Below are 143,221 nucleotides of genomic sequence, written 5' to 3'. Positions count from 1 at the left end.
GATGGCGGGGGGACTCGACGAGGGCACACCGTGGGGGGACAACGCCCGGCGGTGTGTCGCGGGGGGGGGGGAGGGGGAGATCGCGACCCCCGGCACGCCCCTCCCGCCGGGCGGGGACGGGCTGAGGGCAGCGCAGCGCCGGGGCTGGCGGGGGCTTTTCCCCCCGCGGTTCCGGGCAGGGGGAGCCGGCGCCGCCGGTGCCTCGTTCATTTCACTGGGATGCGGCCGGGAAAAGGCGGGGTCGGCGCGAGCAGCGAGTTTCCCAACATTGCATTTCTTCGACGAGTAATTGACTATTTCGATGAAAAAGAAACCGAGCGGCGTTGTTTGAAGAGCGAGCGGCGGGTGGTCGGCGCTCTCTCCGCCCTGCGGAATGCCGCCCGTGCCCTTAGGCCCGGCGGCGGCTGCGGGCGGGCAGGCCGCGCGCTCCGTGCGGGGCGGGAGCTGCCGCAGGTACCGGAGCCGCGCCGGGCGCGCCCCCGCCGCGCGGGCACCGGCGGAGCGAGGCGCGTGCAGCCCGCTGACACACCGCGTCTCTCCGTTACGGGCGTGGGCTGGCTGGTGGGGGCTAAAATGCAGAAAAGCAATGCGAGATGATGAGGCGGACGGCGCTGGGATGGGCGTTTGGGAAGGAAAAGGGAGATTGTCATCCCCGTTTGCGGTGGGAAGTTTCGGAGCTGGTTTAGACAATGATTGAACCGGTGTGGGTTTTAGGCTTTTTAGGTGAAAATAGTGCGCGGAAAATGAAGCATCTGGAGAATTTAAATAAATGATGGAGGCTAATTAGCGCTGCTGGGGAGTGCAGCATAGCTGCGATAAAGGAGAGAAGGCGAATCGATGTTAGATTGGGAGGAGAAGAAGAAGAAGAAGAAATACGGGCAGCGTGCAGTGGAGAGCAACAACATGGCGAGGAGACCCTGCTCAGGCTGGAGCGTGGAAGGATTCCTGCAGGATGCTGAAGGATGGGTGTTGTCTGTTTCCCTTATTTAATCCTCAGAACTTAATTTCCAAACCTGCACCTGGAAGCATCCGTTCCTAAGGCGTGAATTAAAAAAGGAAAAAGGAGATGGTGTCATAAGTGCCTTTTGGTGGGAGTGTTTTGAAGAGGATTTGCTGGCTTGGGGCTGTCGCATGGGATTTTTTTACTGCATGGTGAGAGACACTTTAAATGATGGGCAGTTGGTGTGGAGGAATGCTTACCTAGGAAATGCATGACAGAGCTGTGGTTGAATGAAGGAAATGCAATATATTGCCACTTGTCATAATCAAAATCTCTCTTTTCTTTTGGCCTTGCATACAAACTGTTGGTGGAAAGAGAGCAGTAATGCTTAGGCAAAGACTGTCTTAACCAGTTTGAGGTCTGTGGCTTTTATGACTCTTGGGCTTCTAAGAAAATAAACTACTTAGAGTTGTGCTTTTCCATTTTGTAGTGACTCTTCCTAAGGGCATCCTTCGTAGTGAAAGACTCTGTACTCGAAATTTGCCCCAGTTTTGTTGGGGTGGCAGGATCATATCCTGTTTGGATCTCTGCTGTGGCCTCAGAATACTGGAGAATACAGGCCTGCAAAGTAGACTTGTAATTACTCTGAATTACTGGTTATGTATTCAGGGTAGCTGGATGACTAATATAATTTCATAAAATAATCTCCTTATCTGTATTGATTGCCTTGTAGCAATTCCTCTTGTTCTTACCTTTCTGTCTTTTCCAGTGGTTTTCCCATGATCCTGTGTGAGATTCTGGGTTGTTTTAAATGAAAGGTTACATACACTAGATTTACTTTCAATTAAACCTTTAGAAATACCAGTGTTATATATGTTGATGTTGAGGATACCTGTTACATGCAGGGAATTTTTATATATGACATTTTTTTGGATAAATTGCAGACAAGCATCCCTAACTTCTTGCTTGCAAATTCTCTCTCATTAATGACCATAAATGCAAATGGTTTAAAGCCCAAGTTGGTATTATGTGCACTGTACTCTGAGTTTTGCAGGTGTGGGTTTGTCTATATTTTATAGATGTGTGTTTAAGAACACTTTGATGTCAGGCCTGCTTTTGTGACCCATTGAAGTTATTTATACTACGTGTTCATTAGTTTATAATCTTGTACTTTGTTTAATTTCAGGATGCTTGCTGAAATTCATGATAACCTACAATACTTTTCTGTTAGCTTGTGAGAGGAAACCAAGAAGGAAGCCAGAGAACTAAAACACCCCCTTGGCACATTAAACACATAAAACTGGACCTGTGACCCCCCCAGATTTCTGCATGGCTTTTCACATTAGAAAATGAGAAGGATTATGTCCTTCCTTGTGTTTCATCCAGATTTGCCTTTTCTAGAGGTGGTTAAACACGAGATCAGCTGAGAGCCTGTAATCCCACATTTTGCGCTATTCAAAAAATCTGAACGCTTTGAAATTTTTTCAAAAGCAAAATCCTTATTTCTCCTCTCTTTGATGTATGAGCGTTGATTCTTTCAACTTTGGAGGATGAATTTTCTTTAGAGTACAACAGCTCTTTCCTTTGCCAAGGTGATTTCCTTTGCCATCCAGACAAGCAGGTGGCTTTGAGGGTTTTCTTGCTGAGGTTGGGCAGATGTTGGAAGTGATAACTCTCCATAACTCTCATCCCCCTTCTCCCACCTGCAGCCTTGGGGACTCTCTGACTTTTGAGCAGCTGTTGTGTGAATGGCAACTGTTTATTTTGTGGAGTTCGTTGTTCCATCATTGGTTATCACCAGTTGGGAATTTGATTGGGAATTTCAGGTTGTTTTGTGCTTTGTTTCCAGTGTGGTGAACGTTCCCACCTCTAGGAATTCTTTCAGCATCCACAGGACATGAGAAGCTCTGTGGTGACCCAGGACATGGTGGCATTGCCACTAAGGGCTTTGGGAAGTTATCATGGTTGTCAGTGGTGACAGAACTGAGCCCACTGGTTGTTTTTGACTCTTGGGGTTCAAGTTTTCAACCAAAACTCGTCCCTGTGTGAACTACTGCAAAGAAAATCAGCTCTAGCCCAGTCCAGAGTGGCACCTTCATTTTAACTTGAAGGTGCAGAACATGCCTGTTGCCCTCACTGGAGATAAATTAGTGTTTGGAGCTCACTGCACCTGCAAATACTTGATCCAGTGAACTGAGTCTTTTGTCTCTGGTTTATTTGGCAACTGGATTTCGTGAGCTTGGAAAAACGAAATTTTAGTTATGTTACTTAGAATGGTTCCAGTCCCATTATTGTATGGGGCTAAAATACAGTTGCTCATTTTAAATTAATTTTAAAAGTGATTACTTTAAATACAAACACTTCATTACTTAGAGGAAATAGTACCTGTTTTATGGGCTTGCATTAGAATGGGAGAAACTGGGAATTTAGAGCCTGGCTTTGAAATTATCCCATGTGAAGTTGTCCCATCTCAGGGTTCCTCAGGTTTCTACTTCAGCAGCCTGTGATGAAAGGATCTAGTTTAGCAAGGATGCTGCACACATTGCAGAGGAATTTAGCTTGGAATTGCCTGTGGGATTCTGATGAGAGAGCAGAAGGCACTTTGCTAGGTTGTGCATAAAAATATTCTGTGTTCTGGGTGCTGTGGTAATGGGACTGTGGTATTTCAGCTCCTCAGGAAGAGAAATCTTTGATTAACCTGTTGAGTTCCCTGAGCAGCCTGGCTTCTTTCCCAGGTAGCATTTATTCCCTGTCTTTCCAAAATTCATCAAATAACAGAATTTATACTGTGGCATGAGAAATTCTATCTTGAAAAATACTCTGTAAGAGAACATTATTAGTAATGATAAGGCATAAAAAGTACCTTGTGCTTATTTGGCTCGACTTTGGGTTTGTGCCATGACGTGTCATTACTTGAATTGAAGGAATCATTACTCACTTATGGCTTTTATAAAATGTATGTAGTAGTTGTGTTTCTATGTATTCTGCATAAAGCAAACTTGGGTGTAAGTTTTATTCCCTCAGTAATTTTCATAAAAATTTTGGTGAAGTTTTTTCCATTTTTTACTAAAAACTATACTTCTTTTGAACTTAAAATTTGAGTAGCTGGTTCCCCCCCCTCCCCTTCCTTTGCCATCCACCCTGTTGCATTGTAAAGCTGCAGATTATTTCATTTTCTGACAAAGTAGGAACCCTCAAGAGGCAGTTTGGCACATGGAGGAGCACACAGGGTGCAGGTGAGTGATCTGGGCAGGTCTCTGCACGCTGCCCTGCTGCTGCTGAGGAGATTTTGGGTGAGCTCATGGCAGGGAAATCATCTGGGAGAGTGCTGTTGTCTCTTGGGCTGCATCACTAACGAAGAGCCTGGTGAATCATGCATGTTGACATTTCAGCTCTTAGCAGTATTTGTTATTTTTTTGTCCTTTATGAGGAGTATTTGTGACCAAGGAGCATCTTCCTGAGCAGGCTGGGAGCTCTGCAGGGTGTGGGTGGGCTTGCTGTCACTTTTGCTGTTTGGCTGCAGAGGGGTTTGCTGGAAGGGAACTTTCAGACATGGAATTTCAGAGCCTTGTTGCTCATTAGTTGTTCACTTGTAGATGAGGAAGAACCAAGTGCTGTGTCTGGAGTGGAGGTCCTGGGGTAGATGAATGATCCTTTCTTGCACCACAAGCACTTCCATTCATGGTGCCCCATGGCACAGAAGTTCCTGGAAAGTCATCTGATGAGCATTTGTGACCTTTGTGTGCTGATCAAAGTGGCACAGCTCAAAGCTGTGTTTGTTCCCTGCTGCACTGCCACTGACTCTGCCATGAACTGTTCCCAGAGCTTGGAAAAACCCTTCTTGCTGCTCTTTCCTGGAGATTTTCATCTGAAAATTTGTGATTTTTTTTTTCTTTTAGAGCAGGTTGCATTTGAGACAGCAGAGGTATGCTTGTCCTTTGAAATGACTTGTCTTTACATCCACATTTCCATGTGTTCTGCTTTTCTGCCATTGGAATTAGCTGACTTGGTTTTCAGAGATCAGATTTGCAGATTTCCCTTTGCAGCTTTCCAGAGTGTAATAGTTGAAACTCACATCACACGACTAATGAAATTCAGCTGACTACCTAAACTACATCTTTTACCCTCATCTGCAGGGAACATTTTTAATATTAAAATATAGAATAGCTTGGCAGTTGGGGAAAAATTCCCAATGAACAGTGTAAATACATTACTTTCCTCTAATTCCTCACTTTATTGGTGAATATTCAGTTGTCTTATTTTTACTTACATCAGTTGTTATTGCTAATTATGGTTGAATTGTAGTGATCTCAAATTTAAGATTTGTAATGGTTTCATAAATGAAAGAGGTGTTTTGGATAGGTGGCAGTGCAAACCACACCAACTATTTTTTCTTAATTAAGAAGTGTGAGAAAAGAGATGGTTAATTTGTATTTTATAGTGGAGAAGTTCTTGTTTACTAACTTCTTGTTTGCTTTAAATATTTTGGGTATTTATTTGATTTTCCCCTTCATGCCTGTATGATTTCCATGGCAGGTACAATAATATTTGACAGATTGTTGCTATTTTTCCATATTATTTAAGCAAAATGCTTTTATAAAATAATCAGTAGGAAACACCTCTGCTGCAATTTATATTTTTATGTGCCTTAATGAGTAAGGCTTGTATATGGGTGTGAAAGGTTTCCTATTTTTTGTGTTCTCTTCAGGTGACTTCCTTAAAAATTTCTGTTTCCTTCCTAGTTTGGATGAGAACCTTGATGAGCACATATGAAACAGAGAAGCCATGAGTGCATATGAAAAATACCAGAATTAGAGTGGAAAATATCTAATAAATAAAATATCTAATAAATAAAATAAATATCTAATAAATAAAATAAATAGGAGTTTGAATCTTTGTGCCATTGGTGGTTCAGAAAGCAGTTGTGCATTACCTCTAGTGGGCTGAAAAGCATTAATTAATATTCTTGGAAGTGTCTTGATGTCTTTAAAGTGGAAACTATTATGGGCTGTTCTGTTCCTGCCAGTCACCTTGTTGGTAATCTGAATTTCTCTGGAGGTGAATCTTCTGTCCTGGACTTGTGGAGTGTGAAGCTCAGTTGGGTTGGATCCTGTGGTCGGTGTTTTAAGTGCTGACTTAAATATTGATAATAATAAAAATCCTGTATTGATGCCATGCTCAGCATTTCCAGTGGGCTGCCTCTGGCTGAGGTTATGAAATTCTATTTCTGATAAAGTCAAGGAGAAAATACAAAGAAAACTGGGAGAAGACCCTGGAGAGACACAAATGTGAATTGATTCCTGGTCCTGTATCTGGAGCTGTAAGTGCTGGAGGATTTAGATTCTTTCTGCATTTGTTAGATGGAATATTGCTTGTTGGCTTTATTGTTTTAGAGAAGCAGCACAAAAGGAAATAGAGTTTGTCTTTTACTGCTCTTTCAGGAAGTTTTTCCTGCCCTGTCCCATCATCCACTGTGTGTAAAATGATCTGGGCTGTGACAGGTGTTCTGTGTGTGTGGCTTGTGCTGCTCGATTTGTTCTTTGTCTACAATTTGGGGTCTAATGCTCATTATCTCTCCCAGCAGCTTTTGCAGTTCTGTATAATCTCAGTTTAATAGATCATTTATATTTTATGGAGGGACAAATCCCCCATTTTCTTAGTGGGCTTTTCTCCTCTTACTCAAATGATTTTCCTATTTAATTTTCAGTGTAAAATTTGATTAGAGTGCTGCAGCTCAGTTTCCTGCTGCTTCACACAGTTGTTAGGATGAGATGCTCATCTTCACAGATAGATTTCAATCAAACACTGAAGTTCTTTCTGAGCAGCTTTTCATTGGCACCAGCCTTTGGTTAAGCCATGACATCCCTTGTTTTTTTACCTTCAGGAGTGAGGATTTAGTGCAACAAGCACCATGAAAGAAAGAACTATTATTCTTTGAAGGCTGAAACTCTAATGGAGCTACAAGTTTTCAGACTTGTCAGCCTGGTAACATCATCTGTGCCTTGGTTTAGAGCAGAGGAAGAAGTGGTGATGCTGAGAGCCTGCAGTGCTGCTCCTCCTCCTCAGCAGAGGTGGAAAGGACCATCTGGCACTACGTGGGTAGCAGTTCTCCCAAAAAGTAATAACAGTGGGAGTTCTTGCCACTTACAAGTTGTGATCACAGGCCAAATGGTGTCATTCTAAATCAGCGTACGTTTTCAAAGAGAAGGGGAGATGCAAATGTTGATTTTTGCCAACTTGAGAAGTATTTTCAGTTATGGGGGGCTCTGCTGGGGTTTTAGTTGCTGGCATTTTGAGAGGAGGTGTGAGGGGGGTAGGTCAGGAGTATGGCTGTGATGTCTGCTAGACCATCTCCTAGGCACTAAAAAAATTGGCCTTTTTTTGTATTATGTAAGCCTCAACTTGATTAATCCATGAAACTCAGGAATTTTTTTTTTTTTTTACAGTCTATGTAATGTTGATTTGATTTATCCTTTGAAGATCTCAGTCCTTATCTTTGGCACTACTAACTAATCTTGAACAAATTACTGCTCTAAAATGATAAGAAAAACTCTGTAATGAGGTGAAAAACTCTCTGTCTTGCTTTTTGAAGCTCTTCTGTATGGTGGCCTGTGGTATTTTTGTCTGAAAATTGGGATGTGGCATAATCAGAAGTGGCTGCAGAGCTGGTGAGCAGGTTGCTTAGTAACCCAGATGGAGGAATTGAGAGTGTGCTGCTAAAACCTGGGCATGGCTTTGGCTTTCAAGGTGGTGCAGGGATAAGAAGAAAGAATTGGATTCAAACAGGTCTTGAAAAATCAGAAGCTTAGAGTATGAACAGGTTAATTTCTCAGCATTTATTCTGAATGAAAACTGTCAGCACTATAAATACAGAAGAACAGGAGCAGCACAAAGTGCTGGAAAACATCTGAAATGAGAATTGAAGAGTATCATTTGCATGTGCAAATGGAAATTTAGGGGGAATAGTGAGTTTGTGCCCTTTTTCAGAGCTGGGTTCCAGCTGTGGACTAGCTCAGATTCTGTCAGTACTGTGGATCAGTTTGGATCTTTGGGAGTAGAAATCAGAGTTGAAATTGGTGGATACACGTGCAAGTTTAAGTGAGTTACAAATGTTATTTTATAAGTGCATGTATGTAGTTGTTTAATCTGTTCACCAAATTATTTCTATTAAGAAATATGGTTTTAAGTTAGATATGAAAACACCATTTTGGAACAGTCACCTCAATTACTTTATTTTTTATGACAAGTTTCAGCACTCACATAAACCAAATCCATGGTATGGCTTGTAGATACCCAATGTAACTGTATACTGTGTATTCTCTAATTTTTTTTTTTTCTCTAATTTTGCACTAAGAAAGTGCTTATGATTCACTTAAACTTTTGCATTGCTTTTGTCCTCACAGACAGGCAGAAGAGCAGATCAGCCCTAAGAGGAGCCAGCTGTCACCTTTATTGGTGATGCCTTCATGTGTTTTTGTGTAGTCAAAGGTTTTTGACTCCAGCATAGCCACTAAAAATCAGATACAAATAAACATTCCTCATAAATGGAGGCAAATGGAAAACCTTTCCAAAGGTTTAATCTTTAAAGGAAGATTAAATCATTGTTCATCATTGTCTGGAAATGGAGCAACCACACAAACCTTCAGAGGGATGAATCTGCCTTTATGTACTGGGGGCTCTGGGTTGCTTTTCCTCAGTTTAAAAGCAATGTAACAAGCAGAATAATCTTGTAATATTAAAGATTACCTGTTCAGCTGCAGAGGCAGTAGAGCTGGGGGTGGATGTGGAGATTTATTTACCCTTCTCAGATGTCCCATTCTGCCACCTGTGCTCGTGTGTCTGATGAAGGTGAGTGCAGTTCTGAAATTTGGGCAGCTCAAACCTCTCCTGTCACCATCTTTGCTGTAAATCCCCAGATTTATATCTGCTGGCACTTTGCTTTTAGTCTTGACTTCTGTGTGAAGCCAAACCTGCCTGCTTCCATTCAAGCAGTGTTTTTCTGTATTGTATTAAGAGTTTCTCCATATGTTTCATATGCTGGCAGCAGTTCCATTTGCTGAGCTCACACTCCTTGTGAATAGTCAGGACAAATGAAAAAAACAACCATAAAGCACAACCACTTGTTGTCTGACTGATTTCTAGGTCAGTTTTGCAAGAAAAATGGAATAAATATGAATATGACGTGTAAAAAATGATGCTGGTTGTGCTGTTAGTTGGAACTAAGCAGGTTTCACTGCTGTGTATTTCCTTTTGAGACTGGGTATGCTTGTCATTTATCATTAGAAAGAGCATCTGCTCTTGATTTTTACAATAAATTTGGATCAAGGATTATTTTTATATATTATTTTGGAGCTTTTTATGTACTATATTTAATGCTTTTTAACAAAGATTCAAACTTTTTTTTTTTTTACCTCCCAGACTCTCTTCCAGAGAAAACAATAATTTTGGTTCCACATAAATTGTGTGCAGTGACTTTGGAGTTCTCTGTAAGAAAACAAACCCCAAATCTCCTTGAAACAGAGGCTGACAAAGCCATGGCTGTAACAAAACACTTATTTCCTGTCAAAACTGGTTTTGTTTGTGAGACTTTCCAAAACTTTCAAGGGGTTTTGGTTCTCTGAGGATTTTCATGACCCACCAACAAATAGAATATCCAAAAGAATATCCTGAATTTAATAAACAACAACAAAAAAGGGGGTAAATTCTGGAGCCTTTTCTAACTCTTTGCAAGTCTGGCTGCATCACTTCACTGTATAATGGGTGTGACCACACCAGGCTCAGAAAACCTTAAAAAATGAGCCCATAGTAACATATTATTTTATATATGAATTAATTTTGGTGGTTTTTTGGGAGAAAAAGCTTTTTGTTTGATATGGTCCATATTTGTGTTTGTTAAGGCAAATAGCATCTCTTCAAAAATGTTCTGGAGAGTCTATTTAGGAAGGGAAGTTCAGCCTCAGCCTAGAATTATTCTGGAGAACTCAAAGGAACTACAAAATTGTTGTATTTTTAAGATGCTCTGTAACACATAATTAATACAAAAAATCACTATAGAGAGCCCAGTAAAAAACACTCTGTGTGTTCATTCTCCCTCTTAAAAAAAAAACCTTGAGTTTCTGTTCCTGATGTCAAGTTGTTGTATCTGAAGTGCTCGTGCTAGTGGGATGTAATCTGATTTTTTTCTTTTTTTCATATAAAACAGAAACAGTAAATGATTATTAAAAATATAAATACTTCATAAAATTGAGTTTTAGTATTTTCTTTCAAATAAGAAACCACTTAAAATATTAATCACTTCACTTGCATGTTTAATGTGCCTAATTTGGAAGATGGAAGGATGGAATTTTTTTAGCTGTTTGCCTTTTAGATAAAGGAAAGATGTGTCCAGATTTCCTATTGTTTTGCTTATGTACCTCTGGAACTTCCAGATTTTCCTTAAGGAGATGGATTTTATCTGTGTGCAGCTTGCTAGCAGAGTTTTACTAAATAATGTGTAGAAATACTATAGGCAAAAACGTGGAATACCCTGGAAATATTGTAAGAAAGCTCCAGAAAGAATTTGGTATTTTGTTTGTTTCCCTCCAAAAGTTGTTTTTACCCAGTAGAGATATCAGATGGTGAGTTTCTGTGTGTTCCTCATTAGAGGAACATCAGCTTCCTTTATTTGTGCTCTTCCTCTTCCTCCTCCCTCCCCTTCTCATCCTGCTGCTGTTTTATTTTTGTGGGGTTGGAGTAACAGGAATTGATCTCTGGTGCCTCAGGTGCAGAGTGAGCCTTGGGCAGGACCTGCTGCACAAAGGGTGCTCAGCTCTGAAATAAAACCATAAAATAAAACCATTTGTATCTATGTATCACCTCATGCTCAGGTGATTTTTATCATTCTGCTTGGTACTAATGGGAAGGGTTTAAATAAATAATCACACAGAGAGAAGATCCTTCCCACTTCCATCAATGGGATGGAAATCTTCTAGGATGGAAATCTTCTTCTAGGATGGAAATCTTCTAGGGTGGAAATCTTCTTCTAGGATGGAAATCTTCTAGGATGGAAATCTTCTTCTAGGGTGGAAATCTTCTTCTAGGATGGAAATCTTGTAGGGTGGAAATCTTCTTCTAGAATGGAAATCTTCTTCTAGGATGGAAATCTTCTTCTAGGATGGAAATCTTGTAGGGTGGAAATCTTCTTCTAGAATGGAAATCTTCTTCTAGGATGGAAATCTTCTAGGATGGAAATCTTCTTCTAGGGTGGAAATCTTCTAGGGTGGAAATCTTCTTCTAGAATGGAAATCTTCTTCTAGGATGGAAATCTTCTTCTGGGATGGCAATCTTGGTGTTTTTCCAGATACTTTTCCCTCCTGATTGTCCTGCCTGTGTGTGACAGTAATGTTTTTTCCTTCTCCCCTGCTGTGAGTTACTTCTGCAGGTGCAGCTCTGGCAATACCAGGGCTTATATTTCTCACTATTGTTTTGTGCATCCTGAGGGTGCAGGAAAAGGAGCAAATAAATTATTGGAGAACTGAGGTAGTGAAGATGACATTGAGGGAAAGAACAGCAACAGGATGTTTCTGAATTTGTAAATGTGTTTTTTAAATACATAATAATAAATATTAATAGATATTAAATATGTGGATAGGCTGGTGGGAAGAGGTGAACTTAGTAATAATGGAGAATTTAGGGAGGACAGAAGCTCATCAGAAGATTAAGGTTGGTTGAGGGATTTAGAAATCAAACAGAATTTTGACACATTTATACTTGTGCTACAAGTCCCATCACCATCCTTCTGAACAGGACAGATCATTGCACTTGGGCTGACTCCTTATCAGCAATGGATGAGTGTGCAGCTGCTTTTTCTCCTCCAATGCACAGATGTTGCCCTTTTATGGCAGCTTGGATCAAAGGTTTTAAAGGTTATTTTCAGATAATTTTAAGGAATTTTAAATATTACATAACACATTTTTCTGAAGAATTTAGCATTATGTATGTGGGGCAGTGGTTAAGGGGTGGGTTAAGGGGGAGCTGTAAGGAAAGTTGTTGTGTATTTGTTGGAGATGAAAAGTGCCTGGTGGTACAGATGCATTTCTCTTATCTGCAGGGCAGACAGGCTTGAGAGTGAATTGGAATGTGAATTGGCATTATTTTTCTAGACACCCTCAGAGTAAAGATTATAGGTCACCTTTTACTCTGAGCAGCATCTGTCATTTATTTGGTAGCTGGCTAATTGTTCCATGCAGGAAAACTGGGACTTGGCAGGAGTGGATATTCTTTAAGTCACTTCTTGCAGCCTTTCAACAAGGGAGCACACAGCTGAGTAAGTGCTTGAAAGACAGGGCTTATTTATACACCTTTTATCTTTCATGGTGTACATAAGTGATATTTAACATAGGCCTGACTGCTTCAGACAGTGTGTTTGAACTGTGAGTTATAAATGAAGCCATTGTATGAGTACATTAGAAATGACAGCACATAGCAGGCTTCAAAAGAATTCAGTGTTGTAAACACAAGCTCCAGTCCTCACACTGTTCTCCTCAGCTAAGACCAGTCAGGAATTTCTGGTTTCATCCCACAACCGGCAGCAAAATTGGAGATACAGAGTTACAGTTCTGGCAAAAACAACTGTATTTCCTCAGCCTGGTGCAAGTGAGAACTGAAAGCCCAGTGAGATTCTTTTCAACGTGACTCCTGAAAACTACATTACCATGGCTTAGGAAGTCAGCCTTGAATACCAAGTGCCCCCTTAACTTAGATCTAAGTTGTAAACCAAACTATTTTATTGGCCTCAGGAGCTTTGCCTTTGGCTCAGAAGTGCTTTATAGTCAGTTCATCTGGCTAGTACAGGCCCTTTGGAAAAGCCAGCCCTGCAATTTGCTGTACCATGCTCAGTGTCACACCCCCTCCTGCCTCTTTTTCTGCACCATCCTTTCCCTGTTTTCACAGAGAAGATGGGTGGTGGTGCTGCTGCAGTTCCCTTGCTGTTCTCCAGCAGCAGAATTCTTGGGGTCACTGTTCTCTGTCATTCTGGGAAAGGAAATGCTCTGTCCCTGACTCACAGATAAAGTCAAGGGGCATCAGAAAGTGTGTATCAAAGTCAGTGATTACACAGCAGGGGGTTTTAGACAAAGCCTTTACATCCTCCCCCATTTGTAGCTTCAATAAAACTTTGGCAGTGAGGGGTGAGATTTCTCCATAAAGCTGCATAACTACAAAAACAAACTGATTTTTAAAATTGTATCAATAGTTGTCCTATGGTTGAAATTGAAATGTCTCCTAGAGAGGGAAAGAGAGGGAATGTATTTTTTCCCTACCTTTGGAATGTAAATCATTGCAATGGCATGTATAATCATCAGTAACTGATGTCATCATTCACTGAGGCAAATCCCAAATCTTATCCATTTCTTGGCATTGAAGAGTGTGCACAATCAAGGAAAACAAAAAGAAACAAAAATAACTGGCTTGCTTTCCTTCTGAAGCACACAGAACTTGAATTAAAGAAATCAAGAAATCATCAACACTCACACTTGTTCTCTCTCTAAAGCCATTGAGCAGATTTGCTGGTGAGAGGAGTGAGACCCAAGCCTTACACTGACTGTTCTTTCTGCTGTGGCACCACCACCAACTCTGACATTACTCTGACATTACTCTGACATTACTCTGACATTACTCTGACATTACTCTGACATTACTCTGACAGTGTTTGGAAGGAGGAATTGGCACACAAGTCTTACAGCACTGCAGAGATTTTCTTTGTAGAGCAGAATTTCACATTCCACAGCAGTAGCTGCATCCTGTATCCAATATTTGTACATATACACACCCTGCTTCAACACAAACTCATTCCAGAGCTTGAAGAATTCAAGGCTTGAGGAACCCCTTTGGTTAAAGTCCCAATTCTTTGGTCTCAGCTTTAAACAGCTGTCCATTCTCTCCCTTGCTGTAGCCAAAATTCCTGATTCACCTTTATCATACTCTGGAACAATATCTGTTAAGAAACAATGGTCTGAAATTTCCTCAGGCAAGTTCTGCAGAAAAACATTTCTGACATCAAGTTGTATTACACCAAACACAGTAATTGCCTGCCTGTATCACCACCTCTATCAAAAAGGCTTTTTTTTTTTTTTTTAGCAAGAATGAGTTTGAAACATGAAAAATACTTAAATGTTCAGAGTCTTGTAGCTAGATTGGGTTATCTTGAATCTCAATTGAGTATGAGTAGCATATTTTCCAAAGTTTATTTCTCTTGGAGACAAACAATACTGCAGAAACCACTTCAGAACAGTCTTAACACAAATCCAAAAAATTTCTCAGCTACCAGTGAGAAGTTTTATGCTCTATAAACCCACACAAGGAAAGCTGCTCTTGGCTTTTGGGCCCTTGCTATTTAAGCAATATTCATAATCCTCACTGCCCAGCTGTGTGATACATTCTTTTAGCTTGTTAGCCTTTAGAGATCACAAGACCCAGGAACAAATCCCTCCTTAATACATGATTGAAGCAACTCTGCAGCTCAGCATCACCAAGAAGATGAATGTGGGTACCAAAGAACACAAGAGAAGTGGCATGAGCTCACTTCCAGCAAGGATTTGGAGGGCATCATGCTGAGACAGGTGTGTGGATATTGAAATCCATTCTTCATTCACTCTTTTCCAACAGCTGGTTTTAAAATGCATCTTCTTTTCCACTGCTCAGTTCCTCTGTACTCTGTCTTTCCTTTTCTACCTAAGTCATGCCCTGTTTCAAGTCTTCCCCAAGTCTTCTACAAAATGAGCTGATCAAACCTCAAGCTTCAGGATGTGGCCATTCCAGAAATCTCCACAAAAACACCATAATGCTTTCTGTTTTTGCTATTAATCCCCAGCAATTGTCACAGAGATTTTATTGCTTTGTTTACATTTGAAAGATGCCAAGATCTGAGCTGGTGTTTCCATGGCTCTGCTAGTCATAATCCTGAGATTCTCTAGGAAGCAGTAAGTCACTTAGGAATCATAATTTTCTATAACTTGGATTTGTTTTCCCATTTGTTGTATTATATTCAGATTTATTAATCAGTAATTAAAGATTAGGACCATTCTGCAACCCCTCAGCAATCCTTTGCTTGTACTATACTAGACCTGTATCATCTCAGTCATCCTCATGTCTGAGCCCATTAATTAGCATAATTCTACAGGTCACATCCCTCTGCCATGGCAGCTGAGCATTGATTTCTGTCCTTATTTCCATCTTAGCCCATTGCTGTCCATGACAAGACTCTGCCCATTGAGTTTTCTAAAATGTCTTCAGATGAAATTCTGCTGAAAAGTGAGTTGGATCAACTGGATCTTCTCCTCCATGATTTGCTGGCACCTTCACCAGAACATGGTCTGGTTCAGAAAGCAGCAATTCCTTCTACAAAACCTACAGCAGTTTTTCCTTTATTTATTTTTTTTCCTGTATTTATTCAAATGCCATCTGAGGAGCACAAAGGATGATTTCATTCAGGATACAAACATGGAGGTGTCACAAGGTGGTTTGTCTTCCTGAACTGACACACATGATAAGCAAAAAAAATCTTCATTTAAAGCATGGTCTGTTTTCTGGTTTTTTTTTCATAACTCCATTGAGGTCTGGATGCATTCCCATAATTATTTAGAGTGATGATCATGAAGAAACTCTTGCCAGCTTCAAAGATGGTAGAGTGGATGTTTAATAGTGTTGAAAACCAGCCAAGACATATCTAATTTTGGACTGGAGTGTTATGTTGTATGGTTTTATTTGTGGAATTCTTGAGTTATCAATGCTCTGCATTCCCATGTAATGAACTGTGTAAGTGCAATCATTATGTATGGTAACATATGATTCAAATATTTTAATCAGAGAATATAAGGTTAAGAAAGTGTTTGTCAAGATGGAAACACAAGATTTGTTTTCCAGATTGGTCCCCAGTAAAGTTAGGTCAGTCATAGTTGCATGACAATAATTCAGAGAATGTTGTAGTTTTCCTGATCTTTGATTTGTTATATGACAGACATCATTAAAACACATGTTGCTTGAAAATTAATTTAGGCAAGTTAGAACTGGAACTGAGATTATTTTTAGTCAGCATGTATTTTGTTTTCAACATGTATATATGTACAAAGAATTGAAGCTGTGATTTGATTTGTTTTTGGAATGCCATCCAAGCTTACTCAGTTTATCAGATGAATACCAGCTGGTGCATCTGACAGCCAAAACTGGAAAAATAACCTCATTTAAAGATGGAAGTCCCTATTCATGAACCCATTTCAGAGCCTTTGCTTGCTAGCAGGACTGGTTGAGCAGCATGTTCTGATCATTGGGGCAGTTTTGGTTTTCAAAGACAGATGGTCATTGTGTTTAATGTCTGTGTATTAATGTTCTGTTGATAAAAGTATGAGTAAGTTGCTAATTTCTCTGGGAAAATCTAATTAAACTGTTGAGATCAGGATACATGTCACCTGTGGTGTGTTTGGTCCAGAGGCTTCAGATTCAATTAGCTTTGCAAAATTGCTGTGAATTTTTACCTGCTGGCTTGGGTTGAGGTGCAAAGAGGTTCCTTTGTTCACTCTTGGATGAACAGAAAACTAATCTTACTTCAGCCTTTTATTTGGATGTTTCTCAGTATTAATGTTCAATATTTTCAGATATAGGATGGGTGGTATCAGGATATCTCAAGAGACTTGTCACACTTGATGTGCAATGGAAAATTCTGGATTTCAGATGGTGCAGTCAAGATTTTCTGGTTCTTTTCTGGTTCCTACCTCAAATCTTAAAGCTTGAAATCTTTATTTCTTCATGGATTTTAGCCTGACAGGAAAATACTGCAGCTGCAGTGAGTGTTGCTGTACCTGAAAGTTTTCATTCCTTCCATGGACAGTTTCCTGTATTAGAATGACAGGAAGGTGCTTAATTCTGAAAGAGTATTGGGATTTTTTTATTTTTCATAAACCATTCTTACCTATTTCAGTAATTCCTACATTAGGTAGGAATTCTTTTGGTCAGTCACTCAGCTGACTTTGATTTTATGCCATTTTTTGGTGTATTCAGGCACTAGGGTATTTAAAAATTGAGTCAATTTGTGTGCCATATACTTATGGGTTTAATAGAATAAAAGAAAAGCTCTTTTTAAGAAATGTTTGAATGTGGATGTGAAGGATGTTAGAAGGGCTGGTGAATGTGCAGCTTTTTGCTGTTTCATGCTTTGGTTGTTTTTAGTTGTTATTACCTACCAGAGGTACATAAGCAAGAAATTATTTGGGACTGCAGGATGATTAGTTTGTGTCTGAGTTATTTAACCACCTCCTTTCCTGAGTTTGTAGTTTTTAAGTGTTTGGTTACTTGGCTTTGTGGCATCATTACCAACTTTTACTTTTTAATAGCATTTCTTTGTTCTCTTAATGTGTGTTCATTCTCAACTGTCTGAGCAGCTCTGTCCATGATGGTTTCCTTCAGAAATTGTCTGAAGCAGTGAAAAGGTCCCAAACACAGAGAATTATTGGAAACTATTTAAATTGGATAATTCCTGTTATTAGGGATGGATGTGAATGAAGTGATGCATGCACTGGAACAGTAAATATGCTGTAAGAAATGTGTAATTGAATGGATTCTGCTCTGGGCTGGGCATTGTTCAGAAGAAAAGGAACCTAAATGTATTTATTGTGATACAACATGTCAGAATTTCTAACTCTCATACAGTTCAATAGCAGAATTTACAAATACAATTAGAGGTTAAAGGCATTTAAAGAATAAAAGCACTTTAATGACATTCAGTTTTTATTTACAACCTGCTAATATCTGCTACATTCACATAGAGATTGCTAATGTAATCCTGTGAGCAGATGAAAGCTCTGCTGTTTGCAAGCCCAGTGCAAAGCAGATTTATGGGATCCCGTGGTGGAATGCAGATGGGGAGTTCCTGAGCAGATGATGGGTTGTAAGTGCTCACACAGCACAGGCCAATTCTGCTCTTTGTTTGCCAGGCTATCACATTAAGAGCTGCATTAAGGAGATAGATGGCAGCAAACTGAAACATTTATAAGGAGTTATTTTTAGTTATTCCATGAATGTTTCCCGTTTTCCAATAATTGTAACATTGCTGCTTTTGAAAGAAGAAATTCCTCACTCATCAGAGGTGTTTGCAAGTACCCAGATTTGGACTGTTTAAAAGAATTGTGGAGAATACCCAATATTATATTTTAACATCCATTTTTTCTTTTGTCTATTTAATAGAGTTTTTTTAAAATCATAGAATCCCAGAATGTTATGGGGTGAAATGGACCTTAAAGTTCATCCAGTTCTACACCCTCCCATGGGCAGGGCACCTTCCACTGTCCCAGGCTGCTCTGTCTGCACCTCTCCAGCCTTGCCTGGGACATTTCCAGAGATCAGGGGCAGCCACAGCTGCTCTGGGCACCTGTGCCAGGGCTGCCCTCCCTGCCAGGGAACAATTCCTGCCCCATATCTGACCCAATCCTGCTCTCCCTGCCAGGGAACAATTCCTGCCCCATATCTTACCCAGGGCTGCCCACCCTGCCAGGGAACAATTCCTGCCCCATATCTGATCCAATCCTGCCCTCCCTGCCAGGGAACAATTCCTGCCCCATATCTGACCCAATCCTGCCCTCCCTGCCAGGGAACAATTCCTGCCCCATATCTGACCCCAATCCTGCCCTCCCTGCCAGGGAACAATTCCTGCCCTCCTTCATCTTAAGGCCATTCTCACCTTTTCCTGTCACTCCATGCCCTCCTGAAAACTCCTCTAGGGAGTAAAATCATGTGAAGTAATATCTAATAGAAGTCTTGCTTGATCTGAACCTATCTGAGTTTAGGTTCCATGCTGGTCTTGTGCTCTGTTTGCTGGGACACTGAGAAATGTGTAGCTGAGTTTTTCTGAGCAGGCAGTTTCTGCAGAAAGCTGAGTGCTTGGGCGTGGAGTGATTTGGGGCACAAGCCAGGAAGGGAATGTGGAGAAGGAGCATCCTCTGGCAGGGCAGGGCTCTCAGGCAGAGAGGGGATGTTGCTCCTGGCATGGGGATCCCCTGAGCCCTGCAGGATGAGCTGCCTTCCAAGGTTTCCTTTCTGGACTGAACAAAACCTCCCTGCACCCCTGGAAGGGCTCTGCTGCTCCCTGGCTCTTCAGTTGTTTTTGCAGAGAAATGAAAAATTGGAAGCAGGGAGGTAATTTGCAGCCCTGAGAAATAAAGTAGGGGTTTTGATTAATTTATGGAATGTCTTACAGTTTTACATACAATACCTTTAACCTAAGGCTGTAGAAGTCAGTGTTATGGTTCTGGGAGCACCATGAATGCCAAGTAAAGCTGCCAAATATTTCTCAGTATCCTCTTGCAGGAGAAGAAAAGACCTGACTGATGTAGTTGAACACTTATTGTACTTTGCTTTAAACTTGCAAATACAGGGTGGCCTCCATTTACTTCGATTCTTTTTGTTTGTTTGTTGGCTGACAAATGAGATGTGTCTGTTTCCTGTGACTTGCTGGTTCTCAAATGAGATTTCTGAAACAGTAGATTGGTGAAGGCTGTAATACAATATTGTCAGCACAAATAAAACACAGGCTGGGAGTAAAATAGCTGCTCTCATCTCTTTTGGTAAGTGGCAAGATAAATTTCTTTTGGCTTTTTGTTGGTGGACTTCATGTTTTAAGTCCATGATGATGGAGCAAAGGGCCAAAGCACCCTTGATTTACTGCTGGATCCCTCTTGGGAGTTACATTTATGTAAGGATTGAGTTTAAAAAAAAATGCAGTGGGCAGGTTGTAGGATTTTTAGCAGGAGAACTTGATGGGATGGAGGGAAATACACTTGTTAAATCATCTACTACATGGTGTGTGTCAAAGGGCAGCGTGGCTGCTTCTCCTCTCCTCTCGTTGGAAAAGTGCTGAGAGGAAAGAGACAAGTGGCCAAAGTTAGCATTGATTCACAGCAATTGAAAAGCAGGAGCATTCTCTTTTTAAGGGAAAGGATGAAAAGTGGGATCTGCCTGGTGCTTCCACACTAATACCATGGAAAAGTTGTGGGTTTGTTCCTGGGGTGGGATTATTGTAGCTCTGTGTGGGGACAGAGGGTGCTGAGATGCTGCTGCTAAATTCTGTTGTGTTTCTTTATGTCTTTCAGGACTTGCAGTGAATGGAGGAGGAGACTTTTTGCTAAAGATATAACTTGTCTAAAGATACCAAGGTAGGAGAACCTTTTCTTCCAACAATCCCATGTGGTCTTTGCAGGCATGATTTAATTGTTTAAATAGATTTGCAACTGTCTTCTGTTGTTTCATTGCTAATGTGTGATCACCTGGAATTGAAACAAAGGCACTTTCTGTAACAGTTTGATTGTATTAGAGAAAACATTGTAAGAGCTTTTGCATATTAGTGTTTGACCATTCTCTTTTCCTATTGGAGGTAGGAAAGGAAAGAGAATGGATGTAATAAAACAATATGTGGGCTTTCATGTCATTTATTGAGCTCATTCTAATTGCTAATTAAAGTATTGATTATTTTTTTGTAAATGCATTTGTAAATGCAATGTGTAATAGTGACACTGCATTCTGTAAAAATGTGCTTTGGTGTTTATTTTCAATATAAAACCCAAAATATTCCATGTTCTGAGAAAATCTCTAGTGCTTGCCAATGGATTGAACTCCAGTTTCATATTAAATATTATTGAGACTTATAGCAGAACAGGCTCACAGAAGCTCCTTGATTAAGTCTGTATTTTAAAATGTATTTTTGATTAGTTAAAAATGAATAAATACTTAGTTTCCTTTAATCTCTTGGCATAGATGAGTGCTATAACATTTTCTGACTTTATACATTGCCCATTTTTTGTTCTCATTCTCTGTTGTACCAATTAATCATCCAAAGTAACTTTGGATTGATGAGAGCCTTAAGCAGAATGTCCAGTATGGGACTGGTGTAGTTTTGAATGACAAGTTTTTGGATGCTCCCTGTCACAACCAGAAGCTGAAATGGAGAAACTCTCTGCATTTCAGTTTTGTGGTGGTTTGGGGCAGAAGCAGCTGTGGCTGCCCTGGATCCCTGCAGAGCCCAGGCCAGGGGGACATGGGGCTGGGGTCTGGGACAGAGGGGGGTCCCTGGGTGAACTCTGAGCTCCATTCTGTCATTGCAGCTTTGGGAAGTGCCCTGAAATTTCTTTCAAGGCACTTTAGCAAGATTCAGCTTGTGCAGACCTGTGCCACATTTGATTTCAGGCTTTAATACCAATTCACGTGGTTGTTGATGGAGGCAGCTCTTAGTAATATTTAAAACCTAAGCAATAATTTGAACTGTTATGGGCAACACAGAAGACACTAAAAGCACCATGGGTGAATTGATGGAAATGAGATGATAACATTTCTAACTTTTGTTTGGTTGTCATTTTTCTCCAAGGCTGGATAATTATGACATTGTATATGGAGAATGGAAGATACAGACTGGCAGTTAATCTAGAGTTAGAAACCAAGTTATGCAGAATGACAAAGCCTAGTTAAAAATTAAATTTCCTGAATTTCAAGGTCATCACATTTTTATGTTGAGGAGAGAAATGAGGTTTGGCCTTCTCCTAGTGAGTGTTTGCATTCTTTCTGCAGTGTTTCTGATCTCCTTTTAAATAGGTGTTAAATGTCAACACATAAATAACAAGTATTGCTGGAGAAAATCTTTTTCCCAGAAAAGTATGACTGAAAAGTTACAGTTGCAAAGTGTATTTGTTGATATTCTGATGAGGATTGCTATTGTTTGAGAGCACTGAGTTTCTCTGGGTTCTGAGTGAGTCATAAGCTGTCTGTCAGTGCAGTCTTGCTCTGAGACAAGTCGTGCTTTTATTCTCCTTTGTCCTTCCTTGAAGTATGACTGTGTTCCAGACAGAAGGAAAAACAGTCTCCTGTTAGCAGAGGAGGGGATTGAGCATTGCACCTTGGTGGTGATCCAGGTACAGCACCAAAACCAGCTGTTCCTGTGCTAAACTGTGTTGTTATTATTATTCCAGAATAATACAGTGCTTGTCTCCTCCCTCCTGTATCAAAATTACCTCTGAACATAAATGCTACACATTTCAGGTGAAAATAATCACCACAGGCTCATCAAGGAATCTGTGTGGCCACATTCACCTTGGGGCTGTTGTTGGGAACTTCACAAACCTGAGATGTTGCTTTGTTGTGCTCTCAGAATTGCTTTTTAACTGCAGCATTAGCAGCTGCTTTGGTGATAAAATAAAAGCAGGGATTAAGGCCAGTTTTTTTGTTTTTTTGAATGGTTGTGTTGGCTGCTGCACCTTTTTCTGGTGGGAATGCTGTTCCATCTTTTTGAGTGTATTTTGATGTGTTTCTGTCAAAGATAGCTGGAGAAGCAAAGACAACAGTGTCATGTCAGGAGAGAGCACAAGTGCAGGGCTCTGGGATTGTGGACTCAGGGCAGGGTCTGTAGGAAAAGCAGTGCTAAAATCTCCAGGTAATTTATTTATGGACAGGCAGATTGACCTGCACATCACACCCCCCATGGTATTTATTAGTGGTCAGACTTTTGTGAGGAAACAACATCAAACAATTAATTTGGTTGTTCTAAAGCCTATTAGAGAACTCTGTTTAATAAACTCTTAATTGCTTAAAGACCTCTAATTGGTAGAGTTTAGTGCTTTTAATACCTTTTTTGTTTTCCTGTTTCCCAATAATCCTAGAAGTTCTTGGCAAGCTTGCTGGGTCACAACAGTGCTGTTTTCATTACTAAAGTTCCTGGAAATATTTAATCTCCAAATTCTGCTCCTGTGTGTTTAAGTGTGCACGGACCAAGCTTAGAAATAAACATTTCCTTTGTCTTCAGCTTTATTGCAGTTGGTTATTCCCCTTTGGTGAGTCAGAGTTTAATGGATTTGGTCATCACAGAGTTCGTGGAGCTTCAGCCACTTCCTGACAGCTCTCAGTGATGACTGTGGCCATCCCAGACCTCCTGTGAGCATCACAGTATGGCCTAAGCCTTCCTCAGTCCATGTCATCAGGCTGTCTCTAAAAACACCCTCTGGAATTTCAGCACTATTTCAAATAAGAGTTCAGGTTAAAACTTGAGTAATTAATTTGATGAGCATGAGGAGTTTCAGTCTGGCAGCAGTTACAGGCAAATGTGTGCAATTCCCATTATATGTGGAGTAAATGCTTGGAAGTCAAGCCCTGTTGTGTGTTTTGTTTTCATTTTTCAATTTATTTCAATTTATAGTTATTTTTATAAATCGGTCACTTGTGTGAAAACAGCCCTTGTTGCCTCTTCCTTCCTGAAGCTTGAATGCTCTTTGAAAATGGTTCACTAATTTATGAAAAGTTAGGGCAGTTTTTGTTCACAAAATGTTTATTTAGGCTTTACAAGTTGTTAAATCCTTAAAACTAATATTCAGAGTCATTTTCCTGTAGTCCAGGAATTAGTGCTTGGGATGTCCCTTGGCTGGTTACCCAGAGTCTTTATGCAAGACATAATTCTCTCTCCATCCTCCAAGAGGAGCCAAATGATTGTTACAGGAAAAAAATTCATTATTTATTTTTACAAGATGAACGTGTTACCTTGTAACCATGGGGATATCATGTGTAAATTGAAAGAAAATAGTGGTTTATTGTATGTACTGATCAAAGAGTCTTTACAATTCTTTTGGTCTGTTTTGAACTGCTTTTGTTGTAGCTGTTTTGATGCTTTGCATGCTTTAACAAGTAGCTGTTCCCCAGCACAGGCTGTCAGTGTGTGCCTGGTGATCCCAGACACTCTTTCATCTCCACCAATACTTAAAACAACCTTTTTCTTTCCCCCAAGACATACACAGCAAGGAAAATATAGGGATAATGTTTCTGTTTGATTTTTTTGCATCAGTTACTGTGGGTTTGAGTGACTTGTCTCCTCATGACAATTTACTCAACTCACAGGAGAATTGAACAGTCAAGCAGCCCAGGAGCTGCAGAGCATCTGGAATTGTGGTTGGTGTCAGCAGGGTTGATTTTCTCAGCTCCTTCTGATGGGTTTGGCTTTAATGGTGATGGGAAATGGAGGCAGTTTGCTAAATGCTGTGTCTTTACTACTTCTGTGTGTGATAAATTATTTGACAGAGTAGGTTGGCTCTACCAGCAGCACTGGGATTGTGTTTTGTTTGACCCGGGATACTGAAGCAAGCAGAATGGAAGGCGTTACGTGGATTTATTGTTAGGAATTGCATTGACAAACTAGTTTTTATCAATTTGATCTTGTTTTCAGTGCTCCTTTGCCTCTCCTCCAGGATGTGCAGACATGATTTTGTGTGTGCTGTTTGCCTTGTGCAGGGTTTGCAGCCAGCCCAGCTCACCATGTTTCGGAACAGTCTCAAGATGCTCCTGACGGGAGGGAAGTCAAACCGCAAGAACAGATCCAGCGGTAAGTCACTGCTGCAAGGGCACCCTGCACCCAGTCCTGCCACTGCCCTGCTCCCAGCAGGGCTTTCCTCTTCTTAATCACCATCTTGTAGGCTCCAAACATCATCACACTTCATTTTAAGGTGCTTTCATTTTAATGTGAGACCGTGTGTATTTTAAAATGCGTGCGAACCGTCATCCGGTTTTATAAAATCAAATAAAATGCAGGGAGAACCAAATAAGAGTTGTACATAATCTTGTAGTAAACAAGCATCAAGGTTCACATTGCATCTATGGAAAGTAAGGTTTTTTTTTTTTTTCTTCTGAGGTATCTGTGATAACTTGTGGTAGTTAAACCTGCTTAATTGCAGCCCAAATTTGTGAGAGCAGCAGCAATTTCCTTCAAGTTTTTATTTATAAACAGGAGGGAGAGTGAGGAATGGGAGTAGTTGAAATTAAAGGAGAAATTGCCCAAATTTAGTCATCATTTATGTCATTTTCATATTTCCATCTTCTCAGGGAAGGAGTTTACAGTTAGCATTGGTTTGTGTTGCTTGGCCTGTTCCATCCACGGACTGGGGGAGATTGTAATTGTAAAATGAAAAATTACAAAAATATTGATAGGCTTTAAAAATATTTTTATTCAACTTTTGTATTTTTTCCCGAAAACAGAGTGTTGGCAGGATATCTTTTAATTAAATCCTTCATTTTGGATTTTAACACCATCTGGCAGTACATTTGAAATATTTTGGGATATACAGTGTCTATTAGTGCTCGTGGATCTGTGTTAATTTGGATGTTTATATTATGGATGTTCATGTGGATGTTCTTTGAGAAGCCAGGGCTGAGGATGAGGAGGCACAGGGTGATAAAGGCAGTGGGAAATTGGGCTGTTCCCTTGGTTTTATTTGCTCTGTACCTTGCTGTGTCCATGTTGCATTTGGGGAAGCAGAGCTTCTGACCTCTCTGCCAGAAGCAATATTAAGGATTTTGTATATGCCAAACTCTGCAAATGCATGTTTCTTATTTTGTGAATGAAACATGTCAGTTCTGAAGTACCAAGATTCTGCAGTCTGGTTTTGGGCAAAGCACAAGAGGGGATGGGTTTTCATATTCATATATTGAAAAATAGTGTGACAGAATTTAATTGAAGAGGTTCTCTCTAATGCTTAGTGACTGTACTGTGCATTTAATTTACTGCAATTCTGCCCTTGAAATAAGTTGCTTTATTGAGAAGCTTTAACAGAATGGGAATGGCAAAATGAGATGATCAGGTTTGTTATATTGCTTATGACTAAGTGGCAAACATCACTGCACTCCATAATAATTTTTCAGATAGTTGTTAATCTTCCAAATCCTTACATTACATTAGATGAATTCATTGCTGCCTAGATTTTTTTAAAGATAAATATATTTAAGTCTGTATTTCTTTGCAACACAGTAAGGAAAAAAAATCAGTAAACATTTCCATGGAAAAACTTGCTGTATTTATTTGCTTTGCAGTTCTGGTGAACCACAAATTTGATACTTTAAAACCAGATAAAAAAGGACAGAATTTACCAAACAGTACACAAAAGGCATTTTGTCACTCTGTGATGAATTCTCCCATGCTCTTGAATAAATCCTAGAATGGTTTGGGGTGGAACTGAAATGTCCAGTCCCATCCTCCTGCCATGGACAGGGACACCTTTCACCCCCCCAGGTTTCTCCAGCCTGGGAAAACCCAAACAAAACACCCCACACACAAAACAAGGCAAGTGCTCTAAAATCTGAGTGTCCAAGGCATGTAATCCTTAGCCCAAGGGGTCTGTTTTTCTCTTCTGAGTTAGTTGGGAATTGCATCTTGCTTGTTCTTAACTATAAAATGCAAAGTTTTTTATCTGGAGCTTACAGGCCAGGAGCCTGCCTGTCATTCAGAATATTTTTGGTGCAGGGTTTTAAAAAACTTCTTCTTTGCTGGTTCACAGAAGACCCAATTACTTCTCACTTCCAAGATATTTATAGGGCTTTTTTGGAGCCTGCCACTTTATATTTTTATTCCAGGACTGAAAGGGCCCCTGTCAAATGCTCTTCTGCCTCCATTCCTGCCTTTCAAAGATCAAAGGCATTTCTGGGAAGGTCTCATTGCTGCTTGGCCAGATCTCTCTGCACTTTCTCAGCTATCTGATCTCCTGTGGAACTCTGAGGATAACTTTTATCTCAGAAGAGTTGAAGGGTCACAATTGCATTTTTGATTTCATTTCTGAAAGAAGTTGCTGAGTGATGAGATCCAGTTGGTGGATCCTGTAGATGTCAGATAATTTAAGGAAGTGTTAGAAGTGAGGTATTAAAAGACCCATCATGTGCTGTGGTCCTGAATACTGACTGTATCCACATATTCAAGGTATTCCATCCAAATAATAATTTGGATCCAGTTCTTCCACAAAGATGGCTGGTTTTTCATAAATCCATTTTTAAACAAGGCTTGGGTATGTTGTCAAATTGTCTGAGCACAGTAATGTTTGTCCTTGAGTTGGTTTGAGCATGAACTGGCCTTTTCTGAAAGCTTGTTTTGCATTTATGCAATTCAGTGTTTTCCTTCTGAAGAAGGCAATATACCAGGAAGATTTATATGTACACAGGAGTGCTGTTTGGTTCCTGATATTCTGATTTATTTGATCAAAATGTGTCTTGTTCATGTACCAAACTCTCTTCCCAGACAAATACAAGATGTTTGGACAATGAAGCTGCTTCTCTCCTGCATTACTGTGACAGAGGGAATTTTAACAGCCTATATTAGAATAATATGTCTTTATTTCCTTCTAATTCACAAGATTTTCACATGTGGCCAGCACCAGCTCTAAGAACATGTTCCAAGCCTGGAGGGTTCCCCTGAGCCTCCTTTTCTGCAGGCTGGGCCCTTTCCCAGCTCCCCTGGCCTCTCCTGGGGCTCCTGGACCTGCTGTTTTTTGGAGTGGGGACCCCAAAACACAAAGTACAGGACTCATATTTTGAATTTCATGGTGTCACTCCCATTTTCTGGCAGATTTGTGATGAAATATTGGTGCTTTACTGGGCCAGTAGAGGGAGCAGGAGTTTTCCATCAAATCTCATCCTCATTCCTGTGCTGATGTGCAAAGGAGATGAAGCTGCATCTTCCCACATCAAATGACCTTGTCTTATTCAACATAAAAAAGGTGTTCAAGGCGAATATACACACAAGCCTCAAAAGGAAATAATAGCAATTGGATGGATTGAGGAAAGTGGAATGTCCTCTCCAGAATGCCTGAGAAGGCCTTAAAGATTTGTATATCTGTAATAGTTTAAAAATCCAGTCAAATCTTTTGACAGAATAACGTTTATTTCAGTGAATTCAACATTTTCATCTAGAAAATCAGTAACAAATCAATGAGATATCTAACTGTACTTAGTGTCTGTTACCCAGCTCCATTTTCACCACACTCCCCTTGATAAAATTAATCCCTGTTAGTCTTGATGTGCTCTGACTTAAATCTCCACCCAAGGTATGAGATGTTTCCATATCTCATTTTCCCCCAGTTCCTAAAGAGAAATATTATTTATATTCAATGTTGCTTGTCTTGGCTGCAGGAAGTGCCTGTGCCAGGTGGGATGGATAACTCTGCAATTCCATCATTAAATTCTCTTTTTGGACTTGCAGTTGCTCTTCCTTTTTCTTTTTTTTTTCCTTAAGGAAATGTCTATAACTTACTAATATTTTTAATGGAAAAATCATCTTTGCTTTGGGAGAGGGTTGACTTTGAAGCTGCACCTTTCCAGGAGTTTCACCTCCTCAGCCTCTTGTGCTGCTCACACAAACTTCACCTCTCAGCATGTCTGAGGACTGGTTTTTTTTTTAGTATCAGATATATTTTTAGATAACTCATGGATAATTTTTGCTGGAGCTTCAATCTGTAACTGACCTATTTGAAAGAATTGTGGAAATTTTTGCAGCAAGATCTTTCTGAAGTGGAAGGATTTATGTTTTCCTTTATATAATTTTCTTTTTGAGGATGAGATCAGTGTAGCAGCCGACCCATATTCTCTTAGCATCCAAAAAAACCTTTAAAAAACTGAGCAAGTTACAGACATGATTTTATTAGAAGCTTTGATAAGGTGTCCATATCTCAGCAGAACAAACTGTTTGTCATCTAAATAGGTTTGGAAAATCTTCTTCAGATGAATTCAGAATGATTATCAGCCATCACTTCTCTGAGACAAAACTAATCTGTTGAACTGGACCTTTGGACTATTCTTAGAGTAAGAAATAAAGATCATGGATTATCTCACTATTCCAACATACAGATTTAAAAAGAGGCTTTTAATTTATGTGTGTGAGGGTTTTTCTGTTACTATTTCAAATGACTCAGTTTAATTGTATACTAAATATAGTCTGCTTTCAGCTTCTGTTAAACCACTTTCTTTCCCTGATACCACAAGAGTTAATAGTGCATTTAAATGATTATTTCATCATATTGTTCTTATCTGATTTGTATGATTGAGTCATCCATTTACTCTTTTTTAAGTTATTCCTTGACATTGTTCATGATGAAATTCTCTAATCATTGAGCTGCCAACACTATTTTATTCAAAGGCATAAAAAGCAGTGGAAAGTATTCTCAGTGGTGTTTATACCTTGTTAATTTAGAAATTGGAGTTTTGAACTGCATCTGTTCTTTTAATTACTATGTTCCATGAACAAACCATGTTTCAAAGTTTCCAGCAATGCTGTGTTATTCAGTATGGACACCTAGAAAAGCTTCAGGAGATCCCAGTGCTAAAATGTAAAAAAAAAAATGGAATTCTGGGTGTCTAAATATCACAGCTGCCTTAGTCCTCTGTGGTGATAACAGACCCTGAGTTAGGAAGTGTCTGTGAAAGTTGCCCTGCAGATTACAAGCCAAATCACACCTTACAAGGGAAAATCCAGCTATTTCTTGTCTCTTTTTTCAAAAGAACTTTGTGTGTGCCCAAGACACAGCCCTGTCCTTCCTTCCATGAGCTGTTTGCACTGCTGTTGCTCTTTGTACAACCAGCACCATTTATCTCTTTTCTTGACATACTCAGAGAGCAGATCATCCCTTCAAATGGATGGGAGGTGGTGAAAACAGAACTTGTTATTCTCTGAAGGAGAATAATTCAGGGGAACTGTGCTCTGGGTGCCTGCCCTGGGAGAGCTGGGGCAGGGAAAGGGTGGGAGCTGCACCTGGAAACACTCAAGACAATTGGGCCCCAGAGAGACAAAAATCAAATGAAACAGTGGCCACTTCACAAGTACATAATGACAGTGAAACAAGCCTTTACATAATAATTTGCTCATTAATTCAAGCCAGTTTTCTGAATTTTCTTCCTAAGACAAGTGTTTCCCTTATGAAATGGCACAACACATTCATATTCAGTTGCAGAAAGGTACCAAATGTTGACTCTGAGCTTTTGCTCCTGTATTTTCTAAACCCACATTTAAACTAAACAGGAAAGGCTTGTTTGGTCACAGTGGAAGGTGCAGAGTTCACAGGGGGTTTCTGAGCAGGAGACACCTGGGGGCAATATTGGTGTCCTTGTTGGGACATCATGATGTCCTGTGGGCTCATTGATGGCATTTGTTTTTCCCTAATGTGACATGGGAAGCTCCATCCAGCTCTATCATTGTTTGTATTTTAGTGACATAGTTATGGTAGTTTTAAAATTAATGAATGAAATACACTGTATAATTTCCAAATATTATTAGCTACCCAATTTTTTACTCTTTTGTCATGAAGTCGTCTTCCCACATCAAAATAAAAAAAAAAAAAAAGGAAGGATTGTTGGGTTTGATTTACATACTCAGTATAGGTGGATAAAAGAGTCACTTGATGCTAATAGAAACAAGGATGCCACTTTTTCTGTATGAAATTACCCCAGATTAGAAGTACCTGCATTTGCCAGTGACAGGTAACAGCTTCTGAGATGATGAAGGTACAGATCTATATCACTGATATCTGAATTTATTTAGGATTCACTCTGCTCTGGAATAACTCAGATGTTGGTGTAGATGATTTCTGATTTCCTCTATGTGCCAGGGAGAAATCCCATTTGTACTTGTGTCTGAAATTCCTGGGAGGAATGCTGACAGTGTCTCTTGTAGGAATAGGACTTCAGTTAATAAATTTATTATGACAAGGGTGTTTTCTTGCTGTGTTTTTTGTACAAGCTGCCAACACTGTAGGACATCAACTTCAGATTTCCAAGTACTGATGCAATAAAAATAAACACAAATGTACTTGCAGAGGCAAAGAATTTTTTTTAATCTATAGTCCCTCTAAGAAGTCTTTTGACTTCTGACCACTGTGTTGGTTTTTTTGTTGTTTTGTTGTTTTTGGGAATTTTTTCTGTGGATTTTTGTAACTAATAAGCAATATGGGGAATTAATGTAGGATATCCCACAAGAAACCAATGGACCTTTACATTTTGAGTCCATTTATCACTGAATTGCAGAGTGGTTTGGGTTGGCAAGGGAGCTCAAAGCTCACCCAGGAGAAAAGGAGGCTCAGGGGGAATTTCTGTCTCTGCACAACTCCCTGGCAGGAGGTTCAGGGTGGACAGAGCAGGAATTTCTGCACAGAAAAGGTTCTAAAACCTTGGAAGGGGCTGGAGGCATCCAAGGAGCAACCAGCTGTGGCATTCAGTGCTCTGGTTTATTAAAAAGGTGGGGATCAATCACAGACTGGACTTGATGATCTGGAAGGTTTTTTCCAACCCTCCTGATTCTGTGCTAAAGGATTCAACATGTTGGGAAGTGATTGGGGAGCTGGAATTTAATGATAAGGTGATTAATAACTCAGGTCTGTGCTATAGTTCCTTCAGTAAAAGTATTTCACCCTCAGCCATTCCTGCATCTCTCCCCTGCACCCTGACACTCCCACCAGGGAGTCATTTTCATGGAGGTAGATGTTTTATTCTATTACTAATTTAATGCAGTTCTCTAACATTTTTTGTTATCATAATAATTCACATCATACTGATTTTAATCATAGCACTAATGCTATTTCTAACCATAACAACAATACTAATAGACATAATAATAATAATAATAATAGTTTAATAATAGAATAAATCATCTCAGCCCATCTCAGCCCGGGGAGCAGCAGGAGGATCATGTGTCATTTCTTGCCAGGCTGGATCCGTGGGGAATGCTGAGAACAAGATTTGCAGCTCCCTCTCCTGCGGGTCGGGCTCAGCAGCAGCTCCTGCAGCAGCAGTGCCAGCAGCTCCAGCCTCCTCCTGCAGCCTCCAGCCCCTGGAGCTCTTTGATTTCTTTATTCTGAGGCTTTTCCCCCTGTCTGAGTTTTGGGAGCAGCTCTCCAGACGCCGTGCTGTGTGTGCAGGGATGGCTCTGCAGGGATGCTGGGCTCGGTCGGATCCGTGCCTGACAGCTTGACTGCCTGTCTGTGAGTGTTGCACCTTCTCCAGATACACTTTTGATACTATATGGATCTAAACTATGGATTTATCAGTGGAGTGTGCTGTGGCAGTTGCTGTGAGAGCAGCAGCACATCCAGTGCAGTGGGTTCCTGCTGCAGATTCCCCAGCAGCCTCATCCGCCCTGGGATTCTGCTGCCTTCAAAATTGCTTTGTCAGATCAGAGATCCTGAGAGACCTGTAGGAACTGTGTGTGCTTTAAAGGTCTTTTCATTAAATAGGAAAGCAGAAATATTGGGCTGCTGGCACTTGATTTTGTATGAAGGTTGTTATGTTTGTTTTAAGGAGAATAGTGGCAGGAGGTGCTGTGGGATTTACTGACATCAGATGTGCTGGTGCTGATGCATCCAGCTCCTGTTTGCAGGGTTGTGGTGCTTTGTGCAGGGGATTTGTTTAGAAATGCTGAAACCTTGAGATTTTCTTTCCCTGTCAGAGCAGTCGGTTCAAAAAATCCAGCTGTGTGTACTGGGCAGGATTTGTTGTGTCATTGGTTTGAATGGAGAACTGGTGGAATGGGGATGAGGGGAGAAGAGGAAGCAGGAGTGTTTCTCAGGAGAGGCTGCTCTGCTGATCCTGTGACTAATCACATCTTTTAGATCCCTTCATCTCTTTGTAACTGAGAGAGGGAGTTAATAGCCATGACTGTTTGCTCTGTTCTTGCCATGGAATCAGGCATTCAGAAGCCTTGTCAGGTTTCTGACCAGTTGGACAGATGCTGGGCACTGATGAGACAGCAGCTTTCAAAAGCTAAAATAGTATTTAATAATTAATGGATTTTCTTAACACTTTTTTGAAAAGTTTTAGAAGTTTTTCTGCCTTTCAAATGAGATGCAAGAGAATATGAATTACTGAGTCAATATTTACAGTATTATTCACTTCCCTTGTGGCATTTGACTATTTTCTCTTTTGCCTGACAACTCCTGTAAAGCTCCTTAGACGGGTTCATCTCAGTGTGTGCTGAACTTCATTTGAAATTAACATGGATAGCTGTGTTCTCTAGCAATGATTTCACAACCAATTTACTTCTGGTGACCTATTTTAGCTGTTGCATTGAAGGATTTGTCAATAACTTGGGTGTTTCAGCACGCTGGCAGTGGTTACAGCAGCTGAGTTGATTGAATGTCAGGAGTGATGCTGTCCACAGATGTTGTTTGAATAGTAGGTCATGTCTATAAACAGCAGCTATTGCTAAAGCAAATACCAACAACTACCTAAAATCATGCATAAATAAAATAACCAGGATTGTTACTGCAATGACAGAGTCCCAGTGCCCACACAGAGGTGAATGTAAATACAAGCACTTGGAAGTTCAAAAAAAGTGAGAATTAATATTCCCTTGGAAACAGTAATCAGCCCTTTTTTGCATGTACAGTGAGGTAACTTCATAATTCCCTGTGGTATTGTTCCCTGCTCCTCCACTGCTGGGAGCAGATTGTGCTTAATGTTTTGATTTGTAGTGAAGAGAAAAAGAATTAAATAGTTCAGTTATTGAGCTCTTAACTGTGGCTGTTCCTTTCCATCCTCAATTTCCCCAAAGCTCCACCTTTGCTGCAGCCAGTACCAAATGCAGCAGCAGTTGTTTGCTGACTGGAGATTTAATATCTGCTGACTCATTTGATTTATTTTTTCCTTTCCCACTCGCTAAGTGCATTTTGGAAATTAATTTACTGTGAGCTTTCTTTCCCCCTTAATATGTTGTATAACTTGCAGAGAGATCCATCCCAGACTCCTGACTCCTGTTTCTGTTCTCCAGCCCAATGGCTGTGACATTTTGTGTCACTCCATTGAGTGTTGGAGCATTTTGGGGAGCAGGACCCCCAGACCCTGACTTTGCCATGGCCTGTTCTCAGGGCTGGGTTTGACACACCTGGATGTTGTCTTTCCACATGAGCAGGGAGGTTGATTCATAGAATAATCAGAGATCTCAGGATGGTTTGGGTTGGAAGGGACCTTAAAGCTCATCCAGTTCCTCCCACCAAGCTTGGTGTCAAAAACTTGGAAGAATGATGAAACTTTCAGGGAGGGAGTTTGTCTTGCTGATGATCATGTGTCTTTGGATAAGTACAGGGCTTTACTCCTGATTTTAGTACTGGGACTTTCTTGTCTTTTGAAATGTTTAGTCCTTACAGTTATTTTGGATTTGGATTGATGTTCACAGCTCAGAAGGGTTTTTGTTTTCTCCATGACTTAGATAGAGGCTGTCTGTGGAGATTTGTTAGGGATGATGATTGATGATGATGATGATGATGATGATGATGATGATGATGATGATGATGATGATATCCATGTGCACAGCCATGGCCAAACCAACAATGGGTGTTACTGTCAAAAATACTCTGGGCTCTGTTAGTGCCCTTGACCTTAGGAAGGTTCAGTGCAGCTAATTCCAAGAGGGAATCTCTGTGCTAATAAAAGCTCATTTGGATGAATTTGGGGCTGTGTTTGCAGTGTGACATCCTTCTGGCAAGCAGAATGTAAAAGGGAACTGGGCAGGTGTTGTGGCCTCCCTGGCACTTGGCAGCTGATGGTTTGGGGTAGGTGCAGCTCATTTAAAATCAGGATTCTGGCTGCTGTGGCCAGGTGACCTTCACATGCTGCTGTGTGAGCAGGGGAGGATGCAGAGTGAGAGAATTGCCCTGTCTGGCATGAGTTCAAGGTGCCTGAGCATTGCTTCAGCAACACTGAGGGCTGGGAGCATTTCAGCAAGGGAAGGGGAACAGAAAACCTCTCCCAGCCTGGGCTGTGGTTCTTCTCTTTTTGGGAATGGGGGTGGACTGAAATTTTCTGTCCAAATTTTAGTTCTGCTCTTGTGCTGCAATTTACAACCTCCCATCAAGTCAGACATAACTCATGTGTAGCAGGAGTTGATAAAGTTAAATTATGGTGTAACCAGCCCCTCCTAGATTCTATAGAGCCATCCAGAGATATAAATATATCAAAATGCAGTTGCTTTTAGTATCATCAAAACGCATCAATGCTAAACAGACTATCGAGTTTTTAAACAGCTATTTAAGAAGTCAGTTATTTCAAAACTATTTTTAGAGATTTTAAAAGCTTCCCCTGCTCTAAGGGCTAAGAGCTGCTGAAATAGAGCCTGCATTTGAAATCCCTGGGTTTACTTTTCCCCAATCTCCAGAGCTGGGCTTCTTTTTGCTCTCAGGTGCCAGAGACTCCATGTGCTAAAGCATCTGGATTATGGGTGTATCTATTGTTCCTAATCTGGTCAGTTGATCAATGAAGAGCAGCCTGTAATTAATTGTATAATATTGTACACAATGTCCCACTTTGCATTTACCCAGATAGATTTGGGATTTGTTGGCTGTAGCTGCTTTCCTAAACAGTTTCAAGAGGATGTAATAAGCAGTTTTGTTCTTCCCAGCCTTCCTGTTTTTTAGCAGACAAATAATTTTAAAGGGACACCACTTCAAATTTCATATTTCATTTTTTTCCCTGGATCTCTTTTTTAATTTTTTTTTTATATAACATTCCAAATTGAAGGAACTCTATGAAGATGCACAGTTTGGTTTTTAGTGGGATCAACAGGAACAAGCAAAACCCTTCTGTCCTGAGGAGCTCATGGATTTCCTTGGAGTGAGCTGGGGCAGAGGTGGCAGGAGCAGCACTTTGCCCAGTTCCACTCTGCCAGAGGGAACCTTTATCCTGCTGCTCCCCTGAGCCAGGTGATGGGCCTGGAGGAGCTGCCTGTGCCTGAGCTGTGCCCTGTGATGTTGCAGCTGTGCTGTTGTGGTTTTTGTGCAGATGGAGGCAGCGAGGAGGCGGCAGAGCGAAGACAGGCCAGTGTGGAGTCCCGCCAGAGCCGAGCTGGGCCAGGTAAACGTGACTCTTGTTCTCCTCACAGCCACCTCCTGTTCACCTTTGGTACCTCCCACCTGCTGTGCTCTCCTTTGTACCCCTGGTTGTTGTCACACAAAGTGCTGAAGGAGCTCAGCCCCATCCCTGGCCCGGCACAGGAGGAGCTGCTGCTGCTTCCAGAGGGACACAGTGTTCTGCTGCTGGAGCTGCTGCTGGGATTCTCCAGCACACACCAGCCCCAGCCTGCATTTGCTTCCCAATTTTCTGCTTGCCTTCCCCTGATGTCACAGGGGGACCTGGCAGGTTCACCATGACCAAGTTATCCTTCCTCAAGCCCTGGGATGCAGTGGAGAAGGATCTGTGTCCCATCTGGAGATGGACAGTCCCACATTGCATCTTCTGCTTTGGTTTGTTTCATCCCACAGCAAGAGCACAAAAGGTCCCAGGAAGAAATTATTAAAACCAGGTTTATGTTCTTTAAATAACAACCCAACAGACTCTTTTGTTGAGTATCCATCACTCAGAGTAGGTTTGGTGGTTGGTTAACACCTCACAGAGCCCTGTAATGGGGATTTCTGTCCCTGACAGCAGCAGGTCTGAGATCTGTGCTGGCTTATGTGTCCTTTGAAGCAGCTTTACTTAGTTTTAAACATTTTCTCATTTGTGGGGGTTGTAAAAATGCTGTATGCTCACACATTGAGACTTTGAGCAGCATTTTTTGGAAGTACGGTTCTAGTAGGTTCCATGCACATTGACTTATTCTCTCTTTGGGATTACAACAATAATTTTCATTTCATTTAGGCTCAAGCCTGTTGTTGTCATGGTGTTCTAATGACTTATTATGTGGGCATCTTCTCCAGAGAATTGTTCTTTTTTTGTCAGTATTCCAGTGTTGCCTGGGTGAGATGATTTTGAGTCACTGAAGCTGTGATCAGAGTTAGGGGGATCTGAATTGGTAGCTAAAACCCTGAAGCTCCCAAGTGTCAACTGCTCTGTTCACATAGGATCTTTCAATTACTGTATTTAAATTTATTATTTTAAATTTTATTCTTTTAAAGTAAAATTAGGAAGGAGCTAGGGAATTTACAGCTGCACATGTCCCAGTTGTGTACAGGGAGCAGTTCTGTTCTTTCAGTTCTCTTTCAACCCATCTATTCTGGATCTCTGCTGCTGTGGCAAAGGCATGGGTTTTGGCAGAGTAAGAGGGATTTATTTTGTTTAGCAAATCCTTGCCCAAAAATCACCAATCTGTACCTCTTCACTTTGGTGACTGTGACTGAAGGAACTGTAGTAACTAGCAAGAAGTTTCAATGTGAGAGGGAATAGAAGGGGAAAAAGTAAAAAAAGCTTCCAAGTTGTTGGAGCAGCAAGCTTCTGAGCTAAATATTTCCATTTGCATCAGTGAATGCAGTTGTAGAGGAGGATTTCTGTAGCATGGAAGGAGATGTCTCATTTTCTCTAACTTTTCCCAGCTCTGTATCCATCACTTGAAATCTGTGCTAATGGGTGTTTTTCATGGTGGTGGCTTAAGGAAGTTGATTATCCTTGGATAAAGCATCCAGCTGAAATGGGGCAGTTGTTTTCCTGCTGTCTGACCTTCCACATTTCTGTGTCTGATGCTCAAGTGTCTTCAAAGCCAGGACAAGAGGAAGCACCTTTAAGGAATGGCTGAGTGGTGATGCTGGGCTGATGGTTGGGCTTGATGATCTTAAAGGTCTTTCCAACCTGATTGATGATGTGATAGTCTTGTAAAACTCCAGGAAATAGTTTATTAGTTCAAATGTGCACTTTGCAGAAACATTTTATTTACATATATTAGATAAGCAAACAGTTAAAGTTCCAGTTCAGCCATCAATGAGCCCTAATTCTGGGGTTTGATAAGCCAAATATTCTTTCTGATGAGAAGAAATTTCAGACTGTTTCAGGGGTTTTGTTTGTGTGTTTATTTACTCTGCCAAGGAGGAGAGAGAAGTTTTGATACGTGTGGAATGAATATGGTACCTTGTGGATGTTTCATGAGTTTACTGTTTCATTGTAAAGCATTTGAATTTTAGGAGGGAAAGCTTTGCCTACCTATAATTATTTTATTTCTATATAAGATACTTCCTTTGATTTTGAGTAGATTGATCAAAGACAATGGGAACTTACACCATAATAACCAGTGAAATGCACAAATATGTTGCATTGTTCACATTGTACTTTGGATATCCATCACCTTCTCTGAAGTACCATGCACTCTGTCTTATTTCCACTCTGGTCCATCTCCCTTACTGCAAACATTTTCTCTTTTAAACAAACTCTCACAAGCCATTGAGAGCAACACAGCTATCCAGTGGAAATCCAATGAGGAATGGAGGGAAAACATCAACAGGAACTAAAATCCATCTTGTAACAGTGTGATCCAAGTCTGGTGAAATATTAATGAACAATTAGTGATGTATTAATGTTTGGGTTGGTTTTGCATGTGGATTATTAGTTGTGTGAGTTAGGTTGTTCATCTTACTGACAGTGGAGATCCAGGTGTCCTTGATCCCAGGGTTCCTGTACCTGCAGCTAATGGGAGGAAGAGCCCTCTGGCTCCTGACTCTTGCTGATCTGCAGCACCTTCCCTTCACTGGTCATTGAGATGGGTTACAATTAGCAACAAGTCCTTTAATTGTTCTGTCTTCACTTGTTCTCATGCTATTCCATGTATTTCACTGTGGATCTGCAGTGACCCTCACATTTGCTTTGTGTGTCTCTCAGGAGACTTGGAGCTGGTGGCTGTTTTTAGAGACGTTTGTTCTTCATTTTATTTCTGCAGATTTTTTTAGGCTAAAGATCCTCCTATTGAAATTTAATTTAGCCGGGAGGATTTTTATTAGAAACTGACAATATGGTCGTTATATTGAAAACCGGTGACTCTAAGACTCTGAAAGAAATAAGAGCACTGAAAGAAATAAGAACACTGAGAGAAAATAAGAGCACTGAAAGAAATAAGAACACTGAAAGAAATTTTTCTTCATGTTTCTGCTGCTCATGTTGGAGAGAGGGGTGGTGAGATGCTCTTTGGAATTCCTTCAAGGGAAGTCGCACGCATTAAGGGAAGGAGCAGTTGACAAGTGAACCCCACCCAGGGCTCCCCCCCATCCAACCCTTTTGGAGCGATGGAATCAGAATTCTTTCCCTTGCATTCTAAGCAATGAATCTTTGTTTTCCTCTCCACACCAGGCACCTCCACAGAGAACGACTGTGCTTTTGAGGCCGAGTACGGCATCGCGCCGCTCGCAGTGACCGAAGGTATGCAGCACATTCGGATCATGGAGGGCATGTCCCGCTCCCTTCCATCCTCCCCCTTACTCACACATCAGTCTATCAGTGCTCGGCTCCAACCTGTGAAGAAGTTAACTGGTAAGGACTTAAAGAAAGTTCACTGGGGCTTTTAAGGTCTGTTAGTGCAAAAAAAAAAATCTGTAAGAAAAAGATGTGAGCGGTTTCTGTGTCAGTGATTCCCTTGTTTGTTGCAGCGTCGGTCAGACCCGGGGATGGATTGGATTTTTGTGTTGATAGAGAAATCTTTCTTTGCTGAAAAAGGTCTCTTTGATTTACAGATATTCTCCAGTTTTTGAGAAATTTCTATCAGAGTGTGTTTTAGTTCTGCTTTGTGTTGCTGTTCATGCACAGTTGAGGCATTGCTGTGATTTTAATGAAGTTGATGCTTAAATTTTGAATGCCAAGAGAACATCAGAGAAATGATGAACTTTTATAGCAAAGTGATTTGTTTATTTTTTTGGTTCATGCACATTTTTAGATACTATTTTGTTTATCTAACCTGTCTGGACTGTGGTATGAATACTTACAGCTGGTACAGTAGTGTGATTTTTGAAAACATTTGGAGTCCAACATCCATACAAAAGCCTGAAAAAAAATGTATTTCTGCTGGTTTTTGAGAAACTTGCTTCTTGCCTAAAATCTGACTATTCTATGCCCAGCTTTATGGTCAGCCAGGGTCCTGAGGTTGTGCTGAGGAAACGAGATTTTACCAGATATGATCTGACCTGTGGGTACAAAAGGGAGCTTTGATGCACTTGATGTCTTTTGTTTCCTCTGGCCTCTGGTGAAAGGAGAGCTTGGAAAGGATAGAGGGGATTTTGAGTGTGACAGTCACCATTCCATGAGTGGGCAGGGTTGCTCTTTGGAGCACATCACCAGTTCCTCAAAAACCCTGAAATTCCATCAGTGGCTGTTGCAGCTGCTAATTTACAGAGGGGGATTGGCTCAGAGTGCAAGAAGGGAGGTTTAGGTTGGATTTACAGAAGCAATTCCTGGCTGGGAGGGTGGGCAGGGAGCTGCCCCTGGATCCCTGGCAGAGCCCAGGCTCACACTGGACACTGGAATTGGAGCAATGGGACAGAGGGAGGGTCCCTGCCATGGCAGGGCTGGGCTTTCCTGTCCTTTCCACCCCAAATCATCCCATCATTCTATGATACTTTAATATTTTATAGTTCCTCATCTGTCTGATTTGTAACCAAGGCAGCTTTTTATCTACAGAAAAGTTAAAATGTCCATTTTTGGTAAAAAAAGCCTCAGGAATTCCACAGAATGAGAGTTTTCTACCCAGAGGGGCTAAGATCACTCACTCACATGTTGGTATCTGGGTTTGCTGGGTATGAAGACTTGGCTGGATTCAGAGGGTGATAAATATTCCATGTGGGTGCAGTTTTCCACTCTGCTGCATAGTCTGGTGATTAAGAAAAACAAAAACTAAGATCACTGTGGCTCTAAGGGGTGAAGTAATAGTCAGAATAAGTAATCAGCTCTCCCCCTCCTCTCTGTGTCACCTCTTGTTTAGCACTGGCTAAAAACATGTTTAAATCAGCATGCTCAACCTCAGTTTGTGTTATTAAATTTTTTTTGTAATAGTGGCTTTACCAACAAAAATAATGTGAAAAATGTATAATAGAGAGAAAGAAAACTCCTCACCCTCCTAGCCTGGGATAAGTGATGTAAAACCATTTTGGTTTGTGTCTGCAATAAAATTAGCACTTAAAAGTTACCATGCTTGTGGCACAAAGAGCAACTGCTGTTGAAACAATGGCCTTAAATATTCTATATTTTATATATCAAGGGTGTGTTGCTGCTGACTCAAAGCCATAAGTGTGATGAGAATAATGCAGGTGCTCTATGTACCTGCCTTGAGGACAAAGAGGGTTCCAGGAGGGTGCTTAGGGATGAATGTATAAAGTGCTTTTGGGAATTGGTGCCAAAAAATATGTGCATTAGGTTAATAAAGGAAATACTGGGCTGAAAGACTCATCTCATGTTTTATTCCACTGCTGTGGAATCCACCATGTGCAGAGGGTTTGCACAAAGGCCTGTGCTGCATCCCACTCCTCCTCCTCCTCCCCCTCCTCAGGAAGGAGTGTTCATTTGCATATTGTACATTTATATGCACAGGGATAATTTTATTCATCACTGTACTTGGCTATTGCTATTTTTTCTGTTGAATGACAGATTGCAAGCATTGGGATTCTCTTAGAAAGAGCACGTGTGTGAGAGTGAGGAGGGGAGAATATCAGCAAGAAATCTAGGAAAAGAAATCATGTTTTTCTAACAAAAACCTGCCCTGGATGTTTTAATTTGGATTCTCAGAGGTCTCATTCCTGCTTTATCCAGTGTGAATTGGTTGCTACAGTGTTTTCAGAGACATGGTCCTGGGGAACAGGTTTCACTGCAAATCCCCTCTTGAGAGTGTTCCTCCCTTGTGTTTGGGGATGTGGGAACTTTCCCTAAGAAAAAAATCCTTAAAAATCAGTAGGAATATTCCTATAAATCAGTGGGTTCAGGCAGTTAATAGCAGCCTCTTTCCTAAAGGAATTTACAGTTTCCACTGGATCCTTCAGAGATGTGAGAGCAGGGCTGAGCAGGATGGAGGTTTCTCTTCCCAGTGATGCCAGAAGGACCCAAACCCACCACTGGGGTTCTGAGCCCCTCTAGCCCCATCTGGGCTGGGGACCTCCCACACAACATTCCCTGTGCCACCATCACCATGTCATTTGTGGTGCTGGGGACTTGTCTTCTCCCCATCCCTCCTGGAATAGTTCACAAGGAGTGTCACATCTCCCTTCCCTGTGTCTTCAGCAAATGGCTCAATATTCTTTAATGTTAACTGTAATTGTGTGACTTAAAAGCTCAGATCTCTCTACTTGAAAAGTCTTGATCAGTGGTGAGAAGCCCAGATGAAGGATTAAGCCCAGAGGAAGGATTAAGCCCAGATGAAGGATTAAGCCCAGAGGAAGGATTAAGCCCAGAGGAAGGATTAAGCCCAGATGAAGGATTAAGCCCAGAGGAAGGATTAAGCCCAGAGGAAGGATTAAGCCCAGAGGAAGGATTGCTTGCCCTTGTTCTCTCCAAACTGTTGTAGCAGCTCAGCTGGTGGGAGCGTGACAGATGATGAGGAGCAGCATCAGAGGTGGGAGTGCTGGGGGGAGCTGTCAGTGCTGGCACATGTGGGAAGTGGTGAAGTCACTGCTCCTGGAAGTGCTCAAAAAATGTGTGGCTCTGACTGCATGGTTTAGTGTGGATGGAATGTGGCTGTGGTGCAAGGTTGATGGTTGGTTTTGATCATCTTCAAGGTCTCTTCCGACCATAATAATGATTCTGTGATGTGATTCTGTGATGGTGAGGCCCTGGCAGAGGGTGCCCAGAGCAGTGGCTGCCCCTGGATCCCTGGAAGGGTCCAAGGCCAGGCTGGACAGGGCTTGGAGTGACATGGGATACTGAAAGGTGTCCCTGCCCATGGTCACAGCAGTGACAGCTGCATGATATTTAATGTCCCTTTCAACCCAGGGCATTCTGAGATTCTGTGTTTGGCAATAAAATAAAATAAACCATCAGTGGAAGGGTTTGTGACAGTTCAGGGTTCAGTCCCTGAGCCCAGGCTCCAGCTCTGCCTTGCTGTGGCTGTGCTGGGTGTGACAGTGGCCAGTGTCTCCCTCCCTGTGCATTGGCTGTTTGAGCACATGCATTAAATGAAAAGCAGCTGGTGTTATTCTGGTAAATAATGTGTTTTTCCCCAGTGTTGCCCGTGGAGTACAAACCTTGCCCTCAGCTTGTGATGGCAGGTGTGTGTGTGAAGTGGCTCTCCCTGCTCTGCTGGAGCTCAGTGTGCCTTGGGGCTCTGCCACCTTCCCTGCCTGGGCTGGGGGTTCATTTGGGAGTGTTCTCCTGGCTCGGGGGCCTGGGGGATCTGTGCTGGTGCCACTCAGACTCTCAGCCACCTGATGGTGCTGCTGGCTGGTCTCAGCCTCTCTCTGTAAGGACAGAGCTCCTCACCTGTGTGGGGCCGCACGTACCTGGCAGGACTCTGTTCTCACAGGTGTTAGTTTGGGTCCTTAGTAGTGTCCAGCCATTTCCCTTGATTAATTATTCCAGCCATTTCAGTTCCAGTTATTTGCACACACTGTAGAATGCTGTTTTGGTGCAGCTCTCCTGCTGCAAACCTGTCTGGAGCGGATGCAGAATTTGTGCCGACCCCTTCCATGAGAACAGTGAAACCTGTCCCCAGCCGAGGGGGTGCTGTAGCTTTAAAGCATCCCAGAGCTTTCAGCATTTTAGTGTACATTGTTCCCAGAATCCATGTCACAGCTCCTTTTATGGTGCTGCCTTTTTTTCCTTTTCCTCTCGGCTGCCATGACAACAGCAGCACTGCACCATTCATCAGCTCTGGTCCTGCATCCCAGCCCCTCGCTTACTCCGAAATGTTGGGGACAGCATCCATGAGTCAGTCACTCGGCTCTGCTGATCCATAATTCCCCTCTTCTTCCAGCAGCTTGCTCCAGGAAAAGAGCAAATTAGGCTGCGCCACGGAAAAGGAGCTGTGGAAACCTTTCCTTTCCCCCCAGGGGAGGCACAGAGGCTCCATTTGCTGCAGCGTGCTGGTAGGAATGAGAGCAGCTCTGTAAGGCTGAAGAGAGGCAGGGCTGGGTGTCCATCAGCATCCCTGCAGCTGCTGCTGCTGCTCTCAGGGGCAGCGAGACGGCGCTTGTGAATTTTGGGAGCAGAGCTTGCCGTCGGCAGCAGGAGGTGTCACCTGTGCCATCAGCCTGAGGTGGGGCTGACAGGATGAAGGCAGTGCTGGGGAGAGGGAGGGATCACAGCAGGATCTGTGCCACAGCCCTCTCCAGGCAGCAGGAGCCCTGAATTCCAGCCTGCCTGCTGGGCTTGGGGAGAGCCAGCAGAGCCCTGTGAGTATTTGCACAATTTGTTCTTTGCTGGGGGGTGTGATTGGCATTCCTCAGCCTCCTCTGACTGCAGAGAGTGGAGGTGCAGGGAGGGATCCTGCTTGGGAAGGACGCCATTTCTAGGAGGGAGTTGGTATCACAGTGATGCTGCTGCTGCTTATTTGTCTTTTAGTTATTGCATTAGTTTTATATAATCTCACTTTGTCGCCTCCTTGCTCAGATGTGCAGAATTTCTCATGCGTAAAAGGAATGTGCCGTGAAAAAATTTGATTTCTGAGCATTTCTAAAATAGGGCTGCTGAGGAGTGAGTTGAAAACGCTACAGAGACCAAGTCATTTGTTTTCAAGATGTTAGAACAATGGGATTGAGATAATGTTTTCCTTTTGCTTTCTGAAATGACCACAAATTCTATTAGAGTGCTTTATAAAACCCCTTTGTGCTGAGGGAAATAAATATTTGCTTTTCACTGAAAGACTGAGCTTCTAGAAATAAAAGTAAATAAGCAATCATTACCGAGGTAGAATTTGAGGAAAAGCTGCTGAAGTTCCTCATGCTCATGTTGCAGCTGATTTTTGAAGCTTAAAATTGTTGTTGTTTGCTCCTTTTTAAGTCTTTTTATACACAGTGTTTGCAGTAGGCTTACATTTCTTTTGGTTCTGTCATCTGTCAGCATGACACTGCTCTGAAATTCCAGTTCCTGAGTGGGAGGGGAGGTTGGGGGTGAGGCCCACCCTGTGTCTCAGAACACACCAAGGACCCAGTTACCTGGAAAGTGCCACCAGATTTGGGGCATTCCAGGTGTATAATGTGCTTTTTTTGGGCATAATTACATTTCCTTTTGGATGAATGTGTCCCTGCATACTCACAGATGGACTTTTATCTCTACTAAACCAACGTAACTATTCATGTGAAATGGGAACATTTCCAATTTAAATTGTTTGGAGCTCCAAAACTGTCCCTGAAATTGATGCAGATAAATAGTTTGTCTGTTTATAACATATGGAATTAAACCAAATCCTGTGTTTAAAGGTTTTTGTTTGTTGGAGGCCTGTCAGACTCACGATGTTTCTGCATTAGTTTCAGGATGTAACTTTTGTTTTCTTAAATAAAGGGAAAGAAAAAACTGTCATATCATATTTACTGGCTTTTGAAAGACACCAGTTCTAGCAGGGATTTTCCTCAGTGCTGTTTTCAAGACAAACCCTTATCTGTCTTATTTTGACACCCAACTGTCTTTCATATTGACAGAGCAGAAATTGCAGGAGAAATATTCCCTGAAAATCACGTGTTTCCCTTTGGTGTTGGTGTGAGGTTGTTGCAGAACCTTTGGAATTTGCTCTTGCCAAGGATATTTTTATTTGCATCAAGGCTGTTGAACTGCTCAGCCTGGCAGAGGATGTGGTAAACATGTCATCACAGCACTGGAGCTGGGAAAAGGTGATAATGGCTCTGCATTTCAGATGATGCTCAAACAGAGGGAGAGCCCCATAAGCTTCTCTCATGTGGACAGTGTGTTTAAAAATCCAAAAAACCTGCCTTGAAACTCCATGGGTTTTCAGAGGCTCAGAGAGAGAAATTGTCCTTATTTCACACTGAGGCTGCACAAAATGGAGCATCTGTCACGATTACATTTCTGGTGGTGTGAGAATTTTTAATTTTTAGACATAGCTAAAAGGTTTCTGTAGCAAGAGGAGGTGGTGTAGAAAGCCTCCTGTGGAGTTAAATCAGGCCATCACTCTTCCCTGGGATACATCTCTGCTCCTGGAACGTGTCTCCAGAGGGGCTGAGAGCAGCAGGGATTCACTGGATAAACTCTGCAACAAGCCCTGGCATTCTCCTGGGCTGGCATTTTCTCAGGAAAAGCCCTCACCTCCAGCTGGAAATGTTCTCTGGTCCTCTCCTGCCTCTGTGACAGCAGGACAGATTGTTTTGGAAACTCCTTCCTGGGTGAGGAAGGGATGAGCACGGGGGGTGTTGGGTGGGTCACTTGCCCAAAGATTGAGCATTATTTCTGATGTGGTTTGTACCTGGCTGGCTCCAGCCATGCAGAAAGCCTCAACTCATGGTTTTATGAGCAGGTTTGGCTGATATGGCATTGCAGTGTCCTGGTGCAGAGTTTCTGTGGTGGGGAGAACAATCCCTCTGCAGGGGAAGGAGGAGCTGCCATGCCTGGGGTCTCCAGCAGAGCCAGACTGAGCATCACTCCTGGATCACTGGCTGATTCTTAATTCCTTTATTTCTTCTTGCCTGCTTTAGAAGGTGTGTATCTAATGGAGTTTGATTCTTCTCAGCCACAGAGTCACTTTTGGTGTGTCCTGGAGCCCTCAGGACCCTTTTGGTTGCTGATGCCTGCAGGTTGTGAAAGACTTAAACCTGAAATATCTACAAACATTTTCTCTGTAGGGATGGAGACAGGATCAGTAGGACAATACAGGTTTTATCCCTGTTGTGCTTTTCTTCTTGTCTTCTCAGCCATGGAAGTGAGTAGGTGTAAGTGAGAAAGTGGTTTTGGGAAGGGAAGTCACCAGATGGGTGTTTCTGTCAGTAAATGTTCCTGGCCCTGTTGCATGTCATGGCTGTTGCTCTTTCAGCTTGGAAAGGGGCCCTGAGAGTGCTGCCTTCCCTTTATTTCCACTTAAAGAACTAGACCTTCCCTTTATTTCCACTTAAAGAACTAGACCTGGTCCTGGGACATTGATGCTGTCACAGGATTTGTGTGCACCAAAGCCTCAGAGAGGTTTTGGGTTTTAAATCTGCTTGTGCTGAGGAGCATGGCACTCCTGTGTCAGTGACAGCCCCTTTCAGCCATCTGTGTTTACACAAATAATCACAATAATCCATATTTCAATTAAATCCTTGCCATGTGTCCTTGGCCCTGCTCTTCTGTGGAAGGAGAGGATGATGAGCAGTCATCACTCCTCAAAACAGAAAGTTCTAACAGCTCCTTTAATTTTGCAAGGAAATTAAGAATTGGAAAAGCAGATATGCTACCAAAAAGGAGAGGGTGCTGAATTAGCAATTTTCTTAGGTAAAACCCACCTTGTAAGTGCAGCATAATCCAGTTTTTCAAGTGTTAACAATCAAGTTCAGCTAATTCAGGCTTGTGCCTTGCCAGATAAGCAGCTTCATTTTAAGGATAGAATATTCTGTGGATCTGCTCCCAGCAGAGCAATAGGGATCCTAAATCCAGTTTCATATGAATGGAACAGTTTTGCATATGTGTCAGTGTAATTACAGCTCTGGTGGTATCCACTACCCCAACTAAATTATTTTTAGCTTAGCAAAATTTGAATGACTTGCACAGAAATAAAATTACCTTATGCATTCTTAATCTCTTGCCTTTATTTTAAATGCTGTTATCAAGCAGTGAGTTTATATTGGCTTGTAGCTTTGCAGTCCTGGTCATAGACAGTGGTTTAAACAGTGAACAGGATCCAGTCTCTCATTGCTCTAATTTGGGATTAATTGGGCTGTGAATAGTCAGGTATTATCCAGTTTGCTCTTCTCTCTTTCATGGTTACCTTGGTTTGATCCTGAGGTGATGGTGGGACAAGGAATGAGATTTTGTTTACATGCAGCTTGGGCTTGCTGCTGGTCTCTGCCCTGCCACTCCTGTTCCAGTTTAGTTTGCCAGGATAATTTGGTGCCTACCTTTGATCATTCTTGGCTTGTGAAACACTTCAGCAGTGTTTTTGCAGTGCTGTCTAGAGGAAATACTTTTTGTTATTATTTTTCAGTTCCTTTCCAAACCCCTGGTGCAGGTTTTAATTTTTTACTGCTGTAATTACAGAGAATCAGAATCAGAGCAGCTCATGTGTGATGCAGGCACTGCAAAGAAACTGGGATGAAAGCAAAGGAGGCTGAGCAGGAGGAGATGCTCAAAGGGCTGAATCTCTTCTGTGCTTGGATAGAACCCTCAACACCAGGCAGCTGATGGTGGTCAAGGCATCAAGTGCTGGAAAGGGCTTGGAGGGAGCTCTGGTCATCTGCACTTGTGTGTGTGGAACGTGTTAATTGAAGGAGGTGTGAAGGGCAGAGTTAATCACAGTCACAGAATGGTTTGGATTGGAAAGCACCAGTAAAAACCACCCAGTTCCAATGGGCAGGGATAGCTGGGTGCATGCACCTGTCAGTGGGAAGAAAAAGGGAGAGAATCACAGAACTGCAGAATGGTTTGGGTGAGAAGGGACCTTAAAGCTGCTCTAGAGCTGTGCAAGAGAGTAAAACACCAGGGAGATAAATTGCATTTCAGAGCTGTTTGTCTGGGACTTGCTCCTTTCTTCTGTATGAAGAATCATCAGTTCAATGTATTTTCTCTTTTTCTAGTGTCTTGAGCTAAATTAAGCTTTGTCAGTGTACACAAAGGATTTGACAGCCTGACATGTTCAGCATAGACCATTTTAAAAAGCCCCATGAGCCACAAGCCCCTGTTGGGGACACAGTGGCACTGGGCAACTTTCCCTGAGCTCTGTCAGCTTCATGCAAAGTGAGGGAAATGTGTTTGCTTCAGTGGATGCTGCATTAGTTTCTGATTTCTGTCAGCTTCAAATCTGAGTGTTGTTAGAAATTGGTGTAACTGGTTCTTTCTAAGCAGTTCAGTGACCAGGGTTGCTATAATTTGATTAAAGTGACAGAACTCTTTACTGCTCTCTGTAGACTAAATGTCCTTTGCAGTACATCCAGGTCCTTTTGGGACAGTTTTCCTCATTTTTAGTGCCAGTGCAATATGTGAGTCACTGCATTGCAGAAAGAACTCCAGGGTAGTAGGAGATTGAATGGGAAAAATGCAATTTAGCATTTGTGTTTTGTAGTATTCTCCTCTCACCTGTTTTAAATTTACCATTCAGTGAACTCAAACTGTCAGAGAAAGGGATACAAGTGCTTTAGGAATTCTTTCCCCTCCAGCTCTACCCTGCTTTTGTCATTTGGGAGGATCTTTGGGGTATTTGAGCAGATCTTATGTAGGCTTAAAATTCTGATTACGTGGTCTCATCCTGTGTAGTCACAGCTCTCCAGTCACTCTATTTATTCTTTTTTAGTGCAAACAAAGTCTGAAACTTGAAAAACTGTCTGCAACAGAAATATTGAACACTTCAGACAGAAATCTGTATTATTTCATTCTACAGATATTTAAAATGCATATAAGCCTTTTCAAAACTAGGCGATTTTCTCCCTTGAACATTGAGTAGGGAATGTCTGTTCAGACAGAACATTTTGATCAGTTATTTGGGAAGGTTTGTAATAATTTTGGTAAGATAGGTAAAAATTTGATTTAATTATACTTTTTAGAAGACTGCTTCCTTTTTGAGGTCACTGATTTTGAGGCTTTAGTGAAGTGGCTTGCTGATAATTTCTGTGCCTTCTTCATCTGGAAAGAGATGGAGAGAGGAGGAAAGAATGTTCCAACAGGTTTCTGTGGTCCCATGGGATTGCAGAATCCACTGCTTTGGAGAAGGTTATTCCTCAGTTTTTCAAAGAAAAAATAAATTTCAGGGGCAGTAATATGCAAAACCTTCATGTTACAGACATCTATACTTTAAAAAAGAACTTCTGCATTAATGTTGTTGCTTTTTTGAGCTCTCCTTTCCCACTGTTGTCCTGCCATCACCAGCTTGCTGAACACTCTTCCTGTCTTTATTTAGTCTTTTCCTCTTTCCACTTTTGTTTCCTTCAATTTTCTTGTTTCAGGGCCTTACCTCCTAAACTAAACACGTTTTTTGAAAGTTTTGGAACAAGTTTTACATTTCCAGACAACACATTGTTCTCAGCACTTTTCTGTGCTGCCCTGCCCTCAGTGCTGTGATAAGGTGGGATGAGAGGAGAGAGGCTGGGGAGTGTAATTTAAAAAGCTTTTATAGTCTCAAATAATAGGAGAGGAAAAAACTGTTACACAATGGATTCTGTAAAATAATGCTGGATTATGTAAAGAGGATGTTAACCTTCATTGTATGTAAAGCACTGGTTTAATTTTTTTTTTTTTTTAAAGTTATACCTAAAAATCCTAATTACACACAGCTGGGGTGTAATATTTCTTTTGGTTTTTTAAGGTCTTTTCTAACCCAAACCATTCTAGGGTTCATACAGAAAATCCTTACAGGAATTAGAGGCCTAAAGGACTGAGCAGGTACAGAATACTTTAAATAATTGTTTCATGCTTTTGTTATTTTGAGTAGTTTGTGCCAGAAGCTCCTTGTCCCATGACTGTGATCATGAGATTTGCCTTTGCTCTCAGGACCAAGGCAAACTGTGGAGACTGGAAAAGCCACTTTTATAAAAAGATCAGTGTTATCCCTTAACATTTGGCTGTAGAGTGTCAAACCAGATTTTAGAGTTTATGACATTTCCATTTGTTATTTATTCCACTGGAAGACTAATGCCCAAATCTGAATCTGTCAGGATAATCTTCATTTGAACACGAGTCAGCAGTGCTTAATTCTTGTACATGCAAATCCTCCTTTCCTGTAATCAGGTTATGGGTGAGTTAGGAGGAGTTTTTGTCTTTTCCACACTTAGGATATTTGTAATAACAGGAACTCAGTGACTTTTCCCCACCTGTATTTACATGGAGGAGATTGTATTGACTGGGGCATTTTAAAATGAACTGTTGTCTGTGATTCATGGTGTGTCTTGGCTGGTAGAAATGTGTTTTTAAGGCTCAACTCATGCTTTTGAGGGAACAAAAACATAATTAAAGAGATGCCAGCCAGGCTGACAGTCAGGTGTAGTGGGAGGTGTCCCTGCCCATGGCAGGCCATGGCTTTAAATTCCCTTCCAGCACAGCCCAGCCTGGGATTTTACCATGGAATACATTAAAATTCTGTGTATGGTTGAACTTGCAGTGTGTGGAGATTTCCCCAGGATGTTCTTTATTCCCCTCAAGAGAAGAAATGGTGGATCAGCTGGTTGGATCCATCATGTCATTATTCAGTTCTGTGTGAAGGCAGCAATTAGTGGGGCAATGGGCACCTGAGTGAGGAGTGAAAGAAATCCAGAGTAAATGCAGGAAACCCAATGGAGTGGAGATTGGTGCTTTATTTATGGGTGAGAGGTGACCTGTTCACTGCTCATCCTGCATCTTCCACTCAGCAAATGGTGAAGTGATCACATCACACCTCTCTGTCTTTATTAAAATTCTCTTTCCTCTTTTTAAAATAATCTTCAGCTCAGAAACTTCTAGTGGCAATCCCATCAGCCATTAACATTTCCTGAACTGTGAAAATGTTGTTAATTTTGTATTTTAGAACACAGTGAGCACTGCCACGTGCATGGGATGATACATGGTCTTGGTGTCAACCAGAAATGATAAAGAAAAGACAGTACTTTTAATATCTATTATACAAATTACTGTTACTGAGGCTGTGGTAAAACATACTTCTCAAAACTGCAATTACAAATGAAATATTAAAGGATTAACCAGCACAGAATTATAATTTAAACAAATTTCAGGCCATAGCAATAATCTTCTCAATATAAAAATGTTTTCATTACATCAGGATCTGGCACAAGTCTGTGACTGGGAATGATTTTTCCCTGGTGTTGGATGTTTGTGGATGCAGGGGGATTCTGATTTTTCCAGGGGGAATTGTATAGAATGGATGCTGGATGAGTGTTTATCCTCAGGTGTGTGTTTGGGGGGGCTACACATCCATGAGTGGTGGGATGGGAGGGGAAGGGGCTCCAGGCTGTCCTCACCTTCCTGAGTCTCTCCTGGCACTCTGGGGCTTGCAGGGACTGTGCTGCCAGTATTCCCTTTTTGGGATTTTGGTGTGTAAATTGATAGTGTGTGCCTGTTTTCCCCCAGCACATCTCCAGAGGTGGATCATGGTGGGGAGGAGGGTTTTTAGCACACTTGCTTTGCTGCAGGGGTGGGGGTTGATTCCTTGCCTTTCTTCTCCTTTGAAAAACCATTCCCCAACTTCATCCTGTTTTGCACACTCCATTTAAAGAACATTTTGGGATCAGTGGTGATCTAATTGTGCATTGTCTCCCCATCCTTGGGCCTTCTCTGCCCTTCCCAGCACCACAGCAGCTCCATAAACCCAGGAGTTCATTCCTGCCTTGGAGATCATCCTCTGACCTGCTGAGCTTTTATTACAGGAGCTGCAAAAGGAAAACCTCCCAGATCCCAAATTTAATCTGCAAGGCAGGGAACTATAAATATAAATTATGTAAATGGGGGGGCAGAAGCCACTGACCCCCAGAATCAGTGCTGAGGGGCTTTTCAAATTAACCTTTCATTGTAATGGGCATGAGAGTTTAACTTGGAAATGCAATATGACAATCACTGCATGTGACTTGTTCTCTACTTTTCTTTCTCTGGTCTGGAATATATTTAAAAACTTCTACTAAACCACTTTTATTAGTTTTACTCCAAACAAATGTTGTACAGAATTTCATGTCTTTTAGATTTCAGGCTGTTAAAACATGGAGAAAATCCCATTTTTCTAGCACTAGTGGTCAGTGCTGCTTTGTTACAGACACTTTTACCTCTTCCCCAACCTCTGTTAAGTCTCTTGATCTTTTATGGATTTGCAAGGATGAAAGTGGAGTGATTCTTTTTGACTTGGACAGTGTCAGCTTTGCTCTGCTCTTTTGTTTTGAACACCAAACCTGTTTGATCCATCAATGAGACTGTCTTGAAATTGTTTCATTCAGATATTTATATAATTTATATTTATAAAGATATTTATAGCTGAATATCTTTAACCCTCACAGGCTCTGTGTATCTCTATGATCTTTGCTTTTCCACAGTTGCTGAATCGAGACTCGTTTGTTTCCTATAAAAAATTGAATAAAGTAGGAGAAAAAAAAATGTTTTAGAGTATCAGGAATGTGCCTCAGTGTTCACACACTTTCAAGTCAGCCTGTGCAGTTTGAAAGTTTAACCAAGAGCTGTCTCCTTTGTAAAGAATGCAGATAATTTTTTTTCCTGGGGGCAGAGGGGGGGAGTAACCTGATCTGGGTCTGACAGTGTGGTTTAGTTAAGTGCTTCCATCTGTTGCTTGCTATTTCCCTTACTCATGACCTCTCTCTTTCTCTCCCCCTCCTTCTCCTTCAGCCCCTGTGAGGAAAGCAAAGTTTGTTGAGAGCCCTCGAATCCCTGAGTCTGAGCTTGGCTCCCCAACACTGTCAGCCCAAAAACTGGATGTGGATGCATTCTGCCCTGGTAAGCTGCATGCCAAGGCTCTGGCCAAGATAAATCTGTATAATCTATAAGATATAATATGGCTCCTTTGGCTAGATGGTTGGTTGGATCTTCCCTAGCCAAGCTTCACTGTCTTGGAAATTTGAATAAGTATTAATTTCTGCTAAGTGCCCATTTATGTTTGTTTCTTGCAATTTTGCATGTGGCTGCACTCCCCTCAGAATAATTTAGAAGGTCTAGAGAGTTGCTTTTGATAAAGATGAAAAGTTGCTTTTGAAAAGATAAAAATGAGCCAATAAACACAGTGCTTTAAATTTAATTTTTAATGCTGGTCTGCAGAAAGGCTGGAATAAAAACCATATCTCAGAAACATCATTAAATCAGCTAAAGCAAACTGTGGACCTTGTTATGTGCATGCAAGAATATTGGGGTGTTTATTCTTATTTTGTTTTTAAAGAAATACCTTCTAATTCATGTATCTTGTAGCATGAAATGTACACATGCTGCTTGAGGCCTCTGGGTGAAAAATAAATAGAAGTTGGTCATGTCCCTGCCTGGCTGAGCCCTGTCCATGTCTGTCACTTTGGGCAGGGTTACCTGAAATTGTAGCTACAGTAACTAAGGTCATGTTAATAAATGACTCTGAAATCGGGGTGGTGTTTATTTCTCTGGCTGAGGAACTTGAAGTAGAATAGTCAAAATTGGAGAAATTAATTGAATGTTGTCCACATTTTGAGTGTGGGCTTTTTTGAATGTATTGTGTCTGAAAGAAAAGTTGTCACAGAAAATTAAAAGACAGTTCCTGTGCTTGGCAATGCCTAATTTGAGACCACAGTTGCCTTGGAAAGTGCTGCTCCTTTTTCAATCATCATGAATTGCAATTAAAATTGTGCTGCTGCAGCCCTTTTTTCTAACTGAACGTCTTCAACTGTCATGTTTGTAATTGTTAATAATTATAAACTTATTATGATTGCATCCACAGAGAATTATCATTGCATTGTAAGATTAAAAAAAAAATATAATTTGCACATTCCCACACGTGCCTCCCCTCTGCCAGAGCTTTGGAGGGCAGGACTCTGCCAAGATGGGCTCTGCAATTTCTTTAATTTCTTTTTCTGCTATTTGATCTCCTCCTCTTGCTGATAGTTTAGTGATCTGAAAGGAAAAGTGGAGTTTTGTACTGCCTTGAAGTGTCATTAAAGGAACATGAAACATCATTAAGGAAGGAAAAAAGTGACAATGGCAGAGTTGTGTCAGAGGAATCACAGAACCAATGAGGTTGGAAAAGCCCTTTAGAGCTGCTGGGTCCAGCTGCAAACAGCTGTCCCAAGGCCACCATGAGACTGTGTCCCCATAGGTGTCCCCATAGGTGTCCCCAGGATGTTCCCAGGATGTTCCCAGGATGTCCCCAGGATGTTCTCAGGATGTTCCCAGTGCCATCCTGGGATAGGGGAACAGGAGAAGAGGGCAGTGCAGCCAGGGAGGAGCAGATTTGGGGTCGAGGTGGAAACTGCAGGTTGATGTTGGTTGAGTTTCCCTCAGTGTGGTCTCAGGGGCTGTTGGGGAGCTGCTCTCTGTGTGTGCCCAGGTTGGGCTGGGACAGGCAGGGAAGGATGGAACACACTGAGGAAGAGTTTGTGAAGGGACAAACTGCTGCTGTGCAAGTGGAGTGGAGAGGTTGGAGCTTTTCCTGCTCTGGAGGGCAGCACTGAAGGAGCTGGAGATGCAACACCTGGGGAAGAAGGAGGTCACTGAAAAGAGGAACATCCCTGTATAAAGAGGAAGAACAAAACTGTGCTCAGCTCACAGGGACCAAAGGGGACATGGCATCCAGCTCCTGATGGGAGGAGGGAGAGTCTCTGAGGACTCTAACAGAAAAGCTTCAGACAATGCTTGCAATAAGTTTTCTGAGGAAATACAGCTCCTTTCTTCTGTGCTAGGCTTACATGAGCCCTGCTCTAAAACATGTGCATCCTCTGAAGGATTTATCACACAGTGCTAAATCCTCAGCGTTTCCAGGAATAATGGAGTTGAAAGAAGGAAAAAAATCAGGCTGGTGATCAGTGGACAGGAGGTGGTGTGGTTTTTAATGTGATCCCTGACAAAAAATGTAATTAATTCTACACTGGAAAGCAGTTCAAAACACTAAATAGCAAAGAAAAGAGAACACATCAGCCACTCTGCATATGTAGGAATAACAATTTCAATTGGAGATACCAAGAGGTGAAGTTTTGCTCGATATCAAAGTGTTTATTTTAAGGCTTCAGGCAAATTTCAGCACATTCCAGGGAGGTGGTTTCCTGAGCAGCTGCAGTGCCACCACTTGGCCCCTCATGCTGCTGGGGGCAAGATTTGCTTGTGACATCTTCAGTGAGTCTGTGGGGAGTGAAGTGCTCCCACATTCCAGCTCTGAGCAAGGAGAAGGATCACAATACTCAGTGTCCTTTGAGGGAAGTTCTAATACTGAGCACAAATAGTAAAGTTTTAAGCTGGACATAATTTCTTTTTTCTTTATTACATTCATTTTATAGAGAAGAGAGTGTAGATACTTAAAAATTAATTCAGTCTACTTACATGAATTTGGGAATTGGCCCATATTTTTTATAGTTGTTGCAGCTGCCATGATGGCAAAAAAAAAAAGCTGCTCCATGACTTTGAAAAACCCTTTCTACCAGAATTATCACAGAATCACAGAGTAACATGAGTTGAAAGGGAACCACAAGGGTCATCAAGTCTCAAATTATATTTCTGTAGATATTTTTGTAGTCACTGAGGTTGTTCAGATTTGAGTGCAGCACTTGCAGTGTCCCTGGTGGAGCAGGGCTTGTCCTTGTCTCTCCCCTGTGGCAGGTTTCCCATCCCTGGGAATGTTCAAGGGCAGCCTGGGCTGGTGGAACTGGGTGGGCTCTAAGGTCTCCTCCAGCCCAGACCATTTTGTGACTCTGGGATTTGGCAGAGACTTTATAAGGAGAGTTTTGGGAGGTTTCTGCTGCATCTTCCTCCCTTGTCTCTGTTCAGCAGAGCATTTGTGTTTTCCCTCTTGCCAGCTGCTGGAGGTGATGCCCTCACATCCCTCACTGCTCCTCGAGGAAGAGAATGCAGAGCAGCAGGAACTGACCTGCACATCTCTTGTTGGACTGTCAGAACTTCTCTGCAGAGATTCTGGGGGCTCAGTTTAATGTGGAGGGTTTCCCCTCTTTATCCCACCTCACTCCTGCCAAGAGTGTTGCCTGTGAGCTGAATGCTGTTCTGGCTTTTTGGTTCTTAATTCTGGTCACAAGGGCATCTTTCTTTCATCTGCTTTTTTCATGGTAGTTAAAACATGTTTTGACTTCTGGGTGCTCAGAAAACCTTTTGGAAATTATCAGACATGGATGGTGCTTCCAGGCAATGGCCTTTTGCCTCAGATTAGTGTTTGCAGTTGCATTTTATGCCATTTATTACATTGTCACCGTGTTCCAAAGGCTGTGTCTGTTATGACATTATCTTTTAATTTGATTGACTCCTTCTTCAGAAATTTTGGGACACAAATCTTGAGTGTCTGGTTTGTTAGTTGCCCATTAGGCTGGCAGGCATCTGTTCTCATCACTGATTGAGTTTGGAATCACTGCTCCTGCTGCAGACAGGGAGGGGAGTGATTGACCATGGCAGCAGCACTTGTGCTCATCTCATCACTCCTTTTTCTCTTCCTTTGGTTAAAGAGTCGTTGAGTTTGACATCTGCTTGCTGCTGTTCTCTCTTTTTATCATGTAAAACGTGTATTTTTTATTTTATGCCAGCCACGTGTTTCTGCTAAACACAACCAAATGCTTCTCTTAAAAAAAGCCCTTTAAGAGGGAATGTAGGAACCAGCACTGCTCTCTGATTTTTCGTTGTGAAAATACAGGCACTGAGCCAAAAAATCCTACTAAACCCCAAACAAATTTTGCCAGCAGGATTCTGGTCATATTGAACAGTGATGAACTGGGGGGAAGGAGAGGAAATAATCAAACTAACCGTGATCTGACAAATGGTTTCACTGTTGAATCTTGTGGATGTCCCAGCACTGTCAAGTGCACTGACCTGGAGGGAATGGGAAATCATTGTGATCAGCTCTGCCTGCAGAAGAGCCATAATTTGGCACATTGGTTGCTATGGAAGCAATTGACTTTTCTCATGCTGCTCCTGGGAGGATGCTCTGGGTTCCTTCTGCCACATCAGGAGGTGGAAGCAGTTTCAGAATAAACTCCTGTGTTACTGAACAAGCCCCAGTGTGGTCTGAAGTTCTGGATTGGAGGGAGGAATGCTGAAGGCATTGCTGGAGTTCCAGGTGTGAATCCTTTGGGATTGGCCACAGACCAGTTGCCTTTGGGTGTCACTGAAATTGCAGCTTGGAGAAATGTGGCTGGGTCTGGAGTTTAGGGTTTATTGAAAGCAGAGTTGTTCAAGATAAGAAGTGAAAATAATACAAATCCCATAGATTATTCTTATATAGTTTTAACTGTAAAACAATTGGAGCCAACGTGCTTTTCTTGAAGCTTCTTAGTGCAGTCTCTAAATACCCAACCCATGCAACCTAGGTTTGGGTTCATTTACCTGGAAGAGAAAAAAAAGGGGGAAAAAAGAGGAGAAAAGGCTGTAAATGATCCAAATAGTGTTTTTGTGATGAACTACCTGACTTTAAAGTGTTGTGGCTGCCTTCAGAAATGTAACCTAGATGGGTCCTGAGGTGTGTTTCACTTCAGATACTCCAGCAGCAGCAGCCCAGCACCTCTGGCTGCCTGTTGGGATGGATCCCAGGGAATCCAAGGGGTTGTTTTGCCTCAGCAAGCAGCAGAATTTGCTTTCAGCTGGCCTATTGAGGAACAGGAACATTTTTGTGCTAATACTTTGGCTTTTTGAATATTCATAGCTTTCTGCCAGTGAATAAATATGTAAAAAAAGCAACTCTGGTGGTTTTTGACACTGTCAGTGATGAGCCTGCAAGGATCAATGTAAAACCTCTTCTTCCATATCTGAGCAGGTGGGGCAGATTTTTTGTTGATTGAGTGACTCTCCCAGAGGAGTTTCCTCTTCTAGCACATTGTTTTTTGATAACAATAACAGCCCACAGTGATGCTCTTGAATCCCAGCAGGGTTTGGGTTGAAAGGCACCTTAAAGATCATCCAGTCCCACCCCCTGACAGGGGTAGGGACAGGTTATTCCAGGCTTTGTTCAGGTTCTCCTTGAACACTTGCAGGGATGGAGCAGCCACAGTTTCTCTGGGTGACCTGTCAGGCACAGTCCCAGCAAGTGTCCATGCTCTGCTCTAGAACAGTGGAAATTTTTGTCCTAAAAATGTAGTTGGAGGAGGGGGAAAGAAAGCAAGCCAACTTTTCCAAGTGCTGAGGCATTTTAGCAGTGCAACCAATGGGTGATGCTTCCCTGGATGTGTTACACCTCCCTCAATGAAGCAAACAAACTCATAATTGTTCACCTTGTGATAGTTGTGTTCCCACTCAGAGTGGCTTGGCTGTGTGCTGGCAACATCCCAGCTGGGTTGGGCTCCTGCTTGTCTTGATGTCTTTACACAAACTCCATTTTCTGTCTTAGTTTCTTGTGGAGTCCTTTAGGTGGCATTTAATTTGAAGTTAGTCTTCACCTTGTGTTTATGCCTGCCCTAAGTGGAAATACAGGGCTGCTGATGAGGCAGGAAGGAAGGAGATGGTGGTTGCTGGAGGTTTTGGTCATGGTTGTGCTGATTAGTGACTAGAGTGATTAATCAGTCCTCCCTTTTCCCTTCTGCTTCAGATATTTATTCCCAAATACTTTAGAGAACGTGGACAGTAATTCTGCTTTTTTCCTACAGTGTTTTGGGATGCTGTTCTTTTGTTTCACCTCTTTATGGAGGCAGCCCCCTCTGTGTTCATTCTGCCATTATTGTTAACTGTAACAGTAGAAGGGGTGGTTGCATTTGTAGGAAACTGCTCCATTCTTTTACAGGCCTAGTTCCCATATCCCAGTGCCTGTGGATGAAAATCCTTGAATGTCAGTGATGCTGTGGAGAGCTGCCCATAAGTGAAAACACGCAGTGCTCTGAAAGCCACACCAAGACTTTTGCTCTTTTGCCAGTTGCTGTGACTTCCTCACTCTTTCCAGGACTGTAGAACAAGAACTCTTTATTCTTGCCCAGTGTGGCTGTTGTTGCCCTGGTGAAATTGGCTTCTCTCATCAGCATTCCCTCTGTCCATCTGCTCTGCTCTCCAGGGCAGCACAGCTGTCCTTGGGCCCTGAAGGGAGCAGATCAATTTGTGCATAACCTCCTGTACCAGAGGAGATTTTCCGCTTCATTAAGCAGAATTTCTGACAATTTTATGTCACTAATTATTTGACTCCAAATCACTTGAGAATAATTACTTTGAGTCCAAACACGACCATTTTGGCCAGCTGCCTGTTGGAAAATGCAGCCTTGCTTGGAACCACTGGAACCAAATTCCTCCAGTGCTCTGGAACTCACTGCAGGCTCCAAATCCTCGTTTTTGGGCTGAGACTGTGTCAGCTTTGCTCCCTGACTCCTGTGCTTGCTGGTTGTGTTTCCTGAGTTGGCTCTGCACTGTGGGTGTTGCCCTGTCCCTGTGGGGAAGGCTGATCCCATCACACTGGTCAGCACTTGGAGCAGGTTCCTGCTGCTGCTCTCCACTCCTGGCAGAGTCTGGGGTGCATTTCTGGCTCCCTGCTCTGTTCCCATCTATTCTTGGTTTCTGTCTTGCCTGGCAGGGAGATCTCTGGTGTTTGTGCACTTCCCTGTGCCTCTGCCCCCTGCACTAACCTCAGTTGTGTTTCTCCACCTGCATTTTATGGATGAACTTGCAGCTCCTGCTGTGTGTAACTTCAGGGCACTGTGAGGACAGCGTGGGTGATTTTGAGTAATTTATCCTTAAGAGAAATAAAAAATTTTAAATGGATCTCATCCACATGGACAGTAGAGTCTTCCCTCTCCAATCATTAAAAATACACAATTAGCAACAGCCCTAGAGATAGTTCTGTTAGAAAATAGCCCCAGAAGAATGAGAGAAGTTGGGCTGGAAGGGCAGGGAACCTTCCATAGACCAGGCTGCTCTAAGCCCAGTCCAGCCTGACTTGTTATTCTAAAAGCTGGCAGCAGTAAATTATTCTATCTCTGCAGCAGTTGTTACATCCAAGCAGAACTTCTGAAATCTTATTCAGGTATGCAATGGTACTAGATTTTCAAGATTGTTGTCAGTGTTGTAAAAGCAAAGACCATAATTTAGTCAGATTTGCTTTTAATGAATTTTTCCTGTTCCCCAGCACCACCACCATGGTCACCACTAACCCTGCCCCAGGTGCCACATCCCCATGGGGATGGTGACTGCACCACCACCCTGGGCAGTTGCTGGACAGCCCTTTCCATGGAGAAATTTTCCCAAATCTAAATCGAAATCTTTCTAATTCTAATCCAATCTAAACCTCCCCTGCCCAGCCTGAGGATGTTCCCTCTTTCCCTGTTCCTGGAGCAGAGCCCAACCTCTCCTGCCTGCCCCTCCTGCCAGGGAGTTGTGCAGAGACAGAAATTCCCCCTGAGCCTCCTTTTCTCCTTCTGATCCCCTTCCCAGCTCCATTCCCTTCCCTGGACACTCTCCAGCCCCTCAGTGCCTTTCTCAAAACTGACCTGAGGATTGGAGGTGTGCAGCAGTTCAAAAATTGACATTTACAGAGATGCATATAGGGCAGGCTTCATCCTTAGTGGTTAAATTTTTTTTTTAAATCTCTTCTTGTTGTAAACAAGACTAATGAAAAAATCTTCCATTAATTCTGGGATTAGGGGGATATGCAGAAATGGTCAAGGACGTTTTCCAAATACAGCTCAAGTGTATCTAGAATAATTTAAAGCAGATGTACATAATAATGGAACAGATTCAGGTCACATGGAGGGAGGGAAGTTGTTAGATAAAACTCTGCAGTTATGTAATTGAAGAGCAGGGGCCTCAATGGTATCATTTATTTCTGGCCTTCCATAGGTGCTCACTCTTTGGACATCACTATTCTCTTCTTCATTGCTAATTCAAAAGTTTTTGATTTCCTAAAGGTCAGTCAAGTCTCAGGCAAATTCAGGGACAGATGCCACTAATAGGACTGATACCCAGTTCTTGTTAGGCACTTATTTAAATAGATTTCAGATGTTTTGAAAGTAGAAGTGCAGCCACTAAACCAGAAATATTCTGTGGACTGTAGATGCATTGTTAATGTCTCCCAGGGGCACTGCCCTCCATCATTTATCTCTAATTAGATGATGGTGGCTATCAAACCAGTCACAGAATTACCAAGTAAATCATAGAGAAATTTCATTTGCTTGTAAGCAATTGCAGCTGAAATATGTGGCAGCTTTCAAATAGGAATTGAAAGGAGGTAACAGAAACTATATTTGAAAATTACAGTGTACAAAAAACACTGGATGTTTTGAATGATTTCTTGAAAAGAGCAAACCTAATAACTCTGCCATAAAATGATATATTTGGTTTTCAAGGAGTGCTGTGAACATTTATGAGCACTTAGGAGGTGTTAGATTTGACCCTTTCAGAAATCCAAAGGGTATTTGTAGGTAAGACATCTGAGAGAGCTGCCAGGCTCTGTGGAATTGTTCCTAAATGGCCTAAATCAGGTAAATTCCAGGGTGAATTGCAGAGATCTGCTGACGTATTTAAAGTGGGTTGAGTTTTTTTGAAGGGGGGATCAGAGGTATTAAATTGCTTAACAAGCTCAGGTTGTATTCTTTCTAATTTTCATTTTGGCAGTTCAGTCAAAGAAAAAGTCATTAACTTAAAAAGAGGCAGAAGTAGATGGAAAGTATGAGGGTGTTCACTGCTGGAATCTGCTAAAATTGTTTAAAATAAAGAGAAAAAAATATCTGTGTGAGCCTTAGGTATTTCCACTCTTTCTGAAATGCCTAAATAATTGAATGTTCCATTTAATTATTGTTGCTAACGACTTGAGAATAACATTTAAAGTTTGCAAACCTTTCCATGACTGTGTGAATTACAATCAGACTGGTTTGGGTTGAAGGGACCTTGAAGATGTTGTGGTTCCATCGTGCTGCCATAAGGACTCTCATTAAAGCACATAATTATTATCCCCTATAAATTCATTTTACCTACACAATGATTTGGGGTAAGCTTGTAGTTTTCTGTGTTTTTCAGGTGAAAGCCAGGTTAGTGCCCCTTGGAGATGTTTTAGCTAAAGGAACCAGGGGTTAAGCACAAAGTTAAACTCAACTCCAGTGAGTGAATTTTGGTTAGGAGTTGTTCCCAGGAAAGTGGAAGTGCCCTGTGCCCTGCAGCTGGGCACTCCTAAATCCTCCCAGGTGGGCAGTGCAGAGGTAAATCCAGCTGTTCCTTCCTGCCCAGATGTGTAATCAGCATCATTTAAATATTTTTAATATCGTGGTTGTGAAGACAGAATGGGAAATGCACAATAAGCAGGGAATGGCTTTTACCAAAGATAATCTACCTTTTTAAAGAAAGAAAGATCCTTGGAAATAAAAGTCTGTCTAGTTTTTATTTTACAGAAATGTCTCTGTCCTGGCTTGGGCTCCTAGAGCCAGTAAATGCCCACAGATTGACTGTGGGTGGTCAGCAGTTCTGCAAATTGGGCCATCCCTCTAAATCTGTCTCTCTCCAATCTCTGGGACTCACATCAGTGTTGGTTCAAGCAGTGCAGTGGGGATTCAATCACTTACCTGGACCTCCTGTGCCATCCATTTCCATAGCAGTGAATCCATGGGGCAGGGACAGCTCCACTCCCAGAGCTGGGTGAGGAGGAATGCAGTTGTGGTTGCATGGGAGATGCTCTTGGGTTTTTAATTTACATCCAAAAATTGCTGTGAGCTTCTGTGAGCTGTACTCTGTGAGGTTAAATGGGAATTTATGGAAGCAACTGGCTTAAATTTCCTGAGATTTTGTGCATGTCCCAGATTCTGTGATTTGTGGGTTTCAGTTACAGTTACCAAAAACAGTATTTTATTTGAAGTTTCATCTCTTTACTGTTGCTGCAGGCTGAGTGCTGGAAGAGCCCAAACCAGGGCAGAGCTGGGAAATGGAGATGGGCTCTTCTCCAGCTTGTGCATTATCAGATGAATAATTAACTGTAGGCTAATTGCAAATCCTAATCAGTCTCCAATAGCTGCACTAAGCTCAGTATTACTTCAGTGTAATGTGGTAAGAACTTGACCTTCAGGCTTTAACCCTGCTGCTGGTGTGAGCAGGAAGGAACTTGACTTTTGGAACCCAAATTACATGTGTGATAGTACAAGTTAAAAAACATGCACAGACTTTTGATATACAATTAAAGGGATGCAGAAATGCTGGTATACATGCCTGGTGTGCTTTTCCTGGAAGCTTGTGCTGTTTTCCCTACAGGTGATGGGGAAAAAAAATAGAAAAAATGTTTAGGAATGTTGTTTTTGTCCTGTTTTGTAGACTTGATGGGAATTGGCAGGCAGGCTGTTTTGTGGCATGGCTGAGTGCAGAAGGGGAGTTTTATCTGGAGAGACTTGATTTCCATATGACCATGAGTGTCATGGGGAACAGGTGAACAGTGGAAGTTGCACATGTGTTTTCTGTCCTGGTCTTCCCTGTTAAGTGCTCAGTAGCACAGGTTGGTTGCTCTGCAGCTTGGGGAGCACCTTCCAAATGGTTTTTGTAGCCTTGTCTTCCCTATGAGTCATTTGGAGGCAGTTTCTGTGCCTCCAGGAAGCAGAGGGAGGAGAGAAAACACTCTCTTCTCCAGTGCTGGTCCAGAAAATCTCTTTCCCTGGTAGCTCTGGTGCTTCTGCTACTGGGACAAGATACCTGGGTGTGTTCCCATGGGAGGTGCTGACAAAATAACAAAGAGTGAGAGGAGAAGCAACAGTTAACACTGGAGAGAACTTATATCTGTGGTACGTGACCCAAAATTAATGAGCAGCATGGAATGGTAAAACAGACTTGAAAACCCAGATAATATTGAGGGTGCACAGCAGGTATCTGTGCTGTGCTGGTAACACCCCTGAGCTGCAGGCAGAGTGAACAATTGCTGTCTGAATGTGATTTTGTTGTTCAGGTGAGAGTGAGCAGGAGCTGGGACCCCCTCCGTCCGTCGATGAGGCAGCGAACACACTCATGACTCGCCTGGGCTTCCTGCTGGGAGAGAAGGTCTCAGAGGTGCAGCCAGGGCCCCAGTACAGCATGGAGGGCCAGGAGGAGAACCAGGTATGGCCCCTCTGTGCAGGTGTTAACTCCCTAAAGCATCCCCCTGGGATGCCACCCCATGAAACACAGAAATTCCTACAAACAAGCCCCCCCTCCCTTATTGAAAACCCCGTTATCTCTTAGGATTTCTATTGGCTCTTCAAGTCACAAGTTAATTGGTTCTTTTCTCACTTAGAGTTTTAAGATAATTGGTTAGTTTGTAAGCTGTAGTTTTATTGGTTAGAAACTCAATCCTCTGGAAACCTATATATAAAGTGTTTTGTTATCTGATATAATGAGACCGTTGCCAGCATCCCTTCAGGGACAATAAAGTTACCCTTGGAACTTTGCAGCACGATCCCAAGCCTTTGTTCTTCACTGGGGAGTAGCTGAGGGCTCTGCATTTGGGGTTCAGAAGTACCTGGACTCAGAGCTGCAGACCCCAGGGTTGGAAAACACCCAACCCTAAAAAACAGCTACACCTCTGGGGCAGGACATGGGCTGGCAGTTTGGGAAGGGTGGGGATTGGCTCCTTCATGGCAGCCAGGTGTCCCCTAAATGTGAAATAAAGGTGCTGAGGTACACTGCATGTATCTCCCCATGCAGTGACTCATCCTCACACAACAGCAGGCTGTGGTTCAGGGATCAGCCATGTGAGACAGCTCCTGTTGTTTTTCTGTTTCTGCAAATGTAGGAGTGGGCAGTGTTTCTAATCAGATTATAGTGACCAAAATAATCTGTACTTGCCTGGCGTCTTCTCTGTGATATTTCAGAAGTATTTCAGTAGTGTTACATAAAGACTCACAGTGAGAGGGAAATAGTAATAGCCTGATTTTACAGGTAGTCACAGTTCTTGCTTGTATTTGCCCAACTAGGTGATTTTGTATTTGAAAACAGATAAAGAAGGCAAATTACAAAATCTTGATTGTGATGGAGCTTGTTACACCCCTGGCTGGCTGGAAAGCTTTGGGGCTATGATACAGATTTTGTAGAACTGTCTGAGCCTGAGTTTCACCCTCCTTTTCCTCAGGTTTGGACAATTTCCAGTTTTGCTGAGAGTGAAAATAGGAGGCCTTTCCCCCCACCCCTTTTTGTATTTTAATGGACAGATGGACAGTCCAGGATGTAGCAGAAGAGCACAAAACTCAGCAGCTACTTCCAGTTCTCTGTTCTTTTGTTATTGGGTAACCCAACTCAGATATTGAACATAAATGTGATTCAGAGAACCTGGATTCCTTAAAAAGAGAGTCAGTGAAAAGTGGCCTGTCCTCAGCACAAAACAGATGTGGAGCTGTTGGAGCAATTCCAGAGCAGGCCACAGAACTGCTCCAAGGGCTGGAGCCAGGCTGGGAGAGTTCAGAGTGAAGAGAAGAACCTGCCCAATCTAAATTTCTCTTTGCTTTTTCCCCCAGTTGCTTTATTTTGAATATATCCAAGGAAATATTTTCTAATCCAGATTTTCTGTGCTTTTAATCATGATATCTTTAATAGGAGATCCCAAATGCTGAGGATTAAATCCTTTTTCTCCTACTTTTTGGGAAATTCTTTCTAAATGTGTTGTCTGTCAGAGCAGCACAAAGGACATCGAGGCTCTGGCAGAACAGAGTAATTTTTCAAAGTTCAGTGAAAATGTGACAGATGAAACAGCAGCAATAATAATGCAGAATGTTCTGTCAATGGAAATTTATATTTAAAACTTGCACAGAGGAACATTTTTCTATATCAATACAAAAATAAAACGTGTCAATCAATGACAAGTGATATACCGTGTTATTTCATAATTTCCAGTTGCAAGGAGCTTCTTCCTCAGGAGCTGCATTGATAACGCAGCAAATAAAGGAACATCTATCACTTCTGGCATTTCATGAAACAATAGTTTTATCAGCCAGAGGGAAGATGAGTGTACCATCCTTGCACTGAATTTTAACTTGCTTTAAAGTGCAACGATTTGCTTTAAAGTTAGCGGATGTTACTTAAGTTTCAGCGGGGATTTGTTTAAAGTGGCAGTTAAGAAATAAAAAGCTGCTCCATAACGAATTGATAATAGTGCATTGTGGAGGATGCCGTTTGTAAGCTGATTTTTAGGCGCTGTAGGGTGGGGCTGGCAGGCGCTTCTGGAGGTGTCGGGGCCAGCCGGGGCTGGCTGGCAGGCTGGCGGGCGCTGCCGTTTCTGTCACTGGAGCGGTTCTCAGCCGGTGAGCCCCAGCAGGCGCCGGGGGTGGCTGGGGAGGCCGCTCAGTGATGTGTGTGTGTGTGTGTCCCGGCGCAGGGCCCCGCCGTGCCGCAGCGCATCAGCCCCTGCTCCACGCTGACCAGCAGCACGGCCTCGCCGCCCGCCAGCAGCCCCTGCTCCACGCTGCCGCCGCCCGCCGCCGCCGCCGCCGACTGCGGCTACGGGCCCCTCACCAGCCCCACCTCCACGCTGGAGAGCCGGGACAGCGGCATCATCGGTGAGTGCTGGCCCTGCTCCGCCTCCTGCTCCCCTTCCTGCTCCTCCTGCTGCACCTCCTGCTGCTCCTGCTGCACCTCCTGCTCCCGCTCCTGCTCCTCCTGCTCCTGCTGCACCTCCTGCTGTTCCTCCTGGTCCTGCTCCTCCTGCTGCTGCTCCTCCTGCACCTCCTGCTCTTGCTCCTCCTGCTCCTGTTCCTGCTCCTCCTGCTCCTGTTCCTGCTCCTGTTCCTGCTCCTCCTGCTCCTGTTCCTGCTCCTCCTGCTCCTGTTCCTGCTCCTCCTGCTCCTGGTCCTGCTCCTCCTGCTGCTGCCCCTCCTGCTACTCCTGCTCCTCCTGCACCTCCTGCTCCTGTTCCTTCTCCCGCTCCTGCACCTCCTGCTCCTGTTCCTCCTGCTCCCGCTCCTGCCCCTCCTGCACCTCCTGCTCCTGCTACTCCTGCTCCTCCGGCTCCCGTTCCTGCTCCTCCTGCTGCTCCTCCTGCTCCTGGTCCTGCTCCTCCTGCTGCTGCCCCTCCTGCTACTCCTGCTCCTCCTGCTCTTGCTCCTCCTGCTCCTGTTCCTGCTCCTCCTCCTCCTGCTCCTGCTCCTCCTGCTGCTCCCGCTCCTGCTCCTCCTGCTCCTGTTCCTGCTCCTCCTGCTGCACCTCCTGGTGCTCCTGCTCCTCCTGCTGCAGCCCCTCCTGCTACTCCTGCTGCTCCCGCTCTGGCTCCTGTTCCTGCTCCTGCTCCTCCTGCTGCACCTCCTGCTCTTCGTGCTCCTCCTGCTCCTGCCCTTCCTGCTCTTGCTGCTCCTCCTCTCCTCCTCCTCACAGCTCCTCAGTCCCGCCGTGGTTTGTGTTGGGAGGGCTCTTAAAGCTTATCCCGTCCCACCCCTGTCATGGCAGGGACACCTCCCACTGTCCCAGGGTGTCCCAGCCCAGTGCCCAGCCCCTGCCAGGGCTGCAGGGGCAGCTGCTGTGCCAGCCCTGCCCATCTCACGGGGACAATTCCTGCCCAGCCCCTGCCAGGGCTGCAGGGGCAGCTGCTGTGCCAGCCCTGCCCATCTCACGGGGACAATTCCTGCCCAGTGTCCCATCCATTCCTGCCCTCTGGCAGTGGGAGCTGTTCCCTGTGTCCTGTCCCTCCATCCCTGTCCCAGGTTCCTCTGGAGCCCCTTTAGACACTGCACAGGGCTCTGAGCTCTCCCTGGAGCCTTCTGTTCTCCAGGCTGAACATCCCTGCTCTCACAGCCTTGCTCCAGAGCAGAGGTTCCAGGCATGTCATCAACTCACCCCAGCAGTTCCATTGTGGACCCCAGAGCTGGATGCAGTGCTCTGTTTAAATAACATTATTTATCTGTGTTTGCTAATTAGGGAGATGGTTTTGCATTATTCAGGTTAATACTGCAGTGACCAAGGTGATCTGTACTCCTCCATCTTCCTTTCCTCATAGATAAAACTACATAGTAGTTGGTGAAAATTGGGATGTATGAGGTTGATAACTTTGCATCAATTAATTTACTTTTCAAACTTGTTTAAATGGTGCAAGAGGAAGCCTTGGGCAGGAGCTGAACTAAATTTTCACAAATTTCAGTGAACTTCTGTAGGTGCTGTAGCAGGTTTATCATTTGAGTGATCTGTGGGTTGCACGTGTAAAGAATCTGGAGAAAATAACACATAGAGATGAATTCTATTCAGTAACTGTATGAGCACAGTGGGAAAACATTAATGTTTGTATGACAACCAAGGATGGTTGTCACTTTGTGTCTTTGCCACATGTTCTAGGTTGAGTATTTCCCCAGCTTCAGAAGATTTTATTTTGCCAACAATTTATGTAGTGTTAAAAAAAAAGAAAAAAGGAAGGCAAGTTGATGATTTAGGGAGGTTAGTTGCACTAGTGGTTAACATTTTGCATGACTGATGAGGGAATCTGGGCTTAATTCAGCTCCTGGATGCCACAGCAACCCTTGCAGCACTTCTGCCTGCGTGATCTTCAAATGCAAATGGGTGAGCTATTCTGAGCTGTGTGCCAAAGTAGGTTAATGGATCCTGGGAAAAGTCACTGCAGTTCCCACCCCCTTTCTTCCTGCTCAGCATGTCCCACCCTCAGAGCTGCATCTTCCCCCACACCAGTCCCAGGGCTGGGTACAAGTGGATGTTTGATCCCAGCTGGGTCCTGCCTGTGCCTGAGCTGTCAGTCTGTTCTGAGAGGTGATCAGGGGCTGAAAGGATAAAAATACAGTTATGAGGTTCAGGTCTTCAAATTCAGATGTTGTTTATTTGTAAAGGAAAAGCAATGGGGAATGGGAGAGAGGGTGAGCCAAGAGAAGGGGCAGGAGCAAGTCAGTCTGTTCTCCTGGATGCCACAGAATCCTTTCCATGTAAAACAGAGTGGCTGGTGAAAATCCTGACCTGACTGTAACCTCTGAATAGCTTCCAGGATTTTTTGGCTCTCACTGTGTCAAAGCAGCCAACTGTTAATGTTCAGAAATCTACTACTGAAAACAAAACTGGTCAGAGAATCATGTGCTGCTCTGGGGGAACTTTACACCTCACAGCCTCTCCAGTAATGATAATAGTAATAATAATAATAATAATGGTGGCATTAAAAGAAAAATAGCAAAAAGAAAAAAACTACCAAACCCCCCCAGATAAACAAGTGATGCAAATGACAAACAGTTGCTCACCACTACCCACCCAGTGCCCTGCCAGTTCCAGTTCCCCACTTTCAGCTACCAGCTGCCCCTTTCAGGTGGTTGCAGAGAGCAGTCAGGGCTTTCTGACTCTTTTTGTGTCCAGGCTGAGCTGCCCCAGCTCCCTCAGCTGTTTCTCATCAGTGACCTGCAGACCCTTCCCCAGCTCTGCCCCTCTCTGGCCATGCCCCAGCCCCCTCCCGTGTTCCTGGAGCACTTTGTGGAGAAGGCTCAGCAGGCAGGGCCAGGCTGGGCAGGGTTAGGAGCCTGTGGCTTGTGGCCACTCCTGCAGTTGCAGAAGCCATTGCCTGGTGTTTTGGTGCCTCTGTGTTCAGAGGTGTCACTCCAGGTGTGCTCTGTGAGAATGTGTTTAAATAAAAACACACAGCAGGGCACGGGGGGTGTTTTGGTAAAGATGGGCAAGGTTGCTACCTCTGTATTGGAGTTGGACCTTTTAATCACATTTCTTTCATGTTTATGGTAGTGGGCTGTGCTTTACAGCATGAATGACCTGGTTTCTGCAGGTACCAGATGCAGTGTGCTGAGCTGGTGTCTCACCATGCAGGGGCTGGGTTCAGGAGGGTCTCACTCTGTTCAGTGCTGCTTTACCCAGACCTTGCATTTCCAGCCTGAGAGCAGCCAGGGAGGAGCCCTGCAGGGCAATCATCCCATTTGTCATCCCATTCTTTGTCCCATTCCTCATCCTGCTGGTGCAGCAGGGAATTCAGATCCAGCACAGAATGGATTGAGGGTCAGTGATGCTACTGTGGAGGTATTTTTCATTTTCCTTTAAGACCTTTGCGTGCTCACCATGATTTATAACACCCCCAGGCCTGACACAAAAATGGCTTTACCTCTTTAATCTCTGTCTATTTGTGGGATTGTTTTTATGAATTAAGCCAATGATCTTAATTTTTTTTTCTGCTGTTTAAGAGCACTATTGAAAGGGAAGTTAAATATCCAGCAAGTAAAGTGGGTTTTGGTCTCAAGCCTTGAGCAGCACAGACCTCAGGGGTTTTGGGTTTGGGTTTTTTTGCATGGAGATGCTGTAAACTCATTGCCTGGTGGTGTCCAGCAGAGAATAATGTTCTAAAGGTGCCAAGGTTTTTGGGCACAGACCACATGTGACTGTCCTGATGGGTTCCTGCCACAGCACCCCCAGCAAGTCCCTTGGAGACTGGGGCTGAGAGATCTGCCTCTCTGCACGTGCCTTAAGGACAAAATTCCTGCTCTTTGATAGATTTCAGTTCATCACTTCATCTCCTCCCAGTTTAGAGCATGCTGTCAGTTCTAAGGTTGCATTTTTTTGAGCTTCTGATTAATGAGGTTTAAAAACCATAGAATTATAGAGTGGTTTGTGCTGGAAGGGATCCTTAAGGACCAGCTAATTCCAGTCCCTTGCACTGTCCTCAGGTACCACATCCACATGTTTTTTGAATGTTTCCAGGGATGGTGTCTCCAGCACTGGCCTGGACAGCCTGTCCCAGGACTTCACCATCCTTTTAGTGAATTTTCCCTAATATCCAACCTTCACCTTCATTAGTGCAACTTGAGGCTGTTTCCTCCCATCCTATCAGAATAGAATGGAAAAGAAGGGAATGGGAATGGGAATGGGAATGGGAATGGGATAATGGGGATGGGGATAGGATAATGGGGATGGAATGGAATGGAATGGAATGGAATGGAATGGAATGGAATGGAATGGAATACAACGAAAAAGAATAGAATAGAATAGAATAGAATAGAATAGAATAGAATAGAATAGAATAGAATAGAATAGAATAGAATAGAATAGAATAGAATAGAATAGAATAGAATAGAATAGAATAGAATAGAATAGAATTATTTCAGTGTGAAGGGACCTCCAATGATCACCTGGTCCAACTGCCTCACCATTTCACAGCTCCCCACATCTTTGCACTTTCACTGTATTTACCTGCCAACTTGACATTCACAACTTTTCTCCCCCAAATATCTGAATGTTAGCAGTTGCAGATAATGTAAATTTTCTGAAATGACCTTTCTGAAATACTCCTTCTCCTCTTGTCACTTTGGAGCTGTAGTGTCTGAGCAGCTCTGGGGTCACACTATGGGAGATGAGCTCAGCACCTCAGCTCATGTTGCTGACTCACAGCTATCCTGATGCTTTGCTTTTTAACTAAAGTTAAAATTATTTCTGTGTAAAATAGCTCCTAGAAGAGATTAAATCCATAGAGCCATCACTTCAGCATGTGTAGCAGCACTTGGATCATCCAGGGCAGGTAAATTAATCCACAGGGAACAGTCCTAAATACCTGATTCAATGACGTGTTTCCACATAAAACATCTTTAGTGTAAGCCAGAGAAAATTATGTTTAAAATGAATACAAATTGTTGATTAGAAAAAGGGGCAGCAGGACTTAACAGCTCTTTTTTCTTTTTTGTTGTTTCACTTAGAGAAAACTTATTTTGACACATGTTTATTTTGTTTTTCCTCAGTTTGATGTGCTGGAAGATGGCTGATGTCAGCTGCTGATTTGTTTCTACAAAGACTAATTAGACACATTTAAAATTAATGGATTCTATTAGAGCAGTGGGTTTTTTTTTTCTGTGAACAGAAAACATGGCATGGCCTGCAAACCCAGTCTTGGAGATGGAGTTTTTTATAAAGAATCATTTCAAACATATTCCTCAGACAATTTGAGGGAGCAAGAGAAGTGTGTGAACAGCTGTTTTCTGTTTTTGTCTAATTTTCTTATCCTAAATCATAAATATGTTTACCTGACAGCAAGTCTATGTATAAATGCCAACAAACAAATACCAGTTCTTAGCAGCTGCATGTGTTGGTTTTAAATTTCAAAATAAGCAAGCAACTAAATTTTGGAACATTTGATGGAATGCAAAGATACTGAACCCACTCCCTAGAAAGAAACCAAGTAGTGACCAAGCCATTGAAGTAAGGAGTGAAGATTGAAACTGTTGTGGAATCAATTGAGTATTGTCACTTCTGAGTAGGAGAGTCAGAATAGCAACAATCCTCATCCCCAATATGGGAGAAACTGAGTGAATTACAGTTAAAACTTCATGAAAACTGTCAGTCAAATGAGATAAAGGATTCAGTTTCTGACCAAAACTCATCCATGGGAGTTGGTTCTTCAGGAAGGTCAGTGGAGGCTTCTCATTGTCAAACCTTGCATGATCTTGCAAACTTATGCAAACCTTTCCTGGAAATGGAAAGGTAGAAGCTGTGATGCCAATTAAAAGGCATAAGGAGCCATGGTAATGTTTCCTCCTAAATAATTTCTATTCTTCCTGTAATGGTGTATTTGAATACAATGCAGCACAGAATTTTTAATACTCTTTGTAATTACAAATGGGTTTTAATGGTATGAGACAAAACATTAGAGCTTAAACGTTCTTTTAGAAGTCATAAGCAGAAACAGTATCATTAAACTAAAATCCATAATCTCTGATTTATGTGGATGGGGAAAACATGATGAAGATCATTTTTGGCTCTGGCATGGCTCAGCTCAGCATTGAGCAGCGTTGTGTTCAAGCCATTCTTGCTTTGTTCCTCACTTTGTTTATAATTTCTTCCTTCCAGCTACATTGACAAGTTACTCTGAAAATGTGGAACGTGCTAAATACGGAGGGGAAAGCAGTAAGGAGCTTGGATCTGGGGGCAACCTGAAGCAGTGGCAGTCCCAGAAATGCAGCATGGACTCGTGCCTGTACCGTGTGGATGAGAACATGTCAGCCTCCACCTACAGCCTCAACAAAATCCCTGAGAGGAGCCTGGACACCGTCCTGTCCCAGTCTGTGCAGTCAATTCCTCTCTACCTAATGCCACGGCCCAATTCAGTAGCAGGTAAGAAATGGATGTTTGTGCCCTTAGGTCAGAGCCAGCCACAGCACACACATGCCACAGCCCTTGTTGTGTTTCCTTATCCAAGATGAAATCTCCTTCCTGGAGTCGTCATCCTTAAAAATGACAAAAATTGGGGTTTTTTTTGTTTGATTTATTGGTTTTAAATAGAAAGTTCCTCTGTAGGAAACTGTTTCTGATGGTGTTTAATGGATATTTCAGCAGTTCATGATGGCTTTCTTACAAAATTGTACAACAAGATTACGGGAAAACGTGTTTTAAAAGAAAAAAAAATTCCTTCCTGTCATTACAATGCAAATGTCTTGGGTTTAAGGTGTCAAGGCATCAGAGCCATTTCTACTATTTGAAAAGGTGCATTGCAAGTAAAATCAATGTTCTGAAGAGTTCTGGAGTTAAGAGAATGGTGGCACTTTCAGTCCACAGAAGATTTGCTCTGGGTCCCATCATAGCACACCTCACAGCACCCAGCATTTGCTGGTGACTGACATTTTTTGTCTTGGTGTAAAAGCAACATTATTTCCATTTAAATTCATGTCTGCTCTTTGAAACCTTTCTAAATGATGCTGTGCCATGGTTTATTGATGTCTTTTACCAGCCTGCTGGGTGTTCCCCTGGAGCTGGTAACAGCAGGGCACAAAAAAGAGATGGGATTAGAATTAGAAATATTAAAGCTTTGATGCAAAGCTGCTTGCTGGAATTACTCCCCATTCCTTTGTTGCCCTGTATTTTTTTTCTTGCTTGGTAACTCCTCTGGGGTAAAATGTGTTGTCTGTGTGTCTGTGTAGGCATGTGGAGAAATCTACAGTTTGAACTCTGAGTCCTGGCAGATGCTGCTCCAGGAAACCCAGAGATGTTTCTGATAAATACCCCAAAGAACCTGGGATTGTCTGTTAAATCAGCATCCCTTGGTGAGCCAGGCTGCATTGCATAACTGGATTTGTTTTCCTTTTTAATCCCACTTTAGCCAGTCACAGAGCTAAAAGCAATGTAGAAATGAGATTTATAGATGGTGAAGTATGAGCCCAGAGCATGGAGATGCAGCACAGGCTGAAAACCTGAGAGGGGGTAGAAAAACACTGAAAACTCTGCTTGAATAGCCTGCATGCTTTAGATGAATTCCTTAGAAATGGCACCTTCCAAAGCAAACAGAGCAGGCTGGGCACCATAAATTTAAATCCTATGTGTAGATTTAATTGTCTTTGGAAGCTGTTGACTTGCTTGGTGCACTTAGAGGCAAATACTATTTAAAGAGGAAACTAGCAATCCAGTTAAGTTCAAGAACAACTTTCCCTTCTGGATGTTTGTTTTTTGGTTGGGCTTTTGCTGCTTTGAAGTATTATGTCAGCTAACACAGTTCATATCCCAGGTTAAGCTGTGGAAGTAACTGATGAGAATTCAAGATTTGGCTTAATGTATTATCATCAAATGATCACATATTAGCTCCTATATGCTTATGGCACCAGAAAATTACAGGGTTTAGGTCATGGATTTATGTGGGTGATTTTCCCCAAGCAGTTTAACCTCATTATCTTTGTGCCTGAATGGTGGGAAAGGGAAACCAAGTGCAGTTTCAGGGTTGATATGACTGTGTGCTGATGTGACATTGCTCCAAGAATTAATGCTGAGCTGCCAGTTCCATGTCCTTGCTCCAGTGACACATGTTGGGTAACCACTTGATAAACCAGATTAGTTGACTAATCCAACTGAAAATTAACCCCCCCCCAGAAAATAGGTACAATAATTTTGGGCCTCAAGGTCATCAGTGTGGAGACAGTGTGGAGAGGGGCAAAAAGCTTCCTTTCTTTTACTGTTTTTCCATGGTATTCTGCATTTTAAGGTAATCATGAATTCACAGCTTTGCTAAAACAGGCTCTTCTCTTATTTTTTTTCAAATGCAGTTGAATTTGTATACAGTCTGCTCTTGGGAAGCAAAGCATAGCAGCACTTATACCTGCTGGCTTTTTTTTCCTACTTTTTTTATCGTGTCCCTGCTGTCATTGAGCAGTTTACAAGTGGAGTAGTTCTTACAACACCTTCTTCCCTGGGGTGGGCAGGGCTGGCACAGGAGCTGCCCCTGGATCCCTGGCAGTGCCCAGGGCCAGGCTGGACACTGGAATTGGAGCAATGGGACAGTGGAAGGTTCCCCTGCCATGGCAGGGCTGGGACCAGATAGGTTTTAATGTTGAGTGTCTCTGTCAGCTTTGCACAGACATGCCTGAGTTTGTGACTGGCAGAACTCAGATTAGATCAGAGAGATCAGACAGGAGAGACTCCATGTCTCCATTTCCCAACTATCTTCTGTTATTTGGGAGCAGCAGCAGGAGACCAGAGCAGAGCAAATACCATTGGAACATGAGAAAAAGTCACCAAAGCATTTCACTTCTTCTGGGGGAAATGGTAATGCCAGCTATGTTGTCTCAAGGCAGCTGCATCTCCACACATTTTCATTAAAAACTGAAAAATGCAATGAGAGTGCATGAGATGCAGGAGGCATCAGGAGGGTGTGATGTGCTGCAGGGGGAGCAGAGCCACTTGGGGAGGAATGGTGAGGGGATCAGCCAGACAATCAATGTGATTGATAAACCACAATCCAACTTTACTGAGAGCATCAGACAGTTTTATAGCCTGGAACAGCATAAATCAGCATTATTCATATTAGTACAATCTTATTGGTTTTTACTATGTACACCTTCTCTTATTATTGGTTATTGTGAGTGTGAGATAATCACTCCTACTGAATTTCTGGCTAAAAAGTGAATGTGCTGCTGGTCTTGGCTGCTACTTCCCTTACACTTATTGCTATATAGTGTCCATCCCAGGGTTACACCTCACTTGCTACTGAACAATGGGCATATGTATTACTTATGGACTAACTCTTCAAATGATGCTGTTGCTTTTGCCAAAGCCTCTTAACATCAAACGCTGCTGCTCAGCAGAAGGAGCCGAGCCATCCCCACAGTTGGGGATGTGAGCAGCTCTCACCGACGCTCTCCCTTTGTTTGTCGTGGCAGCCACCAGCTCGGCACACCTGGAGGACCTGGCGTACCTGGACGAGCAGCGGCGCGCGCCCCTGCGCACGTCCCTGCGGCTGCCGCGGCAGAGCGCCGCCCGCGCCGCGCCCGACCCGCCAGGTGGGACCCGGGGGGCCAAAATACGGGGATGGGGCTGATGGGGAACACAGCCTCTGGCAGCTTCAAGTGAGGAAATCTGTGTTCATCCAGCAGCGTGAGGGAATGCTCTAATAGGCACTGCAAAGTCACAGGTGGTCGCAGCAGAGGAATCAAACAAATACATATTCATAATAACATCCCTGCTTCCCATGGTAATTAGCTTGAATGGCTGTTAAGCAGTGATTGACTTCTTAAGTCTGGGGTTGTTTTCGTGGGGAGGGGTCTTAAAAGGAGGAAACAAGGTGAGTCTTCCTCACTCTAAACTCTTGACCTTTTCTATCACTAATAAATATATATTCATAATAACAGTCCCTCCCATCCCTGCTTCCCATGGTAATTAGCTTGAATAGCTGTTAAGCATTGATTGACTTCTTAAATTAAGTCTGGGGTTGTTTTTGTGGGGAGGGGTCTTAAAAGGAGGAAGTAAGGCAGATCTTCCTCACTCTAAACTCTTGACCTTTTCTATCACTAATAAATATATATTCATAATAACAGTCCCTCCCATCCCTGCTTCCCATGGTAATTAGCTTGAATAGCTGTTAAGCATTGATTGACTTCTTAAGTCTGGGGTCGTTTTCATGGGGAGGGGTCTTAAAAGGAGGAAGTAAGGCAGATCTTCCTCACCCTAAACTCTTGACCTTTTCTATCACTGACACTACAAATGATTTCTGGGGATAGTCCAATTTTCCAAAGAATGGGTTTCTGGTTGCATTATCTATGTTCTTATGGTTCTGCTCCCTAGTTTTGTCTTTTCCCATTGTAAGCACAGCTGAGCAAACATGAAATGACAGACAATTAATTATTTAAGTTTCAGGTAACTACTCTCTTCTAATTTTTTAATTGTTTTCAGCAAGGTCACTAAAATCCTAATTTTCTAAGATTAGCATTTCACCACCTCCCCGTGTCCCTGTGTAAACCAGAGCCCACCATGCCTTGGCTTGGAAAGGACCTTAGAGTCCATCCAGTGCTGCCCCTGCCATGGCAGGGACCCCTCCCACTGTCCCATTGCTCAGCCCCATGTCCCCCCTGGCCCTGGGCACTGCCAGGGATCCAGGGGCAGCCACAGCTGCTCTGGGCTCCTGCTCACCTCACAATTCCTTCCTCAGATCTCATCCAACCCTCTGGCCAGTCCCCCTTGTCCTGTCCCTTCGTGCCCTTCCCCAGGTCCCTCTCCTGCTCTCCTGGAGCCTCTGTTGGCACTCTTAGCTGGTTTTCTCAGGCTTAATGCTGTGATTAGTTATTAAAAATGAGATATTTTATAGACTACTACTGTTTTTTCATATTTTTTCAGTCAAGGCCAGCGATTGCAGTTGCCCTTTGAATTCTGCAGTGTGCCAGTGGGGAAGGGGCCCAGTTCAGGGACAGGGCCAGCAGCTCAGCCAGCCCTTGTTGGGATGTTCACAATGTCCCTATTCAGGAGCTCTTTGACTTCTAAAAAGCCTTTTGAGAGGGGAAGTTTTTGTGGCTCTTTGTGGCAAATTCCACAAACAAGATGTTAGCAATGAGAAGAGGAGCCATGGCTGACATTTTAGTGTTTTGCTTGTTCCCAGACATCTCCAGCTCACTGTGCTCCATGTCCTTGGGATTTCAACCCACCTTTCAATTTACATCCCTCACAGTTTGAGCTCAGCCTTCCACCACGTGCTTAAACTGTCAGTGTGACAGTCCTGAGTCTGCAACAGGTCACCAGGATAATGCCTCAGCCCCATCATTTGTTGTTGCACAGATGAATAAGTGGCCCAGAAAGCTCATTTGGGATATTTTCAGGTTGTTTCTGTGCCATGAGACTGGTTTATTCTCCTCTGCATAGAAGAGGGGTTTCTTTTGGCCACCCAAGAAACTTTCCTGTTCTCTAGACAGTTTTTTTTGAGCTCACCACCTTAGGATGAGGAACTGGGAAGCTGAAAGGCACAGGCTGGGTTTTCATCCAAAATGCTTGACCTGGTGCAGCCTGGCTGGGCTTTGTACCAATCACGAGTCCCTGAAAGAATGGATTTCTGAGCCTTGGATGGCAGTCTGTAATGAAATCCTCCTGCCTGCTGAGGCAGTTCTAGAAGTGCATTAGCAGGCAGTAAGTGAAGAAGGCAAAGTTTGACAGACCAAATTTCCATATGTTCAGAGGCAGCAGCTTGCCAAGGCTGTATAATTTGCAGTGATTGCATCCAAAACATTCAAGTTTATTGTAGGAACAGAATCAAATTGTTTTCCAGATACACTTTTAAAACCCTTGTAGCACTACATATTCCTTCTGTGTTTTGTTCCCCCCCTGCTTTTAGTGCCACTTGCATGAGAATAGCAGCAGTGTTTGAATTTTTAAAATACTGTTTCTGATCCTACTTGAGATACTGTGCTGTTTTTAAAAAGAGAAGATGTGCAAATGCAAACCATCCCTATTTGGGAATATTTTCATGTCATTGCATGTGCAGTGCATGCAATTCAGGGTTCCTCCCTGAAATGCTGCATTTTGCAGCTATTGCTGTGAAATTGCATCTGGGCTGTTACAAAGAGCAGCTCTTTGTTCCAGCTGGAAGTCCTAAACTTGTGTTTAATTTTAATATCCCTAATCTTGGCACTGGGCTGAAATAGTGAAGACATTCCTGGCCCTGTGCTGGGGCACACATTACACCCTACTGTCTGTTCCCAGTGTTCCAAAATCCCAGTGGGAGAGACTAAATGGGAGATTGTCTCTGCTATTTTTTTGTTAAATCAATTATTTTGAGCAGGGGAGCAATAGAGGAATCCCAACACTAATAATGTGACAAGGATTCATCCCAGTGACAGGTTTTTAATAGGATGGGGAAGGCAATTTTCACTTTCCCTATTTTCATCTCTGGCAATTTGAGGTTTTTCAGGTTCCTATAACCCAAAGCACAAGCTGATGGCTGTGATGTACTATGGGTTCTCTTCTCCAAAAAACAAATGTCAGCTGTGCTGCAGGATGGGAAAAACCAAGGTTTTTGGGTGAGGCTTGGGATGGAGGAGAGCATAGTTCCCACTCCCCAATATATTTGGGATCTGTATATACAACATGGCAGCGTTTGCTCTCCTTTAGTCATTTTTATAATTTCCAAGGGATTTTCCTCACCGTGTGCAATTTTTGCCTTGCGGGTAAGAGAGTTCCACAAGCTTCTTAGAAACACTAAAAAAATCATTTACCCCTTTAGAGGCTAAATGTGTTTTCCCCCCTTTGGTAGCAGCAGGATTTCTGTGTGAGATAAGCATCCCTCCCCAACGCTGACGTTGTTCCCCGTGTCCCCCCCAGTGCGCTTCGCTCCCTACAGACCCCCCGACATCTCCCTGAAGCCGCTGCTCTTCGAGGTGCCCAGCATCACCAGCGAGTCGGTGTTCGTGGGCCGCGACTGGGTGTTCCACGAGATCGACGCGCAGCTGCAGAGCCCCGACGCCGGCGTCAACCGCGGCGTGGTCATCGTGGGCAACATCGGCTTCGGCAAAACCGCCATCGTCTCCAGGCTGGTGGCGCTCAGCTGCCACGGCGGCAGGATGAGGCAGATCGCCTCCGACAGCCCCCACGCCTCCCCGAAACGTAAGGACGCGCCTGGCACAGGCTCGGGGTCGGCTCCGAGGGTGCTCTTGGCTGGGATAGCCCCAGAGACACCTCAGAGGAGCCGTGAGTGGTTTGGGTTGGCAAGGACTTGAGATTGTCTCCTTCCAAACCCCTGCCATAGGCAGAGACACCTCCCACTGTCCCAGGTTGCTCCAAGGCTCATCCAGCCTGGCTTTGGACACTTCCAGGTATGGGGAAGCCCCAGGTTCCCTGGGCACCCTGTGCCAGGACCTCCCCCCCTCCATAATATCTAATCTAAATCTGCCTTCCTTCAGCTTGAGGCCATTTCTTGTCCTATCACTCATCCCTCTTCAGCTCTCTTGGGGTCCCTCTAGGTACTGCTACAGACAGCTCCTGTTCCAAAGCTGCTTTCTGAAGAGTCAGAGCAGTCTGTCTCTGACTTACCTGGCTTAGAAACATCACAGACTTTGCCTGATTGGGAAGACTCCAATTTTAGAATCATAGAATCACAGAATGGTTTGGGTTTGAGGCGACCTTTAAAGGTCATGCAGTCCAATCCCCCCTGCTCATGACATCTCCAGCCAGATCTGGCAGCCAGTATTCTAAGATGATTAATCCATGCCACTGCATCCTTGTTCCCATATGGATTGTTTATCTCATTGAGTCATGGTATGAATATTCCATGCAGGTCACGAGCCCATGTGGGCTCAGGACCCCAGGCTCCACCTCCTCTGCTCCCATCCAGTTCCCATCACTACACTCTGGCAGGTTTGCAGGTGGAGATGACAACATTTTAGAATCACTCAGCTCTCAGCAAGTGAGTAAGACAGGACTAAAAATACTGAGTTAGGTAACTGGAGGTATCTTTAAGGATGTAGGTCACTGTATCTCAGTAAAGCTGCAGTTAAATCTGTTTACTGGAATGCTGTGCTCTTGGCCTGTTGGGAGAGCTGAAATGTCACCAGAGGCTGGCATGTTGAGCAGTGGCACTTGTCAGAGCTAAATGAGCAATGTGTAGTGAAAGGCAGGGCTTGTTTCTGGGTTTTAACTGCAGCTCTGCAGTGCACCAGCTGGAAGTGTGCATCCCCAGTCTGCTCTGGGTGATGGTGACATTAAAGAGGTGACTGTGCTCAAACTCCTGGATAACAGCTGGATTTCTCACATGAGGTGCCTTGTACCCTTTGTCCACAGAGGATGAAGATCCTTGATCCCACCCTAACACTTTGTTCAGTTGTGTGTCCATGGAGTTGAAGGCTGAATGATTCCTCAGTGTCAGTTACTAGGATGGAAACCTTCAGAATCAATAGTTATTTTGACTTGATTTCCTAAAGAGGTCACAGTACTAGTCTAGCTGTAGAACAGTTATTCTGCAAGATCCTTGTGGGTCCCTTCCAATTCAGAATATTCTATGATTCATCTCTGATTTTGTGATAAGTTTCTTTGTCATTTCTTTTTCCACATGCTGAGAAAAAATCTATAATGCTTCTTAAATCTATGCTAATTAATATGTGCTAATCAGGTGGTCTGACTCTGCTACAGCAGTTGTGCAATCAGCAAATTAAACTGGTGTGAATACAGCCTCACTTCTAACTCCTCTCTCAGAAAATTAATACAGGTGACAGTGGTGTTATGCTCAGAATCCTCACTCTAACACATTCAGGGTTTAATTATGGAGTCAGCAGCTGTCCTCCTCTGTTGTTTGCCATTAAATGGGTCATTGTTTGCATGATTATTGCCAGTCGGGCTCAGGGATGCACTGCAGCAATCCAGCCAGGAGAATCCTCTGCCAGGACAGACTGCACTTCAGAGGGGTGGTGTTCTTAGAGTAATCAATAATTAGACATCACCAAATGCTGCCACGTTGTGGTATCATTCAAAAATCCTCCATTTTTACTTAGGAGTAAAAATAAAAATGGTTTGGGAATGTTATCCACAAAGGCTGGGTGGATGAACTTCTGTAGCAATCTGCTGGTAAAGCCAGTTTCTGCTTTACCAGGCAAAAGAAGCAACTAAAATGCACCAGAGCACAGTTAAATTTGCCAGAGATGATTCCAGGATAATTTATGACTTGCTTGCAAGCCTTTTCCAGACCCTTGTGCTGCTGCACTCTCCTCCTGATTAAATTAATGGGCTTCAGATGGCTGTATTAGCTGGGGCTCTTGGTTTATTTATGTTAGAAAATAGGCCTGTAATTCAGGAGAATTGGCTGTCTGTGCTGAAGAAGGACTTGGAACCAAATTAACCAGTGATTGTTCATAACAAGGGAAGGTCTGTTGGCAGAAATGCAGAGCAAGAGAGCTCTGCACTCAACTCCAGCAAACCTGAAGGCAGAGCTTGCCAGGGGGCCCAGTTCACTCCATTTATTGTCATCATTTTAAAGCCAATGAAATTACAGTGGGCAAGATGAATAAGACAAACTCAAACCTTTTTCTTAGTGATCCTTTCCTGCTTCTAAAAGAAATTTCTTGAGAAGCTTCTGGCTTGGAAATCCCTGCAATCCCAGTGAGAGTATTTGTGTAGAGAAGCATTCAAAGTGCAGGGAAGAGCAGCTGGTTGGTTTGTGGTGGTGATAATTAATCAGTGATGATCAGTGTTGATCAGTGATGATTAATCAGTGATGATCAGTGATCAGTGTTGATCACTGATAATCAGTGTTGATCAGTGTTAATCAGTGCTAATCAGTTCTAATCAGTGTTGATCAGTGCTGATCAGTGTTGATCAGTGTTGATCAGTGCTGATCACTGATAATCATTGTTGATCAGTGATGGTCAGTGTTAATCAGTGCTAATCAGTGTTGATCAGTGTTGATCAGTGATGATCAGTGTTAATCAGTATTAATCGGTGATGATCGGTGTTGATCGGTGATGATCAGTGTTAATCAGTGCTAATCACTGATAATTAATCAGTGCTAATCAGTGATAATTAATCATTGTTGGTCAGTGTGTGACTGACTCTGCTCTCTCCCCAGACACAGACACTGGCCGTGAGCCGGCGCTGGCCCAGCCCTCTGATAATCACTGATAATCACTGATAATCATTGTTGATCATTGCTGATCAGTGCTGATCACTGTTAATCAGTGCTGGTCAGTGCTGATCACTGTTAATCAGTGCTGGTCACTGTTAATCAGTGCTGGTCAGTGCTGGTCAGTGTGTGACTGACTCTCCTCTCTCCCCAGACACAGACACCGGCCGTGAGCCGGCGCTGGCCCAGCCCTCTGATAATCACTGATAATCACTGATAATCACTGATAATCACTGATAATCATTGTTGATCATTGCTGATCAGTGCTGGTCACTGTTAATCAGTGCTGGTCAGTGCTGGTCAGTGTGTGACTGACTCTCCTCTCTCCCCAGACACAGACACTGGCCGTGAGCCGGCGCTGGCCCAGCCCTCTGATAATCACTGATAATCACTGATAATCACTGATAATCATTGTTGATCATTGCTGATCAGTGCTGGTCAGTGCTGGTCAGTGTGTGACTGACTCTCCTCTCTCCCCAGACACAGACACCGGCCGTGAGCCGGCGCTGGCCCAGCCCACTGATCATCACTGATAATCACTGATAATCACTGATAATCATTGTTGATCATTGCTGGTCAGTGCTGGTCAGTGTGTGACTGACTCTCCTCTCTCCCCAGACACAGACACCGGCCGTGAGCCGGCGCTGGCCCAGCCCTCTGCCCACGCCGCCGGCGGGAGCTGCCCCGGCACCCCCGAGACTCGCCGGCGCCAGGAGGAGGCTGTCAGGAGATTGGCCTCGCAGGTACAGCCTGGGGAGGGAGCTGGCTGCAGCTCCCTGCTGGGGACATGCTGCTTGCAAACGTGGGCAGCCCAGAGAAGCAGCTGCAGTGCCCAGCAAAGTTAATTCTCTCAAGTGACGCTCCCACGGCAGCAGATGCACTGCCCTGTTTCTCTCAGCCACCCCTACTTTCTGTGACACAGAAATAATTGTGCTTTTCCTTCAGCACTGAGAAGAAAATTGCCCAGTGTTTGAGTGGTGTTTTGTCTGAATAGGGCAGGTACTGCACCTGGGGAAGGCCCAAGCTGAGTGTTAATGCTGTGTGTGCACTCGGGAATTTTTCAGAAAGTTCTGCAAAGTGTGCCATAGCCTTTGGAACAGTGCAGAAATTCCTTGCTGTGTTGGCAGCTTGTGGGTAAGAGAGTTTCACATGTTTCTTAGAAACACTAAAAAATAATTTAACCCTTTTGAGGCTAAATGGTGGTATCTTTTCCCCTTTGGTAACAGCAGGATTTCTGTGTGAGATAACCATCCCTCCCCAAACTCTGCCACGGGTGCTGATGTTCTTCCCACGTTGGTTTGTATGGAAAACTGTCACTTGTATTGTCTTACTGAGATTTAACCCTAATTTTGTGGTGGTGAAAAAGTGCCATTCTATTGCTTTGAAATCCAAGGACTTGGCTCTTGCTTCTCCTCCACTTTTTGGGAGGATGGGAGCAGTTAGTGCTTTCCTGCCACCTGCTCCAACTTTGGTGAGGAAAATAACAAGAAAAGTCTCTGTTCTAAGTTATTACCAGAATGTGTTTCACTTGGATTTTTGTGCCAGATACTGTCTTGTCCTGTCTGCTCTCCTGCTGCACCCAGATGGCCAGGCAGGGAGCATGAGCTGCATAAATAAATAAACAAAGATCTGATACTCTCCTCTTCCACACAGAATTCTTGGAAGGAATGCAATGCCCAGGTCTGGTTTTGTTCAGGATGCATTAGTCATTGTATTCCTTGCAAATCTGAAGCTCTGCAGACTACCAGAAAGGGCAGTAAAGTGTGCTATCTCTGCTTAAAATACCTCATCTATCACTTCCCCTGTGTGTTTAAGTCATCATACTGGGTATGTAATTGATAAATGGATGCTGTTTTAGCTTCAGTTTCCTCCTGGAACAGGGAAGGAATATGGCTCTTTAAAACACTGTGCCACATCCATGACACAGATCACTCACAGAAGCTTTTTTGGCATCTCTGATCACTGGAGAAAGAGGTAAAACCAATCCTGACAGCCAAAATTAAAGTAAAAATAGGTTGCTGCAGACTTTTTAGGCAGGGTTTTAAGGTCCTGCTCATCCTTTAGCCAAATTCTTTTTGGTAGAATAAATCCAGTGTGTTGTGGTGGGAGGGCAGCAGCTGAGGCTGGGAGATGTGCTGTCCATAGTGCCTGCAGCTGGATTACACTGGGAGCAAGATCATGAATCTCCCAGTAAATCTTCCCTGCTCTAAATGAAGGCAGATTCCAGAAATAACAGCACCCAGCATCCAGATGAGTTGACCTTAGAGCTCTTGGAATCACCTCTTGTGCCTGGATTGCTGACACAGCACATGGAACTTACAAAAAAAACCCCATCATGTTCAGCACTCAGTTTTTGGGATGGCACAGAGCAGCAGCATGGCCTAATTCAGCTTTTGGAGGCCTTGGGTCTGTTCCCAGCATTGCTGTTCCCCTTTTTGGGATCCTTGGACCAGCATCTCTTCTGCCTCACACCCATTCCCTGGCTAGTAAAAGTGATCCCTGCAGGTACTGATCCTTGAAAAACTGATGCTGGAAGGGACATGTAACCAGTATTATGGTTTATTATTTAGGAAGAGTGGGTGACTTCCAGGTGTGTTGGGTGAAGACATGCATTGAAATAAAGCACATCCTTAAATCCTCACTCAAAGCTTCATTTCCTGCCCTGAAAGGAAATTGTTCTGAAAAAATAGGAGTTTTTTTTCTTTTGTTCAATTCTGTAATTAATTTTTTTGAGCTCCATGTTCCTGTTTTTTCTTTGTCATTAACATGGTTGCATCATGTGAATGTTCATGCTGAACTTTTAGCTGAACAAAACCACTGAATGGCTAGTGGACAATAGCATAAACAGTTGATTAAAATAATTCAGCTTCTAAATCTGAATGATGCCACATTCTCCAACAAACATTTGAGGGGACAGTGTAGGAAAAGCTTCATATATATAGATAAGCTAAAGACTTGCCAAGGTCTAACACAAAAATGAAAAGAAGGAGAAAAAAAGACTGGAAGTGCCTTTAGTGCTGGAGGAGCAGGGAGAGGAACAGCATATTCCTGTGTCAGCAGCTGTGGAATAATAAAAGAGTTGCTGATGACCTCCTTAGACAGGTTTTGTCCCCATGGCTGAAGGAAAAAAGAGCCAAAGGAAGAGAAGAACCCTTTGGTCAGTCTGGATGGAAAAGTATTTCTTGGATGTGTGTGTTTCATATTCCCATTTAACACTGCAGTCAGAATTGAAGCACAGAAGAAGGTGTTGGCAGTGATGGGCAGCCACAGTTGTCAGGGGTATTTTAGGAGTGGGTGAGGAGCTGGATAAAGCTGTGTGCAGATGTTCCACCTCTGCCTGCACTGAGCAGAGCAGGGTTTTCTCAGATTGGGCTGAGGTCACTGTGCTGGAGAAATGCAGGTGGTTACAAAAGCAGGTTAATAATATGCAAACAGTCTTAGGTAATGGTTGGTGCAGGCTCCAGAATGCTGGTGGGAAGCTCCTTTTCCTCTCACCCACTCCCCTTCCCTCTGAAAATGTCACTTAGCCCAGTATTCAGAAGTTGTGTATCTGTGATGACAAAAATGAAAGGTGAACAGACAGTTGCTTTTCCTCCTCTGGATTACTGAGGGCTGTGCTTTCCTGCATGGTTGTTGTTCAGGAAATTCTTGGGGGCAAAGTTCACATTTAGCTCTTAATGTCAAAGATGAACAAATCATTAATTTTAGAACTAAGTAACTGCTGACTGGAGGAGCTCAACTGGGTCCTGCCATGCTGATCTTCCCTTTTCCCTGGAGGTTTATCCTTTACTCACATAGGATTTTTAAGGGATTGGCTGCCCAGTTGTAACTAACCCATTGAAAAGCTTTATTCTTTGGGTTTGTGGATGCTGTGTGGTGGTTTGTGGTAGCAGCACTTAAAAAAATGGACCAGAAACCCAGCTCAGCTGCACTAATGGATTGTACCCATGCAGAGCAGCTGGTGGAGGAGCTGCACATCCATTGCATTAGTGCATTTTGCTGGTGCTGAACACAGCTGGTGGCTGCAGAGGCTCTTCTCCCTCCAAGCCACATCCAAAGCATCACTAATGTTGCTGCAGGCACAGAAAAGGAGAGTGCTCCTGCCTTACACAGAGGTGAGGGATTCATTGTTGCTGAGCCTTGATGCCCTGGGTCACTAATGAATTTCAGAGGGCATTTAGCAGCACACTCAGCTATGTAAAAGTAATGAACATTGCTAATAAACTGGGTCAGCCAGTGCCACATGCTGGGTCACAGTGATGTGCAGTGCTGGTGGCTGTTCCCATTATCTCAGCTGGGGTTGTGCCTGGCTTGGCACAGTGCAGGTCAGTGTTAATGCTGCATTTATCTGAACCTATTTTGTATGGGTCAAAAAAATCTTGTCAAAGGTTAAAATGCAATGCTGAAGCCCTTTGAGAGCACTGGAGGGAGAGGGACTGCTGTGGGCTCAGGGGTCTGGGAGTTGGTCCAGGAGGGGTGGCAGTCCTTGCAGGACATGCTTCCAGAAGCTTCAAGACAAACTACACAGCAAGTGTGATGGCAAAGGAAATGCCTGTAATGGACTAGATTCTGTTTCAGAAGTGGTGTTGGAGAGCAAAAAGGAGGAGAGATCAAAATCACCTCAAAATCATGATTGGAACAGAGTGGTCATTTCAGATGCTGAGCGAAGTCTAGATGTGATCTCCCATATCTTAAAAGAGAATCCTTGGCAGTGAAGCTGGTAATCCATCCCTCTTCCTGGAGAAATTAACCTGCAACAATTAATGGAGTATTTAAGGTGAAATAACTGACAAGGATCTTTTCCCAGAGCATTTCTGGTGTTCAGCAAATACAGGGTAGAAAGAACAGTTTCAGCTTGTATGGGGTGAGTCCCATCTGCACCTGTCCCTGGCTGCCCAGGGCTCTTGCACTCACTTCTCACACTACCCTGGTCTCATTCCCAAGGCTGGAACAGGATTGCAAACCTTGAGAAGTTTTCCAGTGTGAGAAAACTGCTTCCCACCCAGCCCATGGAAGTGAGGAGCCTGATTCCCAGGCAGTCTCCAGCACCAGCTCCACTCCCAGCACTGGCTTTTGGCAGCTCTGTGTGATTTGCAGAGAGAGAAAATGTCACACAGAATAAATAACATCAAGATGAAATTCTGGCTGCAGTTGCATTTTCTGAGAACCTCATTCCACCTTTGCTTTGGTTGACATCCCAGAATCTTTCTTGCTTTCTGCTTTAGCTTCAGATCCACCCATTAAGTGTTGTGTTTATCCTGCTGTTCCAAGACAGCTGATAAGCCAGTAAATCAAGCACAAGGATCAGGAATGGTGGAATCACAGAATTGTTTAAGTTTGAAAAGACCTCTGAGATTCCAGCTGTACTGCGTGGAAGTGGCTGAAATTAACTGGGTTGTAATTGCTCGTGCATCCCAAAATCTGATGGTGACCATGATTACTTTTTCCATGACATGGCTCTTCAGATTCCTGGAAGAAATTAATTGGCCTCTCATTAAAAGAGACTTTATTTTGTGTCTACACACCAATTGCATAGGAAATCTGAGTAATTTCTGTTAGTGAAACCTGATACCAAGGTACAGACTTCATTCTGTGAAATGCACAAGTTGTAATCCCCAAATAAATAGGATTGATGAAAAGAAAGAATTACCTTTATAATTACTTCACATAGTGCTGTTCTCTGAGGGAATTAATTATATTCTTACTGGCTGGTAGGAAAAATTCTGTAAGGAATTTGGAGGTATCCATTAAACCTTAAATACATGTATTAGGGCTTGATGCTTGAAACAGCAGCCCAGCTTTGCCATCACTGCATGTGTCACACCTTGCTTTGACTGGGGAAGGAAAACACTGCATTATACCCCACTGGTAATTCCATAGTGAAAATGAAAAGCCAGTGCTGAACCAGCCTGATGTGTTCATTCCTTGGTACCCTGGCCAGCCTGGAGCCTCCTGCAGTCCAAGGGATGGATCCTGCAGGTGGAGAGACAGAAAACCTTCATCATCTCTAAAGCCATGGGCACATTTCATCCCAGAGGAGCTTTTCCTTTGCACGGTGTCCTCAGCTGCAGTGTCCTTCCCAAGTTCAGAAATGCAATTTATTTTGCAATATTCTGCACTGCAGTGCTCCAGGGCAGTGGGGGTTTTGGTACAGAGCTGCTCCCACCTGCCTTGCTGGGGTATTTTTGGATACTCAGTGATATTTGAAAAGAAAATCCAGTCCAGAATGGGAGCTGGAGAAAAACTTTGTGCCTGGCAGAGGCTCATTCCAAATGGGCAGGCAGTGCCTGAGGCTGGAGGCAGCAAGGGAGCAGGAGAAACTGGGCTGGAGTTGTGCCAGAGCAGCTTCCCAAGGGATTCAAAAGCAGAGATGGATTTTTGAGGGCCTTTTTTTATATTATAAAGTTGGCAGCGTTGGCCTGAGAAGATATCACTGGTTTTCTGCTTATTTTAGTAAGTGGGCAGAATGTAGCAGGATTCTGGCAGAGTTTGCTGAGCTGGAAAATTCAGGGCAAAGCTGGCGAAAAAGGGAATTTGTATGTATTTATTTTTTAATTTGTTTTTGTTTTTTTTTTTTAATGGAGCATGTGATGACAGTGTATGGGTACAGTGAGCGTGGCATTGCCCCCAGTTCAGGGGGTTCTGTCCTTCCAAGGCAGACCCAGGGAGTCTGTCTGTCCATTCCACAGCGCTTAACGTGTGAAAGCAAAGCGAGTGAAGAATAAGTTCAATAAAACAATCACAAGTTATTAAACAGAGCTCAGGGCACAATCCGAGCTCAGCACGGCACTGCAGAGGTGTCCATTGTCTGCAAACAGCTGCAGCTTCATTTCCTTTAGCCCTCAGGTGGGATGTCCAGTCATTTTTGAGGGTCAGAGCCCGTTTTTACCAACTGCTTTGTCCGGTTAGTTAACACTCATTGCTCTTGAAGACTTCACCTGCCAGAACAGATGAAAAGCAAAAACGCGCCGCATTTCCACCTGTCCCGACACACCCCCGACCAAACCGCATCTTTGACCCCTCTCTTTTCCCTTCGCTAGGTGGTGGCTTATCACTACTGCCAGGCCGACAACGCCTACACGTGCCTGGTGCCCGAGTTCGTGCACAACGTGGCCGCGCTGCTGTGCCGCGCCCCGCGGCTCGGCGCCTACCGGGAGCGGCTGCAGCGGGAGCCGCAGCTGCAGAGCCTGCTCAGCCTGCGCTCCTGCGTGCAGGACCCCGCCGCCTCGCTGCGCAGGGGCGTGCTGGAGCCGCTCGACAGCCTGCACGCAGGTACTTGGAATCAACGGAGCGCGGACAGAGCCTTTAGTAAATAGCAGCTCTTTTAGTGAAGAATTGGGGGGGGGCGCCAGGGGCCGACACCTGCTGCTGCTTGCTTAGGCGACGCTGGAAGGAGGTTCCCCTGCAGTCCTGTCCGAGGGCAGGAATGGGAGTTCCATCCTCACAGGCACGTCCAGAGCTCGATTGGGGCTCGTCGGTCCAGGGGTGCCACTCTTCTCAACAGCTCCTTAGGTCATGGCTAGTTAGGACTTCCACTGAAGAGGTGTTTCTTGGGAACTCTGGAAACTTTGCATATGGGGCAGTGTCTTTTGATTGACAGGGGGCAGCAGCAGGCGGCCAGGAGCAAAGTGAGGGACAGGGCAGAAGTAGGAAGTGATTGAACTAGAACTGGGATTGTTTGGGAAAATACAAACAGATGGCCAACTTGGGGATACAGAACATATCAAGAACAGTAAGTTGCTTAACATTTTAACAGAGGGGACAACTTTTAAAACTATTTGTAACCCTTAATTTTACGGCTGCTGAACCTATTTACCTCAGTACTGGTGCTGATGGGGCCCGCGGTGGGGTTTAAAATGATCCCTGCGCGCCTTGGAATGGGATAAGCGGCAGCGCTGCTCGAGCTCAGGAGGAAAGGTGGGGTGCAGCTGTTTGGAGGGTTGGGGGTTTTCCATTGACTCCAGATATTTCTGAGCCGTCAGGCTTGAGACCGCCCAGCAAAAGTTCCGGGGGTAACTATTGTCCTCAAAGGGATGTGCTAACAACGGTCAGATAACAAAAACATAGAACATTTGATAACATATCAGATAACAAAAGACTTTATATAGGTTTCCAGAGGATTGAGTTTCTAACCAATAAAAACTAGAATTTGCAAACTAACCAATTGTCTTTAAGTGAGAAAAGAACCGATTAACTTGTGAGTTTAAGAGCCAGTAGAAATCCTAAGAGATAACGGGGTTTTCGGTAAGGAAGGGGGGGTTTGTTTGAAGGAATTTCTTTGTTTCATGGGATGGCATCCCAGGGGTGTACTTTAGGGAGTGTAACATCTTCTACAGTGGGGTCTGGAGAAGCTGGCAGGACTGAGAATTGTGGAATGGTTTGTGTTGGAAGAGATCTTAAAGCTCATGTTGTTCCTCCCCTTGGCATGGCAGGGACACCTTCCCCTATCCCAGCCCCAGTGTCCCACCTGGCCTTGGGCACTGCCAGGGGTCCAGGAGTGGCCACAGCTGCTCTGGGCACCCTGTGCCAGCCCTGCCCACCCTCACAGCGAGGAATTTTTTCCCAATATCCCACTTGGCTTTCCATATTCTTGTTTCTTTCATGTCCCAAACCTGTCCTTGCAGTTCTCAAGGTGAAAACAAGCAACCAGTTCCATTCACAGCACTTCCTACAGCAACGTGTCCTTTTCTATATTTGTGTAGGGGTGACTTTTTTCCTTTTCCTATCCACTGTTCAGTGGGTTTTGGAGAATCTGAACCTTTCACCAAAGGACTGGTATCATAAAAGTTCACAGACACCTGCATAAAGCTTCTAGGGGAGCTGGTGTCAAGTTTATCCTGATTACAGACTCAAAGCTTTTTCTAATACAGCATCGATTTTCTCTTGTCTTTTTGCAAGTTATAACTAATTCATTGTGACAGTCACTAAATTTAAGATCTTTGCTCGTTGCCATGAAAACTGGCAGAGCTTTGCAGAGTTCAGGACTGTTGTCCTGCAGAATCATGTTTATTGCTGTGCCTGTGCTGCACCTTGGCTGCAAAAATAGCTCAAATAATTTTGTTACCACCCTACACACCACAGTGTTGGATCCAACATGAAACAGATGCAGCTTGTGCCAGGTTCAAAGCCCTGATGTCCAGATCAGCTCTTTAAAACCATGTCCAAGCTCTGAGCAGCAGCATCTGGGTTCAGCCTGCCCTGTTCAGCAGGCACAAAGCAAATGTAGAGCCAGCACAGCATGGCAGCTGTTGGTTTTCCTGGCATGGAGAAATGTCACTGTGGAAGGAGTGTGGTTGTTCTTTCCTATCTTCACTCCTGGCAAAAAGAAAAAGGAGAAATTTTTAGGAACTGCTGCTCTAAAGGAAAATAATTTCTGGTTATTACAGTAGCTCCTTGGGAGATGTTTCATCTCTTGAATTCAGAGATTTTTGGAGGATTCTTATTTTTCTTGTCAAGGAGGTTGACCCCCATTTTACCCTAAATTCTGAGAGGTGGAAAAATTTTATATTAAATGTTTTTTCACTGACCAGGACTCCCACTTTTCAAACCTGCTGCCTGAGAGTGCTGACGAGCTAATTTGCACCAAGTATTCTCTAACAAGATGAACAATATCTGGAAATTGGTTCTAAAATATTTAGTATTTAAGACTCTATAAATATATCAGCAGGTCTTTTACTAGGTGCTGTTGAAGCTTTAGTACTACTGGGACAAAACTGTTGAGCAAGTGTTAATAGTGAACATCTCTGGGAAAGTTAGATTCATGTTTCTCAAATATATGGGATAGATAAATATGGATTGCTGGATGGATAGATAGATTGATTGATTTTTAATGTCAAGGAATCTAAATAATATATAAGAGAAGGTTCTGATTCTTCCCCTAGTCCCTGCTTTCTCTCCTCCCTTAGGCTTTATGAGGAACATGAGATGTGGGTATAAAACTCAGGCACTATGTTCACTCCAAGATTTCAGAGAGGAATAAAGTCTATTTTTTTACTGTACCTAAAAGTCTTACTGAGAATTAACTGAAGAAGCAGCCAGGGTAATTTCAGTGCAAACTATGTGTTTTTCATGTGTGTGATGCTCAGCAGTCCCAAACATGTGTTGGCACATCTCTTCTCCCTGGAATACCACAGGGACCTCAGGCTCTCATTATCAATGAACATTCTGTGCTGGGCTTTTACAGAAGAGATCCTGGTGCAGTTTAAAGTCAGAGAGAAAAGCTCACCTGCTGCTGGGAATATTGACTTTTTGCCAGCAGCATTTCAAAGTTCAGGATTTGTAGTACATGTGAATAACATATGCCATCAATAGACTCAGATTTCACATCTTACACCTGGTTTTGAGACTTAATTGGCAAAATTACCTTTGAGAAGATACCCCTTGAGCTTTAAGATACAAGTCCAAAACTGTTTCTGTCATTAGTTGTAAGGCCATATTTAGCTCTCAGTGTCTGACATAGAGAAAGTGACTCCATTGGCAGCATCACCTGGGATATTGTGTTCTCCAGCTGCAAAAAATAATCCTGTTTGAACAGTCCATGATTTACTTCTTGGAGGATTTTCAAGGCCAGGTAGGAACCACCTGGTCTAGTGGAAGATGTCCCTGTGCCCAGCTGGAGGGTGGAACAAGATGACCTGTAAAGATCAATATGCAATTAATGTGTCATTAGAAAAGTGCTGCTACTGGGGGTGTTTTCTTCTTTGGCAATATCTGGTCATGGCTGAACTCTTGTGGCATTGCAGTACATTATGGTTGTGCTTCTTTAGCCTTTCCAATAAATGCTTTTTTTCTCTCTCTCAGAGAGGAAGATCCCTGATGAAGATTTCATTATATTAATTGATGGTTTAAATGAGGCTGAATTTCACAAGCCAGATTATGGAGATACCATAGTATCATTCCTGAGCAAGATGATTGGAAAATTCCCTTCCTGGCTGAAGCTGGTAGTGACAGTCAGAACAAGTCTACAGGTATGTTGAGACCCCAGCCAGGGATGAGCTGTGTCATTGTCCTAATGGACTTGGGAAAGAAGATCTTACTGGGTGTTCTGGATTTGCTCAAGACCATTTTTTTCAGGTTATCCTTTTGGCTTTTTTATCCTTGGATTTATGTCCATGTTCCCAGGTTCACTCTACACCTTTGGAAGGATTTAATCCATCATTGCTTATTGTTGATAATAAATGTTCATCAGCAAATGATTGAGATCATTTTGTGAGACAGCTCATGTGCCCCTGACCCATGGAGCCTTTGGGAGGGCAGGGAATTCACTGGGAATGGCAGCAGCTTCCCCAGGTCCAGGAGAGCACACACTGCTCCTCAGTGCTGGGCTTTGGTTTTTGCTCAGTAACGGAGTAAATTAAATACCACTTGGAAGAAATCTTTTTGTAAGTAAATTGCATCCTGATGGCTTGAATTCCTCATTTAATTAGGGCTTTTGCATCCCTGAGGTCTTCACTGCAGCTTGAGTTTGCACTGTCTCTGTTTCATTGGAGAGCTTAAGGCTTTTCTGGAGTTGGCCTCGTGCAGATTGGTTTCATCACCTCTCCTCACAGAGAGCACATGGGGCAAGAATTTCATTGCAGAGGCCTTTGATGATGTTTGCTTTATGTTGAATCAGGGAGTTCAGTAGATGAGAATTCCCTGCATGCAGTGTCCTGCAGCAGACAGATCATTGCTTTGCCCTGGAAAATACAAGTATTGTGTGTGCTGATGTTGATGTGGAGTGCAGAAGGATGATCCCAGGGAGGCCCTTGGTCTCAGCTTCAGCAAGTTTCTCGTGGCCTCAGATCTGTCATCTGGATGTCCATTCCTCTGACAGGACAGCCAAAGGGATGGGAGGTCAATGCATGGTTGGGAGGATAGGAATAACAAGGGCAGTGCTCTGTGTGACTTTATCATCCCTTTCATGGATATACTGTTAGAAACAGTGTCCCTTGTTTTTATTTCAGTCATATTTCACATACAACCTGCTTGATTATAGAGGAGAGTGTGAGGCCCTGAGGGCAGAAACTGCTGTTTGTGTTCTTGCCCTGGTGGAAGGTCTCAAAGGAGTCTCAAACATACCATTGTAATAGAAAATAAGTTTACTTAATGAACAGTAAATGCTGCCAGCATGAGTATCTTTTCTTCTTTCTTTCTTTGTAGGAAATAATTAAGCTGTTGCCCTTCCACAGAATATTTTTGGATAGACTGGAAGAGAATGAAGCCATCGACCAGGACCTGCAGGCATACATCCTTCACAGGATACACAGCAGCTCAGAGATCCAGAACAACATCTCCCTCAACGGCAAGATGGACAACACCACCTTTGGCAAACTCAGCTCTCACCTCAAGACCTTGAGCCAAGGCTCCTACCTGTACCTGAAACTCACTTTTGATCTGATAGAGAAGGGATACCTAGTTCTAAAGAGCTCCAGCTACAAGGTGGTGCCAGTGTCCCTGTCGGAGGTGTACCTGCTGCAGTGCAATATGAAGTTCCCAACACAGTCTTCCTTTGAGCGGGTCATGCCTCTCTTGAACGTGGCAGTGGCTTCTCTGCACCCCTTAACAGATGAACATATTTTTCAGGCCATTAATGCAGGTAACATTGAGGGCACTTTGGAGTGGGAGGACTTTCAGCAGAGGATGGAGAACCTTTCTATGTTTCTTATCAAACGTAGAGACATGACACGAATGTTTGTTCATCCCTCTTTCCGTGAGTGGCTTATTTGGAGGGAAGAAGGTGAAAAAACCAAGTTTCTTTGTGATCCCAGGTAAGCAAATGCTCTGAGAAATCAGAGCTTGCCAGTGTGTTGCTCTGCACTGTTACCTGAATCATTTTATTTGACAAGGTTGCACATGGCTGCCCTTAGCCAGCTTTGCTCTGTGTACACTGTAACTCTGCATTCTGTGCTGAGCTCCTTATGTTGTTCATGGAGAGAAACCAGCACCCCTGGGCACACACCTGACCTGGCAAACATAACACTCACCTTTGGAATGAGATGAGCTGCTCCTCAGGAGGCCCTGGGCTGTCCAGCTCAATTATCACCAGGAGCAGCTGCCAGCTCAGTCCTGGAGGAGGGGAAGCATTGTCCCTTTCTCCAAAGGTACCAAAAGCACAGGAGGTGGGAGGTAAGAAGTGCAAAGATAAATAGTGTGGATACATCTTTTTCAGTTACTTCTTTTCTAAGATGTGTTCCTGGTAGATCTACTAAGTGTTTTTTTGCAAACAAAGGACAGAATTGTTCTGTAGTGATTTTGGACTGTAAATGCATCTGTAATCTCTGTGCTGACAGCAGCTGACTTCCTGGCTTAGTGCACAGGGAACAGAATTTAATCACAGTTAGATTTGTATTCTCTAAGCCCAATGATCTCTGTCAACAACATTACTTCTGTTTCTAATGACAAGTGGGAGCAGATGATCTGACTGTAATTCTCACAGCTTATCCTTGTAAGTTTTGTTCCATTTTCCTCCCCATTTCTTGAAATATGATTGAAATCATCAAGGAAACAGGTTCAAGGGTGTGTCAGTGACCTGCCTGAAGACAATCTCATGGTATCTGCTGGAGCTGGAAAGCACCTGGCTGATCAAGGCAGCTGTGGCTGTTAGTGGTGTCAGAGTAATTTACCACTTTAGATTTGAGCTAAACAGGCTGCAGTAGAAAAATATGAAGTAGTTCCTCCCAATGGGCATCTTCTTGTTTTTACTGGGTTCTGGCAATTCCTGTTGAGAAGCCTCTCCCAGCAGCAGGTTCCTTCAGATTGTTCAGAGTTATTTAATATCCTTACTTGGGAGTCAGTGCTGTCCTGTCCTGTGTCCAGTGCTGCTTCCTCCAGCCCAGATGTTCCAGATGTGCTGGGTTAGTGTGGCCTGGCTGCAGGAGAGATTCTGTGTCACTGATCACACAGAACCTGCAGGGTGAGCCCTGAAAGGAGCAACTCAGCAAAATCTCTGCTTTCCAAATCACTGCCTTCCATCATTACCCTGAAAATAGAATCCAGGTCTTCCCTGGTGGGTGCTGCAGGTGGGAGCAGTGCCTGTGGCTCAGTGACCTGGGGGCTGTGGCTCCAGAAATCCTCTTCATCCTCCCAGTGCTGGCAAAGGGCACTCTGCCATACCAGATTCAGAAGGAAATGGGGATGTGCTGCATTTTAGGTGGTTTTGCACTGAAACAAAGCTTGTAATCAGCACAAAGGCACAAATTGTTTGCTCAACAAGTCAGCAGAAGGATTTTTGCTCAGCATTTGGGTTTGGTGCTGCATTTTCTGAGCATCACAAACACATCATGCTGCCCTCAAGACAGTTCAGGGGGTTTTCAGGTATTGCTTTCCATCTCATATATGCCATTAATGTGGGGAAATGAATGGTGGCTTTATAGAGACCACTCATGCTCTGTGCCAGCAGGGTGTCCCCACAGAGCTGACCTGACTTAGCTCCTTCCCAGAGGAAAAAGGAAGTGGGATCAACCCATACATCCCATAATAATGTGTGTAATATGCACTAACTGCATCATGTCTGATGGTAACTGATGAAACCAGATACAATCCAGAGATTAATAGACAGGAATCCCTGAGCTATGACACTCCACAAAATCCTCCTGCCCAGCTGATACAGAGCTCAGAGCCTGGGAAACCCTGAGCAGCAATTAAGATGAATAATAATTTTTCATTTTATTTCTTGAAAGAGAAGCAGAGCTGGGCAATGACAGAGCTCACAGCAGTAGCCTGTGCAGATTTGTCTGGTTTGTTCACAGCCAGATGGATTTCTTTCTGCTCACTGGGGAATTGGGGGGACATGACAACTGCAGAGAGCTGTCCTGGCTCTGTGTTCTGTGCAGCACTGTGACCCTGCTGTGGCACAGTGAGCTGCTGGGGCTGCTGTCTTCCCCTCTCAGAAGAGCCTTGAACTGAAATGTGGGTTTGTGAAGCTGCTTTTAATTGACTGACCCTGGCAGACTGTCCAGGTGTGAGGCCATTATGAAGGAAATTGGAATAATGGGCCTCGTGTCCACTCATATCCCAGCTGGGATAATCCCAGATTTCATTAGTGAGAGCCAGTGCTCGTGTTCTCAGGAGTGGGGAAAGGAGGGGAGGGGAGAGGGGGACCAAAGTGTCCAGGAATTATCACATTTTGCTGTACTTTGGAGGAAAACAGCAGATCCCCACACTCTGGGGTCTTGGTTAGCCCATTGAGATGCTCAATGGACCCTCTTCTCTGCCCCCCTTCTCTGCCCCTCTTCTCTGCCCCCTTCTCTGCCCCCTTCTCTGCCCCCTTCTCTGCCCCCCTTCTCTGCCCCCCTTCTCTGCCCCTCTTCTCTGCCCCCATCATGTGTTTGCTGTCCAGGCAGGGGTGAGTTGTGAGTTGTGACATCCTCACCCTGCCAGCCCCTCCATTTCCAACCCACTGAGGTTTTTGTCAGAGCACTTGAGCAGCATTGCAGTAATGACCTCCCCAGCCTGTCAGGCCAGCACATCAACCAGAATAATCAACCAAGTGGCTTCCTTGACAAATAACATAGAACATTCCAGGGAAAGACTCAATTCTTTGTGACTGGTGCATGGAGAAAATGGTTCTTACTGCACATTCCTCCTACACTTGTATTTCTAAATCTAAATTCTGCTCTAATGCAGTGCTTCTTTCTGCCCAGACATAACCAGAAACTTCTATGCAATTATTTTCCATGCTTTTACAACTCTAATAAAATGTTTTATCCTTGTGCTGCTGCTGAAGGGGCTGTGAGACAGAAATGAAGTGATTTGTCCTGGCAAGGCAGTAAGAGAGCTGTAGTCAGATATGGACCCCAGAAGTGAAATTACTTGATCCAGGTTTAAGTGTAAGCATCTGAGTTACTTGTCTAGACTTGCTTGATAGTCAGAGGAGAGAAAAGAGTGATTCACTTCATGCTGAGCTCAGGGGCTGCAGTAGGTCAGAGGAGTGCCTGGGGAGCATCTGCTGCAGCTGAGTTCTGAGGAATCTGGGCTGATCTCCCCAGGAGATGGACAGGGTGAGCTGAATCTCTCCAGGCTGCTCCTCTGCCCTGCACACAAGCCTTTGAAGCACATTCCCAGATTTTCTTTTCATGGGAAAGCTACGGTGGGATCAAGGTACTCTCAGTGCTGTTGCCTGTGTGAGTGTCTCAGTTTGGGTTTTTGTGTCTCAGTTTGGGTTTTTGTGTCTCAGTTTGGGTTTTTGTGTCTCAGGGTGGCACTGGAGCAGCCAGAGCTGTGTGTGCTGGGGAAGAGGCTCTTTGTGCTGGCTGCAGTGGTTCAGCACCCGTAGGACCAGAACAAAGTGAAGATTTTATATTTTCACCTGCAGTGCTTCACCTGTGGCTTGGTGAGGCTCAGTTTCAGGGCCTGCCATGCAGGTGTGTGCTGCAGTCCCTGCATCTCCTGAGTCCTTGGTGGGCACAGTGCCCAGGGATGGGCAGGACTGAGCAGAGTGGCACAGGGATGGCAGAGGAGCTGCCTGGGCACAGGGTGGCTCCTGCTCACTGCTCCAGGGCAGGCTTTGGAAGGATGAGCAGTTGCTGAACCCACAGCAAGGCCATTTCCTCACCTCCTCCCTCCTCTCCTGCAGCCATGAACCAAAGCTGTGTGATGGACCTGCAGGAGGGTGCAGCTCTCAGCCAGAAGAGTTGCCATGGTTTCTGGCTGAGCTGCCTTCCAGTACAAGACTCTGTAGGGATTTTACATTTTCCTTTTTCTCTTGGGATCACATTGCAAGTGGAGATTTTTCCTACACAAAATTAATGTTTTTATGTGTTATCCAGCAAAGTGATAGAGTGAAGGCTTTAGAGCAAAATTGTTTTATTTTGATGGAATCTGATTGACAAATAATAGTCCTCAGTGTAAAGATAATTCATTTAGAAAGTTGGAAGAAAAATAAGCTGGTGAAAATTATATTTCTGACAATTCAGGGATACAACAAACAGATTTAAATGAGGAGTTGGTCTTTGCAATGCACGTCTTGACTTGTTAAAAATTACCCCCAGATCAGTCCTCCATGTGGAGCTCACTTGGGCATTATGGTGCATGGATTAATTGATTTTCTTTCTCTTTTTTATTATAAGGCTCTAAAAAGCTCTTAAAATACACTCAGATTGATTGTTAGCTGAAATAATCAACTGTTCACCAAAACCCAGGGTAGGTCTTAATTGTTTTCTGCACATTCATGAGGGATGGATTTTACTCAGCAGAGCAAAGGCATTGTTTGAATTCAAGGTGAGGCACAATAATGGGTTTAGAATTTATTTGAATTCCTTATATATTAGACAGAAAATTAAAAATAATGCAGTGCCCACTAGCACCGTGTGGGGCCAGAGATGGAATAATCAGGTTTTCCAGACTGGATGCCATCATTATTTAGCATTGCTTTACCCTTGGAATTGCCTCTCTTAGTGTCTTTCTCATTGCTCCAGAGTGCTGGTTTTGGAGCTCTTTGAGCTTTGTGAGTGCCCCAGGCAGAGGTCCAGGCAGCCCTGGCCCCACCAGCACAGCTCACCATCCTCACCTGCTCACCATCCTCACCATCCTCACCATCCTCACCATCCTCACCATCCTCACCTGCTCACCATCCTCACCATGCTCACCATCCTCACCATCCTCACCTGCTCACCATCCTCACCTGCTCACCATCCTCACCATCCTCACCATCCTCACCTGCTCATCATCCTCACCATCCTCACCATCCTCACCATCCTCACCTGCTCATCATCCTCACCATCCTCACCATCCTCACCATCCTCACCTGCTCACCATCCTCACCTGCTCACCATCCTCACCATCCTCACCATCCTCACCTGCTCACCATCCTCACCTGCTCACCATCCTCACCATCCTCACCATCCTCACCTGCTCACCATCCTCACCATCCTCACCTGCTCACCTGCTCACCTGCTCACCATCCTCACCATCCTCACCTGCTCACCATCCTCACCATCCTCACCATCCTCACCTGCTCACCATCCTCACCATCCTCACCATCCTCACCATCCTCACCATCCTCACCTGCTCACCATCCTCACCATCCTCACCATCCTCACCATCCTCACCTGCTCACCATCCTCACCATCCTCACCATCCTCACCATCCTCACCTGCTCACCATCCTCACCATTCTCACCTGCTCACATCAGCAGGGCAGCTCCTTCTCACAGGCTCATCAGCCATGCAAAGCTCAGCACTGGGTTGCATTGGGGGTTGGATATATTGTCCTCATAAAATCTGATCTTTTTCTTTACTTCTGGACTCAGAACTTCTGTCTGCTGGGCCATTTTCACATCTAAATAGAAGAAAATATTCACAGAATAATCCATCCTGTGGCATTGAGGCACCAAGAAGAGAGGAGTGGAGTTAACCAGAAACTGATCAAAGAAGGAAATGTTACTGAATTTGTTCCTGTTATTTTATTCCTGAAATACTACAACTCACTTTTAGACCAAAATCATCTTCCAGCAGGGCAGCAAAGAATAGCCTTGACTGTTTTGTTTGCATTTTTTTAATAATGTGAATTTCTTCCAATTCATTTGCAATTACAACATCAGAGGGGAAACTACATTAGAAAAAAAAAATCAATAAATGGATTTTAGGGATAAACTGTTCCTTCAAGAGGAGATTGTGGAGCTGAGATTGGGTTTTCTGCAGGACAGACAGCCAGAGATGTCAGCAGGGAGGGAGCTCTGGCTGTGTCACATCAGTTATGACACTGAGCTGCAGAAAATGGGAATACACATCTCTTGCAGACTGGGCACAGTGTCAGATCTCTTGATTTTGGATTGTTTTCATGGGATTAGCTGGAAGAAGGGAGATGTGGGTGTAAATCAGGGAATTGGGACTTCAGTAGGTTCAGAAATGACCAGGCCTGAATCTCAATTATTTTTTGTCTTTTACTCTGGTGCTGCAATTCCTAAACACTGCAACACATTTAAATCCTTTAAAATCTTTTTTACCTGAGAACTGGAAGAGTTTTGATGATGCACAGATCTGGAAGCTTTTAATATTTCCTTTTGTATTTAAGCATTCTCCTTCACTGCTCTTTGGGCACACCAGTATTTTATAATGAGACTTTGTCCTTCTCCATCTGTGACATGAGGGATGGAGTGACCTGGGGACTGTGCTGAGGTACCAACATCTGCATCCTCTGCTCTGCACCAGAGCTGGATGTGACTCAAGTTGGGGTAGATAAGGGAGCAGAGATCAGATCCAGCATCTCTTTATAAATGCATGGAGTGACAGGACAAGGGGAATGGCTTCAAACTGACAGACAGCAGGTTTAAATTGGATATTAGGAAAATATTCTTTCCTGAGAGGGTGGGCAGGGCTGGCAGGAGCCCAGAGCAGCTGTGGCTGCCCCTGGATCCCTGGCAGAGCCCAGGCCAGGGGGGACACCCTGGGACAGAGGGAGGGTCCCTGCCATGGCAGGGGTGGGATGGGTGGATTTCAGAGTCTCTTCCAACCCAAACCATTCCATAATTCCACATAACCTCCTCTTAGAGGGCTCTCTTCTCTTGGAGCTGCTGTAGGGGAGCACTGGTTCATGCTGTGTAGGGTGTTGGGATGATCAGAGACTCATTTTTATGTCTTTATATACATATATGAATATATTTGCACATGTGTAATGATGTATCTAAATGCACACTGTGTACAGACACACATGTGCCCATCTGGGCACAATCCTTACCATTGCAGGAGTTGATACAAGCACAAAGAGCAGATTAAAGCTGCAGGAGCTGAGCTGGCAGGGCCATTAATTTTTCACAAAAAAAAAAAAAAATCTTACATTAAAAATGGAAAAATCTCTGATGATAAACTCTGCAGTGGTGAAATTCAAAGCATATCATTTCACTGAGCTCCTTGATGTGAAATCATTACTGCCACTCTGCTGTATTAAAGAAAAAACCAGCCTGTGCTGTTGCAGTCTGGTTTAGTTTCCAATTAATGTTGACAGAACAAGTATTTATCAAGCAGCCAGCAGTCAAGGTCTGGGAAGCATTGCAGAGGTGAAGTATTACTCATGAATACTGTACTCTATTCTGGAGTATTTCCTACATGCCTTATTTATAACACCAAAGTCATGTCTGTAATTAAATGTAGGTAAATACCTTCCAACTGCAGCTGAAAAGCAATTTGGGAGCTGCCAGGGGGTGCCAGGGGGGAGCTGCACTCCAGCTCGTGCTGCAGAGAACACAGAAGATTCTGGATTTTCAGTTCATGCTTAGGATTAATGCAGTTTAGATCCATTGAGAGCCTTCTGCATTCTGGAGGAGTTTCTCAGCAGGCAGCAGGAGCCTGGTGGTGTTTGTCCTGTGCTGGGGGCACAGTGTGGCTGCAGAGCCCCTGTGGGCACTTTGGGGCAGCAGGGGCAGCTCCTGATCCTGAGGATCACCCCAGAGAGGGAAGGAGCTGATTCCTGACTCATGGAATTATAAACCTTGGGGTGGTTTGTGTTGGAAAGGAGCTGAGAGGTCACTCGTGGGCTGTGGCAGGGACAGTTCCCCATCCATCCTGCCCTGGGCACCTGCAGGGATGGGGCAGCCACAGCTGCTCTGGGTGTGCCAGGGCCTGCCAGGCTTTTCCTGGTGTCTGTCTGTGCCTCCTGTCCCTGGGAATCTGATGGTTTATTGGGATGGACTGAGTGCATTGCAGCAATTCCAGTTTTCAGAGTCCCACTGAGTGGGGCTGAGTTCAGTGCAGCACTTGCCATTCTGTGACTTCCAGCAGTGTTGGCAACACTCAGGCTGTGTTTCCTTCCATTGTTTACCCCTGCTCTGTTTCCCTTCCTTCCCACAGACATTCCCAGAGGTTCCCCAGTGTCACAAGCACAAGAATTTGTCCCTCCAGCAGGAATCCTGATGTTCTCTCCCATTCCAAGGACGGGGAGAGCCAAAGGGAGGCAAGGCAGCAAACTGGGTTTAACCAAGGTGCTGGAACCACCTTCAGGGCCCTTCTGCCCCAGCTTTTGGTGTTTTGTCCCTTCTGTTGGTGCTGCCTGGAGACCCCTCAGCACAGGTGCAGGGATTGGAGGCAGTGCCTGGCACTGGGGCATGGTGATGGATTTTCAGCTCTCAGCTGAGTTGTGATGGGCACAGCCACGTCTGGAGAGGCTTTTCCTCCAGTCAGGGGAAGCATGGAGCAGTGGGCACAGCCATGTGCCAGGCCAGGCTGTGGAGAGCAGCTTGACAGGCAGAAAAACAGGGTTTGCTTCCTTATTTTTATGGCTGGGTCACCCTAAGAGTGAAAGCAGTGTCAGTCAATAAAATCCTGTGTTTTGTTCCAGCACCACTGGCAGAGTGGCTCTGGGCTCTGCTCACACAAATCCATGTGTTACCAATCCAAAAGGAGCTTCATTAGCAGGGCCCAGGGGGCACCTTGCCAAAAACCTGGCCAGGCCATTACAAGTCATTCACTTTTTTTTTTTTTTTTTTCCTGAGTTTATTTTGAGGTGGACAGTAATTCACCCTGAATGGGGATGAACTGGTAAATCCCCAGTGCTGTGAAAGCTTCTATCTTGTGTAATATTTACTAGATCTTTGGCCATGCAAAGGATTTCTTTGCTTTACCAGACAGGGATGAGCTAATAACATTTCCTGTCCTTAAAAGCCCTTTTAAAGCCACAGCTGATATCATATTTTATTTTCCTTGGCTGGAAGGGGTTTGATTGCTTTTAGTGCAGTCACTTTTTCATGTACTCTTAGAAATGAAGTGGTTTAAAAGGATTCCTTTGGGAGCAGCCAGGGGCTTAAGGAAGAATACAATTTTGTTGGTAAAACCAAAAAAAAAAAATCCCACAGACCTCTGATGTCCCAGTGTGGAGCCTCTCTGGCTCCTGCCCTGCTCCCTGCATCTCCTGCTGTGGCATCCAGGTGTGCCTGGGCAGGTGTTTGCTGATCTCACCCAGAAATGGTGTTAAAGCTTCACACTGCAGCATCCTGTATGTTCTGTGTGTCTCTGGAAAATCATCTTCTCACATCTTTGAGAAGATTCAGCCATGTTGAACTTGCAGTGTTACAAGATGGGAATCTGTAAGTGTTTAAAGGTTTAAAAAATATCAGTAAAAATCACCTTGAGCAGCAGAAGTTATTGTCTGATTTATTATATTTTTGCCTTGTTGTGTGATTCAGTTAATTTGCTGTGGTTGTCAATCTGGTAGGGCATTGCCAGAAGCACCTTTAGTACTGGTAAAACTGAAGAAGGATTTTAAAGGGAGATTTACCAAGAAATAATGTTGTTGTTTCACACAGGGCAGTGAGTGCAGGTGTCATTTACAGCACATTTTCTTCCAAGTGTGGATATTGTAAATATGGCATTTTCCAGTGACTTCAGGTTAGTTACCTGCTTTGTGAATGGTGAAAATTCAACCTGCTCTGTTTCCCAAAGCTGGATGTGGTTGAAGGATTAGGATTTTTGCCCTCAAAAGTTGTTTTGTTGGTCTGATAGCAAACAATAACATCATTTTTCTTCTGATTTTAGGAGTGGCCACACACTACTTGCCTTCTGGTTTTCCCGCCAGGAAGGAAAATTAAACAGACAACAAACCATAGAACTGGGACATCACATTCTCAAAGCACATATTTTTAAGGTAACAGAAATTCAGATGAAGGTTTGTGCAATAACATCATCTGCAGCACTCACTCTCCTCTTGTTGTGGGGCTGCTGGAAGAGTGTGAAAGTGAATTTTGGAAAATTGGCTGTGGTTCCTAAGAAATGCTTAAATTCAGCAGATAGCCTCAAATTCCCCTCAAATTGCTCTTCTGCCATAAGGAGCTTCTTGCTCTGAGATAGGAGTTCCTGTGGCAGCATCTAGAAAAAAGGACATTTTTTAAAAGGAGCAGTTTTGAAGAATCTAATACAAAATTTGGGTTGTAAGGGGAAAATCTGGTGGTTGTTGAAATTGGCTGGTTGGTCCATCTTACTCTTCACACAGACATTTAAGACCTGGGTAATTGAAAGGCAAACTTGGATGTGAGTATCAACATAAAACTAAGTATGATTCTTGCTGCTTGCCCAGGCACCAGAAGGTGGGAATGAGAGGATGGATTTGTAATATCACAGGAAATACAGATTTTCTTACAGCTGTTACCTGTGCTTGCTTCACACTAGTGAGAACAAGGCTGTATTTTCATCTGCTCTGTATGGTTTTATAGATTTGAGGGCTTTGGCACTCAGGTTTCTGTTCCTAGAGTAAACAGATGAATTCTGCCTTGTGTGAGTCCTGTTGGATTGATTGATTTATTGTGCCAGATTCCCCACCAGGTGTAGCAGCAAAGTCTCTTTATTTGGGAATACAATGGCTGGAGCCAAAGGGAAGAGCCCAGACTGGAGCATTACCCCTCAGGGATCCATTTCCCATTCCCAGTAACATTCCCAAAGCCAAATTCTGCCCTGAGTTTTCATTTGAGCTGCCATTCACACCTGAGGGTTCCAAACCTTCATTTCACATGTCCATAGTGGGAACTGGTAACTGAGATTCAGACTCTGAGCAAATGATAATTTTCATTAAGGGGAGAAGTTTCCAGGAGATTCCAGGTGTAAGTGAATGATATTTACAGTAGTAGAAAATGCAAGTTAGCATATGACAAATGTCAGTCAAGCCTTGTGTTCCTCATCACTCAGCAAAATCCTTGTGTTTACAGCACTGCAGGAAGGCCAATAGTGACAGATAAAACATGATAAAATGTTGTTTACAAGCAGTACAAAGTTTCAAAAGGGTTTGAGTTAGCTGGATTAGAAATTGTAAGTTAGTATTTTGCTTTTCCTCGAATAGATTTATTTTTATTGCTTATTTTAACAAGTGTTTACTGAGGATTTGTGAGTGTTTGCTGAGTGAAACAAGAGCTGCATTCGTTTCTGAGGGAGGCAGTAGGCTGGAATATTGCAGACCATGTTTAAGGGCTCAAGCATTCTTTAAAGAAATATTTCCATGAGTACATGCACTGACTCTGCCAGTGCCTGTATTTGTTTCTAAACAAGCATTTTTCCATTCAGGCTTTTCATTCTGGCTGATCTTTTGCTGAAGCCATTGCCAGTGTGGCCATGGGCTTCCTGCCAAGTGGGAGCATGTCAGGTCATCAGGTCAGGCTGTTTTTCCTCAAGTTGCCATGTTACAGCAGCAGACACAAAGATCTTTCTGCAGACACTAAGATCCTAATTTTGAAGGTATTTATGGAGGCCTGGTGCCATTATAATTTCATTTTATGTACCCATCAGGAAGCCAGGAGAATATTAGAGCTAAAGTGTTTTGTCCAGCCAGGGAGTGCTGAGAGCTGGGTACAGAAGCAGACTTTGATAAAACAGAGAAGAAAACTTTTCCTTCTCCAATCCTTCCTAGTTTGAATCCACTGGTGCCTTAGCAAGGTGATGATGGAACACTTGGAATTTTCAGGTGTAAAAAAAGCAAGTGATGCTCAGACACAGAGTGCTGACCTGACACATGGGTAAGAAGACATTTTCAGGTTTCCATCTTAACTTGCTGGCTGAGATCTGATGGTTTTGTCTTATCTTTTAAACATCCTCAAACAGTTTAGGGGGGCAGGGAAAGGAAAAATACAAATGTTTTAGTCTTTTAAATCAGCTGCCAGTCTTAACAGGGATATATAGAAAGCCAAGTTGAAAAGCCTGGCATGGAATAAAAGAGAAATGTGCAGTTATGATACAAGAGGACCCAAACCTCATTGATTGTGAAGGTCAGATATGGCAGATTGTCACATTATCTTGTGTGTAGTCATTATAGTCCTGAAAGTCCTTTGAAGTCCAGAGACCCATGAGGATGTGCCCAGTGTAACTGAGATTTGTGAGTGTGGATCTAAGTTACTTTCTCTTTTTCAGGGTCTGAGTAAAAAAGTTGGGGTATCTTCCTCCATCCTGCAAGGGCTTTGGATCTCCTACAGCACTGAGGGTCTTTCCATGGCTTTGGCATCTCTGAGAAATCTCTACACCCCCAACATAAAGGTACTGGAGGGGAGGGGGGAGCTGGGGGGGTCAGAATTCACCAGGAAGCTCCAGCAATGGGCAGTGACCCTGCAGAGGGTTCACTGGAGCTGTGCCAGTCCTGGCCAGGCTGAGCAGCTGCTGGGTGTTTGTCCTGAGCTGAGGACAGGCCTTTCATCAGCTGAGATTTTTTTACCATTTGGGGTCAGTCCATCAACTCTGCTGCTTTGACCAGGGATCTCCTTTTGGTTGCAATGAGCAAACAGTGGGTCTGTGCCTGTGCAAAATGGAGATTTTCCTCCTCAGAGATGTGGAATGCAACAACTGATGCTGGAACTTGACATGTCAAGGGCTTTGGCTTAGATAGACATGAACTCTGAGGTGACTCCAAATCCAGCAGCACGTGCTCCTGTGCTGCTTCAGGCACTTCTTTTGCAGTGCTGAGTGTGTTGGCTTAGGTGTGCCCATCTCTACAGCAGGAAGGATTTCAGACACAGGTGCAGTTTGGGATTGTTTCTCACTTGCAGGGATGTTTATTGCAGATCCTTCCCACCCAGGCAAGGTGAGCTCAGTGTCTGTCCCCATGTCCCTCCCTGGTCACTGTCCAGCATCAGGTGCTGCCCTTTCCACAGGAGCCATGGCACAGCCAGAGCAGCCCTGGAGAGGAGTCCCATGGCAGTGGGGCTGAGTGCAGCTCTCTCCAGCTGTGGCAGCTCTCTCCAGCTGTGGCTTTTGCTTCCCCCTCCCTGCCATGACCCAGCTGCTGCAGCAGGGCTGGGCTGACTTTGTTCCACAACAAGGGGTGGCTGCACCCTTGAGACACTTAGCAGCCACTTGGGAGCTGCTGCAACTGCTCCATCTGCATCAGAAGGTTCCAGCTGTGGGGCAGATGTTGTACTGAGCATTGGCTGTTTGCTGTGCTGACCTTCAGCTCTCTCCCCTCCAGGTCAGTCGCTTGCTGATTTTGGGAGGTGCAAACGTCAATTACCGTACGGAGGTTCTGAACAATGCCCCAGTGCTGTGTGTGCAGTCCCACCTGGGCCATGCAGAGATGGTGGCTCTGCTGCTGGAGTTTGGGGCCAACGTGGACGCGCCCTCGGAGAGCGGCCTGACCCCGCTGGGCTACGCGGCCGCCGCCGGCTGCCTGAGCATCGTGGTGCTGCTGTGCAAGAGACGGGCCAAGGTGAGCACTGGGGCCTGCAGGGCTCACCTGGGGGGCTGAACACTGCTGAGAGCTCACCTGGGCTGCCCTGCACTGCCCAGGGCTCACCTGGGCTGCTGAGCACTGCTGAGAGCTCACCGGGGCTGCTGAGCACTGCTGAGAGCTCACCTGGGCTGCCCTGCACTGCTGAGAGCTCACCTGGGCTGCCCTGCACTGCCCAGGGCTCACCTGGGCTGCTGAACACTGCTGAGAGCTCACCTGAGCTGCCCTGCACTGCCCAGGGCTCACCTGGGCTGCCCCACCCTGATCAGGGCTTACCTGGGCTGCTGAGCACTGCTGAGAGCTCACCTGAGCTGCCCTGCACTGCCCAGGGCTCACCTGGGATGCTGAGCACTGCCCAGGGCTCACCTGGGCTGCTGAGCACTGCTGAGAGCTCACCTGGGCTGCCCTGCACTGCCCAGGGCTCACCTGGGCTGCTGAGCACTGCTGAGAGCTCACCTGGGCTGCTGCACACTGCCCAGGGCTCACCTGGGCTGCCCCACCCTGCTCAGGGCTCACCTGAGCTGCCCCACCCTGCTGAGAGCCCACCTGACCTGCCCCACCCTGCTCAGGACTCACCTGACCTGCCCCACCCTGCTCAGGGCTCACGTGAGCTGCCCCACCCTGCTCAGGACTCACCTGAGCTGCCCCACCCTGCTCAAGGCTCACCTGGGCTGCCCCACCCTGCTCACGACTCACCTGACCTGCCCCACCCTGCTCAGGACTCACCTGAGCTGCCCCACCCTGCTGAGAGCTCACCTGACCTGCCCCACCCTGCTCAGGGCTCACCTGACCTGCCCCACCCTGCTCAGGGCTCACCTGAGCTGCCCCACCCTGCTGAGAGCCCACCTGACCTGCCCCACCCTGCTCAGGGTTCTGGAACAGTCCTTGAACCTCACCAAGTTAAAATGGCAGCGCTGCTTTTCTGGTACAAAACATTCTTTAAATTCCTCCCTGAGACACATTTTCCAAACTTTTTCATCAGACTCGTCCTAGAAAATTCCTCTTTGTTTAGCTTTGTGATGAGTGTTGGGAGTTTTAATTGTATGTAATAAGTCAAGTTGAAATACTTTGTTGAAGAAGAAAATTATGTTGATTTTTGAAGTGGAGCCTCCTGGAAACAATTTGTGGTTTCTCTGTATCTTTAATTTCAGTTCAAAAGGCAAAGTATGGGTTTGTGTAGGTTTGTACATCAGGATGATTGAGGGACTGTTCAGATCTTGCTGGGTTGTGTTGTCTGTAATAATGTGAGGATGGTATGAAAGAAAAAAAAAAGAATTTTCCTTTTGTTGGATATTTTGAGATAGTTTAGTGACTAAACTCCTGCCACTTGTAGTTTTCCTTGAATATCCCTAACAGTACTGAGGAAATCCCCCAAAATGCAGTTTGGTGTAGTTTGAGGACTGAGATATTTGCAGAAAAATTGCAATACTGCAAAAATTGCAGCCTGGGGCACTGGGAGCAGGGCTGGAATGAGATGTTGTGTCCCACCCAAACCATTTTATGATTCTGTGAATTAATATTAATAAAAATACGTTGATATAGTAATTATTGATATTTTTAACGATGCAGAGCACAGAAAGGGTCAGCAGGAGGATACAAACCTGCCTCCCTTGTGTTCTCCAGCTGTCCCTGTTGGGAAAGTGTCTGGAAATGCCATTTGATGTATTCAGACATCAAGTGGAAGCCATACCCCAAAATACAACCAGTCTGCCAGGCACTGTCTAATTCCTGCTGATTGTGCAGGCTGAGGGCTTCTGGGGCTCTCAAAACAGCTGATAACTGGAAAACAAACTGGTTTTCTTTTTGTGGATATGGCTGAAGGAGATACCAGTGTGGATGATTTCAGTGCACAAGAAAATTTTTATGCTGGACTCCAAGCCCCAAAGGAAAAAATATTTTTGTAGCCTTTGAGTCTGAAGAAAACTGAAGAAACCTAAAAAAAGCAATTTTATCTTCCCCAAAGCAAACATTTGTGGCCAAGATAATGCCAGAGGCTGGGACATTGCTCTGGAAATGTTTGGTTTTTAGTCATGGAAGTGATAGTTTACCAGAAAAATGCACATTTTGCACATGTGGCATGACTTTGAAACTGGGATTGGGAACTCTGAAGAAGCAGAGATGCCTTGGTCAGGATTTTGTCTAACTGTGTTTTTCCATCTCTTTTCAAGGTGGATCATTTGGACAAGAATGGGCAGTGTGCCCTGGTGCATGCTGCCCTCAGGGGGCACCTGGAGGTGGTGAAGTTCCTGATCCAGTGTGACTGGAGCATGGCTGGGCAGCAGCAGGGGGTGTTCAAGAAAAGCCACGCCATCCAGCAGGCCCTGATAGCTGCTGCCAGCATGGGCTACACCGAGGTGGGACAGCCCTGCCCTGCCTGCCCTGCCTTTTCTTACCCTGCCTGCCCTGCCTGCCCTGCCCTGCCTGCCCTGCCTTGCCCTGCCTGCCCTGCCCTGCCCTGCCCTGCCCTGCCTGCACTGCCTGCCCTGCCCTGCCCTGCCTGCCCTGCCTTTTCTTACCCTGCCTGCCCTGCCTGCCCTGCCTTTTCTTACCCTGCCTGCCCTGCCTGCCCTGCCCTGCCTGCCCTCCTGTCTTGCCTTACCCTGCCTGCCCTGCCCTGCCTTTTCTTACCCTGGCCTGCCCTGCCTGCCCTGCCTTGCCTTACCCTGCCTGCCCTGCCTGCCCTGCCTGGCCTGCCCTGCCTGCCCTGCTGCCTTGCCTTACCCTGCCCTGCCCCCCCTGCCTGCCCTGCCCTGCTGCCTTGCCCTGCCCTACTCTCCTGCCTTGCCTTAATACCCTCCCCTCCCCTCCCCTCCCCTCCCCTCCCCTCCCCTCCCCTCCCCTCCCCTCCCTCCCCCCTCCCCTCCCCTTCCCTCCCCCCTCCCCTCCTGCCCTGCAGGAACCCAAGGCTGATCCCTTTCCTGCCCCCTCCCCAAAGAACCTCTGAAGTTGGAGTGCAGAGTTCTGTCCTGCACTTCCTCCTGCCCCATCCCAGTGCTCACAGATCCCTGTGCTCTGGGCAGGCACCCAGGGGAGGAAGCAAAACAAGCCTTTGAATTGTCAGAGTCAACTTTTGGGATGAGCTTTGAAGCAGGGATAAGGTGGATGGACACCAGTGCAGGTGGAGGTGTGAGAACATGGAACTGGGCTGTGTGTCAGGGGAGAGAAGGGCCAGAGAGGTTCCTGCAGCCATCATGGCAATGATTTATGATGGGGAAGATGATACATGGAATAATTTGGGTTGGAAAAGCCCATTAAGGTCATTGAGTCCAGCCATTAACCCAGTGCCAAGCCCACCACTGCTGTTGGTCCTGCCCACAGAGCCCCAGTGGCAGCCCCTGTTCCTTCTCCTTCCCTTTGGAATGAGTTTCTTTCCTACCAAACACCTTCCCTCAGCCTCACCTCCTCCAGGAGATGCATCCACTGCCCACAGCAGGTCATCTGCACAGAGCAGACCCAGTTACACAGAATGACCCTACCAAGTCTCCTCAGGTGCCATCACATCAAGACACTTGGTTGGGTTTTTTTGCTTGTACAGGGCAGCAGGTTCAATGATTAATCTCAGGAAAAATATTCCCTTGATCTCAGGGTGCCAGGCAGAGACTGTTCCCTTCCTTCTGTGTATTTCAGGCAGCTGGTGTGAGGTATCAGCAGTTCCTGTACAGCACATTGGAGTTCATGATCTGACACATTGTTTTGTTTCAGATTGTCTCCTACCTGCTCGATCTTCCAGAAAAAGATGAAGAGGAGGTGGAGAGAGCACAGATCAACAGCTTTGACAGCCTTTGGGGAGAGACAGGTGATTTCTGCAGAAACTGTACCTTCCCTTCCCTTCCCTTCCCTTCCCTTCCTTCCCTTCCCTTCCCTTCCCTTCCCTTCCCTTCCCTTCCCTTCCCTTCCCTTCCCTTCCCTTCCCTTCCCTTCCCTTCCCTTCCCTTCCCTTCCCTTCCCTTCCCTTCCCTTCCCTTCCCTTCCCTTCCCTTCCCTTCCCTTCCCTTCCCTTCCCTTCCCAACAGGCAGCTCTGACATTCCCAGCCTGTTTCCATCTCTGTTGTCCCACACTTCTGCCACCAAAAATCCCAAAATCTGGACTACTCAGACATCTGGGAGTTTCTCTGGCAGAGCAGGGTTTCTGAATAACTGGGACAATTGGGAATGTGGATTTGTGACTGACAAATCACGCACAAACTGGGGAGCCATCTCAGGGGAATATGCACTTACACATTAAAATTGGTAGTAGGTAAGATGGGAAAATGAACAAAAATGAGCCAACTATCAAACTGAGCAGCCTTTTTGTACATGAAACAAGTCTGTGAGTTCATATGAAACTCAAGACTCTCTTTCACATAACTGTGTTATCATTATTATTATTATTTTCCCAAAAGTAAATAGTTTAAATAAATTTGGAGAGAAATGCAGGTTTCTATCTAAAAATAGCAGTCTGCTCTGAAAATCTGAATCCTGGCTTTTCTGGGTTCTGGTACTTGTTGCTCACAGAGCCTGGCTCAATGATATCAGCCTGATATCATCCAAATGGCAGTGCCAAGTGACATCATAAGTTTAGGAATTGCTGATAGCACACTCCAGCCAGCTCCAGATGGAGTATTTATTTCCCCCTGGGACAAAACTGATACCAAAACCCAGCAGAACAATGTCTGAGTCACTTATGCTGTCTCCATCAGAGGTGGAGGTGCAAAAAGCATCTCCCTCAAGCAGTTTGTCTTGCTGCCAGGTTGTGAAACAGATACAGGTGCAGGATGGGAATAGTTCAATGATTCCTTCTCCAGGGGAAGGTTTTTCTACAAGAGAGCACAGCAGCAGGAGGTGAATGCTCCAGTGCAGGTCTGTGCTGCAGGAGGTGACAGTTTCATGGTGCTCACTGACAGAGATGAGCCCATCCACAGCTGAACCCAGGCTCAGGCTCTCTTGGGGCAGTTTTGAGAAACACAGAAGTTGTTTTGTGCTGTTTGTGCCAAGACTTGGCTGCTGCATGGTGAGTGTTCCATCTGACACTGGTCCCTGTGGACATTTCTGTTTACCAGGGCAGGATGCTGGTGCTGCTCCTTGCCTGGGCTCAGTGACTCACCTTGGCTGTGCTGGGCTGTGGGAACTCTCCAGCAGCCAGTAAAACTTCAAACCTGCCCATTTTCACCCTCTTTAGTTCCTCCTGGATGGGCAAGGTCTGGCTGCTCAGAATCACAAGAGCTTTTGATTTCTCTTGAGCTGGAGCTGGAGCTGGAGCCACATACCCACAGCAGAGAACCCTGAGGAACAGAGCAGAAGGGAAAGAGAACAGAGCAGGCAGAAGGGAAAGAGAACAGAGCAGGCAGAAGGAATTGCAAGGGAAGGTGGAAAAATCATGGATCAAAACATCCTGTTGCAGTAAAGTCTTCTCCCAAGAATATTTCCTAATAAACACCAAACACTGGAGTGATTTACAATATTTTCATTGTTGCAAACATAAGTAATTTTGATGTAAAACACCTCAAATTAATGTGCAACATTTGAAGTGCAGGCAGGTTTAGAAGTAGAACCCAGCAGCCCTGCATGCCAGTCCCTCTGCCTCTTTCTGTATTTATAGTTTACATTTAAAACCCACGTGGATCTGATTATACATTTTGCAGAATGTTCTGCTTGTGGCAGCAAAAATGATTTTTCTTTTAACTCTTGGTGTCTCTCAACCCCAAGAGAAGAAAATTCAGCCATAATAAGGAAGAGAATTGAGAATTAATTAAGTCCCCCAATATTAACAGTGTTGCAGTTGGAAACCCATCAACACCTTGTAATCAGCCAACCCACAGAAATGTACTTCAAAGAAAAAACAAGTTACATCCTTCAGAAATAGACTCCCACCTTCTGCTCCAACTCCTACCAGAAGCAGCAGAACGTGGAGCCAGTGCTGGAGTGCACAGAAAGTTAGGGAGAGGGAGGAACCAGAAGGTCTAAAATTAATCCTGATACAAGTCACTGGCAGGTCCTGAACTTGGAACTATTTTCAGATTGAATGTGTGTTCTCTAAGTCAGCCACACTTCTGAGTTAACAGGGCACATTTTGTCAGGGAAAGAGCTTTCAGGTGTTGCTTCTCCCCACCTGTAATATCATGAGCATATGAAAATGAGAGATATTTTTGGGACCCTGGCTGGTAAGATCTGCCTTGGCCAGAAACAAAGCCCAGAAATTATGTTCTTCTTAGAAAACAGGTGAACAAATCCATCCTATTTTGCTTTCCAGTTGTTTCCCTGGTTTCAAAGATCTACAGACTTAAGTGGGATATGGCAAATAAAAGTCTTCCATCTGGATTACCCTCCTCTGTGCTGGTTTGGACAAAGGAAAGTCACAAATATGACTGACAGCAGTGGCTGGCAGGATCTGTCAGTGCCTCCAGCGTGATCCCTCCCTTGTAGTCATAGTGGGATGAGGCAGTGGCAGCTTGCAGAAGGTCTCCTCAGGCACCTGGAGATCTGCATTTTCTCTGGACATTGTGCCCCTGCTCAGATACACTCACAGCCTGTTGCTTTGGCAGCAGGGAAAACAGTAAGGGATTCATGATTGCAATTCCTTGCAGCTGAACCTGAACCAAAGTCACACCTTGAACCTCAGTGACATTTGAACCTCAGTGACATTTGAACCTCAGTGACATTTGAACCTCAGTCACATTTGAACCTCAGTCACCCCTTGAACCTCAGTCACAAGTGCCTGTGCTCTCTGCAGCTCTGACTGACCCCTGTGCTCTCTCTGCAGCTCTGACTGACCCCTGTGCTCTCTCCAGCTCTGAGTGACCCCTGTGCTCTCTGCAGCTCTGACCCCTGTGCTCTCTCCAGCTCTGACTCCTGTGCTCTCTGCAGCTCTGACCCCTGTGCTCTCTCCAGCTCTGACTCCTGTGCTCTCTCCAGCTCTGAGTGACCCCTGTGCTCTCTGCAGCTCTGACCCCTGTGCTCTCTGCAGCTCTGAGTGACCCCTGTGCTCTCTCTCCAGCTCTGACCCCTGTTCTCTCTCCAGCTCTGACCCCTGTGCTCTCTCCAGCTCTGAGTGACCCCTGTGCTCTCTGCAGCTCTGACCCCTGTGCTCTGTGCAGCTCTGACCCCTGTGCTCTCTCCAGCTCTGAGTGACCCCTGTGCTCTCTCCAGCTCTGACCCCTGTGCTCTCTCTCCAGCTCTGACCCCTGTGCTCTCTCTGCAGCTCTGACCCCTGTGCTCTCTGCAGCTCTGACCCCTGTGCTCTCTCTGCAGCTCTGAGTGACCCCTGTGCTCTCTCTGCAGCTCTGACCCCTGTGCTCTCTCTGCAGCTCTGAGTGACCCCTGTGCTCTCTCTGCAGCTCTGACCCCTGTGCTCTCTCTGCAGCTCTGAGTGACCCCTGTGCTCTCTGCAGCTCTGACCCCTGTGCTCTCTCTGCAGCTCTGACCCCTGTGCTCTCTCTGCAGCTCTGACAGCAGCAGCAGCCCGGGGGAAGCTGGAGGTGTGCCGGCTGCTGCTGGAGCAGGGCGCTGCCGTGGCTCAGCCCAATCGCCGCGGCGTCGTGCCGCTCTTCAGCGCCGTCCGGCAGGGCCACTGGCAGGTCAGTGCCCCTGGGCCAGCCCTTCTCTGCTGGGACTGCTCACAGTGAGAAGGGTTTCTGATGCTTCTGTCTCCCCCAGCTCTGGCTGGTGCTAACTCCTGTGTTATCACAGAACTGTGGAATGGTTTGGGTTGGAAGTGATATTAAGAGACAGCCTAATTCCATCCCCCTGCCAACCTTCCGCTGTCCCAGGTTTCTCCAGGCCCCATCCAGCCTGGCCTTGAACAGTTTCAGGGATGGGGCAGCCATAGCTTCTCTGCTTATCTCACCATTTGAGTAGCAAACGGGATGCTCATGACTTACAAGAGCATTTTTCCTGTCCTTATACCTCCTTTCCTTTTTACAGTCCTTAATCATCCATTCAGCAATCCCAGGGGGGTGGAAGTTTTCAGCAGGTGTGCTCTGCTCCTCCTTGCCCCTGGTGTCTCTGAGCTGTGGCTGTTGCAGGTGGTGGATCTCCTGCTGACCCACGGCGCCGACGTGAACATGGCAGACAAGCAGGGCCGGACGCCGCTGATGATGGCAGCGTCCGAGGGACACCTGGCCACTCTGGAGTTCCTGCTTGCACAAGGTTGGGCCGTGTGCTGGGAGGTGCTGGGGACTGGGCTGCATCCCACATCCCCTTTGTTTCTTCTCTGACTGCCTCAGTCAGGTCAGAGAGGCCTAAAGGACGAAGGATGCCTTTGGAGCCCAGAGGTGGAAACAGCTGGGGAAGGGTCTGGAGCACAATAAATGATTGAGGAAGTTTGGAAAAGGGTCAGCCTGGAGAAAAGGAGGGTCAGGGTGGACCTGCTGGCTCTTCACAACTCCCTGGCAAAGAGGGAGCAGCTGGGTGGAGGTTGGGCTCTGCTCCTAGGGAATAAGGGACCAGAAGAAACAGCCTTGAGTTGCTCTAGGGGAGGTTTAGGGCTGGGAAGATTCTTCACTAAAAAGGTTGTTCAGCTCTGGCACAGGTTGCTGAGGGCAGGTGTGGAGTCCCCATCCCTGCAGAGATTTAAAAGATTTAAAGATGTGGCACTTGGAGACCTGATTAGTGGAGGGCTTGATAGTTCTGGATTCAGTGTTACAAAGGTCTTTTCCAACCTGTGATTTCCAGCCTGTGATTCTACATTGTCATTCCTGAGCCTGTACCTTGCAGCCTGTGTCCCACCTTGGCATTCCTGATTGCCCCAGGTGCTGTTTGCCTCCTCCCCCACTGACACTGTGCTGAGAGCACTCCTGGAAGTTCCTGAGCACACCTGCAGCAAACATTCCCATGCTGTACTCCTGCACACATAGCTTGTGCCAGCAGGGAGACCTCTCACTCTGCTCTCAGCTGCACAGCCCTTGCAGAGCAGGCAGGTGTTATCTGGGATGGACGGGAACATTTCAGAAATTCTCATTGCTCCCACGTTTGCTGAACATTCTGGAGTCAGGGAATCTCGTGCTGGGAGGTTTGGAGTTTGTCTCCTGGAGAAAAGCACTGCAGCAGCAATCCATTAGCAGCTCCTTGCAGGAGCAGAGCTGCAGATATCTCTGCACACTCCAGAGGCTGAGCCACAGCTGTGCCATGGCAACAGGAGATGTGTGTGCTGGGAAAGGAGTGTTCACTGAGAGCTGCTCTCACATCTGTCCCTATGCCAGCACTGACCCCTTGGTGTGGCAGCACTTTCCTCATCCAAGAAAACGTCAGTCCCCCTCTCCTTGGCGTGCAGTTGGCAGCACTGTGTCCCACAACGTTGTATTTATGTTGGATGTAGTTCAGGGAGGAATACTGCTGGAAATTGTGCACTTTTGGGTAAGGGGGAGAGGAGTGAGGAAGGGAAAATACGTGATTTTTTAGGAGAACTGAGCTGAATTGAAACAGCAGAATGGTCTTCATCTCTGACTCACACAGGCTGGAATGGGGTTGGATTAAGTAAAAAGAAAGAAAACAGTTAAAAAGATGATGTCTCAAATGAGGAAAATCAGATCCACTGTGCTGCTCAGGAAAGCCCTCAGAGGTGGGCGTGGAAAAGTTTCAGCTTGGTGTGAATGGACTCGTTTGCCATCAGAGTCTTTGATCCCACCTCAGGGGGTGGGAGAACCATTAATAAAGGAATGAATAATTGTGTCCAGAGCACTTTGGAAACAAGCTGTCCTTGCTGGGCAGAGGCTTTAAGCTGCACAGCGCTGAGCAGCAGAGAGCTCTGGGGTGAGCTGCTGCTGGTTGTTGCAGGTGCCTCCATTTCCCTGATGGACAAAGAGGGCCTGACAGCCCTGAGCTGGGCCTGCCTCAAGGGCCACCTGCCCGTGGTGCGTGCCCTGGTGCAGGGCGGGGCCGCCACCGACCACGCGGACAAGAACGGGCGCACGCCGCTGGACCTGGCGGCGTTCTACGGCGACGCCGAGGTGGTGAGTGGCCTGAGCTGCACGGGGAGGGCCCTGGGTGAGGGCCACACCATCCTATGGTTCAGCTTGATGTGGCAGTGCACACGTGGAGTTCTGGCCCTCTGTATAGGAAGAAGCAGGTCTGAGAGTCTCAGAGTGGTTGGAGGTGGAAGGGGTCTTAAGGTGTGCCATGGGAAGGGACACCTGTCATTGTCCCACGCCCTGTCCAGCCTGACCTTAAACACTTCAAGGGATGGGGCAGCCCCAGCTTCTCTGGGCACCCTGGGCCAGGGCCTCACCACCACTGCAGGGAAGGATTTCTTCCTAATACAGTCAAAACCTACTTTTGTTTTCAATTTAAAGCCGTTCCCCCTTGTTCTGTCATTCTGGGCCCCTGTCCAAATTCCCTCTCCATCCTTTTTAAAGCCCCTTTAGCCACTGGAAGGGGTTCTAAGGTATTCCTGGAGCCTTGCCTTTTCCAGGCTGAACAATCCCAATTCTCCCAGCCTCCTAAGCAGAAGTGCTGTAGCCTTTGGAGCATCTCCATGGCCTTCTCTGGATCTGCTCCAACAGGTGGATGTCCTTCCTGTGCTTGGGACCCCAGAGCTGGATTCAGCCTTCCAGTCTCACCAGGGACCAGAATGGAGTAGAGGGATGGAATCCCCCTGTCCCTGCTGCTGCCCACAACGTCCCCTCAGAGCCCATGGAGGCAGTGGAGTAGAACAAGCTTGTGCCAATCCTGCACCCCCAGCAGGGTGTGGGGCCTCACCCAGGAGCAGAAGTGACTGTTGGGCTTCTCTGTGCAGGTTCAGTTCCTGGTGGACCACGGGGCCATGATCGAGCACGTTGACTACAGTGGGATGCGGCCCCTGGACAGAGCCGTGGGCTGCCGCAACACCTCGGTTGTGGTCACCCTCCTGAAGAAAGGAGCAAAGATAGGTAGGAGCAGGGCTCACTGCCTCCAGCTCTGCTGCCAGTGCTCGGGCAGGACTCAAGCAGTGGGGCTGGCATCCTAAAAAACACCAGTGTGGCCCAGAGGCAGCCTCAGCCCCAGCTGCTGTTTCGCACTCGGGAGCAGATGGCGAGTCAGAACTACTTGGTTCTCTTTAGCAAAACGGGGAGTTTATTTTTTTTTTCCTGTCGCATTACTTAGAAAAAGTTAATCAATAAACAACTGTTTCTTTGGCAAGGTCTTTCCTCTGGTAATGCTTTTTCTATCTTTACCAGTCTGAGTGGCCAAGTGTACTCTGCCCATGCCTTGCTGTGAGCTGCTGCGTTCACTGCTCTGTGTGTGCTCCAGACTCAGTGTCCCTGCACTGTCCCCACAGCTGCTCACCTCACGTTTTCCTGTGAAAGGGGATTTTGCTGGTGCATTGGCTTCCTCGCTGCCTGCCTCTCACAGCTGCTTTTTTTCCTTTCTTTTCTTTTTTTTTTTTTTTCACCTTCATCCATTTTTTTCCCCCTCTCTCCTACAACTTCTTGTTTTCTCCTTTCTTTGAAGGTTGTCAGACGTTACCGAGTCGCCCACGAGGTATATCTCATTGCTGTCAGCATCAGCTTCGATCTGATAGCTTTGTCAGCCTTGCTTTCTCCTGTTTGATTTAGTCTGCATGCGTCCCCAACACCTCTAATCTTTTAATTTACCTCACCTTCAAATAATTTTTAATGACTGTTGCAGAGAATAACTTGAACTCAAAAACTAACCTGCTTCCCCCAAAATGTACTGAATTTACTTATAGAATAGTGTTGACTTATTCTTCACCCACACTAATGAGCTGTCCTCAAATTTTTGCCACTCCTTCCCTCCCAGTATTAGTCCTTGAGGTAGGAGCTGGCTCTGCAGGGTGGCCCCTGTGCAGAACCAGCATCCCCAGCCCAGTGATCCCTTCAGCAGCACATAGATTTCCCTTTCCCTTGTCATTTTTTCTGCCTTAATGGATTTCCTACTCTAGCCTTTCACATCTCGTGAAGCTGGAAATCACAATCCACTTAACCACAACCAGCTAGCAAAGTGCAGATTCCCCAGTACACTTGCATAGATCTGAGTTTAGAAATCAGTGGCTTTTATGTAACTACTTTGACTTTTCCTTTAAAGGCAGTTTGTTTCCCCCACGGCAGCCTGTTCCACATTCAGCACTGCCCTCTTGTGGAAACAGCTCTGTCCTTCCCCAGACCATTGGGATTAACCTTAATGATTGCAAAGGAAAACCATTGCAGTGGGGATGGCATTAATTTAGGTGTCAGAGGAATTGCCAGCTCAATCCTTTGGAGCACTCTACCCTTTGACCATGCCAAGTTGTTCTCTCCAGCAGAAATTCCCACCCCAGGGTATTTTTTTCCACCCAGCTTCCTACCACCCTTGCATTGTATGAGTTCTTTACCCATCATGCATCCTGTACACTACAGGTCCAGCAACCTGGGCAATGGCAACCTCCAAACCAGACATCATGATCATCCTGTTGAGCAAGCTGATGGAGGAGGGAGACATGTTCTATAAGGTGAGAAGGGTTTGGAACATGGAACAGATGCAGCATCACTTGGTGTGAGGGTTTTTGGCTGTGTTAGGTCAGTGGTTGGTTCTCCCCAGCCTACGTGGTTCTGTGATTCTGATGCTGCTGCCTTAACCCATGGCAAGTAAAAGCTCCTGCTCACAGCATTCCCTGTGCTCCAAACCATTTGCTTTTGGTTAGTGGGGTTGGAGAAGAGGGGATTGGTTGCCTAAATCTGTAACAAAGTTGAAGCAAAGCCAAGTTGCTCTGGATTTGAGCCAGCACTTCATTTCCTCTTTGAAAACAGCAGGACCTAAGTGTTTGTTGGGAGTGCTGCTGCCACTGCATCAGGTCTGGCAGCTTTGTCACTACCTAGTGGGCTCACTGTTGGGAATCAAGGCAATGGGATAGAATACCCCAGAAAAACTCCTGCAATGAAAACAGATTGTCAGGACACAGCTGGCTTTGCCATGTCCTTAAGCCCATGGGAGCTGCATTCCACTGTTGCAGTTAGGGAGTCTTTTCTTGCCCTGTGTTTGTTTTAAGTTGATCTTTAAAATCTGGAGATTTGCACACACATAGAAATTGTGCAAGTACAACAAAGATTCACTGTGAGGCTCTAAGGGTGAAGCAGAAAATGTGCAAAGCTGGCATTGCAGTAGAAGTTATCTGCCAGGGATACATGACACAGCTGAGAAACCTGAGGCTACAGGGTTTTAAAACTCATTATTTGTAGCTGCAGAATTTATGTCTGGGTCACAAGGAACTGTGTGTGTCCTAGATCCCATCCTGCCCTCTTTCTCTCACCCTGCCTGCCAGCTGCCCCCCTTCAGGGTGCACATTGTCCCATCCCAAAATTAGTTGCCCAAAATAGCAGAGATGAGTCACCTTTGAAGGTGACTGTTGCATGCCAATAATTATAAATGGAACCCAGTTAAGAGACTCAGATGTAGAGTTTTAAACATCTCGAGTCCAGGGAGGTGAATCTCACCCTGTTTGTCCAGGTTCAGAGACACAGCAATGACCTAACATTTATCTTTGCTATTGCAGAGGCTTCTCAGACCCCCAGAGCTCCACTCAAAGTCCCACAATTTGTGTTCCTTACCCTCCTGGAGGTGTGTTAAGCTTTGGGTGGAGGGTCTTTCCAGGAATGGGTAACTGATCACCCAGCTCAAAAGACCATCCAGCCAGGAACCAGATGGAGTTGTATCGAGTTAACACCATTTCTCCACACTTCCTGCTTAGTGTGGCAGCTCTGTATGAAGTGGGAGATCTCAACTTGCACAAGTTAAATGCCTTTCCAGCTCAATGTTCCCTTGATCAAATGTTCTGCCCTTGGTTTCTAGGAAAGAGCTGAGTAGTGAAGTTGTGCTCCCTTTGCCACCTCAGACATTGGTGGGGCTGGTGAGTGAATTCTCTGCAGGGAAGTAAACTCAGCCCAAGGATGATTTTTGACATGTTTTCCTTCTGCTATAATAGAAAGGTAAAGTGAAGGAGGCTGCCCAGCGCTACCAGTATGCTCTGAAAAAATTCCCCAGAGAAGGGTTTGGAGAAGACTTGAAAACCTTCCGTGAGCTGAAGGTCTCACTGCTCCTCAACCTCTCCAGGTGTCGAAGGAAAATGAATGTAAGTGTCCCCTGTGCTGATGGCCTTGGCACAGCCCAGCAGCTTTGTGCCTCTGCAGAGACACATCCCCCAGCCACCCCTGGCCACTCATCTCTGCTCTCTGGGACCTGCTTGTCCTTCACAGAGCACTGCCATTTCTCAGTTCCACAGCAGGAGTGATTTAGCATGCATTTCAGAGGATTAAAAATTCATTGCTGTGTTTATAGCTCTTCTGAAGTTTTTATTGCTCCCTTTTGATGATGATGTTCATGTCGTCACACGGGGGTGGAGGCGTTTTCCAGATTTCTGGGGCAGCAGTGAGGAGGAGCCAGGAGATGTTCTCCTTTGAATGCTAATGAACTTCAAATGAAGGAGCATCTGCTTCAGGGGGTTAGCACTTCCCCAGGGCAGTGACTCATCCAGAAACACCTCCACAAGACTCCTCCTCCTCCCAGAACTTGCAGATCCCTGTCACTCTCCCCACTGCAATCTGGCATCAGTAACCAGCTGGTACAGATGCCTGTTCTGCCAGCCTTCCCTGGCTTTCATTTCCACAAATTAAAGGCCCCATAAACTCACTGAGCAACACTGCTGAGGTTACACTGGAGGGGAAGGGGCTTTCAGGACACCTTCGTTTCTTTTTCTAGGAAGAAAGATGGAAAACAAGGGGAATAAAATCTTAATGCTGGTGAGCAAAAACAGTTTGGAGAAAAAGTGTGAACTTCCTCTCTGAATCAGCCAATTCACAGCTTATCAACTCCAGCTCTTGTCCTGTGCTTTGAGGACAAGATTTTTGGTTTATGATTAGCTGGGGAGTGCCAGGTCTTGTGATAGAAAATTTCAGAGGGTTGTAATTGCTCCTGCAGATTTTGCACCTACAGATGAGACCATAAAGGTGTCTGGCTCATTCCCAGTTCAGTTTGTAACTCCTCAGTAACTGCCACTGCAGTATGAGGATCCCCAGGCAGGATCAAGAGTTGGCTTGACAAGTTTTTGAACAAATCAGAGCAGCACTATTCAGTCCTTTCTCCCAGAGCTGCTCAGGCCATAGGCCAGTGCAGCAATCCAAAGCAGTGCTGGGCTGTGAGTTCTCCCTCACAAGTGCTGAGCTTAGCAGGACAGGAAGCATTCAGCACCAGCAAGGGAGGATGGTGGCAGGATGAAGCAGAGCTGATCATTTCCTCTCATGGCACTGCCCCTGGAAAGCACCCAGAGCAGTTCCATCCCACACTGTCACCCTGTCCCTGCTCCCAGACTCTCCTGCCAGATGGGCCATTGTGAAGTGAGGGTTGATAATGCCATCATTGCTTGCTGTCTGTAAATGATGTTGAATCTGTGAAATATTCCAATATCATCAAGTTTTCCCATGCAACATAAAAAAAAAAAAAAGTCCGTACTAAGTTTGTTTTTCTTCCCATGTTGTATGTATTTTTATTTCTAAATTGATTCAGTTACTTACCTGCACACCTGTTCAAATGACAGGATTTTGGAATGGCAGAGGAGTTTGCCACTAAAGCTCTGGAGCTGAAACCGAAATCTTACGAGGCTTATTATGCAAGAGCCAGGGCCAAACGCAGCAGCAGGTGAGGAGGGGAGAGAGGAGGGGGAGGGGGGCACATCAGGGGTGGGCAGCCACCCTGCAAAACCAGGCAGTGCCCCCATGGCAAGAAATGGCCAAGGAATGTTCATCAGTGAGGTCACAAAATCCTTGAACTCCAAAGTGATTTCTGAGTCTGTGTTTTGAGATGTTTGTCTTAGTGGAATTTTGTCTGGACACCTCACAGCACTGGAGACCTGTGCATCAAAGTGGGGTGTTCTTTTTCAAAGTGCTTGGACTCAAAGTAGAATGTGACTCATGGCCTGTGTTGTGCAAGAGGGAAGATTCATTCATCACAGTGGTTCCTTCTTGTCTCAAAATCTCTGCATCTCTGTCCTGCAGCCAGAATTGAGCCCAGAGCACTGCAGCCAGCTCCTGGAGAGCTGCAGCACAGGGATCTGCCTTGTTCACCTACCTCCCTGAAGGCTAAAAAATGTGAGATTAGATCCATTTGCCATTTCTAATGAGCAGCAGGGCTGCTTGGGAGTCCTGTTTTCAATGACTGGGCACCCTGCCACTGCATCTCTGTTTAATTGGCAGCCAGAATGTCTCACATGGCAGTGCAGGTATGGGAGCCCCTCTGTGCAAAATCCCAGCTCAGCAGACACCACCCCTGTGTGACATTCCATGCTGGAGGCAAGTGTGGAACTGGGCCCCTGGTGCAGGTTGAGCAGGTCCTGATGGGGGAGTGAAGCTGTGACCTTCAGAGGAGCCCTGCAAGCTGAGCTGGACTTGCCCTGCCTTTAATGGCTTCCTCTCCCCATTCCCAAAACATCAGGAGGAGCCTTAGGACCATGTTCCCCTCCAGATGATATCAGCCTCCCACATACCAATGTCCCTTTCTCCCCACGTGTCACCTGCAGAAACTGTCACCACTTTGCTTCTCCCTGTCCCTGTCTGTGCCCAGCAGCAGCCCTGGGGTCACACAGCTGGTAGAAGAGGAGGCCATTCCTTATTCCACCTGATCCTCAATGGCTTGTACAGAAGATTAAGCTGGAGGGATCACAGATGGGGAGCTTTTCCCCCATCTGGGTGGGTTTTCCCAGTCACAGTCATGCTCAAACGTGCAGTTTTGCTCCTGAGTGAACAGTGTGCCTGTAAATGACACCCCCCTTCCCAAAGCTGCACCTCCTGGGTTAGCCTTTCCCTGGGCTCACAGCATCTGGCACATTGCTTGATTGCTTCATTCCAAAGAAGTTAGCACAGTAAAACTGGAGAGAGGAGCCTTGCCCAGCACATTGACCTGTGGGAGCCCCTGAGCTCTGGAGCCAGGCCTGACGCTGTGTGGTCTTGGCATCAGGCAGAAGTGAAATTTGGGCTGGTGTAAGTGGTTGTAGCTCTGTCAGAGCTTGTTTACAGCACTGGTGAGCTGGGCTTGCAGTGATCAGTGTGTTGATGTCCCCTTTTCTAAAACAGAGGTGAACCTCATGGTGATGCTGGGGGGAGTCATTAATTAGCCCCTAATGTAAGCTGCAGGGGCAGGCGTGTTTGCTGGTCTGGGTTGTGCCGTCTCAGAATTGTGTTCCCTTCTTCTCCAGAATTTTCCCTCTGTTTGAGTAACATAAATCCAAGGGAAGTCCATGAGGCAGCAAGCAGTAGCAATCACAGATCTCTCCTTCAGTAACACACACAAGCCACTTTATTGCCCTGGAATCTCTGAGAATAGCTTCATCCAAACCCAGAGTACTCTCAGTTCTCATTTCTGTTCCTTTGTCAAGCAGGCAGTTTTCAACAGCCCTGGAGGACCTGAACGAGGCCATCAAGCTGTGTCCCAACAATCGTGAGATCCAGCGGCTGCTGCTGCGGGTGGAGGAGGAGTGCAGGCAGGTGCAGCAGCAGCAGCAGCAGCAGCAGCAGCAGCAGCAGCAGCAGCAGCAGCAGCAGCCAGCGCCACTCCCAGCAGAGCCAGAGCCAGAAGCCCAGCACGAAGAGCTCTATTCTGTGCAGGATATCTTTGAGGAGGAATACCTTGAGCAGGACGTAGAGAACGTTTCCATTGGCTTGCAGACAGAGTCCAGGCCAAACCAAGGGCTGCCCATCATCCAGAGCCCGCCCCCGTCTCCAGCTCACAGGGACTCAGCCTATATTTCTGGCTCACCTCTTGGCTCCCACCAGGTGTTTGATTTCCGCTCCAGCGGCTCCGTGGGCTCTCCGACCAGGCAGGGCTACCAGTCCCCGTCTCCCGCCCTGTCTCCCACGCACCAGAACTCTCACTACAGACCCAGCCCCCCGCACACGTCCCCCGCTCACCAGGGCTCCTCGTACCGCTTCAGCCCGCCCCCGGCGGGGGGCCAGGCCAAGGAGTACCAGAGCCCCCCGCCGTCGCCGCTGCGCCGGGGCCCCCAGTACCGCGCCAGCCCCCCGGCCGACGGCGTCGGCCTCTACCGCTCGCAGTCGGGCTCGCCGGTGCGCTACCAGCCCGAGCCCGGCGCCGCCGCCCCGCTGCCCGGCCGCCCCAAGTCCCCGCTGTCCAAGGTGGCGCAGAGATCCTTCCAGATGCCGCAGCTGCCCGTGGCCGTGCCGCAGCCGGGGCTGAGGCTGCAGCCGGCCAAGGCGCAGATCGTCAGGAGCAACCAGCCCAGCTCCGCCGTGCACTCCAGCACGGTCATCCCCACCGGCGCCTACGGCCAGGTCGCCCACTCGATGGCCGGCAAGTACCAGGCGCCGTCGGGGGAGGTGGGGGTCGGCCAGGGCCGGCTGGTCTACCAGGGCTCCATCGGGGGCATGGTGGGGGACGGCAGGCCCGTGCAGCACGTGCAGGCCAGTCTCAGCGCCGGGGCCATCTGCCAGCACGGAGGGCTGGCCAAGGAGGACCTTCCGCAGAGACCGTCCTCGGCGTACCGAGGGGGCGTGAGGTACAGCCAGACTCCCCAGATTGGGAGAAGCCAGTCCGCCTCCTACTACCCCGTGTGCCACTCGAAGCTGGAGCTGGAGCGTTCTTCCCTCCCCGCCAGCCAGCTGGGCTCTCCGGACGTGTCTCATCTCATCAGAAGACCCATCACGGTCAACGCCGGCGAAATTAAGCCTCACCCGCCGACTCCGCGGCCTCTGCTCCACTCTCAGAGCGTCGGCCTCCGCTTCTCCCCTTCCAGCAACAGCCTGTCCTCCACCTCCAACCTGACCCCCAGCTTCCGCCCCTCCGCTTCCATCCAGCAGATGGAGATCCCCCTGAAGCCGGCCTACGAGCGCTCCTGCGAGGAGCTGTCCCCGGTGTCGCCCACGCAGGGGGGCTACCCCAGCGAGCCCGCCCGCTCCCGGACCACGCCCTTCATGGGCATCATCGACAAAACGGCCCGGACTCAGCAGTACCCCCACCTGCACCAGCAGAGCCGCGCCTGGGCCGTGTCCTCGGTGGACAGCGTCATCAGCCCCACCTCCCCTGGCAATCTGCCCCAGCCCGAGTCCTTCAGCCCGCCCTCTTCCATCAGCAACATTGCCTTTTATAACAAAACCAACAATGCACAGAACGGCCATTTGCTAGAGGAAGACTATTACGGCCCCCACGGGATGCTGGCCAATGGGTCCCGGGGGGACCTCCTGGAGAGAGTCAGCCAAGCCTCCCCGTACCCCGACGTCAAGGTGGCAAGGACGCTGCCCGTGGCACAGGCCTACCAGGATAACCTGTACAGGCAGCTCTCCAGGGACTCCAGGCAAGGGCAGACGTCCCCAATCAAACCAAAGAGACCGTTTGTGGAGTCTAATGTGTGAAAGACACTTGTTGGAGTGAGACCCTCATGTTTTCAGCACACACTTCCAAGCTTGATTTCCATGCATACTATTATAATTATTATTATTATTATTATTATTACTATTATTATTTTTATTTCTCTTTGATAGCTACATGATCAAGTTTCTCCGGTACTTTATGTGGTGGTCAGACAGCCGTGCACGTGCTCCAGCCCTTTTGTTCCCCAGCTGACTGTGAAGCCAACATCAGCCGAGCCAGTCTCGTTTGCCCAATTCCAGCCAAGTTCCAACCAGGATATCTTAGTCCGTGGTGTGGGGAGGTCCCTACGCAGCAGGAGGTAACCAGCTTCTTTTTCAAGAGACAGTCGCCTTGGATTTCAATTCCTTTTGTCTCAATGATCTCTTACTCAACTCTGATGGGAATTCCTAGGGAATTCCACAGGACCCTTTCCCAGGGCTGCATCCACAGGTCCCTGTGCCAGCCAGCTTGTTTGGCTCTTTGCCCCAAAGAGCAGATGTCCCTTGGTGATGTGATGTGACACCAGGAGCTATGCACAGCACCCTCAATGCCCATCCTGATTCTGCTTTCCTTCCTTATTTAACTTGTCCTTGGCCAGAAGGGGTGGGGATCACACAGCACTTTGCTGCTGTCCAACTATTAATTGCCCTCACACTGATTTCTTTGCTCTGGGGCATTTTACAAGCACTGAGGGTTTGAGGTCAGCTCTTTGTTAGGTGTTGTAGTCAGCCAAGGGAATTGGCCAGGAACCTCTCGTGCATGAACCTGGATTGCACTAACTTCTTCCCACTGTTGGCAGACTGCATCTCACCCACAGCATTTGCATGGGGCAGGTTAGTGTTGGGGACCTCATCTGAGGGGGATTTATCACTTGCAAGGAAGAGCAAAAATTGCGGAAAATTGCAATTCTAAGTATTTCTTTCACCTTTTTTTATAGTGAGGATATAGAGCATGGCATGATGGTTCCAAAAGAGGAAGGGTCCTTCTGCAGTCCCAGCTGTGCAGCATCCCTTCCCTCTGGCTCAGTTCTGCCAGGGAGCAGAGGCTGGAGCAAGAGTTGTGCTCCTCTAAGATCCTCTGTTCTGAAATCCTGGGAAGGGACACTGTGTTCTGTATCTGTACATGGTAGAGACCATGTGTTGCTTTTTGAGAAGCTGTAGTTAATTTATAATTTATTTATGTTATCTATTTCAGGACATTTTCCAGTTCAGGTTGGGTTTTCTCTATTATTTTTTGGTTTTGTAATCAAATGCAAGTCACATGAAGACACCACGAAAAGCAAGGGCCAGTTCCAAAATCGTTTTTGTAGGATTTTCAGTAATTTGCTGAAAATTTCCTTGGAGGTGGGCAGAAGAACATCCTGTATGGATTCCTTTATTCCTGGTGGGTTTGTAATCTGCCTTTTCTGTTCTGAGGAGAAGGGTGGGATGGAGAGTGATAACTCTGTAGCTTGTTTTAAAGCAAACTAGTGCCTGTTGCCCAATGCCAAACCTCACCCACAGCAACTCTAGGGAGGGACTCAGTGCTGAGCAGGGGAGTGATGCCTCCAAAGGGCTCCTGCCCAGCCACTGCAAGACTTGCTGAACCAAACTGTGGGCTCCAACCTGCGTGGTGTGAGTGACACATCCCAGCAGATCACTGCAGCTGCACCCATTCACACCAGATCAGGACAGGCTCTGAACTCCTTAAGCAAACCCTGGCTTCCACGGGGCTGGGTTTGTTTTTTTTTTTCCTTCTGTGTGGCTCAGCACATCTCATTGCTGTTTCATTGCCTGATTTGCTCAGAGGAAGCTGGGACATGCACACCTGGGCCAGGGGAGGCTTGTGTCTCATAGACACATGGAGAGCATTGGAAGGGGGGGTTCCTCTGTGAGTTGGGGCAGTTCTGGGGCTCTCTTGGGCCATTTGGTCTTTGTCACAGCCAGTATTTGGATTGAGGTCAGTGTTTTCTTCCTTGAGGTGCAGCCCAGTGCTGGGTCTTTGCTTTATCCCAGGGCTCAGTAAGATGGGGGCTGGCTGGGACCCCTTCAGTGGGGCAGGTACCTCGTGGGGACACCCAGCTCTGTGCTTGGTTTCTCTCCTTACAAATGGGCTGGGATGCTTTTCTTTCTCCCTCTCACTTTTGAGATAACATGCTCTGTATTGTAAGGAATAACCAGTTTTTCCTCCATCCCCTGGCTGGGAGATGTGTCCTGGGTCTGGAGCAGCAGCAGTCACTTTGCTTAGTGCCTCCATCCTCCACTTTCTGCCTGACTTGAGTGGCTTCCTACCTTTAGTTGCTTCTTTGAAAGGAACAAGTGAGGCAGTTTTGCCTGTCCCCTGCAGTGCCAGCCCTGGGGTGCTTCAGGAGCAGTGACAGCAGAGCTGCCCACGCTTGGTTTGGCTCCTCTGCCTCCTGCTCCCATCCTGTCCTTGAGAGCATCCCCACAACCCTCCTGGTGCAGCTGCTGAGAATGTTTTAAGGGAAACAGAAAACAGCTCACGCTTTTAACACAACCACAAAGCTGAAGATGGCTTGAAACACTGCAGCATGCAGGGTTTTTTTCGCAATTCCACATGTTACATTTTCCACAGGATTCTTGCACTAATGGTTTTCCATCTGTTCTCTCTGTAAATGGGTGCACTTTACTGTTTGAATTTGTTACTATGATAAATACTGGATATTTAAGCGTGAGTAGTGTCTTCATTAGAAAACTAGCAAAAGAGCTCATGTCTCATAGTGTATTTTTCAAAAAAAAAAAGAAGAGAAAAGAAACAAAACTAAGCAATGAATCATAACATTTATAGCACAAGAACTGACTCCTGTATATAAGCATCAACAGATGGAGTAATTTTTGAATACAAAATTATTTGCAGTGGTTTTAAAGCACTTCCCCAGCAATTCTCTTAGGAGCAGTCAGGGCAGGATGGCTGCTGTGGGCACTGGGTAGGTAAGAAGCACATTTCTTCCTGAAAAAGCTCATTCTTGCTCAGTCCCCTGTGTCTCAAAGTCATCATTTGGTCTTTGCATGATTTGAAGCAGAGGTCATTCTGTGCTGTGCATGGCCCTGGTGCTTGGAGAGCACAAGGTCAGATCTCACCCTTCATCCTCCTCTCTTAGCTGTAGGTGTGACAAGCCCAGGCCACACTGTGGGATCACACTGTCACACACTGAGCTGTCCTGTACATCTGTGCCATGTGTTTAATTACTTTTTGAGTAATTAAGATGCAGGACTGCTGCCAGCTGGTGCCTTCATGCCCTCCCAGCTGCAGTGGTACCACAGGCAAGCCCCATCTTTAAGCAAGTAGGATTTATTGAGTCAAGCAGTTTCCTGATGACATTGACACTCCAGCTTTCCTTCTTGGGGTGCATGGGGAAGGCAATGCCACAAGTGATGCTGGAGCTCACCCTTTTCTTTCACCAACCTTCCCACCAGGTGTCTCTCATCTTTACCTGGGGCTGCTCTGAGACCCAGGTGTGCCACTCTGGAGCTGGAATCTTCATCCACCATCAGGTGTGGGTGTCTGCCCCATCCCTCAGGGGGGGTTCATGGGCTCTTGCTCTTCTCCCAGGTCAGGAGGATGCTGTGGTGCCAGGGGAGGGGGCACCCATGTGGTGGGGGTTTCTGCAGGGTCCCTGCAGCCATGAAAGTACTTAGGAAAAGGAGTTTTACAATGACAGATCCTTTGAGATCCATCTCCAGAGAAGGCACAGCCTGAGCTGCCTTCTCTGTGTCACTGTTTGGGAGGACTGTGACAGCTCCAACAATCTGAGACGTGTGTCTGTCCATCTGCTTGTCTGCTGTGGCACCAGTGCCCAGCTGGGTCTGTCTGAGCTCTGAGCTTTTTGGTTATTTTTCTTTAACCTGGCTGTGAAGTAAAACAGTGTGGCTGGTGTGAACATGTGAGCATGTGTGTGCCAAACACCAGAGTCATGCTGGAACCAGGGTGGGTAGGAAACTGGGAGTGATTCAGTCTCCTTTACAAAGGTTGGTGTATCTCCAGGGTTATCCAGGAGAAGTCTAGCTAAACCCAAGTGCCAGCTCTGCCTTACCTGGAGAGCCAGGTGAGCCAGTGTGTGCCCAAGCCCCTGCTGCTTGTGCTTTGAACTCTTGTCTGGGGTTATCAGTGGTTACTCAAGGGCTTAGGGGAGAGCTGCTGTGCTGCTGGGTCAGATCAATGCCTTCAGCCCCTGTGGCTGCACTGCACAGGCTGCTGGGGGTGTGCTGGACACAAAGCACAATGCTTGAAAGTGAACCTGCATTTTTTTGTGCGAATAATTGCTGGATTTTCATTCACTCAAACTCTTTTTTCTAATATAAACCACTAAGGGCTCAATTCTTTAGAGATGCGTTCGTGTCCAACTCTTGGCTGGATCTCACCACAGCTGGGACAGCGACCCCAGAGGTCACAGGGGAAGCCACCAAGCACCCACCAGTGTCCTTCCTCCTGCTCCTTTCTAGCTGCCACTGTACTGGGAGTCAGCAGCCAGCTCCCATCTGCTGACACACCCTGTGCTTGTGGAAACAAGGCTGCCTTGCCACAGGATCCCTTGGGGTGATGCTGTGGGGGATGGTGGTGGGGAGGCAGCTCAGGGTGGGGATGGTGGGTGGGAAAACCTCCTGCCCCAGGCTGGGGCTGCCTCCCTCTCTGTGCACTGCTCTGCCAGAGCAGCCCTGGGTGCTACATAAAGTCCATTGTGTTGCTGCACCAAGGACCCAGAGACTCGTGTGGACTCTGCCAGTGCTGCTGGGCTCATCCCTCTCCAGCCTTTTCTTTGCCATTGTGTTGCATTCAGTCCCATGTGCTTTCTGTCTTCACCTGGAGAGGATCTGAGTTGGGTACAAACACGTCCACTACACCTGCCTTGTGCTTTGTACAACTCCCTGGTTGCCATCCTCTGAGACACTTGCTGGGAAGATCTTTAAGACACTTAAGTTTTCCTTTAGCTTTTCTATAATTCTGATGTAAAGGACTTTCTCTCTGTACAGTATATTATCCAATGCATGTTCTGTTCTCTCTGATATATTGAACACCACACAGTTGTGATATTGTGCAGTGGGAAGAGCAGCCCCTGCCAACAGCAGAGGCCTTCGCCTCTCATCTCTAAGGAAAGAAGAAAACATATTTTTTCCTTTGCTGTATTTGCTTGAGCAGAGTTTTCTTGTCTGTACATGTGAGCTGTGAGATAGATGTGAAAAGTTCAAAAGAATGCATTCCCCTCCCCACTGTATACAGATTGTAATCTGTACAATGAAAACTGTATGTATGAAAAAATGTACTTATTTATAAATGGTTAACACTTGGAAATGGTGTCTGGGCTGCTGTTTTTCCTGCACTGGGGTCAGTGAAGGAGTGTGCTGAAGTTTCTTAGTGTAGAAATGATGGTGTGAAGGTTGGGTCTCACAGTCACTGGAAGGGGGTGGGAACGAGGACCTGGGAACAACTGGGGGCAGGAGGGGACAGGGACAGACCAGAAAAAGGCTTATAATAATGTAATAATAATAATTACAACAGCCAGTGCATGGGCAGACTCTGGAGGTGTCCCCTCACTGAGTTATGCAGTGCTGGACAGGACAACCCCTCCCCTGACACCCCCCACCCTCCCCAGCTGCCCTTGGCATGTGGGAACTCGAGGGTACCCCAGAGCTCTGATATGGGGGCAGAGGCAGGAGGAGAACAGGGTGAGCTGCAAACATTTATTAGTTTGGGAGCATCCACTGAGCAAACACATCAGGCGTGGGGAGAAAACATTTTGGACACAAAGCTGCTGCACCTGCCCAGGCACAGGGTCACTGAAGGCCCAGGGAGCATCCCCTGTGTAGGGCCATGAGGGGTGAGTGGGACATCCCAGAGGGAATCCCAGAGGGAATCCCAGAGGGACACCCCAGAGGGAATCCCAGAGGGACATCCCAAAGGGACATCATCCCAGAGGGACACCCCAGAGGGAATCCCAGAGGGACATCCCAAAGGGACATCATCCCAGAGGGACATCATCCCAGAGGGACATCATCCCAGAGGGAATCCCAGAGGGACACCCCAGAGGGACACCCCAAAGGGACATCATCCCAGAGGGAATCCCAGAGGGACACCCCAGAGGGAATCCCAGAGGGAATCCCAGAGGGACATCATCCCAGAGGGACACCCCAGAGGGACACCCCAAAGGGACATCATCCCAGAGGGAATCCCAGAGGGACACCCCAGAGGGAATCCCAGAGGGAATCCCAGAGGGACATCATCCCAGAGGGACATCCCAGAGGGACATCCCAGAGGGACATCATCCCAGAGGGAATCCCAGAAGGACACCCCAGAGGGACATCATCCCAGAGGGACATCCCCTCTGCCCTCAGCACTGGGAGCAGCCCCTGGGCTTTGGCCACCCACGCTGCAGAAATCTCTGCTCCCACTCTGTCCCCAGAGCAGGAGGAGCCCGGAGACCCCTGCCCATGGCCCTGCCAGCCCCTGCCCTGCCCATGGCCCTGCCATTCCCAAGGGCTGGGACAGGCTTGGGGGTCCCCCAGGGCAGGGCAGGGCTCGGGGGGATTGAGGCCAAGCGAGTGCAGCGCTGTCCTTGTCACCCCCAGGGACCAGGAGCACAGGGACATTTCAGACACCACCAGGAGCCCGTGCTGGAGACCAGGAGCTGTAGATGTCACTGGCTGCCACCACCAGGGCTCTCTCCCTCTGTCAGGGTCTTGAAGTCCATGGACAGGGCCAGCTCCTCTGCCAGTGGTGGGCGCCTCCACTCCTCCCTCGTCAGCACGTAGCCCACCACCAGCCCGAAGGCCACCAGCAGCACCCCCAGGGTGTTGGCCAGGATGCCCTCGGGCACAAAGTGGCTGTAGGAGTCACTGTGGGGATGGAGAGGGATGCTCAAGCCTTAAGGGATGGGTGGCCATCCCTGTCCTGGCTGGGACCTCCTCCTCATCCTCATCCTTCAGGCACACACTGTGGGAAAGGTCCCTTTCCCCAGGTCAGAGCGAGAGGAGTGTTGGTGTTCTGCTCACTTTTGGGAGAGACACTTGGTGACAGCAGGTGAAGCTGGTGGCACAGTCCTGTTCTGGGGCTATAGGCAGCCCTGTACCCTCCCTGCTAGGGGGAAGGGGCTCCTGGAGTGCCCCATAGTGCTGTCACCACGGTGCTGGGGGTGGGGTGACCCCAGTGTGCAGCTGGGGCCAGCACTGTCCTCTGCAAGAGCACAGGCCTCAGGGTATGAGTGTCCTGAGAACACCTGGATGCAGGGAGTGGCACTGGGCATTTCATGCACATCCTCAAAGAAAGCTCTGGCAGGATCCCTTGTTAAACATCATCTGGTGAGTGACTCAGCAGCAGCAGAAATTAAAGGCCTCAAGGGAAGATTTAAGAGCCACAGAGCAGGGCTTGAGCAGGGATGGGGGCATCTCTCTGCTGGGGCCACCCCCTCACCCACCTGATTTTGAAGAGAAGCATCTCAGTAATGCCCAACAAGCAGGAGGTGATGGAGAGGATGAAGAGGGTGATGCCAAAGAAGATGTGGTGGGGCTTGTACCACCCTCTCAGCGAGAAGGAGGCACCGGGGAACAGAAAGAAACCACAGCCCAGGAACCACTGTGGGGACACGGGGATGTCACAGGAGCTGCAGAGTCCCTTCCCTCTGGGAGGGCAGGGCCTTCCCAGCCCTTACCTGCAGGAGGTAGAGCACAAAGGTGGCCATGCCACACCAGGAGTGCAGGCTGTACATGTCAGGGATGCCCTTAGCCCGGTGTGACTCGAAGACAGCGATGATGCCTGTGGAGAAGAGCCCAACACCACCAGGGCTACATCCTGCCCACCCATCCCATCCATCCCATCCATCCATCCCATCCCATCCATCCCATCCCACCCATCCCACCCCTATATCCCATCCCATCCCATCCCTGTATCCCATCCCATCCCATCCCACCCCTATATCCCATCCCATCCCATCCCATCCCATCCCTGTATCCCATCCCATCCCTGTATCCCATCCCATCCCATCCCTGTATCCCATCCCATCCCATCCCATCCCATCCCATCCATCACCATCCCATCCCTCCCATCCCATCCCATCCCATGTATCCCATCCATCCCTTATCCCATCCCATGCCCATCCATCCATCCCATCAATCCTCCACCCATCCCACCCTAATCCAATCCCAGCCATCCCATCCATACCAATCACATCCCCTCATATCCCATCCCATCACCATCCATCCCATTCCCATCCCATCCATCCCATCCCATCCCATCCTCATCCCATCCCATCCCATCCCATCCCTATCCCATCCCTGTATCCCATCCCTGTATCCCATCCCTGTATCCCATCCCTGTATCCCATCCTGTATCCCATCCTATCCCATCCATCCCAATCCCAGGCTCACCCACGAGGGCGCATGAGCAGAGCCAGCCCGTGCAGCAGCCCGTGCAGTGCCTTGGGGAGCGCTTGGCCTCGTGCCTGAACACGCGTACACCAGGAGAGCTGCACACAGAGGTACCTGAGCACCCACGGGGTCCCCGGCACCGCCCGGGGACGCTGGGCCCCTCCCCGAGCCTTTTCTCGGCACTGTGTCCCCTGACCCGCTGCCCGAGCGCAGCCCGGGCCGGGTCCCCGCGCTCACCGTCGCCCTGCAGGAACACCATGGCCAGCACCATGCACAGCGGGTGCGCGTTGAGCTGCAGCGGGCTGTGCCAGCCCACGCCGCCCCGGTAGCGGCCCAGCCAGGCCCCTGTGGCGGCCAGGAGCGCCAGCCCCAGCGCCTGCGACACGGCCACGTAGGCGGAGAGCCCGGCGGGGCTGGGGGGCGGCGGGGCCCCGTCCATGGCAGCCTGCGGGGACACGGAGGAGGGGGCAGTGGCAAAAAGCGACTGCAGGTCCCGGCTGGCCGGACCCGGTTCAGGTTCTGCTCCGAGCGGCGTCACCTGTGCCCCACCCTCACCTGCCGCTTCCTGCTCCCGCCGCGTCACCCGCAGGTGGCTCCGGCCGCGACACCGCCCTGCCCGAGCTCCTGCAGCCCCGGAGCTGCTGGGCTCCTGTGCGATCCTCCTGTCCCTGCCTGCTCCTGTCCTTCTTCCAGCCTTCCCTCCCCTGCACCCTGCTCCTTTTTCCCAAGCCTCCCGCCCCTGCCTGTGCCCTGCCTGCCCCATTCCCCCTGCCCCATCCACACCTCTCCATCCTTGTCCTCTGCCCCTGCCTCCATCCTTTGCATCCCCATCCCTCCAACGCTGCCCCTCGATCCCAATCCCTCCCACTCCATGCCCATCCCATGTCCCCCCCTTCACACCCTTCCCAGCCCACCCCCTCCCAGACCCCCACAAGACCCCCAAACCCTGAGAGGAAAGCAGTGCGGGGGCAAGCAAGGGGGGATCCCTCTGTTATAAAAGCAATGCCCCTTGGGGATGTGGAGCTGAGTGAACATCTGTGCTCTTGGGGGGGGACAAACCCATGGGGGACAAAACACCCAACCACAGCTCCACAGAGACCCTTCCCATGGACCCCACAACTCACCTGCACTATGCTTCGTGCTGGGTTATCCCTCAGTGGATCAGAGCCACCTCCACCCCTGCCACAGCCACCTCTCCTCTTCCCTGTCACCTAGAGCCAGCAGCTCCTAGTGCCCAGGTCCAGCGTCCCCCTCTGCCCTGGCTGCTCTGTGCTGCCTCTGGGGAGGAGCCCCTGCCAGCTGTGGCAGACCCAGGGTGCTGCCAGGATCAGTGGAGGGTGGAGAGGGGGATGCATTAAGACCACGCACACTCTCAATTCCCAGCCACCTTTATTGGATCAGCCAGATAAATGGGTTAAGGGAATTGGTTTATCCCATTAAGTTGCACTGCAAAGGCTGCTGTGTCCAGCCTCACTGCCTGGGGCCATGGGGTGTTCTGTGGGACAGGCAGGGGGACCACGCTGGGGGGACAGCGAGGGGCTGCTGGCACATCTGGGGGCTGCAGATGGGGAACCATGTACCCTGTCCTGCCCTCCCACCAGCTGCAAACATCTGGGCCTGCTGGCACTCACAGGGCAAACACAGCCCCCAAGAGCACTGAGGATGGAGGACAGGGAATGAACAGCAGGACAGGGCCTGGCAGCAGGACTCAGGCCATTCCTGTTGGGAACAAGATCTGGTTGCCCATTGGCCACCATTAAGTGCTGGGAAAACTGGAGGCCTCCCCTTCACCTTCCTGTTCCCCTCCCAACCTCTGTCCCCCCTGCACCCCCAAGTATATCCCTGGTTCCCCCTTCCCAGGGCAAATCCAGCTCCTTGTTTATTGGGGAGTGTTTAATCTGTGTGCCCTGGGTGGGGGGATGCCCTATGCACATCCTACGGCCCAGCCCCTCCCTGTGGCTCTGCCTGAGACTCTCCAAAACCCTGGGGGGGGGGGGTCTCAGGGACTGTCTCTGCCCTCGGAGGGGGCAATACGTTCATGCAGGGGAAGGGATTCTCTGCAGTTCATAGCTGAGTGATGTATTGGGGGGGTTGGAGGCAACCCAGGCAGCTCCCCCTGTCCCCCAGCCCTACCTGTGTGTGCCGGGCGGTGCTGCCGGTGCCGGGCCCGGCGGTGACAGTGTCTGAGCAGGGACAGGGACACGGCGTTGGCACGGCAACGGAGCGATGACAAAGCGAGGGGGAGCAGCGCCCCGGCACCGCTGCAGAGCCAGAGCCGGAGCCAGGCAGAGAGTGAGAGGGGGATCACGGCCAGGGGGTCCCAGGGTGTCCTGGGGACAGTCCCCGAGGAGGGGAGACAGTGTCAGGGACAGGGACAGGGACAGTGTCAGGGACAGGAACAGGGACAGGGACAGGGACAGTGACAGTGACAGGGACAGTGACAGGGACAGGGACAGGGACAGGGACAGGGACAGGGACATTGACAGGGACAGTGACAGGGACAGGGACAGTGACAGTGACAGTATGTGACAGTGACAGTGACAGGGACAGTGACAGGGACAGGAACAGGGACAGGGACAGGGACAGGGACAGGGACAGGGACAGGGACAGGGACAGGGACAGGGACAGTGACAGTGACAGTGTGTGACAGTGACAGTATGTGACAATGACAGTGACAGTGACAGGGACAGTGACAGTGACAGGGACACTGTGTGACACCCATCCCCGAGCTGTGCCCGGCACCCACCGCAGCCCCGGCAGCCTGTGACACCCCAGCCCCCAACAGGCCAGGGAGCGCCAGGTCCCACGAGCTCAGCCCAAGGACTGTCCCCATTTGTCACCATTAAATTTGTGCGCGGGCCCCGCGTGGCTCGGGCTCACCCTTCGCCCAGCACTGGAGCGACAACCTGAGAGCCAACAGCCCCCGGGGCGCTGCTGGACCAGGGGGTGGCAGAGGGGTGACATGAACCCCCCGAGCTCCGGCTGTGTGTCCGTGTGTCCGTGTGTCTGTGTGTGTGTCCGTGCGTCCGTGTCCCTGCGTCTGTGTCTGTGTGTCCGTGTGTCCGTGTCCCTGTGTCTGTGTCTGTGTGTCCGTGTGTCCGTGTGTCTGTCCCTGTGTCTGTTCCCGTCTGTGTGTCTGTGTCCCCCTGTCTGTCCCTGTGTCCGTCCCCTCTGTGTGTCCCTGTCCCTGTGTCTGTGTGTCCGTGTGTCCCTGTCCCTGTGTCTGTGTCTGTGTGTGTGTCTGTGTGTCCGTGTGTCTGTCCCTGTGTCCGTCTCCGTCTGTGTGTCCATGTCGCTGTGTCCGTGTCTGTGTGTCCGTGTGTCTGTCCCTGTGTCTGTCCCCGTCTGTGTGTCCGTGTCCCTGTGTCTGTTCCGGTCTGTGTGTCCGTGTCCCCCTGTCTGTCCCTGTGTCCGTCCCCGTCTGTCCGTGTCCCCCTGTCTGTCCCTGTGTGTGACACCACTAGATGTCACCAGGAGCCCGCGGTGGCAGCGCCCTGGGGCGGGAGGGGCCGCCCGAGGCTCTGGAGCATCCTCAGCCCCGGATCGCCCGCAGGGCTCGGAGAGCGGCAGCAGCCTCGAGGCTGGACCGGCCGAGGGAGCGGGGCACCCCCAGGGCCGGAGGACCCTCACTCACGGCAGCCTCTGGTCCCCGGAGCACCCGCGGGAGAGCGGAGCGGCTCTGGGGCAGCACATCGCCTCTAACAGCCTCTACTGGGGTGCAGGGCTGCTCCCCCAGCCCCTCCCTTGGGCACTGAGCTCTGCTCTCACCCACACAGAAACCCTGAGTAAAGATACCTGGAGTCCCAGCTGAGACCCCCGGCAACATCCCCGTTCCCTTCTACCCCCAGCAGAGCCTTGTGCTGGGGGGCACAAACTCCAGCACAGCCCCAGGGCACGGCTCAGCACAACTGAAACCCCAGAGCAGCCCCGGAGCCTGATGGAGACCTGATGGAGACCCGGCACGGCCCTGGTGGAGACCTGGCACAGACCTGGCACAGCCCTGATGGAGACCTGGCACAGCCCTGGTGGAGACCTGGCACAGACCTGGCACAGCCCTGATGGAGACCTGGCACAGACCTGGCACAGCGCTGATGGAGACCTGGCACAGCCCTGGTGGAGACCCGGCACAGCCCTGATGGAGACCTGGCACGGTCCTGGTAGAGACCTGGCACAGCCCTGGTGGAGACCTGGCACAGACCTGGCACAGCCCTGGCACAGACCTGGCACAGACCTGGCACAGACCTGATGGAGACCTGGCACAGCCCTGGCACAGACCTGGCACAGCCCTGGCACAGACCTGGCACAGCCCTGGTGGAGACCCGGCACAGCCTCCAGCAAAGTCCGGGCGTGGCTGCAGCCGGGGCAGCCCCAGAGGCACCGCCCCGAGCAGGGGAAGGTGAGACACGGCAGAGATTCACTGCCAGACCCCGCTGTGCCGGGCTTTTATCACTGCTTGGAAAATGGTTTACCAGAGTCCTCTGTTGAGGCCATAAAAACCACCATAAACTGAAAACCTTCAGCCACGGGGCAGTGCCATGGCTGGGATGGGCTCTGGGGGCTGGGCAGAGCAGGGTGAGGACTCCCCCTCTGCAGCCCAGCTGAGCACCTTGGAAAATCCACAGAGGGGATGAGATTTGGGGAGTCATCCTTCAGGATACTTGGCAAGACATAAAGCTTTGCCCTGATGCGAGCAGCACTGTGTAACCCAATACCAAACAGGTTTAAAAATGTTTATAAACATGTGTCCAGCTGAACTATCTCAACTTCCAGCAGACAAGGAAAGAGACCAGTCCCTAAGGCATCAGGATAAAACAGAGGTGGGTCTGTGGCAGTGACAGTGTTTGCTGGGGCACCAATCCAGGGACAATCGAGCCACTTCACTGCTGAGTTCCTCTCACCAGGGAGCAGCTGCCATTTGTAATGAGCTCTTTAATTAAAGGCATTGCCAGGGGCATAATGGCTTTATTAAATCTGCCTGAGCTTTCCCTGAGCTGGAGGTAATGAAATCCTCTGGGCCCTGCTGGGATGGGATGTGTCAGCCAGGGACCAAACCTGTGCTGGCTGTCCTGGCACAGACCTGGGGGTTGAGGGGATGCTCGGGACCCCTTGGTCTGCTCAGGGATGCCCAAGGCCTCTCAGGGATGCTCAAAGCTGCTCAGGGCTGCTTGGGGGATGCTCAGGGATGCTTAGAGGTGTTCCAGGATGCTCAGGTGTGCTTGGGACTGCCAGAGATTTCTCCAGATCACTGAGCTGAACTGGTTCTGGAGATGCTGCTCCAGCTCCCCAGCTACTGGCTGAGCCTGCAACCCATTCCAGGTTTCTCCTGGGCTGTCAAGAATCCAGGGATCAATAAGAGCATCATCAAGTGATAATTAATGGAAAAACCAGCAGTTCTTGTCCCCAGCCAACTGCACCTCCCACCTTGGCATGGGCACCTTCCCTCTTTCCACCGCAGATTATTAAATTACCATTTTGCTGATCTAAAACTTCTTTTGGTTGGTTGCTTTCTTCTCCTTCCTAAATCATTTTTTTATTGCTAAGAAATGCTAATTTGAAGATGCTTCTCCAGAGGATTGTGATTCAATAGCTCAGCTGCCTCGGAGGAGCTGAGGTGCTGCCTGAAACAACCTCAGCTGCTGCTGTTCCATGTGAAACCCCAAACCCAGGGCTAAATTAACCATTTTTCACTAAATATAAGAGAGAAAATAACAGTCATGTTGGAAGGTTCAGCGGCTGCCAAGAGGGTGGCTGAGGGGGGGCTTGGGTCACATCAAAAGGGTTAATCTCCATTCCCTGGCACGTTGTGAGGGCTGAAAAACAGGCAATTCCCAGCTGGGACAACACCTCCTCAAGAACCAGGATCCTTCCCAGGCTGCAAATCAGCTGGAAAAGACTCTGGTTCTCCTCCTGGCAGCAATGAAGCCACCCTGTCCTTCTCCTCAGCAGGATGAGAATTCTGCAGGGTGGGTGATGATCAGCCCAGAGCAGCCCCTCGGACACCTCACCCCCTTCAGAGAGGCTGGAGGTGCATCCATGGCAATTTTTTGATAGCAGCTTGGGTAAACAGCACTGATAACCTGTGCCAGGCTCCCAGAGGATGATTAATGCTCCTGGAACAGTCACGCTGGCCTCAGGGCTGGGGTTGTTTTCATTTATTAAAGAAGGGGGGCAGGGGGAATGATGGACTTTGCCATGTTTTATTGGGTTGATGGGTGCAGAGGGAACACATTGGCCTCTTTGCTCACCCTGTATCATTCCCAGCTCTGGCTGAGTGGCAAAGATGGGGGATGGAGTGATGAAGAATGAGGGATGAATGATGAAGGACAAGGAATGAAGGATGAGAGATGAAAGATGAGAAATTAAGGTGGAGGGAGGAGGGAAAAAGGAGGACAGATGAAGGATGAAGGACGAAGAACCAGCAATGATTTCTGGCCAGGTTTTTACTTCTTGCCCTGTGATGTTCCTGTATGCCTGGCCCTGTGCACACATCCTGCACTGGGGGCTCTCCAAGGGCTGCACTCTTGGGGTCTTACATGTGTTTAGGACCCTTCCAAAACATGGGAACATCTCAGGGCCCTGAGCCCCATTCAGGGCAGTGCAGGGTCTCAGCACATCCTTGGGGCTCTG

At 46.1% G+C, this 143,221-nt stretch overlaps 2 protein-coding genes across 2 annotated transcripts; one reads left to right on the top strand and one right to left on the bottom strand.

The window, feature by feature from the left end:
- Positions 1–24,247: 24,247 nt before the first annotated feature.
- Positions 24,248–129,878, top strand: TANC2 (tetratricopeptide repeat, ankyrin repeat and coiled-coil containing 2; the record flags this gene model as incomplete). The annotated part of the gene is made up of 27 exons (XM_079327616.1): positions 24,248–24,314; positions 35,507–35,578; positions 38,771–38,950; positions 52,841–52,948; positions 64,002–64,150; positions 66,399–66,579; positions 72,833–73,096; positions 76,126–76,245; positions 79,547–79,828; positions 83,451–83,575; positions 89,873–90,104; positions 93,633–93,799; positions 94,974–95,581; positions 105,278–105,386; positions 107,633–107,755; positions 108,681–108,917; positions 111,107–111,292; positions 112,641–112,734; positions 116,358–116,491; positions 116,939–117,062; positions 118,689–118,864; positions 119,647–119,779; positions 120,342–120,371; positions 121,247–121,338; positions 122,809–122,955; positions 124,417–124,517; positions 126,253–129,878. 27 exons carry the CDS (start codon positions 24,248–24,250, stop codon positions 128,237–128,239), a joined length of 6,228 nt encoding a protein of 2,075 aa, XP_079183742.1. The 3' UTR covers positions 128,240–129,878.
- A 4,920-nt stretch (positions 129,879–134,798) lies between these two features.
- Positions 134,799–137,124, bottom strand: CYB561 (cytochrome b561). Its single transcript, XM_079327957.1, is given in 8 exon segments — positions 134,799–135,067; positions 135,646–135,803; positions 135,880–135,983; positions 136,595–136,604; positions 136,606–136,649; positions 136,652–136,678; positions 136,681–136,692; positions 136,832–137,124. Coding segments are annotated over 8 exon segments (756 nt in total). The 5' UTR covers positions 137,034–137,124; the 3' UTR covers positions 134,799–134,868.
- Positions 137,125–143,221: the final 6,097 nt, after the last annotated feature.

The sequence above is a fragment of the Erithacus rubecula genome, assembly GCF_903797595.1.
Source record: "Erithacus rubecula genome assembly, chromosome: 27".
Classification (NCBI taxonomy): domain Eukaryota; kingdom Metazoa; phylum Chordata; class Aves; order Passeriformes; family Muscicapidae; genus Erithacus; species Erithacus rubecula.
This window is presented reverse-complemented; position numbering and strand designations above follow the sequence as displayed.